At 37.3% G+C, this 144,179-nt stretch overlaps 1 protein-coding gene across 1 annotated transcript; it reads left to right on the top strand.

The window, feature by feature from the left end:
- Window positions 1–72,311: 72,311 nt before the first annotated feature.
- Window positions 72,312–131,432, top strand: LOC125178539. The gene is made up of 5 exons (XM_047882527.1): window positions 72,312–73,412; window positions 80,110–80,190; window positions 92,833–92,910; window positions 95,380–95,526; window positions 131,301–131,432. Exons 1-5 carry the CDS (start codon window positions 72,537–72,539, stop codon window positions 131,430–131,432), a joined length of 1,314 nt encoding a protein of 437 aa, XP_047738483.1. The 5' UTR covers window positions 72,312–72,536.
- The last annotated feature ends 12,747 nt before the right edge of the window (window positions 131,433–144,179 follow it).

The following is a 144,179-nucleotide window of genomic DNA, read 5'->3' as shown; positions in this document are numbered from 1 at the left end:
GCCCTAGCATGTTGCACACATCACTCCTAATTTGATAGATGATATCTATTTATACGCTGCCAAAACAAAACATGCGATGCAAATTGGCAAGCCAGAACATTTTTAAAGCTACAACGAATTAAATTTTTCATCATTGAACATGAGATTGACTTTTTAACGCTTTGTTGGCCGTATCCTCTTTGGCCATGACTCGACACCGACCAGGAGCTATGATAAAAAACTCATTGCATGTTACGTACGCGATTGGAAGAAGTATAGGTTGACTCGGAGAATTTGTAAACAGAGATGCTTATTATAACTTATACATGTCTCTATAGTCATGTCCTTTACTGATACTTACATTATGTAATGATTTGTAACGACACGCGCATCTGCATAATTAGGGTTGCTTTGTGTGTAACAAAACATGAACGAACTGTGACACAGTTCGTGTCATGAACGAACTGTGTCATAAAATTTTTGTTAAAGTTTTTGTACCATAATGTTTTATTTCAAATTCTCTCCAAAATCTTGGAATTCTTTCTCTGATGTAAATATATAAATATAATGACGTCAATTACATTCTGGCAGGGTCGATAATTGTACTCGTATTAGCTGCTGACTTGACCGTTCTCGGGGCACTCCGATCAGCTTCCTCGGAGTAGTTTGCACTAAACTGCCTCTGAGTACCCTGATCGAGTTATCAGGGAATCATTCACAGTAAAAATTTACAGACGCGGCAGCTTCTGATTTTGATTACCATAAGCTGGGGCGACTCTAAATTTTGTTAGGGTTGCGTATCTGCCACTGAGGCGATCAAAAAGCATTGCTCCAGCCGAGTGCTAATATAACTCTCCTCGGGTTGCTTTGACTACCTTATTCTGAGACCAGAGCTCATTAAATTTTTATTTTAGAATTTTCAATTTTATAGTCGCAAGATATAATCTATTCTTGTTTCAATGTGACTTGTAATAACTGGTTATTATTGATTTATAATTGCCAAGGGTCGTTATTTATTCGATTTTTATTTCCAACGAGTAACTTTTCGGATGAATATAGAAACAACATGCCGAATAGGTGAAATTTAATACTCTTGCTTATTATTCTCGCTGTATGTATTTATTATTACTGATACTTTGTGCAACCGAACTCAGCTGTAAACTTCTAAACAGACTTTTACTATGAATTTGAGCGTTACTAGAATTATCACCGCAACGTAACATTTTGTATACAATTTTATTTTAAAACTCAATTGAATTAATCGTTACCTGGATCTTCCATTGCGAATAAAACGCCAACTTTGCAAGCGAATTCTATTACAGTAAACGTTTTTGCATGAACAGTTCGAGGTGTTCCAAAATCTTCTCAGGTAATTTAATTTCTTTGATGGTCATTCGCATCGAAAAAAGATTGCTTTCAAGTTCAATGTATCGTAATCACTTTTTGCAATTGATTTCATTATGAGATGGCATATGAATGTATTCACTGGAGTCCTTTGAGTACACTGTACGTGCTGATTAGAAAGTCTCTCTCAGAAAAACTGGCAGTGTCTTTCATTTATAATTTTATCAAAATACAGAAGTTACTTCTACTTCAGTGATCAATCATTCTAATTTTTTTTAAATTTAGTGTACGCTGCATTTAACATTTTAGGCCAATGATTTTAAACATGAAAAATATTAGGGTCATTTCGCGTGATCATCATTCGCTTAAAAAATAGAATGTCATTAAATAATAACTATTCGGAATGCACGTTTGCAAGGGTCATGGTGTTCAAGTGGCTCTTCTTAATAACTTAAAAAAGTTTTATTAATTTAAACAATTCGATCTCATCACAAGTCGTGAAGTAATTCAATTATTTGTCGCTTAGAGGGTATTAATTTTGCCAACTGTCTGAATAAATTCTTTTCATATTTGTTTGACTCTTTTATTCCTTTCAAAATTGCCAATATTTTGGTCTCAACCGCTTATTTCCCAGACTTTATTACGAGCCCGCTCTTCCATATGTTCTTACCGTCTTAAAAAATGTCATAAAAGCCTCCATATGTCCGTCTAATTTTTATTTTGACTGATTTATTCTATTTTTTATTTCGAGTTAAGATTACCTAGATATTGTATTCCTACAACTTCCTGTTTTTGTGAAAACTCAAAACAATTTTTCATACGAATACTAATAGGAATCAATGTTAAACTCCTGAACAGAAAGGATCATCAATGTTAAAGTTGATATTAGGATCATCAATGCTTAATTCCTGAAAAGAAAATTATATTTTTTTAATTGTATATTTAGTATGAGTTCATGAATCGGTAATTTGGAGACGAGTGACGAGTTTGGTGTTTTAAGTAATCCGTGAACTATGGCTTAATTATTGTCACTCTAAATAGTCAACAAAAGGTCAACATTATTGCTGTGGATTTTAACTTGTTTGTGATTACATGAGGGTCAGAGAGATATTTATGCGTGGAACTGTAGCTCATTCTAACTCCTGCAGTCTTGCAGCTAATTTAATCGGATTGTATGATGTTTGCAGCTAATTTGATCTAATAATTTATTATGATAATTTAATCTGATTGTTGGCAATGCCCTAGTGGATTCTTGGTACACGCGGTGATGCTCCATTTACTTCTCAGCTTATAATATTAACGGACTTATGAAGGTTTCATCGGCGTTTTGTTGAGGGCAACATGATACGCTAGCGAATAAAATTTCAAGTCACTCGGTTCGTTATAATTTTTCGTACAATCATTTCCGGAGATGTATCTGCGTAAAACAGTTTATCGTAATACTTTTTTAATACGGCTGATTTCTCCGCCTTTAATTGTGCAACCCTGCTCTCTGAGTTGTGGGGTGTTTCAAGCAAAAGATGAATTCTATCATCGCAAACGCCGATACTCACTTTTTCGAGTATCTTGTGAGTAGTCAAGTTTATGCTTGCCTCTCTGTCGTCAAGTGTACTTCCAGTTCTGTAAACTTCTCTGCGAGGCCATTGTGTTGAGATAATTTCAAGATTTATTTGCTGTTAATCAAACTACAAGTAAGCGACCTTCGGCCTAAAGTTTTTGCACGTTCTTCCTTAGTCAAAGATCGTTAGCCATTCGTCGCGGCACTCTGAGTTAAATCAAGTACAGACGCATTGCCCGTGTGTTATGCAAGTATTTTTTGTCTTTTTCAGCACCTTCTTGCCCTTGAACAACCCATGGCCTCAGTAGGGACCTTAGTTAGACTCGTACGCGCGGTAACTTCTATTTCATGATGGCTGTGGACATAAAACTCCTGCTCAATATCTACGGCCGGATCTCGACCAAAATTTATGAAAAGTCTTGAACTTATATTATTGAATTCACCGCATTAATTGTTCTTCCCCATTGATCTCTGAAAATGTATATCATTTTATCCAAGTAGATATAGGGTAACATGGGGCAGCGAGCCCACTGCGGGTCACGGGCCCATAGCGGGTTTCTCGCTAAGTATGGCAGATATTGGTCCGTGTTCTCTACCGCCGGTCGACAGTTTCACTGTAAAAATTGAATAACTCTATAGGCGTCTAATTCACATCATACATTCCTCATTAGTTGCACCTTTAAACAAAACAAAGAACCACCTCGTATCAATTAAAACTTCATCAAAAATTTAGTTTAAAAAAAGTGGGGGGCGCGCTGCCCCACGTTACCCTAATTGTAGACAAAAAATATTGACAGGATATCGAAATATAGAAAAATATTTTGCCTACTATTTGATAGTAGGCAAATAGTAGACAAATATTGATAGTAGACAAAAATATCAATGTCAAGAAGAGATCATGAAGAAAACTCTTGCTCTTGCCTCTAGTGCTCCTGGCAGAAGAATCCAGGAAGTCAGCGAGCCTCGCACACGCCAAGTCTGCATCCAAATGTGGAAGGGAGACTGCATTTGTGGACCACTCCATGCAGACACTAACAGCGCTCACTCGTATTTTATGAAATTTTTAATGTTGCAATACCTGCGCTAATTTTTTTATTTGTTTTAAGATGTACCAATTTTGTGCTTCAATGGTGTAGTATCGCTGGTATACATTACTTTCTAAAAAAAATACAACGATGCATTGTAACATAAAATTACTGGTGTTCGGACACTATATAGTGATTGTGCATGCAATTTTTCTGTCAAATTTTTATCACGCCACATATTATAGTTAGAATGACACTGTGACAACGTTGATCGAGCGGTGGAATGTGTTGTACAAACGCCGATGCAAAATGGAGAGACGTTTTTGTCGAATTATTAGTGAATGATCGAATGAAATTAGCAAATTCAGTGCTATTTTCATTAGGCTTCTGACTTGAAATATCTATGTGGTTGTATGTACACATCCGTCTTTAAAAATATTTTAAGCGGTGACCGGATATAAGTTGTAGGGAATATCTCCCTATGCAGAGAGGTATTCTCGTCTATAAATTATTGCGGCAATGATTTAACAAGTATTGCAGCAAGTGGCGACAATGAAAGTAAGTTTAACAGATTTAATCTGATATCTTCAGCTGTTCAGGTAGCGGTTCTCTCCATCGAGATAATTCAAAAATTGGAAAAAAATATAACGCAGTACTCACTGCAGTGAGTGACAGGTGAGAGCGCATTTTCTCGTCGACGAAAACGTGAAGTCACGGACGGACAGACAGACGGACGGACAGACGGACATGGCGAGCACAATAGTGCATTTTTTCCATAAATGAGAAAATGCGCTAAAATCGCGTCCAGGTCAGCTTAATGGGGGCCGAGACTTGAAGTTTTGAGGAAGACATACTGAGTAAAGAAATGCGTTGAGTTAAAATCACGGCGACAATAGATCACTAATCAAGGGAAACAGAAGCAGTATCTGCTACAGGTCGTTGAACGCCGTAACAAGCAGTTTCCTCTGTCTAAAAATCTGTTATTGTTTAGAATCTTTCAAGGGAATACAATAACAGTGCTCTATGTCGTTGGCCAGTGACAGAAGTGCACTAAAGCATTTCAGTGGAGTATTTCCTTGACTAATGTTTAGGTAACTGCAGAAACTGTTAACGTAATCGGTGTTAGCCTGACTTGTTAGAACTCAACCTCTGTTGTGCAACAAATAAAAACGGTGTTCGATTGTAAAAAAAAATTTGGTATAAGCACCCAGCCAATGTAGTGGAACAATTCTGGACCATGAGACTAAATGAAATATATATATTTTTTGTTGGCACCCATATATATACATATTTATCTGTTGAAAAACGTATGATTTTATATTTATTTATGGCAGAATTTTATGATTTCTGCGCATGAGAGACAATGGTCACCATTGCTTCAATTCTGGGTTTCTATATGTCACACTGAAAAACAAAATTGCTGCATTAAATGGAAAATATTAGATACTTCAAAACTTAATTATGTCGCTCAACAATGGATTTAACAGGAATGACATTCGTTCATTCTGATTTCCATGTAAATCTTAATATTAAGAACAACCTACTGCGTGGCAGTTATGGAGGATCGTTAATTTTATCTTTTTTGTCTTGCAAGCAAAGACAAATGAGGAACAGGACTTTTTCCGAGGGCTTCGTTGGACGCGCGATGGATTTGATGAGACGAGCTTGATTGCTTCTGCTCAGTCGAGCTGCAACGATCGTCGTCCTCTGCGTTTTCTGCTCGCTTGTGTCGATGTCCAGCGTCTACTGGACTCTGGTCAGCGTCTGCTGGACTCTGGTCAGCGTCTGCTGGTCTGTGATCAGCGTCTGCTGGACTCTGGTCAGCGTTCTCTGCCGCATTAGCCATCCTTGAGAACCACTGAGCCGCGCCAAATCTCACCCGTGCCCGGTGATGTGCAACGGCGTTCGCATCGGCTCATCCAAGTGCTCGAGAGAATACATCGTTTATTGCTGGTCGAAAATCGCCATGGTTTTTGAAATAGGTTTCGGACGTCTCGAGAATCTGTTATAAAAAGATTGAGCTGCTCGACAGTCCATAAAGTTATCGACTTGTGAGTTTCTTGTCGAAAAAATTGTGCCTTAAACCTTCCAGTTCTCCCGATGATCTATTAGAATTGTTGTCCTATTTTTAATCGTACAGGAAATGTCTTTCCATTTTTGAAATGAGCTGCAAGCGTTTAAGAAACCTGATTTCACGATAGATTGTCGCACAGAAGTCAAAGTTTACTTGTCAAACGTAGTTTTCTACTTGGAAAATAAGCTAGTTTGTATGACTATATTCTATTGAATAAGTTATTAAAAATCTTTTCCCTAGATTGTTGCTATCGGTAAGATCAAAAGTGAGGAAAAGATGTGTGTATCCTGAATCTAAAAATTCCATGATATCAATAATTAAGCTTATTACCGCACACACTAATTTCATCAGAGTTTCATTGTTTTCGTTCTCGCATTCCTTTTTCTCCTCATGCCATCTAAATTCAGCCCCGTATAAGGCTGCTGCCCAGGTACGGACTATTTTGAGTGCCATTCGACTTTGCAGCCGTTCTCTTTGTTGGAAAATTCTTGACTTCCTTGCCGCCCAATCGCGCAGAATCTGCGGTGGCGGCCAACAGAATGCAATTAAGTGTCGCGGCTGCTGCATTATTCATCCGCTAAAAAATTGCCTTGCCCTAAATCTCGGGCCAATAGTCTCTTCTCTTTCCCTCTTTCTTTCCCTCACATTCTCTTTTTTTGACCCTGAGTTTGCTGCTGGACATGGAAAACTGTCCAAATAACACCAAAACTTCAGCTCAATTAACATTAGCGTGTCCTCGTTTGTTCAAGATAATATCAGTGGTTGGGAACTTGGCGCCGAGTCGTTATTTGTATTCTTTTAACAAATCCATGCAGCAATATGAAACACATCAGTTTAATGCTTCCTGATCTCGAGCACTAATATTGAACGACAGTCTGGACACTGAAAGCTAGGCCAGGAAGAACTATTCTAGGTCTTCGTGGCTAGAACTAATATCAACACAAACAGGAGTGTAAAATTGTTAGAAGCATTGCAATTGTCTGGTGGGATTTTATTTGAGCCCACTAATGATGAAAAATGCTAGTCTTTAATTGATAATTTCGATACAGTGGTTATAATTATAATTCATTGAACGGCTCGTAATCTCCTTGCTGTCGATCAGAGTATTCGACGGTGGATCAGAGCCTAAATAACTTTAAATATTTATTATAAAATATGCAATGTATGTTTTATATTATAAATATATTTGTAATATCAAATTTTATTTATATTTAATATATGTGAAAGAAGGACTTTGAATTATTATTATTATTTTTTTATGTCATTTGGGCATTACGTGGCTTTGGAAATTTGGTTCTTCTGTTTTTATTTTTCAGGTTAAATTTATTTACCCGGACAATGGGAAAATTTTTATAAATATTGTGCGAGCTTGCACAGTGACTGTTGTTTCCTGATTTTACCTAGATAAAACGGATATAAATATAATCAAGAAATCAAAGTGTAAATCAAGAGGCATTACAAAACACGGGTTGGATTGAACATTGAGTTTAATTTTTATTTTGTGTTTTATGTTTAGTTGAATTTTTTTCCATTTTATGAAAATGGAAAATTTTGATTGCCAGAAAAAAAAGTCCAAAAAAGTCATTTTGATTGCCGGAAATTCTATTGTCTGAGCCTGGATCGAATTGACATGATATAATGAAAATAAAATCAGGTGGTTCCAATGATTTTTCATATAATACACGCAATAATTATATGAAATGTAATGCCTAATGACATGCGCTCACTGCGTTGACGTAGACTGGCGACCGGAGCGCTATGTTCGCTGAGCCTTGCACATGTTAGGCTGCCAAGTAAAGTGTATATTGTAGGGTCTAGCCTTACATGTGAGGGCTCTAACTGAAGGCGAATAGTAGAGCAATGGAGACCTGTTAGCATTTAAATAATTTCGACATTATTTTTATAGTCGTAGGTTGGTCGTTAAAATAGTTAAGGTCCAAAGGATATTTAAGTCCCGCGCTTCTCCAAGATCCCTTTCTTGCTATTGCTCATAGTACATAATTCCTTATATATATAGTACATAATTCCTGCTATTTCTCATAGTCATAGTAGTGGATATATAATTGAATAAAAATTTTACTATTGACAATGACAGAAGAATCGATAAAGACAGAATTTGACAGAAGAATTTGACAGAATTTGACAGAGGAATCGATGAATAATCAGGCTGAAAGATTACAATTACTATCAATATCTGGTGTAGCAGCTATTCATTGTAAATGTAATTCGCTTGAAGCCGTCACTGCCCGGTCAAATTCAACAAAAACCGACGGTGTTCTTGTTCTTCTATGTAACTTTTTAATGCCTGCTGTTTCAATGGAATGCTTCCAATGACGTTTGTGCCTTAACTTTTCATTTATTCGAAGTAAAACTATCTGTTCTAATCAGTAGAATGTAGTTTCATGCTCGTAAAAAAATTTTCTACAAAATGATATTTTCGTTCGCAACGGAAAACGGTAAGGAAAACATTTGATGAGGTATATCATTTGTCCTAGGCGTTGGATTAACTTCATAACACAATTCAAACCTAACAAATAGGACAAACATATTAAAATCCACGAACAAATGTATAGATCTTTATTGAAGTCAGAAGCCAAATTTTTGTCATTGTTATTCATCTTTTACGGAATAACCTTCCAACAATTTAACCACTTGGAAAGATTACGGCAGCTGACACATTTAAGAAGCGAGGCTCTCCGCCGCGGCGCTCGACGCGCTGTCCGTCCAGACGGAAACTGAAGTAAATTTGTGTGCGGGCTCATGATCCTGTTTATCGCAGTCGTCCATCATCGTAACGATGCAACGTTCGTAAACTTACACTACTTTTTACCTCAAAGCTAAAGAAATGGCAATGATTCAGATGACATTTCTGTGGGTTCATACCAACATAGTTGAAAAAATTACGCTCTAGCTAGCGTAAGGGATTTGTGGTGACATTTTGGTGGCGGTTTTCATGACTCCGTCTATGATCATACTGTAATGCATTCATATGGTTTAGCGGTTGCATTTAGTCGTGTTCGTTTTAGATCGTGTGGAGCTTACGTGAATGACAGTTAAAGAGCGCCGGTGATATACTTAATTTAAAAAAATTCTACTGCCTCATATCAGCAAGTTTTACGAAATGTACTTTTTTGTTTTAATCGTCAGAAACCCAATCGAATCATGAATTTCTTATTGTTTCCGAATATTTTAGACAAATGCCTTGGGCATTTACCAATTCATTTAAACTCTTAATGTGACGCCGTAAGTAAACTTGATCCAGAATTGGCGTTTGCAATGAAGGAGTTCGTTTTTTATTTTCGCGGCTCTCGATTTTCCCGAAAAATATTTGGCAACATTATAATGTACTACTGTGCATCATGCGACTTTCATGCCTCTATTGACTCGAATTTCTTGAATGAAAATCACCCTACTCTAGGGCGATGATTCTCTAGTGAATTTTACTAGTCTGAATAATGCCAAATTATGATTATTCGTTTCCTATAAAATATTATTGGTAAATAGTTGTGCATCAACTCGATTGTAATCAATTGTCTACATAATACCTTGCATGATTGTTGTAATATAGCTGGTACTTGATAATAATAATAAAACATGTAATGTAACGTATCTAATTATCGTGCGTATAACTCTTATTTCGCGGCAATTTACTATTTTCCCCCATCGCATGATTTAAAAATTATTCAGTTTTTGAGACTTCGCAATGCTAGCAGCGCGGTACAAGTCCCTTAAGTTTTAACTTGTGCCAAACGTTTGACGGCAGCAAGATATAGATAGATAACTCGAATTTGTTAACTACTTACTTTTTTAAAAATAAAAAATGATTAAATGCTCATATGAGTCTCTAAATTTAACTTCGTGCAATCAGTTTACTATGGATCTTAGAAATTTCCTTATATAGTTAAAACATTTGTTAAGTCTTAACTTATATCTGCATTAAACATTTTCCACAAGTACTACGTTCAGTGCTTCACAATAAGCGTCCACTGGCCTCGGATTTGACCACATTCACAGTAGAGATCATCAGAAAAGTTTAGCGAATGTCGGTCATGGAGCCGCTGCCAACTCTTGCTTGTCTCCAAGACTGCTAATAAACGTCACTGCTGCATAGACTTCTTCTAATCTTATTGTTGCCGAGCTCTGATATTCCAGCGCCTGCCAAGTCAACGAACACAAGCTCGAAAAACTCCCGCGCTGGCGTCACTCTTGAGGCTCGTGACGCTCGAGTTCATTGCTGGCACGACGAAGACTTTTAGAGGATATAATTATTTTTTAACTTTTTCAGAGATTAATTTCATTAAAGTCGGTCTATTTTCATAGGTAGAACGATCTATTTTTGAATTTTGTTGAACATCAAATTGAAATTGACGTTAAATTGAATTTAACGCGTCTGTAATTACGTCTCCATTTTTACTCTTTGTGGGAATTCGCATCGGGATGGTGAAAAAGTCAGGAGACCATCTTTGTAATTAAATTTTTTGTACAATTTTTCATTCGTGCCAAATTCAATAATTCCTCTGAGGACTCGGCGTTCCTCAGTTTTCGAAAAACTTCTGATAACATTGATTTCTTACGGGAATGTCAAATTCGTGGTCAGTGTACAATAAAAATTTGCATAGCTCCGAAGAATCTAAAAATCGTCGCATTCGATGCGGTGGAATAAATTCAGTAAATTTTTATGGGAAGGCCCCTGGAAACTGATCAAAGAATTTATCGATCTGAATGAAACATTTCCATAAATTTGTGTGTTTTTATATGCTAGCAACGGGTATGTGGGTTCCTTCTATAGTTACATTGGCGTGCATATATGCATAGCATCGAAAACACGTTATATATTTTATTTGTTTTGCAAATAACATCACGAAATGATGACTTATGTCATAAAAAGCCAATTTTTTTATTTTTTACAATTCATGAAAAAAGTTTTAACCTTTTTTTATGTCATGCTTTTGAATTTCATCAGAGGTAAACACTGCGCCTAGTATTTAGTTTTCCTGCCAGTTGAATTATTTTCAAAATTAGCAAAAATTTTCGAGTTTTACTCCCTTTTCAAGTTGGAGAGCGTTATTTCTCCGTCAACTTGTCTCGTGATAGCTTAGTGCTTCATTATTGTTTTTTTCACTGGTCGAATCCGATAAACTTTTTATCTTCCTGACAAATTTCAAGGTCAAAATAGGAATCTCTAGCACATTAATTTGTTGTAAAGAATGTATTTTTGCCTTTAATTACTTATGCTGCAATTTTCTTTTTTTTAATGTATTTTATTATGAGTTGAAATCGCAATCGCCGTTCGAACTGAAAGTAGTTAACGCATTTTTACTTTAATGACTTATGAACCTTGTAATATGAGGGAGCTTCCTTCAAAATTTTTAGGCCCATAGATTGATTTTTTGTTCTTTTTGTTGGTTTCAAACTACAATAATATTATTTCATCAGTCTTGTGCCGAAATTTTCCTGTTTTAAAAGATTGGGGTAACTGACATAACTTCACCGCATTTCGAAAGACTGTTGGTCCACTCAGTTGTTCTGCTGACTGTTGGGTGTTAGATTTTTGAAGTCGTAATGCTCTAATGCATTCATCAATCATGCTACAGTGCTTTTAAGCGCAGGGTTTGAGAGAGATATAATTTTGATTAAATTTGGATTATGAGATTGCGTAATTGGTGATCTATATGACTTATGTTAGAATTTTTGCACACGATACACAAACGAATAGGGTCAGACAGAGTGACCAAGAATTTAGTTGCACATTCCCCAAAGTCGTTCATAAAAATGTCAGTGAATATTGTATGAAAATTATGTTTTCATTTATGTCAATGACCTTTAATTTGGTGAATAACAAAAAATGATTGGTCTCTTGATGATTGTAGCTATTCTCATCTGAACTTATTTGCCGCCTGTGTCGCAAAAATGCATCAAAGACTAAGGCGTGATTTTTTGTCTTGGCGATTATGAGCGCAAACAACGTACTGAACTCGAAGCAACTCAATTATTGGAATTCACTCCTACCGTTTCTCCGCTGTCTTTATATTTATATCGTAATTTATATACTTGTCGTCCTATCAACCTATCATCAGCCCTTCAGAAGCTGCTTCAAGCAGGCAATGTATAACACAAATTCATGTTAAATTACATTGCAATTACCGGGGCAATCTTGTCTTGTAGAACTTCAATTATCTTTGACAAGTTACGAGCGGCGCAATCCGAGAGGCTTAATTGTTTACCTCATGGAGGAACTTGTCTCACATTTTCTAAACTTGTTCAAAACTTTGACGGGTATTGCGAAACAACTGCCTTGTCTTGAGGAGAAAATTGATTTTGAATTACGGGGCGCCCGCCCCCATTTTGATCATAGTGGAACCGGTTGAAAAAAATTCTCAGTAAATTTTTATTAAAAAAATAATTATATATCGAGTTACTGCAAAATAAATATGTTTAAACATTATCTCTTTACGTTACAATCTTATTGGGCCTTTAAATCATTGGTGGCTTTTGTGATCGCCTCCTTTAATTTTTCGTGACAAATATTATCCAACGATCCTCAACTCTTGGTTTTTAGTTAAAAGTTTGTATATATTTAATAAAGTTAGTAATTTTTTTGTTAGGCATAAGGATTAAGGTTTCACTCTTTATGTTTCATCTCCAGAATTCGTTTGCTCGGAGAACACGTACGTTTCTTTGCAAGAAGAAAATAAGATATTGATTTTTTACTTTCTTCTTAAAATTTGGCTGAAGTATTCATTTAAATTGTCTAATTACAACTAATTCTATCAAAGTTCAATAATCCTAATGTTCGTTATTTTTTGCCAAGTTGCTCTTCAGAACAATGTAAATCATTCAATATGTAATTTAATTTATTTTGGATTTCGAGCTCCATTCAGAAATTATTGAAAAGTATTAATAAAAATGGTTAATTCAATTATTTCTCTTTTGATAGGATTAACAGCAATCATTATTTGCATAATAAATTCTAATTTTATTGCAGGATAGAATCATGATACGATTTTTCCTTTCTTTTCAGGTACGATGCACTACAGTTTGTTATCCTTTCCGTGAGTATGAATCATATTTATTCCACTTTGCGTAGGTGTAAGATACCCACATATCATACAGAAGCATTCAAGTTTGTCTTTGCAGCTGCGGAATAAATCTTGCCTTCATTTTCATCAAGGCCCTCAAAGTTCGAGGATAAATTTTCGCAATTTCATTGCTTGAACGTGAGAGGGCGGCAGTGAGATTGTTCACTGACTGTGATGTTCTGAAACAAGTGGGATGGAGTTAACTCGTTCAAAAGATTCATGAATTCATCCCAGTTGTGACGCTGGTCCCTGCACACCACTCAATTTCTATTAATGCTTTGCAAGAACTCACAATTTTTTCTAGCATATTAATAATGCCATTCAAGAAATTAATAATGCCATTCAAGAATGGAATTAATGTCATTCAAGAATGGCATTATTAATGCCATTCAAGAAAGCTGCTTATCTCTTTAGACTAAAAAAATTGTCAAAATAATGTGATCTTCCATGATGAACGATATACATATGTAAATGTAGTACTCCATACGGTTTTTTATTTTAAATTCTGTAAGTTTGAAGCATTTTTATTTTTAGTTTACCTGGGCATTCAACATGATCATGCATTGCTAACTGTTGTATGTTTTTATTGCTGTGGCCTCACTCCAAAAGCCAGCTAGACCCAAGTATCAACGTGAACATAATTAAGGCTCGTAATCGCCCTTCAAGCAATTATTAGAGATGTTTCGAGAGGAAGTCAAAGTCTAATTTATTCAGGATTTAATGTTCCAAGATCAAGCATTAAACTTTCACTGAGATTAAAACAAAAAACTAATCAATATAAAGCGAAAGCCGATCACCGGGTTCCTAACAATGATGAATTATTTACAGCTATATAATATTAAAACAGTATTATCATTTATATATTCTCAGTAATATTTATACATGATAGTCACACTTAAAATCTTAACCTTCGTCACTATTACTCCGCACCGGACAATAACTAACATAGCGTTCCAATCGTGCGGGGAACGATCAAACGGTTCTATCTAAACTTGAAATACCAGATTTATACGAATCTTGTTCAAAACCCTAACATTATTTTACTTTAAATGCGTGCATTTGATATATGATCAACTAGAAAATATTCTTAACTGGTGTCATAGAACAATAAATATTGTCATCTTTATGTTACTATGAATATTTAAACTTGCGCTATACACGTGCACGTTGAGGCAGAGTGCAGGGCAGCAGCCTGAGCAGTGGCCATAAATATCAAGTCTATCAGAGAATGACAGCTCAAATATTACGCGAACCTCGGGACAGCGTGGCGTCGTCTTACCCCAAGCCTTCCGGTTACATCCTGGCTAAAATGCGAGCAGAAATTCATAGCTCGATGCATCCCAATGTAGTCGAAGCAATCTTCAAGCGCCAAAAATAGTGAATGCCCTAGCGCACAGTCGTGATGGAAAGCTCGCTAAAGTGTTGCACTACCCTGGATTCGTGAATTGGAGTTTCCACTGATATTCCTCAATTTTTGTTATTTTTATTAACAGATCGTATTCACGTGGAAGACATTTAAGTTCGTAAAATTTACTTTTTATTCTATTTGTTACTAGTTTACATTTATTCCTCTGCTCTATACACTGCGCTGTGTTGCTCGTCCTTGGTCGGAACGAGCAATACGAACTGGTTGTAAGCTCCATTGTGAAATATCCAGCAAAAACATTACTATATCAGTATGTTGTGACCCGTATTTTAAGCAGTGTCACTACAGAATTTAAAAATACTAAGCTGTCATACATTGACCAGGCACCATCTGAAGTCACCAACACTAAACCTACGTTTGTAAAATCATCAAAAGACAGCATTATTGTCGTGACATTGCGTTGCAAAGACCGGGTAATTATTTTTTTTCCATTATGCGCTGAAACTGCTTCTTGGACAGCAAAATAAATTTCCCTTTTTCTTGAATTGACTTCTAATACATTAGTTCATGTAATGCTGAAAAATTTGTTGTTGAAATATGGATTCGTATATAAATTCTAAGTCACTCAAAAGTGACTAAAGCAGCATTTAATTCCAGACGACTCTAAAGTGATGATTACGAGATTATGCAGCAGATAAAATTACAGAAGGGATGGGCTACAAAGGTTACAGGAACAGTCTCTCGCAAGGTACTATATAGAACCTCTGTAAATAACATGCAATTAAATGCCACCTATTTTGTAGTATTGAGTTAAATAGTCGATGTAAATGTTGCGATGAAGCACCGCTGCCTGGCAACGGCTTGCAAATAAGTACAGGAAAAACAACTCATACGCGGTCTCATAGCGAGACAGTACAGAAGTCACCTCCTGAGACCACATATAGTGGTAGCGTGTGGCAGACAACATATCTGCTGGATCTAATGGATGTTTCAAACATGAGTACCAAAGCCATCCCGATGTTCTCTCATCAGATATGGCCTCCGTTCACGGTGGGTGCAGAATGGCCGTATGAGGATCACTTGAGAACTTTCATGTAAAGGATCAGCTAGATGAAGAGACCCGCGAAAACTCACATCGGGTCTACTGATGGAGGTTGAGACACCTGAGAGGAGAGAAGAACTTCTCATTGAAGATGAGGCGGTAGAGAAGAAAAGCGAGGCATCTCATGCTATATTTGTGCAATATAACAACCGTACTGATTTTAAATTTGGTATCGATGCCTTTATCAGTTAGTCCTATCAGAATGAAAAACATGAAGGACTGTTTAAAGTTTGTTCACACACACCGCTCTTTTCAGTCCAATCACGACAATGTTAGCGGTAAAAAACGTATAAGAAAAAACACGAAGTTTGTAAATGTAGCTTAAATTAAAAATTCATCTCTTATGAAAAAATTTTTATGATTCTTATTTTTAACAGAAATTGAATGATTGCTGAATACGGCAACAAATGTCATTGCAATTAGTAAATAACTTGGTGTTCGTTTATTAACAATTGGTCATGACAATGCATGGGCTGACGCTTACCATAGGATGCGTTAGCTCTTTTACCTTCATTTCGTCGCGTCAAACTCCGAGAAAAACTAGGCAGATATTGGGATTTTTAGTGAGCTAAGCCAAATGGTAAATAATTTTCCCTGAAATCTTGTTAATTCAGCGGCTAGTCATACAGATTTGTTTATCATTTCTCGTTGACGGTAGTCGGTGCTTGTGAGCCAACAAGACAGTGAATTCTCGTACATGAATGAAAATGAGTAAATATATATATATATATATGTATAAATATTATTTAAAATGTAGAAGATGTGTTACCAAATTTTAATTCAGGTTCATATGATTTTTTTTAATTTTATCGCCGAAATAATAATCGCAAATTTGTTTGTTTGCGATTTTATGTAATAATTAATGTCCCCAAACTTTCCGATTGTTGATATTTAGCGTGCGTACAATGGGTAAAAATTTCCCGATACAAAAATAAAAAGCAAAAACTATATAAGCAAAACATAAAAGTTAAACATACCACTGCAGAAAGAACAAATATGTTCTAATGCGAAGCGTCTATCGTGGGCAACAATCTATGTGAAAAGCGCCGAGGTTGTTTTACATTATGGAGGAATCAATGTGCAGAAAAACTCTCTTGGGGAAAAATCGTTCAGTCTCCGTACGAATATCCTCTCCATAAAACTGCAGGAAATTGCGCCAAGATTGCCTAGATAGCCTCGTGTAGTGACACTTCGACATCGTCATTCGCTATAATAATGGAGAAGCGCGCAAAAAACGGAAAAAACGTTAAAAAATGCAATGTCATCGAGCTAATGCCCGCAATAAAGTATGTAGTTGAGTTTCAAAATAGGAAGTTTCGAAGCGTTAGAATTTCACTATCTATGCTAATTAAGCTGATCTAACCAAAACAAATTCGCTTCATAAGCAAAATGAACCGCTGGAATTATTGTGTCATTTCGTCTAATTCATTATGTTTCAATCTTTTCACTTTCACGATTTTATTAAAAATTTTGCATGCAAACTGAATTAATCTGATAGTCCAGTTCTCATTTCCTAGCAATAATTAGTTTGGTCTAAATCCATTCGCTCCATAATGCAAGTTCATTTTTGTTATCTGTACAGTATTATAGTCGGCATTGTTTAACTTCCGTCTTCTCCTTGTCTAAACAATCGCTCTGAATCAAAGTCACCGCGCAATTTCCTTCTACATGTCGGCATTTATTTAAATAATTTCTGAGCCTCTCTTGGATCTTTTTTTTTAGTTTCATAAAACAGGACAGTGTTCAGTTAATATTTATTTTCTTAGCGCATATATAAACAGAGTTCTATCTAGCAGGTAATTTTAGTTAGGTCTTTTCCTACTAAAGTAATTTGTTAGATTAATTACTAATTGTCCTGATAATCGTTTGAATGAATCCAGACTTATATTTATTCAGCTGAAATATACTGTACGTGCATGAAACAGCCATTTTATGAAATTTTTTTATCTTCAATATCAGAGTTCTCGATGCATGGTGAATATGATCGCACTAATGATCAATGTAACGAATAGTTCCTGCATGTATGTGTTACGGTGTTCTTTATTTGATAAATCTTTATTTACATTTTTAACATAAATGAACTGTCTTCAAAAATTGGAACATATGCAATAACCAGTACCATTCCTAACTGAAATTGACATTATGTTTCTTGCAGTTCTGAAAATTAAATCTGTGCTCTTATTTGGTTTAAAGAACAGTGTTTTCTGATTGATGTTGGTTAATATTTTGCCTACAGATGCATTAAACGTCGTCAGTGCTATTCTTATCTGAAGGCTTTGTACAACGAGAGTAAGCACAGTGTTAATGAAACCTCGCAGTATGGAAACTGACTGAAATGGCTTCATGGCATGCATGCACAGTGCATAATTTATCGTATCTCACATCCTACTCAGGAACACCGCGCACCAGATGTTATTTCCGTAGGTGAATACTATTAAAATTTAGTTTTGGATTGAAAGCATAAAATATTTAAAGCGAACCTAAAATCTTTCAGTCGATGTCGAACCATTAACGGGATTTTGATTCAGAATTTTTCATTTCTGTATTTTTTCTGTATTTGTTCATATGTTAAGTCGTTCTGGACTTTAAAGTACATCAGTGCAGTTTGCATAGTGTCATGCTTAATTAATTTACAACCCATTGTTTTAATTACTTTCCATTCAGTCATGTACCGTAAATTATACACGTAGTACGCATCGTGATGTATAATTTTAGAGGCTTGCTCAGGTCGCGTGTCAGCTAACCCTCATTATATATGGTATATGGGCGGGTGAAAATACACTTAGAGTTAATATCCAAATCCTCATTCAGGGTCAAGCGGTAAAAAATAATAATCGTTCTAACTAGGCATTGACAATTTAAGTATATTTTAAAGTTAGACATCTTAGTATTCCAAGACATTGTTTGTATACGATGAGTGTTCAACTTTCGTGTAAAATCTGTTCATTTTCAAACGGCAAAGGTTAAAATTTAAGTTGTAAAAAGCAAGAAAAGAGTCGGGAAAATAAGCACTTACCAAATAAATCCATTTCACTATAAAAAACGGGTAGTATCTCACAGATATTGCAAAAAAGTAAATCCATAATTCACATATACCGGTTGTTTCTAGCTCGTCTACATTAAAAACAAGTACGTAGGAATGTAGGGATGTTTAGTAGCTGATTGTACAAGTAGGGATGTTTAGAGCTGATTGTTTGCTTAATTTTGCAATGTTAGCAAGGCGATGTTGCCAAATTAAAGTTAAATCAAAAGTCAAGTTAAATTTTTTTATAAAATTCGTCCAATTGCGCCCTCGGAATTGACGTTTTTTATAAAATTCGTCAATTATACCTATTATGACTCTAGTTACTCAGAACTTGATAATGTGAATATCATCAATCCACTAAGTTAAATTGAATGCAGAGATTACATTTTTTCAAGTAAGTCAATATATTTTCGTGTGTGTATTAGTGAGACATGCTGCTCCAGTTGTATGTTTCAACTGGCACTTTCCGTACACTGAATTTTATTGTCTTACAAACAAGTCATTGCAACCGAAAAATTGCCTTCTTTCTATTATAGATTGAATAGATTACAAATTAATCATCTTGCTATTATTTTTCGTCAGCGTCGAAGGCTGATTGGAGAGACTTCGGTATAGTTTGGTTTTGCTTGGTCTTTATTTTCCACAACTGAATTCCAATGTTCTTCCCTGACTAAAATTATCATTCAATCATTGCTAGACACCATTGGTTGATTGATAACTTGATCGTTCGTTGGTTTTTTAATAAGGGCACTCTCCAATGGTGGCCCTTTAATTTCTTGTCTCTACTGTTGGGAACCTTACTCAAGTCGTTAAACAAAAGAAAAATAAAATATAAATCTTACATGTATTTCCTTTATTCTTGATATTTAAACATTTGTTATAATTTTTTTGATCGATGCTGTTATTGCGGTTGATATCAACTTCTGAGCCACTTAAATTGTGATACGTTTTCGCATGACTAATCTTGTCATCGCGGTCATCTCGTCATCCTACTCTCAAACATTGTATATTTCATAACATCTTCGAAAGTTGGCAATATATTCTCACAAATATCAGCAGATCCACAGCAGATATCAAGGTTGTCCAGAAATTTTTTAGTTCCACTTTATTAACTTCCATGTCGAATAGAAAAAATTTTACTTGCAAATCCATCAATCCAATGGACCCAATCCAATCTAATTGATCAATCCAATCGATCCAGTCCAATCCAATGGATTGATGGCAAACGCTTGTGGGAGCCGGAGGATAGACTGGCCGGCGTCTGCTGGTTTATAGGCTTGGAGAAGAAATTCAAGTCAACAGAAAATTTTGGATCAAGCTGTTGCCCCGAGCTTTAAATTTTTTTTTTCTTAAGGATTGCGGCGTCTCAGATAAACGTGTTTACTTTCCATTTAGATGCCTAAAATCTCCAGAGAGATTTTGCATTCGATTGACTTTCGACTAACGCCGATCTGGACCTGGTAACTGAGAATTCCGTATGATTGCACGCTGCACACTATTGCACAGTCGTCAAATTTAGTAACAGGGCGCAAAAGTCATAATTGAAACTCTCGCCAGGCTTAGAATTTATTTGTCAAATGACTAAATATGCATCGAACTGAATTTGAGTCATTTAACACGACCAAATAATTAAATTGTTATACTATTATCATTCAAGAAGTACATTGTTTTTTCCGAAAAATATTGTAACGACGAGAGCACACTAAAATTCTGACTTATCTAAATGATTGATACCAGTGATCTCTACTAAATTATGATAATTATCAAGCATTATGATAATTACGATGATAATTATCAAGCATTATTAGTTATGCAAAGGATGCCAAGACTTAACAGAAACCCAAGACCAAAGCAATGTAGTGCGTGAGAAGATTAGGTAGAGTAGCTTAGTGTGTCAATGAAAAAGTGCAGCGCAAAAAATCAGCAAAAATCGCAAAGTTCAGAGTTAACAGGAAATACACGAGCGATGTAACAAAGGAAGCGGCTCCTGGAAAAAACTTCACAATCTACGAAGTTTGAACGACTTCCTTCGTTGGGATCTTCAGCAGCAGCTCTCTGGGTGTGATTCGAGCTCTCCATTGATAGCATTGTAGAAAACTCACTTCTGTCTGTTCACTGAAAGACTTTGGAATTGCCCATGCCAAATTCAAGATTTTCTATAGTTCCTTTTCAAACAATTTTATTTGTGAACAAAAATTTTGTGTAAATTAATTTATTGCCTCTGCATTCATGGATTACCTAATGTGCATTATAAAACGCTGATCTAATTATATATATCGCCTAAAGAATGCAAAGCTGCAGACTATTGGCTGCTAAGCATCCATGAACCGTAAAGGCCTTAACCGGGCTAGCTATATATGTTCATGCACATGGAAAATAAATCCGGTCCGTCCTCAAATTTCACAGCTAACAGGCGATTGCTGGAAGTGTTGTGGCGTCAGCGTTTCTTTTTGCATCTGAAACTATGGCCCTCGCTCAGGGAAATTCAGTGTGGATTGTTTATTTTTTTTAACTTTTTAACCCTAAATTTTTGAATCGTTGCTTCATAAATATTCACTTATAATTTTGGTGAAGTAACTTAGGCTACATATGATTAACAGCGTCATATAAACCGTCGTTATCGAGAGGTTATTTCAACGTAAATATGTCCTTGTTATGTGTTGAACTGAGCTTCATGTTTCAAAACACACAGCACCAAAAGAAACTTGGAAAGTTACTTTGAAGAATGAAATAAAACTGGACTGAACTGTATTTATGCTAGAAACGCTCATCGGTTTTTTAATTAATATAAATCTCTGTAAATTATTCTTTTATTATTTCCTACAATTTACACAAAAAGCAGAATTTAAATTATGCTCTAATTTCAATGGAATGCTAATTTATTTAAAGTCAAAATGTGGCAGAATCTATTCTAGCATCAGCTTGCTTACGGGGCATTCGTCTTAATAAAACTATGACTCCCGCGAACTACGTTTTCGATGATCATTTTAGCGAAAAAAAAAATTCTCTTTTTTTTCACCCATCATCAATCTTCACTTCAGAAAAGTTTACAAGATAAAGTGTCGGCCATAGTTTCACATGATATTGCTAAGGAAAGTGTGGGTGAGCCTTCTTTTTCATGATGCTCGTATGACGAGGCGGAAATTTCTCTTCTTTGAGATTAGAGTGCAATGTCGCCCTGGCTCTTCCGTCTCGTCCGGCCTTCAAGCCATAAAATCATGCTAACAAAAGCCAGGTCTTTTATAAGAAAGAAGAGCACGGGAAATGCATTTGCCTCGCAGGAGCTCGTCAACTGTTCTGCGAGTGCCTGGATTACCGAGGAAATATAGAGCAGGCCGTGCCTGCGTATTCCCTAGGCAAATACGGCTGAGATCTAACCTGATACGCGCAACATGGAATGCCCTTCAATCCGAGCCTTGTTGGCACAACTACTTATTAAAAAAACTTTTTCTACTGATATTTTTTATTTTTGTTTTCATTTTCCATCTAGATCACTAGAGAATTTTACATGCTCACTGAAAATTAATTTGGTATTTTGATTCCCATGTTCGCATCGCAGATTTATTATTTTTGGGCTGACCAAGACGGAGTCGGCCTTGACCGGTTCCTATGAAAGGAAAGGTTTGAATTTTCGCAGAGTAACTCAGCTACTTATTTCGTTACAACAGCAATTTGTGATGTCCCAACTAATTTTAGATCAGAGGCATTATCAATAAGGATAGAAGAGCTAATCTATTATATGTTTAGAGCAATCAGCCTATTTGTCAGATGTACTGTCAACTCATGCAAAACAATCTAACGAGATATCTCATACATTTTCTAAGTTTTGATGTTTTCTTTGCATTTCAAGCCAACGCTTTTTTTACATGTAATTTTTTAAAATATATTCGTATCTTGTATAATTTTTTTTTCTTCCAAAAATTATCATGCAAGCGTTCGTAAAAGAATACAGGAATTGTTGTTTGATCGATCCATTCGCAGTTGTTTTTCATGTGTAAATGAGACAATCGCGATTAATGATATTCCATAGGTCTAAGTTGAATTTTTTAGATCATTCCTAAAGTTAATGTACGAGTAGAAACCCATTAAATATAAATCCTGCCTTAATGATTACGCATTTGCGTTTGCAATTCTTGGAATTTTATGATTTAAACTGATTTAAGTTTTTCATTATACAGGATAGCCTACGTTGCGGATTGGCTTCTCTTTAAAAATATATAATGATTACACAGTTCTTATCCATTACAGTTATAAGTTCTTATCCTACAGTTCTTATCTGCCTACAGTTCTTATCCATTAGAAATTGTGAATAGATAGGTATTTCTTTATTATTCTACCCTTTGCCTGAAAATTTAGGTTTCAACTTCTGTTGTTTTTTTTTCTTATGACTCCAAACTTTATAAATTTTCTGACTGTATTTGTGTTCTAGATTTATCGAACTGACGATGGAGCTGGTCTCCGAAACGTTTTCAATAGAGAAATGCTGAATTTCTGTGGAGTTTTCTTCGCTTTTAATTTTCTGGTGAATCTGCGATTCAAGCAATCTTGTGACATTAAACAATGGCTTTACGGTTCTTTTTCGCTTGCTCGGTTCACACTGCTCATTATGGCACAATTCGCTCTATCATTTCATAACTAAATCTTTTGTCTGATTATTATTATTTTACTAATATCTATGCAAAAAATTCAAAAGTTATCTACTAACAATTTAATCACAATCACATTTAAGCAATCTTACAATTTTGTTTGCACTAATAGATATGTCTTTGGATACATAATTAAGTTAGGCCAGCTATGTTATCCGATTGTGCACTATAGCGTTCTTGCGTTTTCGTTATGACGGCCCTTTTCATAAGCAAGTACTCTCTTCGCTTCTTTAAATTTTCCTTATACATGATTTTTCGTTTACCATTGATAAATTCAACGACGAAGTAAGCGTTTGATCTCAAGCCAAGCCTTATAACCGGTCATGAGAGATGCATTGCCATGAAGTCATAGCCCACATGCCACCCGCACCCTCGTCTCCTCGCCATCTCATGACCGCTCCCTGGACACGTTCTATTCAGGCGCAAAAATGTCACCACGACAGGGAAACGCTGCGCTCGTTCTGGAATCCGGACTCGGCCGTCTGGAAGGAGAGTGAGCAACCGCAGTCAGTTACCTCCAGGCGCTCGTGAAGTGATGTAGTGCTTCCGCGCGTCTAATTTTGTTTCCTCCAGTGAAGTGAACACACGATTTTCTGAGGAAATGGAAACAGCGATTGCCTTTTATTTAAGAAGTGTAAACGTGCTTGTTATGGAAAAGAGTACTTGTGTTTTCATTCGAGTGTCCCTAAAAAATTGTTTTAATAGGTTCATTTAAAGTTTTTTAACGTCTAAGCACGTGTTTGTTGAAGAATCGTGCGCGTACTGCGGAAAATGAATTATGGTTTGGAATAATACAAGTGGTTCTTATAACTAAATTTCGCTTATATAAAGAATTTGTGTATAGAAATTTTAACTATTGCACATCTTTTGGTTTATTTTGAGTTCATTTCCCTTACTCCTGGACTGCATTAGTCATCATTAGTTGTAAAATTCATGTTATTTTTCAATATTTGTGTTTATCGCTTTAAGGCAACAAACACCGTCGGCATTAAATCTGTAATCAAAGCTTGTCTACTTGGCCATAACAAAATTCGCTTCAGTATAACGCGTTATTAACTTGTAGCACAGCTGGACGATTGTCATATTAGGCCATCGTTTGCGTACGGTTTTAAAATATTCAGTCACATGCCATCCACTCACGTTTGAGTCACTCACGTTTGAGTCACTCACGTTTGAGTCACTCACGTTTGAGTCACTCACGTGCCAGTCATTGACCTGTATTCAAACGCGTCAGCGTGGCTCTCATTTATATTTGAAATACAAATTCTTGTTACATCTACATCCCAAAAAATATCCAGATCCAAGAAAAATCTGGCAATTTAAGTCCACGTCTTTATCTCAATTGCGAATATAACCGCACTAGTATTTATTATAAGATTTTTTTTTCATTGTGAGTTCACCTATACACTTTTCTAGTGCTGCGCCCGTGTCAGTAATCATTTCTAAGCGCTGATTCATGAACTTCATGATACGCTCAAAGGCCGCTTAAATCACGTCTAAAATTAAATGGGCGGCGAAGCATCCGTGGCCACCTGAGTCAATTCTTATGGATCCAAACTTACCGTCCAGTAAATAGGCTGCCTTCGTCTTATTGGAATGCGCTCAGACTCTACAATACTATTTAATCTTGTATATAACTTACAATTCTTAGAAATTTTTGAATTAAACGTTCCGGGTTGGGAGAATATGCCTACGCGAAAAAAATTATTGCTATAAATGCTCCTGGAAACTCATGATCCTCTACTTTATAACCTTATGGGCTGCACCCTGAAGGTAAAATGAATACACAAAAAATAATATATAGGAATCTTCGTTCCTATTAAAGAAATAAGTTTAGTTTTTTCTTTCGGAAAATACTACGCATGATCAAGTCAATTGGTCATTATCTTTAGTTTTTCTAATTTCACTGCATTAATTACAGCTGTTGAAGTGATATCAGTTACGTTTCCCTTTGAGTTTATTTACAAATTTTAAACTTTTGGTACAAAAATTTACTTGAAATTAAAGAAAGAGACACTTTCTGTGCATGTGATGGTAGCAAATTTTAATATTGAATTTTGGAGTGATTGTTAACTTGGTGAAGATACCACCGGTATCTTTACCGGTGGTATCTACCATTTGGATACCAATCACCATTTACCGGTACAGCAAACCAGCTCGCAGCGACTGTAAATAGAGCTAACAGGGTCATTGCGTGCCTGAAAATTCACATGCCTTAGCCCACATAATCTTCGTTAACTTACGAAGGTATATTTTTCAGTGTCTTTTCTAACCATTCAACGTGCTGTTGATATCGGCTAGAAGGTAAGCTTCACTGAATGAAAAGTTTAAATAGCAAAGTGTGCTCATTATGCGGTTACAATAGCGAGGAATACTATATATAGTTCACGGCATGGTCTGTCTATCAGAATCCTTTCCTGAATTTTACAAGCGTATTACATTCTGGTATTCCGTTTGTATTAGTTTTAGGACTTAGCAGGGCAGTCAATGCTTGGAATCTGCAGTAATTGACCTTGTCTTGAGGTGCTCCAATTTTATGGTTATTTTGCGCTAGGGGCTGCTTCGTTCGCCGCCGCTCCCAGCCCAGATTGTAATTTATCGCCTTTGAGTTTGCCACCACATTTTTCCCGGGGAAACAGAGAAGATGCTCTTCTTTCTGTTTTGGATTTAAATTGCAATGGATCGCCGTTGCCACACTCGCCAATCTTCTCAGAGCAAATAGAAAAAAAAACATATGCAGTGACGAGCGTGACGCAAGCGTAGTTTCTACTTTTGCTTTCTCTGAGTTTCACCAACGCATGGTTGTAAATATATCTTGAAAAAGAACAAATATTTAGTGATATTTTTTTAATTAAAATGTTTGTTATAAAGCGACAATAATGGCTCAAAATTATAAACTAATTAAAATAAGTAACCAACCACTCAGAAGTGTTCTTGCGACTTCACTTGAAACTTAATTCATTCGGCACTTATTATATATTATTCATTTATTTGCGTAAAGGCACTTCAAATTGGTGTTCTTAGTGATGAATAATTCTGAAATCTAAGTATTGCGTTTCCCTTCACAGTCCCTTTAGCCTATATCCTCTAATCATGTTTCCTTAATTTCGTTTTACTTGATCCCGTTTCCACATTCACATTTCCCAAACCCTTCTCTTAATCCTGTCTCCAATCATGCCGCTTCCCATAACCATATTCCAATAACCCGTTTATTAATTATATCATTAAACTAAATTACTGTCAGTATATGTACTCTCCTGCTTTACCACGATTAAACACAAAACTTACATTGAACTCCCATTTTGTAATTTAAAACCAAATTTATTTGTAATGGATGAATAAAATTTACGTAAAATTAAAAATATCATTTAAATTTTGACATGGTAATCTTTACCCTCATTCTACAATGTCTCGCGATATAACGCGCCGAAAATAGAATATCAGATGCCGGTGATGTGCCGACACGACGGGTATTGTGGATACACGCTAGAATAGCTTCATTCATATTTCTGCGAAAGGCTTTAAATAAAAAACTATAATCGAAAATATATCATGCACTTAAGAGTTGTAATATCAGATACAATTATTAAATAATATCTGAATCTAAGAGGATTAAAGTTTTTTACAGCGTCATTGTTTTGTTCAACCTAATCAGTTGTCTGGTACAAGTTTATTGGGTCTGCTTCGTAAAATCGATCAATTATTTCAAACTGTGACTGTCAACAAAGTCCTTAATTTAGTCGTTAGTTAGTTAATTTAGTTAATTAATAATCAAAAAACAAAGAAGAGTCAAAGAATTCTATGTTGTTCTTAAACATCACAGATCAATAATATTCATGCTGAGGTGAGGCTCGTAATTGAGCTTGTGACCCTCATTGTCTCGGCTGCAACATTAAAGTCTGGGAATATAGTGACGTCGCGGCAACTTCGCGTGTCATTTGGCGCGAACTAAAACAGTGATAGCGAGCGACTCTCGGTGGCACTTCTTGCGCCGCCATCGGAGAAATCGGCGCCGGAACGTCACCGACCCTTCGGTGGCCGACGATGACTTGCCCATGATTATTCATTGTGGTTGTATGTTTGCCGGGTTAATGCTTGCCTGAGTACATGATAACTTGCCCAAACACTGTCTCTACAAACCTGCTACTGATTCCTCCGTTAAGAAGAACCAGCGTGGGACGGTTTATTGAGGCATCTGATCTTTCCAGTTATACTACAGAATAAAAAAAACTTTGGAAGGCTATGATAATGTTTTATAAATCTTTAGTTATAAAATAAAGTGAATTAGATTTTGTTTAGTTTAGTTCTGGATTCTGCCCCAAACTTGCTTGTTCTATTAGAATAATAACTATTGCATGTCCTAAATCCGAGTCGCTTATTTTCTTTTTATAATGAAATAGCTTGAGGAAAATGCCTAGTGCCCGTTTCCACGTTTTTCCGCGTTGCCAAGCATCCAGACGTGCTGTGTGCGAATAAGAATTATTGAAGAATTTAGTTTCTGTATGTTTTTTTAAGCTGATCGTCAGGTATAAATACTGAAGCATTGTTCAAGTTATCGGGTAGGTGGAATTTTAATAGTAAATTTTACAAAATCCTTTTGTTGAAGGGGTGTCCGAGAGTTCTGTCTTCTTATAACTGTCTGCAGGCCATTTTTTTCGAGCCAATGCATGATTTGAAGAGTACACATTATCCCATCTCCTTTCAGACCAGTTCAAAACTGGGCTAAATGTCTGCAAAAAGAAACTTCCAAGTCAATGATGCTGGGCCAATAATCTGATTTAATACGTGAGCGAGTTTATTTCAGTCCTTATTGACGAGATTAAACCCTGTTCATCTGACTTTCCTAGTTACACAAACGCTTACCTCGAACCCTGTTTTGAATGGAGTTGTTTCCCATTGTTCTCACTCTTTATGAAATGCTTACACTTTTTTTCCCGTGTTTACACGGTATCGTGTTCTATGTTTACAATTTTTGTACCGTGTGTAGATGTAGCTTACTTACATTTATACAACTGAAACTTTGAGCTCAGAAAAAAAAAACAATTTTTAATGGAACCCTTCATGAAATTTCACTTACTTATTGTTATATGCGCAAGAAAAATACCATGTAAAAATAAGCGCGCAGAGTCAACAGCTCTTTACGATGTCTTTTTTTTTATTTGTTGGCTCACCCCTCCCCCCCTCCCGGGATGCTCAGCAATAATCGTAAGTCTCGTCAAGTTATTGTAACTTTAAAATGAATTTCTCCAATGATAACCTCTGAGTAATTATTTCATTAAAAATACCATGAAAAAATGTGAAAAGTTTATACGTGAAGTAATTATTTCAATAGCATGAATTTTTTCCATGAAAGTAAAAGACCAAGAAATGTAGATATTATTCCTGCCTATTTCTACCACATGCAGGTCGAAATTCTGAACGTGTTCCCCCCTACTGACCTCGTAGTGAGCTCGAGTCACCTGTGGACTCTTCTCCATGCAAACAACGTTCTGTATTTACACCGAAATTTGGGCCGCGCAGGACTAATGATTGGCCCGCAAGTCGAATGCTCCTGTCTTTGGGAGTCACGGCTTTAGTTCACAGGATGAGGAACATTTTTTGCGGTTGTCTGTCCTTGTGAATGCCTCATTTTTCTTGTTAGTCTTGGATGAACGTGACGGGAAGTCATTGCGTATTAGTTCTATATTTTTTAGGTTGGCTCCCTTGGTCAGTAAGTACTGTAGCCAAGTGAATAACGTATTTTATTCGTATATATGTGTTACAGAAGTCGCTGTTTTGCATGCTATATATACTGCGCAACAATAGCCTGCTTTTCAAGAGTCATGAAAAGTCTTAGCTGGAGAATAACAATGGTGACCAATTAAGTTCAACACTTCCATACGTCGCAACCAACCAAAATCGTCACTGCTATACGTGGTAATTAATGCGCTCACAGAAAACGATAATGTTGCTCTCTCAATTTAATTTAGCAAATGGCTTATGATATTTTGTTTCTAATTCCTCGCCCGGAAAATTTTTTGAAGTCTTCTCATGTGCTTAGTTTGTCGTTTTTGTTTTATTTTGTTAAATGTATTATTATTTGGGTAAGCTCATTTTACACAATATATTTGACACTTCAATTTTTTTTTCTTTCACTCATGTATGCTAAAATTAAAGTTGTTTGCCTTAGTCAGATTATGCTTGAATTAGTTTGCTACCTGGCATATATTTGCTTCTGATGTTCTAATTATGTAGGGATCGCTAGACAAAAATTATTTATAAAAATAAAATAGAATTTGCACATGATGTATCAAAAAACATTCGTTTCTCAACTCCTGGATAATTCTCTTACATTTCAAAAGCCTTGGCCTAAATAGATATGTCCATAGGTTCCATAAGGTTTCACTGGAATTTATTCTACCAAACTCAAGTGCAAACGCCTCAATTTTTTTAGTTAGAGAACGTTTCCATTTGCCACGCATTACTATGCTGTCACCGCCAAGAACCTAAGTTTGTGCATCAAAGTTGCCGGACCCATTTTGAGCTAATGCATGTCCTTGAGAATTCTCTGAACTCGGCAAGTTCGCGTATGCATTCGATCACAAGTGGCTTCTTTGTTGATGAATTTCGCCTTTACTTTGAGAGAGCCAAGCAGAGGCGGCAATGATTTTTCCGGCGCGTCGGCACTTCCGGCGCTTTTCCCTCAATTTGGCCTGACGTTGTTTGAAGCAAATGCTTCCTTACAGCATCTGTGCCTCTGGGCGCTGACCAAAGCTGCGTGAGATGAGCAGAATGTGTATTATAACTGCATTATCAAAGTCACGCATTAGATCTGGTTACAGAAATATTATTATTCCAGTAATAATTTCATTTCATCAAAAATTAACAAGTATGTTATATGCCACGGTCTTATTCCTGCATTTGTAGCGCATTTCTCATCTATGGAAAAAAAGCGCTATTGTGCTCGCCATGTCCGTCCGTCCATCTGTCTGTCCGTCCGTCTGTCTGTCCGTCCATAACTCTACGTTTTCGTCGACGAGAAAATGCGTTCTCTGTCACTCACTCACTCAGTGAGTACTGAGTTATATTTTTTAACATGAGGTTCCTCAAGTTCAATTGATTTATGACGCATTGACGCATGAGAAAAAAACACGCGCCAACCTAGACATGCCTATAAATCGTTTGTTACTGAAATTAATCAAATGACAGAATTAACTTCTATAGCTTCAACATCCACGATTGTTATTGTTGCATTTCTGCCGTACTATTTTTTTTGCCGTACTATTTTTGGCCTGTGTTTGTTTTTCTATTATTATCATGCAGCGCGATTTTCTTCTCAAAATGTTATCAATATGAAAGGTTCTGTTGATAGCGTTAAACTATTCACGTTTGAGTTAAAGCTGTAAATGGTTGTAGGCAGGTTGTCAAAGTTTACCCCATTATCATTACTTGAAATATATGAGCAAACATCGATCTATTTGATCGAAATCAGTGTCAATATTTGTCTTCACCTCGTATCCTTAGAATTTTCGATCAATATGCGTGCATTGACTATTATCCATCAAAGGCCTGTTGGAATAGCGTTTTTTTCATATTTATTTATTAAATTACCTCATAATATATGTGAAGCGGGAGAAAAGTAGAAAAGTATACCATTCCGGTCGTAACTTCCAAGCTGTAAAAATTACTAAATACATTTCTCGATCCAGACATTCAGCATTAGATATTCATTATGTTTAATATACTGTTATTACCGTATGTTTCTTACCGTTTCTACTGAATGTTTAATAAACCGTTTTTACCTTAATACCGTTTTTACCTTATGATTACCGTATATTTTTTATCGTTTCTACCAAATGTTTGATAAACCGTTTTTACCTTATTATATAGCCTCACATCACGCTTTAATGTTTCGTGTCATAGCTGCATTTTTTTTTTTGTCGTTCAGAAAGTCGTCCAGACGCTTCTGCCGCATAGCCATCACTATTTCGCTGCTGGCAGTGTTTGGCTCGCAGATTTTATGTGCCGGGCCCTCATGCCAACATTTCAGCCCTCATGTCGCCCCCGCCTAACGCCTGCCATTGTGCACGCCCGGCTCTGCAATGGCCGCCATTTGGTTTGGCCCCAAGCCGTTCATCAGCGAGAGGGGGCGCTATTAATTGCCGTGTGTCTTTGCTGTTTGGGGCAGTTTTGTCCTTAGTAGCTGCGTTAATTTATGTTGGATGTTCAGATCGTTGGTTCTTATCCTAGGCCATTTTTTATGCAGTAAGCCTTTCTGATCTAAAAACCGGGCCAGTTTTTATTTAAAATCTGATCTACTTTACAAACCGTTATGCAATATTTTATTGTTTGTAGATAAACCTTCTTACTAAATCCAATTATTATTACGCATTCACGAACAATTCGTTAATCAGTCATATTAGAATTTTACAATGATATCCGACTCCGGTTTAAATGGACAAAGTTTTTTATTGTGAATTTTTGTTGTGATGAGCGCGCTGCCAGTTTGTCTTCAATATTTATGCGGTTTGTTACCCTAGGTGGCGCATGGCGCTGCGGCGTGCATGCTATCCATCACTGGGTGGCCTGTGCTCGTAATTACTCTCATGCTTCTGATATGCGCCGCGCTTGACATATTTACGAGGTTTGCGTATTATCGCCAGAATTCAGCCGAGCTCAGCCAGCTTTGGCTCAGCTCTTCAGCGGCTCTCCAGACATGCATGAACATGACTTCAGACTTGCATGAACATGACTGGCGCATGCATGAACATGACTTCAGACTTGCTTGAACATGACTGGCGCATGCATGAACATGACTGGCGCATGCATGAACATGACTTCAGACTTGCATGAACATGACTGGCGCATGCATGAACATGACTTCAGACATGCATGAACATGACTGGCGCACAACGTATATATGGAGGCACGGATGACGCATGTCAGCGAATTAGAGAATAATTATGTTAAACATAAAATTTGTACCTTTTAGTGCCACGTTCTCGATTAGTTTCGAGCTTATGGCTCTTCAATGATTTCATTGATTACAACGGCTTTTGTTGCAATATTTTTGGTGAGATTAAATGGAATGTATTTTTCCTGGGGCTCACGTGTTCAGAAAATTTTTATTCATTGCATCTTAGCAGCCCAAACCGATGTTATGTTTAACTTTTTTCCCTGAAAATTACTCAAGCTTATACATAACAGCTCGCGGTAACCTTAGAGGTGAGTGATGGGAGGTTGACGATCCATTCGCACGGATTCAGTCGTACGGGTTCAGTTAATAAGCTTCGATTCATTTATTCATGTTTCTTTAGGATCTTGTTGCCATGGCGATGTAAATAGGGCAGCATATGCACGGATTTCATTTTTTGCAATTCAATTATTCGTTTTCTCAGAGAAGCCTGAAGAGGGAGATGAGGAATAAGAATTTCGCGAGATTTTTTTTCGGTCTGGTACGATTACCTTCTTCATATTTTTATATACTTGGAAAAACTTTTTAGCTTGTTCTTTCTATTTGCCGGTTCGATAGATGATTTCTCATTGCTGCTGAAATCAAATCAAATTTAAAAAATTTGAATACAATTCTAACTGTGCATGGCACTTTCGTCGTTGAGTTTTTTCAGGTGTGCTCAATTTTCAGCCGCTCCTCTATTTAACTATTTGCATATGATTCTCCAATCTGAATTTGGCATTCACATTGCTTGACCATCAATTAACAAAATTTGCTCGATATTTTCTAACGCTTATTGAGGTTTACTCAGATAAATTTTGCTTCATTTTTCAGGGACTCGCTGTTTCGTCATATTTTCCAAGAATATTTCGGTTAAAGCAAAAACGACTAATTTAAGTGCGATTGTGAATTAAAAATATCAGATGTAGTAAATTCCTCATCCGCGTATTGAATATCTACTTTAATTAGCCTCGTATTTCATCATCTAAACCCAGTGAGAATTCGAGCAGCAATTATTCTCGGCAGTGAGCGGGAGCGATGCATCCATTGTTCAATTAAATCCTCCCCTTCATTTATTGAATGGGGCTACTATAGTTACATATTTAAAATAATGCTGTTAATTGAGAAGTCTCATCAATGGTTAACTATAAAATTGTTGTTGACCTTTGTTACTTTTGATTCTATAAGTAACAAAGCATGAATTCTATTGCTGCTCTTCATTCGTTAGCTGAGAACCTCAAGTGAAATAATAACCAAAAATTAGATGCGCTAGCAATCCAGGCGTGAACAGGTGATAGAGTCCTAATTAAGTGAAGTATATTGTATAGCTGTTTTTCTAATATAGTTTTCTAGCAGCACTTGGTTGATATTCAAGGCCACTCGCAAATTATGATTATGTAAAAGTTGTTAGAAGAGCCAGCACAAGCTTCATGAGAAGGAGAACTGTCAGATCACAGCCAGTGCTTGTGAAGCCGCTTATATCGTAGCCTGTTTACTACGAGAAATGAACCTGAACGACCAAAATATTATCCTCGAACTCACGTTCGAGTATTCCGTAGGTTAAAAAATCTCATGCTGAAGATTTTACCGACTTCAACGTGCGCTCATAGTTCTTAGTAAAAATTAGTCGTAATCGCATTACACAATTCGTTTATTTCATTATAATTTTCCACTTACTAATATATCTCCTTAAATATATCACCTTATATATCACCTTATCGTGCGGTAAACAGCCTAGTTTGTTGAGCAAAAACTGAATGATTGCATACGATAATTACAAGCGGGTCCCGAGCACGAGTAGGTCACTACCTGCTCAGGGGCCATGCTCTCAAAAAAAGTTAAGAGATCATAAGTTCATTAGCCAATCATTGACGGCCTTTCAAGCAAAATCCACCAATCATAGACAAGAAAATAGAGCGTAAGTACTTACGTTAACTTAGTGAGTTTTGAAAGTATGGCCCCAGTAGTACATGTCGGCGCTCGCGGCCCGTACTTCGGAGCCTTGGCCAGACTTTTGCTCACTGAAGTGCAGCAGAACTTTCGGCTGCGATGGTCGTGATAGCCGCGTGTGTTACGTGCTGGACTGTACAACCTCGCTGCTTGTCCTTGGAAATTGTTACGATTTCCTTTCCGGGTGAATGCACTCAGTTTGTTCTCCGATTTAGAACAATATATTCTCTTCCTGTCATGTGTTTAAAGTGAAGTACAACTTCAAGGATAATTTAGTACAAAAAGTTTTTTGCAGAAGAAGCGTACGAGAAAATATTCGGAGCGGCTGCTATAATTAATTTGCATTAAAATAGTTTCCTTGCTATCAATGGGTCGAAAGCTCCTTAGATCTCAGTATTATTTATATTTCAATTTCTATGCCAAAAAAAATTGGAAGACATAAAAAATAGAGGTATCCAAAAACACCATGATTCATTAGTTGGCAATTTAGTGTCGAAATTTCATTATATTTTAATGTAAAAGAGATGTTTGAAAGGGCCAATTTGGAGGTCGTTTTCAAACTGTCTGCAGGGCACATACAATACATAATATGCCATTATATGTGACAATATATAGCCATTATAATAATGACCATTAAAATTTCTTTGTGCCATTGTATGTGAAAAATAATATAATTATAATATAATAATATAAAATACTATAATAACAATATATAGCCATTATAATAATGGTAATTAAAATTTATTTGTCCATCCAGTAACAGTATTTTCTTAAAAAATAAGTGACTTTGCCACTATTATATGTGCTTATGTGTCAAGAAATGATATGCATACAACCATTTTCTTCATTAGACTATTGTTGTTATGTTGCTGCTCCTGCAACTCGGATGGCTTAAATTGAATAACAATTTCTTGTGTCGGTGGCTAAGAGTTCTCTTTACTCTTTAGCATCGAGTTTTATTGAATACTTAAATTCAATAAAACAACCTTAGCGTCGTGCTACCTTAGCGTCGTGCTACCTTAGCGTCGTGCTTGCAACCTTAGCGTCGTGCAACCTTAGCGTCGTGCAACCTTAGCTCTGTACTCTGTAGCCCGTAGGTGAGGCGCCCGTTGCACCGCATTCCGTTACGCCTTTGTTCTGATACCGTGACGGCCGCTAGCGCTCATATTGGTACGCTACCGCAAGCTTTGCAACAGGCCGCAGTCGCTTAATTGTGCTCGCAGCGGCCCGAAATGCGAACAATATGCATTTTTATAGCCCGCATAGTTCTAAAATAAAATCTCTATTTTTTCTCTAGTGCCGAAAAATTTTCGGAAATTTTAACACGCTATGACTTACTGATCATAGTTATCAGGCTCCAGCTATACGGACTACAATTTTTGTTTACTTTTCACCGCAGTAGCAGGCCACGATGTAACTAGCGCATGCATCGTACATCAGCGCGCTACAAAGTGATATAAATTATGGCGCTTCATCCCTCGTCGGCTCAACGTAAATTTTGTAAATTGCCTTCTAAATTTTAATTTCATAGGAATTTTCTTGCTACTACGGTCTTAGCTTGAGACTCACTGACTCCTGGTCTAGTGGCGGTTGTTCAACGTTTCGGTATTTTGTGTATATTCGCACGGGCCGTGTCATTCTCCACGAGTTATAAACTTTCATTAAACTCAATAATTTATGTGCGAGTTTCTTTAATTAGCAGTTATGTAGCCATAATTAAAATGTGAATAAAAATAAAATAAATATATTAAAACATGAACTTTTGCAACTTATCACGTTGACTACGATTGCTTCATCTTGTACTTTTCTTTCATTTTTCTAGTACTATTATGGAACAGGATTGCCAGACTTTCATTTTTTACCGGAGAAATTCCGCCATTTAGTTTTTTTCAATTTCGTTGGTTGGCTAAAATTTATGATAGTGGTTTTAAGGGGCACTTCCTAATTAAATAAAAAAATTGAATTTTTACACCGGAACCTACAAATATACTAGTACATATTGAGTTATAGGCCTTTTTGGCCTTTTTGTTCACGGACTTAATTGGCCGTTTTTTAGGCCATCTGGCAACCCTGAATTATGTACAAGGAGAAATACATTTCGTGGTACGCATATGTACCACTTCGTAGTCAACGTGTTAAGAATCTTAACCTGGCATCACAGATCACGATGGTATCCAAGGACCATGTTCTTTGCGGTGTTCGCACATGAGTACGTTCACTTGATAAACAGTGCTTGAATTAATTTTTTCCTAATTTTTTTCTACTCCTGCCAATGTGAGCTCACATCAATAATATTAATATAGAACTTATATCAATATTATTATAACTATTAAGATTTTATAATATATTTTTAACTTAAATTCTATTCTAAATATATTTTTAACTACAAAATTAGGAAGCTATTACGGTTGGATGCTTCTCATTTTTTATGATCGTACTTCTAATATGTTTCTATGTACTCACTCTAGGTTTTTTCCTTAATTCTGGCTTTTGGTGCGCGGTTTGGGTGGCTGCTGACCGAGCTCAGCTCGCTGTGCTTTTTTGTGCTGCGTCGGGAGCTTCAGTCTGCGCTTAGCTCCACACCGCTGTTGGCATGACGTGTGTTTTATAGTAACGTGTATAAGCTAGCGTATAAGTTTGTGTTGGAGCTTTTATGAATGAGCACATTCTTTATTGTGTGCACTGCTATATTGGAAGTTAGTGCTTATTATGTAGTGGCCTTGTTCATAATTAAGTGGAGTGCGTATAAATGTCTTTTTTTTATTTTTTTTTTCGTTTATGACATTCTCAATTTGTTTGTTTGGATTATAATTGAAATTGAATATATATAAAATTTACGATTTATGTATTGATGGTTAGATACTTCTTGCAGATATTCTTAAAAGAGTATAGAATCATTGCGATTACATGTCGTACTTGGTGCACGTTTTTAGCGCATTTTCTCATTTATGAAAAAAATGCACTATTGTGCTCGCCATGTCCGTCTGTCCGTCCGTCTGTCTGTCAATCTGTCCGTCTGTCAGTCCGTCCGAGACTTCACTTTTTAGTCGACGAGAAAATGCGCTCTCTGGCACTCACTGCAGTGAGTACCGAGTTATATTTTTTTGAATAATTGGGTAAAATTTCATTGACATTCACCTGTCAATTGTCTAGAAAGATGGCATCAAATCTTACAGGCATATTATCACATTGTCTTCTTATAGTCATGTATTGTAACTTAAATAGCGTCACGATGCTCTGTGCCAAGGTTTCATACCTTTTCCCTAGCATTAAAGGTTATTTATATTCTCTTTGAATATCTGTTTTAAAGGAGTCATTTCCAAGCTACGACTTCCTTGAGTGAAACAATATGGCGGCTTATCTCCTTCACTTAGCGAGGCTCTTACTTGTACGAGGATCACATGAACATGCGAGGTAATTTTTACACTGGAAAGCAGCACTTAAGCTTCACTGATCGTATCGCGTCCAGGGGACCACAAGGCAACGACTGCTTGGTACGTTCACAAGGATATTCGAAATTATGTTACGTTATTGTACGTTGTATCCTACAATGATCGTCAATACATGTTCAGTCCTTGAAATTAACACTTTTAGAAGCTGCAGCAGTTGTAAAGTCGGATGCGAAACCTCAATACTAAACGGGCGATTTGTCAATGTTTTTAATTTAATTTTATTTCAGTTATTCTCGAATGTTTTTAATAAGTTTTCCTCCCACATCCCTGAACAAAAACAATTTAGGTTATATTAAGGCTGGAGAATGATGCTTTAACTTCCTATTTAATGGTAAATTCCTTCGCGGCCTATAAACATGTCTCTGCTAAACATCATATCAAATTTTCTAAGTTCTGTCTCTTGCTTGTAATTTCAGTTATTGGCTTAATTGCTCAATAAATTATGCTAGCACTAAGTTTCTTTGATCACTTCGTGACTCCTGAATTGCAAAGATAATCTGAATTTTCGTTTTTGTCTGTTTTTGTGCTTGATTCCGTTATTTTGGCTTGAAAATGAGTTTCCACTTTATAACAATCTCTTTAATCCATTTTGTTAAGTTTTCATTTTTTATTCATACAAATTTCCGTGAAAATTGTCTTAAAAAAATTCAGACTCAATTCAAAAGCTTATTTGAGTTTTAAACAAAGAGAATATGTGTATGATTCTATTGCGAATATGTTAGCTCCTCTTATTGCTGCTTAAAATATTAATATGAACAACAATTAATGCTTCGTTGGGCATTCTTGTAATTTTTGCATGTTGTGTTTCCCTCTAGATCGACTGACGGAATAAATAAGTAAATTATTATTGAGCTAAGATTATTTTCGTCTCATTAAGAGCCTCTATTATGTCAACTTCAGTGAATCCAAAGTTGTGCCTATCTTTGCACCATTAATACTTATTTGACATTGATTTTTTCGAGTGTTTTTGCTGTATTTTAATATTTTCGATCAGAATTTCGAACCTATTAGTTTTTAAAGCAAATATTGGCCGTTCTCGACTCGGGGGCAATGACTTTGTTTGTCTGCTGAGTTTGGATTGCTGACTGAGAATTTTTCGAGGTTTGTTAAGATAATAAAACCCGTCAACTGTACTTTAAGTTACTAATAATTATGACTAGAACATAGTTTCCTGCGTGTTAATTACTGAATTGAATGAATGTATATAACTTACTCTCTTGCATTTGTAAAGAAAGTACGTTAAGATTAATTAGTTCAATGCGGTATAACAATCCAATGAATTTGGATTATTTATGAATTGATTCGAATTTTGCCTCCAACAAGATAAAGTTTGTAAACCGCCCGATAACCGCGGCAATACTGATTTTAGTCAGCTTCTTTTAACTGAATTATCGTTAAACGAGAAATTTTTCCCCTGTCATTCAATGTTTGCGAATTTCATTCCCGCGTGCAATTTGCTCCCCTATGGTCGCAACAAATCAATAACCATAATACGTGTAATTTTCGATCGTTACACAGTAGCACATCTTTGATGTCATAGCAATAACCAGTCTTAATTTTTTGTTTATTTTTTATATCACTCTTTTTCGAACTGTATCTTTTAGTCCTAAGGTGCCTATTCTGATAAAAACAAATGTGTATTTTGTATGTTAATGATTGAATATCTTGGAGGTGCGTGCTTACAGAAAAAATAAGGTTACCAATTAGCAATAAAGCACTTTATGACTAGAATCGTGAACATGTTGAATAGTTTACTATATAAACATATTTTCATATGCGCTACATAGAATAGATCGTAATCTTGAGCTTTTGAAATTTAGTCCAAAAATTGTTGTGAACTATGTTTTAGCTCTGCCCCTGATCAACTGATCACAATAAAAATATCGAATTTGTGATGTTAATGTTTGCTTCTGTACAGCAATTGACGCTCTCAGCTGTTAGTTGGAATGATAGCTGTCGTTGAAAGAATTTCATCCTCTTGTAAAGCCTAATCTTTATCGTCGAATATTTCAATTTTTCGTGCATTTCCATGATAATTCGTTACCTTTCCTTCGAGCACATGAAAACCTTGTCCATTCAATCAAGATACTTTTCTGTTTGTACACAATAATTCAGTTGGAAATAAGGGATACATTGCTCAAAAAATATTGATTCGTTCTCGTAAACAAAAACATACACCTTTGCATAGCCAAAAGTTTGCTACTTTCCTGTTTTTTCCCCGAGGTAAATGAATTAACCTAGAATTAATATTTTCTACGACATTTATAGTAGTGTCGTTTGTTTTGAACGGGCCTGTATTTGACGATGTTAATTAAAATACATTGTGCTCTGCGGTTGGTATTTGGGCTTCAGTAATTATTTTATAGCTTTATTTTGCATTAAGGATACTCATCGACTCGTGTCTCGGCATCGCAGCGTAGAGAGTCGCCGAAATAAGACTTGTTCTCGTCCTCGTTGGCTCCAGCATTTCCTTGTATAACTGCTAGCAGCTCAGTGTATACGCGGCCGCAGCCAGTCTAGTACGTGCATTTGTTGGACTAATTTCCATGGCTAATTATTTGGCCGTTGCATGCACTCCTGTGGTCAATAAATTCGAGGATACAAGCCTAATCTTTCTCGAACTTGGGTCGTGAAAAGACTTGAAAAACGCGATGGCAAACTGCTAGCCGTGCGTCTGAGATTCCCTACCGCATTCCGCGCTATGATCTTCTCATTTGTGGAGCTTAAAGGAACGCTTTAGATCCTGATTGAATCTGCATGTTTGGCGAGACTTTTGTGGGCCAACTTCTGGTTTAAGTTGAACTCTTGCGTTTATTCTGTACTAGCTCGCATAATGCTTGTTTTGGCTGCGCAGTAATCTATGTGATATGTTTTATTCATTAACAATGAATCAAAATATTTATTACTACGTTTAAAAATTTGTTGTTTAGATGCTATGTAGATTTTTAGAGATGTAAAAAGCAGGTCGTATACCGGGATGCAGGATATGTTTAGTTTTCTGGCGTTTTTAGCAGTAGAGATCTTCTTCGCCTATATAGGACAGCCATAAACAGTTATTCATAATCTAAAATAACTCTCACTTCCGAAAAATGCGATTTTTAAACCTAACAAAATTATTGCAAATAATGAGCATCAAATTTATAAGAATTTATTCTGAATATAAGAGGTTTATTACGTGTCTGTCAGATTTAATATCAATATCTCATATGTCGTTATGATGACACGGCGAGAGCGTGCAGACGGGAGTTTCAGTATATTATTGACGAATGCTTGAAATAAATCAGCTTTGTCAAGATGACAAAAAGATTATACTTTTCGAAATTGTAAGAAATTTTCAGATTTTAAGTTTTGGTAAGTAATTAAAGTAAACATTTTATTCCAGTATCCAGTTTATTAGGTGAATCAATTAAATTGTAATAGAATTACGTTAAAGTTTATTATCCTGTTTTTATTGTGTATTTTCGACCTGGCGGTGTACTCCCTTCAGAAGCTATAAAGTTTGGCTTCTCATGGCCGGGTCAGACGAGGATCGGCTAAGGGGTAAAACAATTATATTAAAGTGTTCCAACCAACGTTTATCAATCAAAATTGAACAGTATTTTTTTATTGTCATTGACTCTCAATAAGAGGAAAGTTCAACAAAAAGACGTACAGGGAATCTGTAATTTGAATTTTTGAGAAAAATGTAGAGATGAAATGAATCCCTAAATTACCTTTCATCTAATTTTGACCATATTAAAATGGCAATTAAAACCGAACCTGCCAACGCACATCGTCCGTTATGAATGTTGACTCTATGTCTATAGTCTACGGCTCCATCAACCGTTGTCAATGCTGTTCGTAAATAAAGGTCGGGGACAGAGAGGTCCCGTCAGTACACAAAGCTCATGATTCACTAAGTAACAGGTGCACAAAGTTCGTTTAGGGACACCAAGCTAAGCTATGCTGGGAGCATCGCTATCGACGGCGGCCTAGCGCGCCGCCCGCCAGCGACGCCTAGAAATGAACAGAGCTTTCCGAGACTCTGAAGTCTATAGCACCACCTCTCATCTCGGTGCCCCACCACTGCACTACTGTGCAGTGGTGGGGCACCGAATATATCTAATTTGACTACAGAAATAAAGAATAAATTATAATTCCAGAAGCAAAGAGCATATAGACTGGAAGATTGGACTTAATTTGATAATATAATACAATAATATAGCTGCTTCAGCGTTTTTAGGCCGTTGGCCTGTCGCCGATTCTTAACGTTGCAGAACATCCGTTGCAGTTGCGGGCTCGAACTCGCCTCTCACTGCTTCAAATTTTCTTTGCTTAACTGCCCGGCCTCCTTGCCGATCTGACCAGAAACTGGCGCACAGAGCTGGGATCGAACCCGCGCCTCTCTGCTCCAATACTGGTACTCTGAACTGTAACCACTCAGCCACCCTGACATCAAACGCATAGCACCTACTCAATAATCATAGAACTGAAAGAATTGATCGCTCAAAGTTAATTTAGCTCAATTCTGTTTGTAATAAGTTAAATTTGTTTACTTTTGAGCTCCAACGAGCAACTATTCAGGTTAATTCAGCTTATATCTAGCTTTTATTGTACAGACCACAACTATCAGCGGACAGAAAAAATTTGTTTGAGTTTTACCATGCTCTGAACTATCAATGATGATTTCCATGATGGAGATGATGATGGATGATTTCCATGATTAGGGGAACAATCTTGATTATTTCACCCTACGTGCTTTTCCGTTATCATATCAATATTCGCCATCTGATTAGTGAAAATGAAGCCGCAGCAAATTAAAAGAAGCAGCATGCGAATTGGATGGGTTTCAACGTGTGTAGAATATAGTTTCTGACACGAATGGAACAGGTTTGGCAGTTCATATTCAAACTCTTGCAGTTCCACCGTTCAGACTCATGTAGCTCCATCGTTCAGACTCGTGCAGTTCCATCTTTCAGACTCATGCGGTTCCATCGTTCAGACTCCTGCAGTTCCATCGTTCAGACTCATGCAGTTCCATCGTTCAGACTCCTGCAGTTCCATCGTTCAGACTGATGCAGTTCCATCGTTCAGACTCATGCAGTTCCATCGTTCAGACTCATGCAGTTCTATCGTTCAGACTCATGCAGTTCCATCGTTCAGACTCATGCAGTTCCATCGTTCAGACTCATGCAGTTCCATCGTTCAGACTCATGCAGTTCCATCGTTCAGACTCGTGCAGTTCCATCGTTCAGACTCATGCAGCACCATCGTTCAGACTCATGCAGCTCCATCGTTCAGACTCGTGCACTACTGTCATGCAGAGACACAAATTATCACTATTCGTGTTGCTGATGGATCACCGCCATCGGCAGGCCCGCTGGTCGCCGTGGTTCTCGTTGTTTCCACCCTGGAGGAGGCCGCGACATGGCTGGTGGTGTCAGCCAGAAAGCCTTCACTTTTATTAAGAGCGCGGATATTTTCAACGGCCTCATTTGCATTAAGGCTGTCACCCTGCCAAACTAGCGTCGAGTCTTCTCCTTAAGTGCCTATTTTTTCACGGAGAATATTACTCAATTCTTGCGTCAGCCTACCGTCTAACTTATCCTTTAAGGGACGCAACGTAATTGACTCCGTGCAAGTGCATGCTTCATCACTGAGGATATGAGAAATGCTTATTTGATATTCATGGTAATTCTGATATGAACTTCCGTCGAAGGTGACTTTGAATTCTAAGAAATTATCTTCGCATAATATGCTCGAACTTAAAGAGCTTCTTATAAGTGGTTTTAACTGTGGATAGAATCATTTTTAGTTGATGCAATAGAGTAAATGCTCTGCTCCAGTAATGATCTTCATTTATTATACATCTGGAAATTGTTGTTACCCGTTTTGTCTCAACTCGTTAATGAATCTTATGTCAATCGTCGGAAGTTTACTGAGAATTCTATGGCAAAAGTAAATGTTTAACTGAAAAGTAACATGATCAAATTCTCTCATAAGACTCGGGCTTTGACATTACATTTGAATCTTGTAAAGAAATATTTTTCGTGCAGTTGATGCAAAAGCAAAAAGATTATTGTGATGCAATGCAAAAAAAGATTTTTCAGATACAGGAACGACTCAGTATATGAAAACGTGTATATTTTCATTTTAAACTTGATAAAAAAAATTAATTTGATAATTGAAAATTTTTAATTGGTGGCATTAAGGCTCTAATACTCTAATACAACACTCCACCCAAATCTCTCGCGATTCCCATTCAGATTTACTCCTTTGATTTTCTTATTTGCTTACTTGCCGAACAGGTTTACTTTCCCGAGATCAGCAAACTACGCCTTAAACTAGGAACTGTCGCTGACATTTAAACTGATAAGGACTTTTACTTGCCTGGTGCCTGAAAATTAGGTCTGATATAAAACGGGTCATTTTGCCGCACGCGATTCCTGAGCTAGATAACCATTCTTGTAATTACTTCCAAAACTCTTCTGCTGCAATTAAAAACTTACTTGTTTGGATGCGATTGCGATATTAATCACGATTATCTGAGCGCAAAGTTAGTGTGACTAGATTTCTTTCTTTAATTAATTTACTTCAAGACTTTCTTAATTGGGCTCAGCCTTAACAACGATCGTCTCTTAGATGATTTCGAGTGCGAGCAAATGAGGCAAAGGAAATTTTGCTGCAAACTTACTCTGAAGCGCAAAATGCGTGGGACGAATTATTGTCTGTTTGTCAACATTTACTTTCATTTCATTCATTCTGATGTTTTATGCTGATGATTCATGAAAGCTTCTCGATCATATGAGAAGAAATGGAAATGAGAGGTAGATGAATCACATTTTCAACTATTCAAAAATGTTATTCGACTGCATGCACATATAGTTGGTTTTCAAATAGCCGTTTCCTAAATATTAATTAAATCGTTATTTTGGATTCTGAATTTTGCGTTACGATTATAATTAGCATATAATTACTGACATTAACTAATTTGGGGTAATAGTTACCAGCATTTAGGATTTCCTGGCAACAACGAGCTTACTTAAGCTCCGTCAAGCATTCTCTTCCTAACATTTATTTTAATCCAATTAATTTTCTTCAAAAGCTTGTTAATAGGCATGTCATCGCAGAACATCAGGAGACAAAATATAAACTAAAACTTAGAGGCATGATATAACAGAAAACTATGAGACAAGTTATAACATAACATTGAGAGGCATGATGGAGCAGAGCATCAAGAGACAAAATATAAAATAAAACTTAGAGGCATGATATAACAGAACATAAGGAATCAAAATATAACATACAACTTAAAGGCAGATATGACAGAACATCAGGAGATAACAAAATAGAACCCTCGGAGGCATGATGAAACAGAACGCACGAAAGTAATAAAATAAATAATAATAACTATGGTATAACAGAAAATTTTCGAGGTAAGATATGACGGAACATTATGAGATGTAACAGAACAGAACCTCCAAAGAGCTTTCCTATATTGGTCTTCGCAAATTGTTCATGGCTGACAATTAAACAGTCAAATGCTAACTTCAATTATATTTATATATAATTGCATGAGGCCCAAAGAGTTGGACCAATTACAAATTGATTGTTTTTTTCGATTTGATCAAAATTTGTTCTATGAAAATATACGAACTTTGTTTATCTCCTAACAGATAAAAAATTTTCAATTTTTATTCGAATAGGATGAAACTGAGTCGATAAAAATTATTTCTTGTGTTTACGCAGATTTATCATGGCACAATAATTCACTAAGATGCCTATTACAGCTTCTTGACAACCTTACTAATTCTACTATCATAATCCTAACGTCTTTTGTAAGAATGACACAGATCGATCAAAAAAAAATTTTCTATTATATCAGAATAATTATGAAATAAGATGTTATCCCATTTTAAAAACGAAAGATAAATGAGGATATTAATGGATCTTTTATTTAAGTCACGTTGCTGCAGTCTGGAAAATTGGGATAAGATTTGAAAACGCAACGGGACTCTCAAATCTCCTGGATTTTCTACCCCGCGTAAAGCCGGGTTAAGCTGCTATTTTATAAAGTGTATGGCTGTGAGTATGTGTTTAGGTATTTAGATACTGTATTGAAAATAGAAAATAGGTTGAAGATATATAGATAAATATCTGACACGTGTCTGCAATTACTTTTTCTTCTCGGTAAAAATTCCTATATGAAATGAGAACTTTCGATGTGCATACTAAAGGATAAAAAGCATAATGCCGCGGCATAAAAAACATAATTCACCATTAATCACAAGATAGGTTAACAAGCAACTTATCGAACACCAGATCACGAGCAACGTTGAGTTTGCCTCATAAGATAATTATCATAACAATAAACTAAATTTTGAATCCTGGATGCAACATTGCATGCAATCATTTGAGAGCTTAGGGCATGTCTAATCAAGAAACGTCAGGCAAATGAATGTTGAATGACTATAAATTAAATGATCCACGACGCTTAATCACATTTTTAAGGAAAAAATTCTCAGAGAGACCAAACTCGCTTGCAGCTCGACGAGGTTTTGCAGCCTCTACTTTCCTTGCTTCCTAATTTTTTACTCGCATTTTCCCCAATTTTGTCACTCGATCAAAGAGATGGCAATTCATTCCAGCGATCGGAATGCGACTTCCTGCCTCTGTTCTCTTCAATTATTGCCAGAGTCGCTGCGTTAATTCCCTTAATCCGAGGCAACGATCTAATTACGCAGCCTTCTTGTTACTCTTGTTGGCAGCGAGTATTGTACTAAGGCTTCGCTGCAGCGTGCTGAAGCCGTGCACTGCAGCGTGCTGAAGCTGTGCACTGCAGAGTGCTGAAGCTGTGCACTGCAGCGTGCTGAAGCCATGCACTGCAGAGTGCTGAAGCTGTGCACTGCAGCGTGCTGAAGCTGTGCACTGCAGCGTGCTGAAGCTGTGCACTGCAGCGTGCTGAAGCTGTGCACTGCAGCGTGCTGAAGCCATGCACTGCAGCGTGCTAAAGCTGTGCACTGCAGCGTGCTGAAGCCATGCACTGCAGCGTGCTGAAGCCATGCACTGCAGCGTGCTGAAGCCATGCACTGCAGAATGCTGAAGCCATGCACTGCAGCGTGTTGAAGCTGTGCACTGCAGCGTGCTAAAGCCCTGCACCGCATCGTGCTGAAGCTGTGCAATGCAGCGTGCTGAAGCCGTAAACTGCACCGTGCTGTGTTCACTGCTTCGTACTGCTTCGGTGCTGTCTCACACTGAAGCAGTGCACTGCCTCGCACCTAAGCAGTGCACTCCCTAACTATACACTTATGATAGTGCATACAATATCAGGAAACAGAAGAAGCTGTGATCCATTTCTCATTTCAGACATACTCCCTACAAAGACACGTAAACCTCTTAAAAGTTCATTTTCTCACGTTTAGGTCGGCCCATAGACACTAAATGTTGTTGTACAGTATGATTTACACAACAATATTGAGCGTCTACTAGCCATATTGAGTGATTGCGCAATATATTGCACAATCACGCCCACAGACCATATTGCGTAAATGGCGTTTGCCAGGATTCCTAAATGTCAACAGATTGAGCGAGGCTGCTTCGTGTTGTCATAATTATGTGACCGAAAGTCGTAGAATATAAAGGAAAAAGGTTTGGCAAAAAGGGAAAAATAGTCTAAACGTTGTCTCATTGACAGGGACACGTGCATACAGAAAAAAATACTATATATGAACTGAGCGTACTTCTCAATCAGTATCTCTTACTGCTCCCCTCTTTCAATAGATTAGTATAATCTCTGCATTTAACCTACCATTTAGTTTGGAGACCACTTCCTACGCCCGCTTGATAAGGACACGCAATTGACACATGGAACTTTACACTTGGAACGACCGCTAAGGATGCATTGAGCAAACACAATATCTTCCCGCTTGCGCAATATACTTCACGCAATGAAAATCAAACTGCAAATATTCCGAAATCCTTCAATGAATAACTTATCTCCCATGGAACGTTTACGTTAGCTTCACTGCAAATGCTCGTAAACCCTTTTAGAAGTCACCTTTCTCATGTCTAAAGTTTACAACAGCCCCACTGCGAATATCTAGCATTTGGTAGTTCGAAAAGTTAGTTTTACTATTTTTCCTCATGCTACATGACATGAATCTGTTCTACAAAGAGAAGGAGCTATTCATTCTTTTCCTCCATGCTCGGCAATTAAAGAGAACATCTGTCATGTTTCTAAGTTGTTCCAAATGCATGCATAGCTTTCAACGAGAGTTGGTGCAGGGAAGGCGAAGTGAGTGGAGCCACGAGGTTGGCATTAAGTCGCTTCAGAACTTGGAACGGTCGAAGTTAGCGACTTGATTGTGATCTGCGGCACGCTCTGCTCGAATGAACAAATGAGATATGTTTGTTGGCAGGTTCTTCTTATGCCGTGATCACTTTATAACTGAGGATGTGTGTGACACCAGAGACGTCTGTGCCAACATTTCATGGTTAGTTACTTTTTACAACTATAATGCATTAAACGCTATTCCAAACTTTGAATGTCCTTCTTTTTACTTACTGTTGCATATAAGAACGAAATTTTAGATGCCTGACAAGCTGAAGCTGCATTTTTCCGATGCAATATTGGTGTCATTTTTTTTGCTTTCGTTCAGGAAAATATGTTTATAGATGTGAGAAACAAATAATTTTCATAGTCATTTTACTCAAAAAATTTCTATATCAGAAAAAATCTAATTATGAATTCATTTGCGTTTAATGAATAATGGTCGGTCGTTATCTCTTTTTTTAATTTTCAATAAAAATTGGAGTAAATATATGTTTAACATGAACTTATAAACAACGTCAAGGCCAATCAATCAATGAACCACCAATCATGAAGCACCAGTTCTTCAAAGAAAATTACGAATGGATCGTTGCTGCAGTACGCATCTGGTACTGAAGTTGATGGATTTCCCACTGAAGCCACATCAGTCCATGAATCGGCTATGTGGCTATCATTGGCTTACCGTTGATCTTTACTGATGACTATATAGAAATCCTGGGAGACTTGTGTCATGGTGGAGATGTTCTGTGGGGACTATAGCTGCTTAGTGCGTAAGTTATACGGCTGGAGGAGGTGGAATAATTTTGAATGCGAGATGGCCTTCATCTTATTTTTATAGAGTTTTTCTCGAATAAATTAACCGAAATTATTTCTGGGCGATTTAAAATTTATTCTAATCTATTCTAATTGTAGCTTATGGTAGAAAATTAGTTCAACGATGATCTAATATATGTGATCCTACATGACCACTGTGTTGAAATTATCGTCCGCTAATCTTGTATAATAGAAGTGCACTGTTGAAGCGACACTGGCCTAATATGTACAAGCAATCTTATTTCAATTCAGTGAATTTAAATCTAAAATTATGAAGCCAATTTGTATATTTCTCTGATATTTTTGGATCTGTGCTATAGAACGAGTGCAGGGCATTACGCTGCTGCATAGCGATTACTGTCAATTGCCTCTATAATCATTCGTAATTAACGTGTCTACTAGCGAAAAAATTAAATTTTATTTAGACAATATTCGTGTTTTTTCTCGCGTTTCTCGTCAACAACTTCTCTACTCTTATCAATTATTTTGCTGGGTTTCAAGTAATATTTGAAATTTAAGTTCAACATAATCAAATATTTAGTTTCCTGTAATATGAATTCTACCTTTCAATTGATTTATAAAGGAATGCTTCACACGAAAGATAGCTCAAAGTGGAATTAAGATTTTATAGAGAGGAGCAAATTATTTATTATTTGATTTTATTATTTCCCTTTATCAATGCCGAGAATCCAGTCTAAAGACTGGATCAGTAGGCTCTATATTAACTCTAGCATGACATGAACATCTCTTAACTCTTTTTCCTGCGCACTAGATGTGTATGGTCGAGGAGGATTGAAGTCCAATAAATATTTTTACGACCGCAATAAGGAAAGTATAAAAGAGGCTCAGCATTTCGTTTATGACGTGGAGATGCGCGCTGTGTTTTGGCATCACAGCAATGGACCGGCGGAGCTTCATTTGCTCCAAACCCAGGATTTCAGGACACTGCGAGTTGCTTTCTTCATATATGAATACGTAGACACTGTTTGCTTCATTTGCTTTACGCTTAAACTGTGAACATTCTTACTCATAATGACTTGGAATGTGGTTACTAATCAATTAATAGAACTTTGAATATTCAGAAATGATATACGATGAGAACTATTTTTATTTGCCATTTTTCTGAGCTGTAGCCCCCCCCCCATTAACACAAAAAAAACAGGTATTTTTGAACTCTTATCTCCCCTAGAGAGTTCTTTGCACCCTCACTTGAGAATATTCAGACAAAAATCTTCTAAGAGAATGCAATATAATAATAATTCTCTGAAATTCCTAAACTTGCGTTTCTCTTGTCGCTTCGATGAATTTTTGTCGACAATTAATTGTATTGCACAATGCGAATTTTATAGAGCATTTTTCGTAATATAGCATTTTGTTCTTGTCAAATCTTTACTATCTGGCGACTCGCGTCCTCAGCTCCTCGTTTACGAGCGCCAACGAGATCGTCTGAGCGCCTAAACTTCTTGACTAAAAGCGCGTCGTGTCGCAGACGACGGCTGCGTTGCCGCCGTTTGCTGCTCGTCATTATATAGGCATGCGCTTCCGCCTGTTGTAAGCGTTCTTTTTAGCGCATTTTCTCATTTATGGAAAAAATGCACTATTGTGCTCGCCATGTCCGTCTGTCTGTCTGTCTGTCTGTTTGTCTGACCGTCCGTCTGTCCGTCCGTGACCTCAAATTTTCGTCGACGAGAAAATGCGCTCTGTCACTGACTGCAGTGAGTACTGAGTTATATTTTTTGATACTTTTCTTTGAGTATACGTTATGGCTTTTATCGGTCAGTGATTGATACCGTGTTACCAAACCAAAATATTTTTAGTTGGTAAACATTTTATGTAATTATCAGTTGCATCCAACATTGGAATCTTCGAAAGATCACAAGAGTTTCGTAGCTTATTTCACTTTAGGATAAATTTTTAGCAGTATGTGACCAAATTTGCCCGTTTATTTCCTTTTTTTACATAATTTTAGTCCGGAAAATTAAGAGGGAATCAAGTATGTAATTCTCTTTGCTCATGCCCACAAATTATTCTTCCATTTAACAATTGAGTAACGTAAGGGCAATTGTTTAGCTGCACAGCTAATTTTTGTTAAACTCTCCGTGAGTCTTCTGTAGAGAATGAATTAAAAAATTGATATTGTACTCTCTGAGATGTTTCGTCATTTTCTAAAAAGTGTCAAACCTAAAATAAAGCGCACGTTTACGATTGAACAATCGTATTAAATTCAGCAATGCTTGGGTCAATGATATCACAACTCGTTTCATTAACATGAACCAAGATTTTAGAACAATTAAGTTTTTTCTGATTGTTTCAGTCTATTCATCTTGCATTAATTTTTAGCGCATTTTCTCATTTATGGAAAAAATGCACTATTGTGCTCGCCATGTCCGTCTGTCTGTCCGTCCGCCTGTCCGTGACCTCAAGTTTTCGTCGACGAGAAAATGCGCTCTCTGTCACTCACTGCAGTGAGTACTGAGTTATATTTTTTTCTTATGCCTTCGCTACCAATAATGATCAGCGTTGTGCATATGTACAGTGGTTCAAGATTCCCATTTGACCGAAAGTTCTTTATTCCGTGAGATGTTATCCACTTCTTTGTACTCTGCTATTTTGGTAATCGCTTCAAATGAATTATTGTTTACCCTGTTTTAGCTTTGATATTAATTTATCAAGTGGATTATCTCTTAGTGAAATTATTGCGGATCTTCTATTTCTGTGTGAGCATTAACGCTAACCAGATATTAGATCAAATCGTTAGCATCAATTAAATAAGAGTAATCTTGTATTACCTCTAATTCCAGCAATTCTATTTCAATTTAACATTCCTGCCACCTCGGGCCTAGCAATTTATCCTCTACCGTTAGGTATCGATCGCTCATTTTTGGAGTCTTAGAACTCCCCGAAATCTTGAAACTTCTACAAAGTGAGAAGTTCTGCGAGAAGAGGTGTGGGCATGGCACACAAATCAACTCCCGAGTTACCTAGATGCAATTTGTGATACTCTCGACTTTCTCTTTGGTTACTACACTGCTGACTGCCACAAATTTGCCCCCAACACCTTATTTTGTCCAGTTGAAGCCCCCCATAAACGCTGTGAACTATCGGCTGACCCTGAATGTAAAGTTCGGGAAGCTAAGATGCCGCGAGCCCTGCTATTTTATGAGATGGAAGGCAGAGCTGTTCACTGTTCAGCCTCACGGCGGCCGGGGGAACGATAAATTCCTATTCAAGATGAACGTATGGCTGCTGCATCGCCCGTATCATGCCTCGTACGTACCACCTTCTGATGCTGAATGAGACAAGTTGTAGCGCCCCCGTGTATACTCACTGTTTGAATGTTGGCCAATAATTTCTGCGCCAGATTATTATAGCATTAGAGTGAAAGGTAACCTGCGAAACGCTTCAAGTGCAATTTTAAACATGCGTTACAAGTCTCATGATCTCTCAATTGTTACGTTTGTTCCATATTGAAAGAATATATCGTAATTTATTGGAGCTTACTTTGTTATGTAGCTGTTTAACAAATAATAATATAATAATAATAGTGGTGTCAGCGATCATTAGGCTGGCAGACTCGTCGCCTCATCGAAGAACATTCACAGCTTGTTGCTGTCTCGAACACACACCTCGCTGCTCCAATACTGCTGTGCATAACAGCCTGACCTCCTCACCGGTTTGACCAGCCCTGTCACAGGAAGCTGGAACCGAATCCTCACCTCTCTGTACCAATCTTGTTAACCAGGGGCCATACTTTCAAAACTCTCTAAGTTAACGTAAGTACTTACGTTAGTTACGTTAGTTAACATAACTTCCTTTTCTCTATTTTCTCGTCTATCATTGCTGGATTTTGCTTGAAAAGCCGTCAATGATTGGCTGATGATTGATGAACTTACGATCTCTTAACTTTTTTTGAAAGTATAGGCCCTGGACTGTAAGACTGTTTTTATATAAGTATAGGCCCTGGACTGTAAACACTGAGCCACCTTGCCGTGAACAGAACTGGTGTTGAATGAAACATTTGTATGCGGTATTGAAATATTTATTTCACAAATTTTTCCTCCAATGTGACTTCAAGTGTTTGATCTCATTCGATACAATTACTTTTTCACGCAGCAAATTGTACAAAGACTTCGAATATTTTAGCTCTCAGAATGAATGTGTTCACATTAGCAAGGATTTCTGATTCACATTAGCAAAGATTTCATTCTTGATCAATTAAAATGCCGAATTTTGCTACAGACATATGCCCGTTCACGAAGTAGGTGGACTCGTGGCATAAGCGAATTAAATAATCATATTAATACTTTGAACCTAAATTAATCTATTATATATTTGGTGAAATTAGCACCGTTACTTCTTTTAACCCAATTACTTAAAGAAAGTTTGTTCAGAGTTGAAAAATGCTTATTTATTAATAGGCAAAAATTGTGTCTGCATAATACCGTAGTTATTAAGATGCTCAGTCCCAGTTCAAAATCTATAGGCTAGCCCAGGCAATTTAGAGTGCCTTCAGCACTATATTAACGCCATGCAAATACCATTATTCTCGTGCGAGATGCCTACTTTATGGGCGCCAACACACATCTTGCTGGCAATGCTACTAAAATACATACTTAACTCGCGCATTAAACCAAATAATGTTATTTATGAGCCGAAGTGAATTGTGAGATACGAAAGGAAATTACTAGTGGTTTTGGACGCGGGAGAGACGTGAACTCTCATTGAAATCCTTAGTACTTTTGTACTTCTCCAGAAATGCCAATATTCCAGACCAGCACGGGGCCGATGAATTATCTGAAATGCCGCTCTCGGTTTTTTACTTTTTATAGTAACTGTTATGACATTTTATGTTAAGTGGATTTTTGTCGCAACGACTCAAATTTACAGTGCCAGAACGCTCAAAACAGTTAAGGTGTTTTAAATTGTGCCTGTATCAACTGGTACCATGATAGCTATAAGCATTGAAACTGTTAGTAGTTTGTTAACAGATAAAATTCTATTCCGAATTACTTGTTTTTAACTTCATATTTTTAAAGTTTTGTTTACTATTGATTAGTTCAATTGACGTTTTTAGTGCTGATGGGCGTGTTTCAAGCTCGCATTTGCATTATTTATGGTACGGTGATGTTAAGACCATTGCTTTACTATAAGAGGTGAATTGTTTAAAAATTTTCTAGCCGGTCCATGATGGTTAAAGCCATCCAACTAATATTGTATGCTGGTATTTTTTTTTATTCGTATCGCCTTCAAAGCCTTAATTTTTAGCTTCAAATTAGTATTGTAACTAATCAACTCCTACTTCGTGTGTCATTGACATTATCGGTAAATATTAACATGCGTGCACTTAAAACTACTGAGCAATATGAAAATCTCCTGTAATATTTTCTCCTCCGTTGTAAAAAAACGCTACTCTCTCGATTTTTAATCTTTCAAATGAAAAATTATTCCGTAAATCCCAAATTTCAATAACTATTTGGCATTACAAAGTTATTTGGTCTTAGAACTCGGCTAATGCATCGCTATGTGACTCCGAGGAAAAGATTTTCAATATCGGGCAAAAATATCCAAAAGTTTCGCCTGTCCACATTCCTTGTCAGTTATTGCACCGAGGGAAGAGACTTCTATTTGTCTGCGAGCTTTTGTGAGCGGTCGCCTGTGCTTCTCATGTGCAGCAGCTGTGCAATAATGGGTCATGTGCAGCACCTGTGCAATAATGGGTCATGTGCAGCAGCTGTGCAATAATGGGTCATGTGTAGCAGCTGTGCAATAATGGGTCATGTGCAGCAGCTGTGCAATAAAGGGTCATGTGTAGCAGCTGTGCAATAATGGGTCATGTGCAGCAGCTGTGCAATAATGGGTCATGTGCAGCAGCTGTGCAATAAAGGGTCATGTGCAGCAGCTGTGCAATAATGGTTCATACGCTGTAGCTGCTTGAGGGCTTTGCAACAATGGACATATCGCACTGCTAAGAATTTTCTGTGTAGTAATTGGTCAGACAATGTATATGTCGAGTTTTTTTTGCAGTCACTTGTTATACGCCACAGCTATAAAGCGAGTATTCCATCATTTTCAATACGATATGATTCAGTCGCGTCTGTTCATGACTGGGCAATCCTTTGCTCCCTTCCCTCTACCTGACTACGTTTCGCTCTAAACAGACCGCTTTCACAAATCGCGATTAACAGCACAGAAAATTATTCGACGCTTCTGAGTTACAATAACTTAATACATTTCTATCCTCAGCAATAAATCGCAGTTAGCCCTGTGCTGAATATAATAATTTCATCGCCTCTTCATTCGGGTCGCCGACCGGATGCTTCTTGTCGACTTTCGTCCTAACGACACCACGTCTTCCGTCTCCGGCACACATTTTGCTGCGTCAGTTCGATAACTCGGCGCCAAATCAGATCACTCGTGACAACTCGATCGTTGTAACGAAGGACCGAGTCTCCATTCTTAATTCTAGGTTTTCTGTTGAGGTATGATTGTGGATATCTAGACCAGATTTACCTAATTCTTTAATCAGTGATTGTTAGTTTTTTTTACTTTGAACAACAATTATTGTGCTATCATCTCTTATCCGAAGAGATTGAGTCGGCAGTTATTCAGTCGGTGGAAACAATTGTTAATCTGCAATGATAAACCGAGTTGCTATTATCATAATAATGTCCAAAGATTATAGGCGTTATATTAAGGAATAAAACGTCATATTATAATGGATTATTAATGACCTGCATAGGATTTTTATACAGAATACAGAATTTTTCGTGCAGTGTCATTAGAATATTTTATTATTGATTATTACTCGTTACGATTCATTCATTTATCCTGCTGCTATAATTCATGCAAACGCACTTCTGCTCACAGCAGTGACTCACTTCTGCTCTCAGCTGTGACTCACTTCTGCCCTCAGCAGTGACTCACTTCTGCTCTCAGCTGTGACTCACTTCTGCCCTCAGCAGTGACTCACTTCTGCTCTCAGCTGTGACTCACTTCTGCTCTCAGCAGTGACTCACTTCTGCTCTCAGCAGTGACTCACTTCTGATCTCAGCAGTGACTCACTTCTGCTCTCAGCAGTGACTCACTGCCGCCCTGAGATTTTCCATTCATTTCTTCCGTGTCGGTCATCAGTGACTTGTATGTGTGAAGGTAGGTAGTTCTGCGTAGGCCTACGCAGAATAATTATGTTTCCAGAGGTTAATCCTGTCGAGAAGAAAAGTGTTATAGTCTTCTAATATATAATATGCGAATAATCTTTATCTACATTTATCTTAACGATGATTCAATTCTAAATAATTTATCTATTGAATCTAAACGTGGTATTGAACATTTTATTCACATTTATTGAATGTGATTAACGTTTCTCTCAACGAGAATAATAGAGTGTGTCTCCATTTCTTAATTTTTATGGCAATTTATGTATGAATAACAGCTGAATGTAAATGAAAAACATATCATTTACAGTTTGATTAGCTTTTTATAGCCGTTTCTGCACAAAAAAAACTTACTTTTTAACGTGATCCAAATTTTTACGAGTTCATACTAATTTTCTTTTCTTTCACTTCGTTAATTTTGATTTCACTTTCTAATTTTTTTGCATATAAGGCAAAAATTTCACCGCTGGCTTAATTAAGACTTCATCATCACGATAACAATAATAGTCGTGCAGCCCTGAGTGTCAAAGATTTTTGTATTACATTTATGAATATTTTTAATTATATGTGCAATTTACGTTTCGAATCCATCGCGACTTGCCATGCCGCGGGCTGCTTATCACCGGAAGACGAGCTCTGTTTGTGCCGCTCACGCTGGTTACGCCCTTAACGCTACACAACAACTGGCACGAGCGTATTCTCTACGTCTGCAGTGACGCTGAAATATGGCTATTATACAATTACTAGTTAGCGCATTTTCTCATTTATGAAAAAAAATGCACTATTGTGCTCGCAATGTCAGTCTGTCTGTCCGTCCGTCTGTCCGTCCGTCTGTCTGTCCGTCCGTCCGTGACCTCAAGTTTTCGTCGACGAGAAATGCGCTCTCTGTCACTCACTGCAGTGAGTACCGAGTTATATTTTTTTAATTTTTGCTTACTCTTTCATTCCCTGGAGCTTGCATTCCCTGAAAAAATAATCTCTCGCATCCCCTCATCTTCCTCTTAAGTCCTCTACATCTTCCCTCATATCCTCCTCATCTCCCCTTAATTTTGACCTCTTAAAGTGAAAACGATTGCCGTGAAATTTGATGTAATCCTGCAGAGATACTACGAGTACAATAAGTGGATATAAAATATTATATATGCATTTGTATACATGCCTTTCATTCTATTGGATGCGTATATTTCGAACGTGTCATGTTATTAGTGACATCCACATAAAAAGTTTATTAATAAAATTACGGAAGTTACAATGTTATCATGTACGGGCCTCAATTAGCATATTGCAGGGAGACGTTATTGATATTATGTTAATATAGTGATGTTAATATAGTGATGTTAATATAGTGATGTTAATATAGTGATATAGAACTTTGCAGTCAATGTGTGCACCTTATTTCCTAAGGTGAATCGAATTTGTCGCTTAAATACTTTTCGTGAATTTAGTGACAAAAAAATAGGTCAGATCAACTAGATCATTTGAGACAATTTTCAATAGTAAATATTATGTTGTTCCACGTTGCTGTTGTTCTGAAAAAGTAATTGAGAATTGAAGATTGACTCACAGCATGCGTTATTAGTAATTTGTTTGTCTTTCCTGAAATTTGTTTCAATCGAAAATTTTTCAAGTTTATAATAGGACATATTTTCCGTTTGTTTTATCTTGGAAAAGCCTGGCGATAAGTAAAGTGTAAAGAATTATAATACCAGCTTGAATTTTTCCTCTAAACAATGATAATAATTCTTAATGTAAACTATTATAAATAAAGAAAAGTGGTTCTGTAGTATCCCAATACATTTTTTTTCAGTAAAACGGGAATTTTAAAAACGCAATGTGAAATTCAAATTAAAAACCGCCAATTTCAACGGTTGAGTTCTAGACTATTACTTCAGATATTTCAGATCTATAAGAAGTATTTTTCAACCTTTAGCGATCACCAATTCCCGTGCATTCTGTACAACACTTTTTGAGTTAAAGTCAATCTAATTCTCAACAAACGAGCATGTTACTTCAACTTGTATATTTTTCCCCCACATAAATTGCTTATTCGTATATCTTTATTGATATATAATCATCATATTCATGTGCTTGTGAAGTAAACATGTGTTGAATACTCAAAATGGCAGTGAGTATAATACAAAACCGCAGGCCATCGTATTCTATAAAGCGATCGTTCGGTTTACAAATTTATTGATATCGCCAATGCCATGACATCAAACATCGTTGTGTTTGTTTAATTTATGTTCGTGAATAATTCCGTTTGCTTGTGCCTCGTACTATCTGACTGTTCGCTTCGCCGGTTCGCTGTAGGTTGCAGCGTGGATGACGGTAAAGCGCAACGAACAGATGGCAAAGAGGCTGTAAAGAGTTCATACTCTAGCGCTGTTGCGAGTTTCGGACGCCATTAAATGGCTTTAGGCGTCGATTGAATGATTTTAGCTTCCTGCTACGCGGCCATACATGCGAACAGCATACCGGTCTTCCATGAGAATATCTGCCGGTGCTACGGCTCTATGACCAAATTCTTGCGCAATGACTTTCGGGCCGTGGAGTCGGGGCGAAAATTTAATTTGCCTTTATCGGTTCATTTCGGATCAGCATGGGCCGTTCTCTTCCTTTATCAATTTCAATACAACATTTATTCAGTCCAGTAACACTTGTTTATGCAAATAACTTTATTTGATTCAATTCTTGCTTGCATGAATAATAATTTTAGTTCTTTATGGTTTTATTAGTTATTTTATCGTTCTATCAGGATATTAGTTTTCCTACTGATTAGAATAATTATTAAACACTTAATAATTTATTCCCTAATACTTGATATTATTATTGCCTACTTCTTTTCCTATTCTTTCAATGTAACGATTCCTTTTGTGCCCTTATGTTCTGTTTTCTGGTGTTACACTCCAAGACGGAAAGGTTGGGAACGTTGTCGCGACTAACGGGTTTCATCGGGCGCGGTAACAAGGATTTTCAAACCGAGTTGGAAGTTGAACTTGACTCGAGTGGTTTTTCGAGGAGAAGATATCGGATCTCGCTCAGCGTCGCCGACTTCTAGCTGTGCATAAATTGTTTCTTCATTGAAGGTTTTTGGTCATTATTATACCAAACAATTATAATGTTCATGGAAAATATCGATATTAAATTAATTTATCCAGTGCAGCTTTGTATTTTCTTGATATCTATAAACTTTCACTCTTAAGTCTCGAGATCATGGCTTTAGGTCGAGACCTGTTATTTAGATTAGCCTCACCCGGACCCGAAGCTAAGTCACAGGAAGTCCCGTTAGCACTGCGAGGTCAAATTGAAGAAAAAGATAATCATGATTCAAATTAAAAATAACGGGAAACTAAAATACATCATGGAAATTAAGAAGTGTCCTCTGTCAAATCCTTTTTGAGATGGCTTGTTGTTAAGTTATTTTTGTAATCCACCACAGTGTATGTGTCATGAATAAAACTTAAATTTCACAATCTCCTGGTATAGTGCAAGTGCTTGTGATATGCCCTTGTATGGATGGTGAGAGGTTTGAAAAACATTCCTAGCCATTGAAATTTTGTGTAGTTGAAATGGTGGCTTTTTTTGAAAAAATCCTTGCATATTTTTCTGCTGACTAGATTTATTTTCAAAATTGTGGTTTTGTAGATGTTTATTGAGAATTTTTTTCTTTTTTTTATTGAGAATTTAATTGAGAAGGTTAGTTTTCATCGATGGGAAGATAAATATTCTGATATGTTTGATCCGAATAATAATCATTCTTGAATCGTATTCATTGATGTTTCGATAAACTTTGCTGAAACCCTGCAACGAATGATGTTTTTCTTGATAGATTTTTTTATTAATTTCTTTTGTTTGGATTGGCATAGCATGGCATTTTCATTACCTGTATTTTTCTTTCGAAAAGCTGAGAGGTTATGTTGCTCCGAATTTTGTAGATAACAGTAAATATCTACTTATGATTTCAATTTAACAATTTAAATATATGCAAATACCGAAGTTCCGTTTTCTTCAAATTGTTTTTCCAAAATAACGCTGTTTTTATTCAAAAATCTCATAAATAAACCAAGCCAGAATTCAAATTTTGTTGAATTCGATTAATCACTCGTTGGCGTCCAATAAATGAGTCCTAAAATAGTCTTCCGGATTTTTTAACAGACTTATTTTCTATAATGCAACTATCAGAAAATCGAGAATTTTTCAGCTCTTCTTGAACACTGAATATTTCTGGCCTTGCTGAATGATATATAAGAGATTCTTCCCTTTTATTGTTGCTTAAAAGCTTGGAACTGGGAGCTTGGAACTGAGACCTGGTAACTAGGAGCTTGAAACTGAGAATGGAAGCTTGGAAATAAGAGCTGGGAGCTTGGAACTGGGAGCTTGGCACTGGGAACTTGGAGCTTGGAACTGGGAACTGGGAGCTTGGAACTGAGGCCTGGTAGCAGGTGATTGCGTCTGCCTTGTGTTTGCTGAAGCTCCTAACAGCGCCGTGAGTGTTTACGCGTCCGCCGCGAGTGTGTCTTATAAACATCAAGACGTCCTCCTGCTGCTCAGGCCGCCCTGGCTCAAAATAATGACGTCTTGCACGCTTGCTGCCTCTCGCCACTCAGTTCCTGGAGACATTCTTCTTATCTACAAAATTGTGTAATGATTTTATTTGGATTTTGATTGTAGGTTCAAGTGTATTTATTATTTGTTGGCTGAGTTTTTGCATTAAATTTGTCCCACATCCATGCGCTAATTTGTGACCAAATTTAAATTTCATTTGCCGTGCTTTTAATTCGGTTTATTAATTCGACATCGATCGCTTACAGAGACAAAGGTGGGAAGTCTCAAATCAAATTCTATTCTCCCAAGTGTTAGTGTTTCAAGTGATTGTAGTCCGGTGATTGTATAAGCAAACACGAATTATGACTATTTGATATTAAAATACACGATGCTAACATAGATGAATGCCATCTAATAAGATGTGCTTAATAATTTCTGTTAAACACATCATTCAAACACGACATTTTTTCCGTTTCAATGAAAGTTTTTTCTGTCAAAACGTCGCCATATTTCGAGTATTTGTGACAAATTTTGACTTAACTTAACAAATTTTAACTTAACTTATAGTAGGAAAATGAAACAAATGTAATAATGTCTGTTTCGTGGGATTGAGCCTGAATATAAATAGAAAACTGCTATAATCTAAGCGATTATCTTTAACCGAACACAAAAATCGTTTATTACTACGTTAATTGTCAATCATGCAGAGAACTGAGGAGTGAACAGACATGCGGCAATATCAAGACGTCAAGCATTGAGCGATCACTTGATTAGATTGGAAATGAATCAACATGATATACCCTCTCTCGCATGACTATTCTACAGCAGTTTCTTCCTTCCTTAATTGCAGTGTTCTGATCCATTAATTGGAGCTTGTATATAATAGTTATTTAGACATATAACGTTAAAATGACTTGTATTAAACGTTGTTTCAGCAAAATTATTTCGCGTTGTATTTAAATAAATATATGATAAATAAATAATAAAAATAATTAATGAAAATTACCCCTTATCCTCGTGAATGTGCTTTAGCCGTTTTATGCTTTATTGGCATAATTGAACAAGAATATTATCTCTATCTGAAACGAAGTATTTATTGATACACTGTGAATGAATTATTAATTAAATGTGACTAAATACTCTAAATAATATTTCACGACGATAATAAAGTATCCAATAGTAGTAATAAAGATAGTAATATAAGTTTATTACGATAGTAATAAAGTCCCCAAAATAACCTACAGACCCAAAGAGACACGACACGGTAAAATGCTCTTATCAACCTGGGGGGGGGGAGGGTTAGGGTAGAGAATCGTGCATCGGTGAACTTGCTAATGAGGCTAAAAGAACCTCTTTGCATCAGTCGATTTGTGCCATATTTCAGGTACCGCTACATCATTGATTAATAAATAATTCTTACAGATTTTTAAATCAATAAACCAAGTCGCATTTCGAAAATTTTACATTTTAGTTAAAGACACGCTCAAATTCACGTTTTTGAGGCAACTGAAGAAATTGTTTGTTTGGAAAATATCATGAATGGGATTTATTTGGCAGGTGTCCTAGAAAAAAATTATAGTCGAATATCGAATTTTCAAAAAAGTTGTTTTTCGATCCACCCAAATACGCAATCAACGTTATTTCAAAGTCATTCGTCTGGCAGGAGCCTAGGTCGTATACTCCCTGTACTCGTATATTATATTGTATATTTTTATTTCATTCTTTAAAATTAATTTGATCTTGTGGTCGCCAAAAAAATCTAAAAATAAAGAGCAGTAAAATTGGTAATAGGTATTCAGAAGTTCCAAAAACCATATTTTAGCAGTTGCTTATTTTTGTTACACAAAACAACTTTTCTTGACAACTTTTATGTGTAAACGAATATGAGGTGGAGTTATGTGAATTTTTTTGCAAGACCCATCTTCTGTATTTCTAGACCTGGCCAAATGCGACTTACCTCTGCTCCAAGAGCAATTATAACACCAAAATTTAGTTGCATGCAGCAATGCTCTCTGCTCGGTCTGCTGAAGAATTGTTACATTTCACCTTGCAAGCAAGCATGTATTTTCCTCAGTGAGATGTACTAATACGTAATTTCCTGTCACCTCGACATTACTTTTCCCAAGACTCTTCGACTAATTGCTTAACATAAGAGTTATGACATATATAATATGTATGGGTGATTACGTTATTATGAATTTGTTTTGCACGACAGTAAGCTCACATTAATTTAGATCCATCTGATACGTATGAAAATAAATGAGTAGCAAACAATGAGTAATACTGTATCATTTACAGTATCACTCATTATCATCATCCCTCATATATCATCGTCCCAGATAATCTTGCTTGATTGAACCATATTTGTGGTACTTGAAGATTATAAAATATCATTCCGCCTTCCATCCTTTGCGTAATTCTTTCGTGTAGACTTGATGGCACGCAAGTCTGGCCGGCGCCGCTGCCAGCAGTGAAGTCTCAAGTCTCCTCATCTCATGTAGACTTGATGGCACGCCAGTCTGGCTACGCAAGTCTGGCCGGCGCCGCTGCCAGCAGTCAAGTCTCAAGTCTCCTCATCTCCTCTGAGCTCTCGTAGACCAAGAGAGCCTGGCGCTGCCCCTGCATACAAAGCGTCTTGCCCAGCATTTTATTTGAACGTCCAGCGCTGCTCACGGGGTGGCTTTTGCTCCACTTCTCCAGAAATTGCTCCATTGCAGACCAGAGACGAGATTGGCTCCAATCTCGGGCATAGATTCAATACAGGGCAACTAGGATGCTCCTCCTTATGTATTCTTTACATCTTTAGCAGCTGGCGTATGTCGAAAAAAAGACAAGAGATTTGCATTTTCCCTTAATTAAATTTTGTATAGCATTTTTTGCGTACCAGTTTGTGCACATCTTTCTATAAAACATCGATAGCATTCATATGAGAAGAGATTATGATGAGTATTGTGAATGAACTATAATGATTCAGTGGGAAGACGATAGGATGAGTAGGATGATGAGTGGAGTTGCTGTTTATTCCTCGTATAACTTGCAATAAACGTACAGTTATACAAGTCTCAAATCGAGCGTTAATGTCTAATTTCAATGTCTGAACAATATGAAAAAATACTGTAAGTGCACAGGTTCCTCCATCGACCATCAACACAACGTTCGAGCTCCTTCGATTGTGTGTACGAGATGAATTTTATCGCGCCATGCATCTGTCTACTTTTAGAGCGCTTCGTTCTTTTATTGACATGAAGCTTCTGCTCCAGGAAAAGAAATCGTTCTATCGACACGCAAACTGTCAACTCAGCGTATTCCTCTCAATGCACTTAAAGCGATAATAATGTCGACTCACAATCCCTTCCTTGGCACCAAATGCCATCAACTATCACACTCCGTCAACGACTGACAATATAGCGCATTGTGTGCATCATGCAAGAATGTAAGTCATCCTGGTGGCATGATATGCACTGATGTCATGGACAAAGAACCAGCTTACCAGCAGTGTTTCCTCTAAAGATTCAAGACTCTTTTTGTTGTTGGCCACCCTCGGCCAAGAATGATTGTATCACAAAAATGCTACATCTTTCAAAACAATTTTTTTTCATTTTTTGTATACTTGACCTTATTTTAGTTGTCTTTGTTTATTTCTGAGACGAGCTTAATACTTTGGAATCATTTTCGGTGAAGGTTGATACCGAAATTGGTGTCGTTATATCACGGCATCTTTGCTCTATGTATTTGTTGTCATACCTTGATTATATCAAGTACTTCTCATGGCCAACCGTGTCTATATAGTTTGAATTTTTAAAGTGATATTTTAGCAGTAAATTTGGCAATTAATGCTGACGGAAATGCACAAGGTGACTGAATAATTTTTTTCTGCATTTTCTGTTTGGAATGAGAAAGTTTCGCCTGTTGGTGACAGTGCCACCTCCTCTTGAGCCGCTAATTGAGTTACCCTTTTTTTCGACTTGCCAAAAACACCGGTTGCTCACGTATTCCTAGACTGAAAGGACTTGTTTAAAATGATACTCTCCTGTTCTCTCCCGACGGAAATCGTTCAGGGAGATATATGCTTTGGCCTCTAATATCGATGCAGTGCAATCTGGGAGTAAGTAATAGTCATCCTTTGCCTTAAAAATGCTTTTAGTCACTAACTTTCCTCCAACTTATAATTTTCGTGAGCCAAATTTCAGAAAATTGGCCTTATTACAAATTCAATCTGGATATTTTTCAATACTTAGAATGCATATATTTTTGAATGAAAATATTTTTCACTGAAAATACTCTTCATCTTCAACTCCCGTAAATATTAGCCTAGTGGACGCGCCGAAATTTCTGTTCTGTGTTTGGAAAGTACATTCAGTGCTATTAAAAGAGTCGCTGTTCAGAAACCTTATGCCAAAACGTTCATACATTTCTGGTTATTAGCTTCAGAATGCATGGTGGCTAAATATGAAAAAAATTAACGTATTTTATTAAGCAACATTTGGTTCTTCAAGGATTAAAAACATGATAAAATAAACATTAGTCTGTGATAAAATACTTGGCACTTGACAAACATGATAATTCATATAAACGAAATCATCAATAATGACACGAAATTTCTTAAATCTTCTCATTTTCTGCATTCGTTGAGAGGATATTGACGTACCAAATCTTTTTACTAGTTGCTTAATCTATTATTATCAATCTTAATCTATTATCAATCATCACTGTTGAACAAGAATGGAAATCTACATTATGGGTTTTGAATTTTTAAAATATTTATGTCTCTTAAAAAATTGATTGCATCAAAGCAAATGTTTGAGTCGTCTTTCTTTGATATTAAGTTGCATAAAATAAACAAAACAATTCTACTGCACAAATTTCCTTGTGTTTTGAATTCTATTCGTTCTTTTATATAAAGTATGAATTCACTCAACTGTAGTTTTACATTTAGCGACATCCGAGCATGCACGATAGCTCAGCAGTTTTTTCGTGCCGAGTGCGCGCAAGCAGCGAGTGCAATCCCGTCCAATATTAAAAATGGATATTATGAATATTCAGCTAGTCCTATTGATCAAACACTGGTATTTAGTTTCATTTTACAGTCGCTTTGTGCTGTCTGCGCGGTATAATGGGGAAAAACGAATGAGGAAGATAGAAAGGAAATTTCACTTACAGCTAAAAACAATGCTTTTGGATCAAAACTTGTGAATCCCAAGATAATTGAGTAATTTCTGATTAATAGACAGTTATATTTCTTTTTAAATTGCCAAGAATTTTTTCAGTGGAGAATCGTCCTCAACGGTTACTGATTTACTGAATTTCGAAATTTTCCCAAAATATTTTGAGCCTGTCAGCGCCTAAACATACTTTATCTAAACACTTGCATTAATTATTGTATCCAGCTTCCACGTTACTTCGCTATATTCAACTCATTCCAGTCGCAATATCTGCGGGGTCTCCTCGTACCTTTAAATATTGTAAGCAGTGCATTAATTACAATCGAAGCAGTAGCTTTGCTGAGCATTTATTTAGGGCAGCCTTGTTGAAAATCAATAAAAATTAGACCGTGATATAGTTAGAAATATATTTTGATAATTTAAATGTATTGGGATATTTGTTATGCATTGTAATGGTATGTTTGGAGCAGCCTTGTTGAAAATCAATAAAAATTCTACCGTGATATAGTTAGAAATATATCTTGATAATTTATATGCATGGGGACATTTGATATGCATTGCAATGGTGTTTCGGGAGACGATAGTGTAACTTTTTGTAATCCAGCTATACAAACCTCTACCTCTCCAGCAGACACAGGAGACAATAGTTATGCAGCTCGACTCTGAATGGTGATGTCGGCTATACTCAGCGCTGGTGAAGGAGGATGTTTGGCGGTTTCTGCTGTTGCTGCTGTTTCCTAAAGAAATATTGTGGGCGGCAATCTTGCTAGGCTTGGATCCAACTCTTCCTCTATTTTTTCATAGCACAAAATGCAATTGAACAGCGAGAATATATGTGTCATTTCACCTTAATTGATGTTTCAATGATAACATTGCAGTTAAATTACAAGAAACTTGTGAATGTTGCAAGAACTTCTGATGGGAATAGCTTGAATGTAATTATGAGGAATAACCTTCAAACTATTTCAACTGACGCAACAATTTAGTGTTTCTAATCGGAAGACGCTATGAAACTGACCTCACAAGGCAAGCAAAATGGCGCACATCTATATATCTCGCAGAACGAAGAGCATGTGGACCTTAAATTTGACATTATTACGAAAATCATGTCAATATTTTTCTTTCTATATAAAGGCTCGCTCGCTCGCCTGGGTCTTTCTAGGCGTCTGAGAAGACAGAGAAATAAATGCGCATTAAAGTTGAAGGATGTTTGGCCATCATGTCATCCGAATAAATAACGCAAATTTTAAATTTATTTTTTCCAACCCTTAAATTTCACTGTGCAGTAACGTGCCGTGGTCGTCTCGGCTACTCCAGGTTTCTTATTCTGTTTGAAGAGAAAAGTTCACCTTTTAAGTACTCAAAAAATAAATTCTGAAGATACGTACACCTTCGTTTCAAATGTACATTTTGGTTTTAATTTCAGCATTGTCAATCCACAAGATATTGTACTCGATACCTCGCATGAAATTCGCACTTCATGATCTCATACATTATTTTATTCTAACCTGACGTCCGATCTGATGATCAGCAGGCATCTGATGATCAGATCTCAGATCTACTCTAGCCTGATGTATTTTATCATGCAATTCCGATCATTTTTTGAGTGCGCGATTCAATTACGCCGCCTGGTATACTATTGGGACTACAGATATTCAATTCGAAATTTATATATCTCCTTTCTTTGTCCATTCCCGGAGCTCGAAGTTACATACTTCACGGAACTTGGTTCTTTGAAAATCCTTATGAACTTAACTTAATGTGACGGGAGGCTTTCTTCTTTAATTATAAATACTATTTTATTTCTCTTTGAGGGCTGTTTCATTTATTCTCCCGCTTGTCAATATAGCAAGGCTATGGTAATTGTTCACAATGTAGCGAAGTTCATTGGGGAAGGGGAGGCAGTAAAGGGAGTACCAAGTGCTTCATTGCACCTCACGCTTAGTTGAGCTGCCAAGCCTGGGTGTGTGAAGAACAGCTAACAGTTCAACATTAGGTTACTTCGCAGCATATGAGCTAACTTTGGCCCCGTGCTCTAACTTGTGCGTGTTGAGGAGAAGCAAGTTCAACGCCCCCTAACTTTGCTCTGGGCTAAACTTTGAACGTTGCTCGGCTATCACTGAGAGTGTTTGTCTTTATGCTGATCTCTGCGCCTGGGTCTTGGGGCTTTATTTCTTGCCTTCTTTGCTCAGTTCTGAAAAATTTGGAGAATTTCGTGGTTGCTTTGATACACTCACTACTATTGGCGAGGGAAAATAAGATCATATGGAAGAAGTAATCCTAGGCGTCGTTCATACAGATTTGAAGAAACAGCCTGTATTTTCAAGTTCCATTAATATTAAGCGTTATTATATATACCATTCTAAATTTTGGTAGGAATTAAATGTCAATTTATTTCGGCAGGTATCCTGTAAAAATTAGGACTACCTTGAATGTATAAAGCGGTATTACGCATCTCTATAACTAAATCAATTAACATTTACTCCAGCAGTCAACTACAAACATCGAACAAATAAAATTTAAAAAATGCATGCAAGGGCAATATGAATGATTTTTCTTAGGCAACACACCACGGCTGAAAACAAATTTTTTTTTCTTGTATAATTCCCGCGCCTAAAACCCTGATTCTCCCTTTCATGCAAACCTGTTACTGTTTCTTCGTTTTTGAGGCGGTCAAACTCGACGTTTCCCCTTAAAATTGTACGCATAAAACGGAAGCTGCGTTTCCAATTTGAGCTCATTTTTTAGTCGACGTTGCGGATGCCGCTGAAAATTAATCTGACTGTCCTAATTACTTGTCTGGTGTAATTACAAAACGTTGGCCCATGTCTTCTTTCTACCATCTAATTGCATCGCGGGTGAGAGGGGCGCCCGCCATGAGACTGATGGTGACAGCATATCCTCCTTGCTGCATGATGGATGAGTAGCCGCGCTGTCTCTTTATAAGTCCACCTCTTTTTCATTGCGGAAACTCCATTTAATGTAATCTCTTTTAGTTAGAGTGAGTCACTTATCCGCATCCTTCGAATCAAAGCGTCATTTCATGTATGCACTATTTAATTTAATTTTGTTGGATAGATGAATTTCATTACGCGTGGAAATGTATTTACCTCATAATTTCAACAGATTGGTTTATAAAGTGCTTATACCAAAGTGTGTCTTCCAGCATGGCTGCGGCTACAAATCTCAGTGTCGTACGAACGTTATCAGTACAGGAGGAGCAGCTACCGTGGCACTCAATCTATTTCCCTCCTCTTGATGTTGTCTCTTTAACTCAGTTGGTTCAATGTAAGACTGTCAAGCCAATGCAATGCAAGATTTAATTCGAAACTGCAGTTCTGATGTATTGAAAATGTATTGTCATTGATTGGTGCTCATGCATCCATAGTAGTTAATGATGATGCATAGTACTATTATTCATTTCAAACATATGGCTTATGATTGAATTTGACTTTTGCATACATAAGAGCTATGAAACATAAATTATGTCAATGCTTGATATCCTATATATAAATAATTGACGACTTTATTATTCTAGAAGACAAATAAAGCAGCCCAATAAGGTCCATTTCCAAATAATGATACCAGATTGAATCCCAACAGAATACCCGAGTAATATATAAAAACTGCGTGAAGATGTAACAAATGGCCTGTGTGTGCCGAAAGAGACAGCACTCTAATTAGTAGCATATATTTCGATGTTATAACTCATGTTACTTGGCACGTAGTTGTGATGCAGGAGTGACTACGCCTGGTTGGTCCTCATGAAGGTCGCCTCAATTAAACTTGGGTCGCAGCTTTGGCCAATTCCGGATGGCGTTAATAACTCAGTCGTGATCCGGCCGAGCTTCAACTTTGCTCATTTCGGTGCGCGTTTCTGGTCAAAATAGATGAGGCATCTGAACAGACTTAACTTTGTTATCCGCAATGCCTGCTCGTTAGTCTGGTCATTGCTGGTCGTAAGCTTTGCTGCTCAGTGGTCCTGGGAATTGCTGGTTGTGTGCATTGCTGCTGAATTGGCATGGATATTGCTACTTACTGGTTGTGAGCGTTGGTGCTTAATGGTTATGGTAATTGCTGCTAGATGGTCGTGGCAATTGTTATTTACTATTTGTGAGCATTGCTGCTTAACGGTCGCGTTAACTGCTTGTTAATGGTCGTGAGTGATACTCTTGGCTGCTGGTGGATGCTGGTGGTGGTTGCGAGCATAACCTACTCTTGTTCATTAGCTTGGCGTCGTCCTGTCAGAGAAGTTCACTGTAATATGTCATCAAGTCAGATTTAATATGCCCCTTAGTTCATTTGGTTCAGGACTGGGCAGAACGTCACTGCTGATGCAATCAAGGTTCTACAGGTCATAACTACTAAGCCTGAGGGTGAACGCATTGTTTAAACTTATGGCTCAAAACTTGTACTAATAGCGAAATTGCTCGGTGGGCAATTATCGATGCAAAGTGGAGGTACCAATTTCATTGCCGCTCGTTTTTCTTCATCCTAAAACCGAGAATAAATATGAACACATTTAGAGACATCTGAAGTATGAAAAAATCGAAATCTATCAAACACAAAATTTATTTTACATCGCTTTTTAGCGCATTTATCATTTATGGAAAAAATGCACTATTGTGCTCGCCATGTCCGTCTGTCCGTCCGTCCGTGACCTCAAGTTTTCGTCGACGAGAAAATGCGTTCTCTGTCACACACTGCAGTGAGTACTGAGTTATATTTTTTTATTAATTCCCTCGACTGGAAGTATTGATGGCCAGTTCCAGTGTCATTCATAAGCAAGACGTCGTAGATTACTGATTTTACTAACGGAATAATGTTATCATTTTGTTTAACGTTTGCCGACTGATTTTAATTGATCTTGGAACCTATCAATGTTGGAGTCAATTTTGAATTTAATTTTTGGATCCATTTTGAAATATAAATTTCGAATTTCTAGCTTGCGAGCATATTTCAGGCACTTTTTACAAACCTTTGAGCTTTATATTGAGCCCGTGGAGTAGCATCATAAATTTTTGGAGTAGCTTTATATGAATTTTCGTGGAGTAGCTTCATATGAATTTGACGCCTTTATGCGTTTTTATGACTAAAACTTCCATACCACGTGGTACTGTGCTCTAGATATGTTTGTTCTTATGAACTGCCCTTGCTCATGAACGAAGTTCTGTTGGGCGATGGCGACTGTAGTAGCTGTGAAAGCTGTAAATGCTTGGTCGCACTTAGAGGAATTTTGGTCCATCCATTATTCTGAATTTCACCTATTTGAATTTTGGTTGATTTAAATCACTATAAAAATTAGATAACGATTGAAAATACCACATCAACTGTAACTACGTCAGATGCCAGTTATCATATGCCAGTTAGAATTATCGTCAGATGCCAGTTAGAATAATCGTTAGACTTAATTTACGAAGGAAATAAGGCATAATCGATTATTCATGTGTTAAGCCCTTTTTATACTGAAATAGTTTTGTTTTTTGTTATTCAGACTAGTCGTCTTACTGTACTGTAGTACCGTAAAGAATTCTCAATTGATATATAACACTATAATCTCTTATTGACAAATAAATTATTTATATATTTTCTTTCTGAGAACAATTTTCTTCGATACCGTTCGCAAAATAAGCATTATACCTGCTGAAAACCTATTTAGTTCTTTTTCAACTTTTTCAGCAATATTGCATGTTTAATTTTCGATTTCGCATCCATCGGACGCCTTGCAAGGCATTTTGATAGAAGTTCAGCCTACCCTCAACGTGAGCGTGAGCTCGAAATTTTGCGTCATCTTTCGCGGCATTATCCTTGCAATATCCTTGTCCTGTGGTCTCATTAATTATTGTTCTCTTATGCTTCCTAATTACCAGGATTGGAATCTGGTTCGCGATTGTCATTGGACGGAATGGATTGCGAGTGATGTTGATTGCCGGTGCGGCGGACGCGAATTCGTCGTCGTCATTTTTCTCTCTATATGGCCATTCCATTTGGAGCTCGCGCTCTGATTGGATTATAACGGCTCAGCTTTGCCTTTTCTCAGAATTTTTTTATGCTTGGATGTTCATTCCTGCATCGCTATGGAAACCTTGCAATGCCTTGTAATCCCAGCGCTTAAATTTGTTCAATTTTTACCCAAAAGTAAGCCACCCTACAAGCCCCTCTGCAACACTGCTCGAAATTTTGTTTCATAGTTTTAAATTTTATTTTTTCGTACATTAGAGATTCAGAATTTTTCGTGAATGGAAGGACCCAAGGTTCACCTGCAGAATAATTCTTTAAAGTTTATTAATCACTTTGAATTTTAACTGATGCATGTGTATTATTTAAAGTGATCAAAAGATTTGTGGACGCATTCTCATCAGAAAAGAATAATAAGCGATTTTTGTTCGTACTGTCGGTCTTATCACTAAAATTTCTGTCGCATCAAAACAATTATTACCTATTAATTATTGCTCCCCATTAAGATTGAACTTTTACCTCCTTATTCGGTTAGGAAAAATTTTTATGCTTGCAATTTGGAAAAAACATTACAAAAACAAGCTAGGTCAAAACTGAGACACAAGCAACGTGGTGACCTATAAGTAGTGACACAACATAAATTGATGAGGTCATATGTATATACCGGTTTGTTGCCTATCTAATTGCTTCGTGCATTGTTTTAATTGTGTCAGATACGTTAATATTCGTGATGAAAACTATTGCGTTGTTGTTAATTTAAAATTTTTTATTGTACCTCAATTAAAATTGATTTTATTGTTTTTTCTCAGGCTTCTGTATTTTTTTCTAGATTAGAACATAGCTTATCGCTAAAATGTCACATTTAAACACTTGTATTACTTCTGGTTTTTCGGAAAAAGAATAATTGCTGAAAAAATTACTAATGAAAAATTACAATTCGTGATGGATGATATAGCCACATGCTTTACAATTTATCTGTGATTGCCATTATCTCAAATAGTTAGCTTCTTGATGAATGTTATATTAATTATATCACTTCTGAAGTGGGTTGTATATAAGAAGGATGAAGTGGAAGGAGACGCTGCAGAGCGCTCGTCTGGTCGTGGAAAAGAAACTGAGTGGGGCGGAAAAGCGAGGCCAAGATGATACTTTTGTTCATGGTTTCCAACGCCCACTTCGCGATTCAAAGTGCGTCACTAAATCACTAGAAAGTCTTGACAATTATCGAACTGGCTCTTCAAAAATTACAAGTCACGATCAAATGTTCACTCGTTTTAGCCAAAGAAAAATCGTCGACGTGATCAGAATTCAAGCAGCGCTGAATCGTACAGGGTCGAACACAAAAAGAAGTTTTGCATTAGACGCTAGCGAAAAAAATGACCAAATCACGTCTGAAGACGATGATGGCGGCTTCGTTAACATCGCTTTCGTGTCTGACAGCGGCGAGAAAAGCCTGAGAAAGTTAACAGCTGCTGTTTCTGGCAGACATTCTGAAAACGGTGATTCTCGAAATCATGAAAATAATCGATTAAGAGAAAAAACTGAAGAAGAGTCTGTTGTTTGGAGCCGAAATATAATTAATTTCAGCTCTGGAGACGAAATTTGTTGCACTCTAAATAAAAGCGATTCTGAAATCAAATTAATAAGACATTTTCAGACTGAACATTTTGATGAGAATAGTTTGAACGAAATAAAATATCACCCGGACACCACTGCCTCGGAGAAAAATTCTTTTGTGAAAATGTGCAAGAGCATTGACAAAAAAATAGTAGTGAACGAAGTTAGCGAAGCATCAGCTTTGTCTTGTAGAGGCACTCGTAACCCTACACATGAAGTCCGTGGAGTTCAGGCGACCGCTGCCGCAGATTGCGGAGGAGGCTTCGTTGCGGACGACGGAGATGCACCGCCACGCAAGATGGTCATGGTCGAATTCTGCACGGTGAGTTTATAAGTGATCAAGAAAATCTCTTCATCAAATCATGTGTTCATTCAACTTTTCCTGTAAATTATAGCTGTTTCAAAATTTTTGAACGAAGCAGTTATAACTTTTACTAGTTCCAATTTAATTCGCTGTTGTATCACAGACCTTTGGAACATGGGTGATTGGTCGGACACTTGTTTTTAATGATGACTTTGAAAATTTTCCGGCTGCCTTGCATCTTTGTTGACTTCCTGCTATTTTCCGGGTCAAAAATGTATTTCAATCCATATCCTCTGACCCATTGCTGTGCACTATAATGGCTTTCATGTGAGGGACGGTTCTTGGTTTTTAGATCACAAACATAAAACTCGTGAAACGTAACTCAAGCTAGCTATTACAAGGGGTCTTGTGAGAGTAATTATAAGATTTCGCTATTAGCTATGTTATAATAATCAGTAAGAATCTCACATCTAACGTGTACTTATGATTAATGGGCTGCGTGAAGCACCTTGGTACTCCTAAATACGAACTTAATCTCTGTATAGCGGTGTCGATAAAATCAAATCTCAAGTTAATGAACGCTGCAACTCCTGCACACAACTCGTTACTTCACGATGAAAATAAAAAATCTTGGTCATAACTATGCTAAACGCCGCCGCGTTGCGTACTAATGTCATGGACGAAGTAGACACAGAGAGAACGGATTGCTGGCAAGTGTAAAAGAAACGGAACAGATCGCAATGACGTGACGAAATGGCTCCTATTCCGAGCGCAGCTTAAGGAACTAAGTTTACTTAGTTTTTAAATTCAATCTGTTGATGAGTAAAGTTCAGAAGTAGGGCTTCAATTGTACTAATATATTAAATATCACGTACGCTGATACTTATAATGCTGAAACCAAAGTATGGAAAATATCAAAATAAACAATTCCACTCGGTATCCTGTTGCTTTGATGTATCATTAGTGTGAAACTAGCAATATTTGGAAAGTTTGACCTCAATTATTGGCAATATCTTCGTGAGAGGTAGTGCCAGTTTTAACTATTCAATTTTTTTTCTCAACTAATTCTCAATCTCAATCTAATTTCAATCTCATCTAATTTCAATGTAAATTATCAAGATAGACGACATTTACTGTCGCAACGGCCATTTCCAACGGCCAACGACATTTACTGTCGCAATATGTGACCCAGGGTTAAAAGATTATTTTAATTTTGAACGCGCGAGATCACAAAGGGCAAAAAATAAAGACTTTTTAATTGAATGCTAATTTAAACGAGGCACCCAAAGTTCGTATTTTTGGAAGAAGCTCATAAATTTTTCTTTGAGTTCGCGAACTTTATTCCTTTTGATCTGCGCGTGTCAAGTTTCTGCGTAACTTTTGAGTGCTTTGTTTGGTTTCGGCAGCGCGTTTCATGGCCTTGCTTGTCTTTTATGGTCGCAACGTCTCAATTTGTTGAGCTCGAGTCCCTCGGATCAGCCGTGAGTGTCAACAAATATGGCAGCTCTACGCATACATTTTTTATGATCTCCGGTTTGATTTTAAGCAGAAAATAGTGTATTTTCCGTCACTATTCAAATTTTGTCGACTTGGTTCCATAACATGAATTTGGTCACTTAAACTATAAGACAGTTTATATTTCAAATTGAACCGTCGACAATATTTTCCATTTTTTATTGTTAAATCTTTACTGACAAACAGAGATAAAAGTAGTCACTTTAACCAGTTTGCTTATGCGCTCACGTAAATACCGGAGCACGATTAGGACTTGCAACGTCGAAACTAATCGTCGCAAAGATTGCATCGCCTGCACACGACTTCCAGTATTTTATAAGAGTGTTTTTCAGACTTCTCAATCAGCCTCTTTTAGTAATGTACGCCAAGCTTTCCCTTCCTATACTCTTTACAGTGCGTCGAGTGCCCTATAAACCGGCGTAGCATAAGTAAATACTAATACTTTCATTACGGTCACTCTCACTCAACATCGCCGCATTTGTAGGACATGCATAATCAAAATAATCATAATGCATAATCACTGCTATCCCGTGAATTACCTGCAGGCAACTCGGGTTGTACATCAGTTTCAATGCGCATGTAGTCCCGTAAATAGTCTGGTGGGTCGAACCATGGCTTTAATTGCTTGTCATGAGCTTTAAGGACTGTCTCTTGTCATTGGAAATTTCATAGCTCAGACCATTGCATTGATTTTTAGTTAGTTTATACGGGGCCTGTAAACTTCTTTCGTAATTTGTGATGTAATTGATTCCTGATTCCTGAAATTGCAAATTTTTCATTTATTTTGAACGATTTAAAATCAGCGTGAGCATCCATCCAAGTTTCCGTATAATTCGAGTCTTGAGGAATGTTAGCATCACATGAATGAGCTTTGCTCAGGATGAACTCAAAAGGAAAAAATTTAATGGATGCATGCCACGTGTTACTGTACACCATAAATGCCTTGTTAACATCGTATCCCATGATTTTGGATTCTCTTCAACTACGCCTTTGACAAATTCTATGATCGTTTTGTTTGATCATTCCACGGCCCATTTCCCTTGGGCTCTAAATCTAGTCGACAACACATGACTAATATTGTAGGCAGAAAAGCATAAGGTACTTTCAAATTAACTAGACCAAAATTCAGGACCATTATCGCTCAATATTTTTTGATAATGATGATTTTTTATCTCTATGTGGCACGGGATAGTATAAAATTATATACAAACGGTCAACGCACACTAATAATTGCCACAGTAAAACCTATGATGTGACGGGGCCAGTACCAACTGGGAAAACTTGAGACTTTATCCAATCCGCAATAACCCAACCACAGTTCATCACACTTCTTGCACATCAGCACACTAACCGACAGGAGAATAAGGACAATCAAATGCAAAACTTTCATTCAACAACGACGACAAGATAAACAGAGCGTTTGTGAGTTGAAGCGAAGTCAAGACTTCGGATCACGATTCGGAGGTCTCTCTGTATGAGATAAAACTATTACAGACACTACACGTACACAATGGGTCATGCCTTAAACTGAATCGCAAAACTAAGAAGAACTTTTCACACCTATAGCTATACGGATTGACATCACACTAATATATTACAGGTCACAATACAACACAATGATATTGATCCTATCTAAAAATATTAAGGGATTCCGTGCACAGTACGCACCTGTCCCGTATGGTGGCGCATATCGAGTGATCCTATAGAGCTTCCATTCCGCAATACAGAGTGGATCCGGCAACATCGCACGGAAGTCTAAAGCCATTTGATTAAAAAAGAATCAATATAAAAGACATCTATAAAAGTTGCATTTCTCCTCTACAATGATATATTAGCAAATCAATAGCAAGTAAGTCAAATGGATACCTAGTGTTAATTGTCACACGACCGGCACGACCCAAGAAATACGCCCTGAATAAGACATAGCCGCACTTAACGTGTTAAAGTAGGCCGGGTTACAAGCTGAGAGGAAACTTTATAAACTGACAATGTATGCAAGTGCGCGCTACATCTTATATTATATTTTTAATAAACGGGTGAAAAAAATTATTCATTGTCATTTTCCTTAACTTGTGCTTTCCATTATGCGCCATTTGTGTGTGTATCTTAAACATTATGTCAACAAGAAATTAAAAAATGGCAACACTACCACATGCTGTTCGTTCCTATCAAGCACTCACAAATCCGATACTATTTACTCTGCATTTATTCCAGTACCTCTTAATTGGCTGGGGGCTCCTCAGTGTCCTCACATGAAGTTACTCACAACCACACGTCCTATACGACCCACCGCTTAAGAGCTGCAATTAATGCATTAGTTGTTCTTCACACTGCCTGGCTCTCATGACCGTATCCTTAACATGACAAGGGCATCTTCTCCAACTCTTCAGACTCAGAGATCCGAGTCAGATCTACAGTTACGATCCCGGAGAATGAACATATTTGTCCTATGGCTTGCAATATATACACATACATTTACCGATTCTCTACAGGGACCAGACAGATTAATTCTTCCCGATTGCCCAGGTACGCCAAAATTCCCAAATTCAAAAGGAATCCTATTTGCAATTGAAAAATTAACTCCTCAAATGGCACAACATGGCACTTCATATGTTTTAACAATCACAAACAGCTCGGGAATACAAAAAAAAATTAAGACATTTCTAATCAATCTTCTACATAACCAAGAACCTCTGTCTTACCACCACTAATGCCCGATATCTAATAAGCATTGAAATTACGAATTTTCAAATATGATTGGTTCTGAATTAATAATTTTACGGTATCTTCATCTACCAGACCGACTTGTGCACCTGTTTCGATTAACGCGCAAAACTTCACTCCACTAGTCATTACAAAACATCTTGTTGGTACGTTGAACTCCCAGTTGGCCGCTTTTACACTTTGAACATTGAACAGTATGGTCCAGCGATTCTTTCTCATTGCTTCCATTCTCAACAACATTCTCATTTTCACAACAGTAATTCACACAATCTTCATTTCCTATTTCTCCAGAAAGTCTTTGTTTCTTATCAAATAACGGATTGAAATGAATTCCGGACTTATACTGTAGATTTAAAATTGCAAAGATGTTTTACCATGATCTGCTCTGTATTGGATCCATGCTGGGCCATTGGGATCCATGCTGCACATGAATTTTTATTTCAAATACGAAACTGGAATACGACCGACAATATATTACTGGAGTCCATTGGTCAGTGTCATATATAGAGCCACTAAACGCTTCCACCTCACGCGTGCAGCGTGTTCGTGTTCATTAAGAGCGATGTCACGGGCGTTTTTCATGGCTTGCTATTATCCAACGAAGGAATCTCATTTTTTATCACGCAGAGAAAATTGACTTCTCTACGAGGCGCTGGAATTGAAGTCAGACTCTTTTCGATAGATGGTAACTTACCTTAAGGCCGGAAGTCGCTGCCTTGCTATAAATTTGCATGCGTGGATCTATTACCTTAATATTTCCTCTTACATTATTGATTAGCTTTATCTATAATGACACAATCAACCTAATGTTACTCTAAACCTCTCCTGTTGAATGAAGAAGAAATATTTCAACTTAAGTTTTCCTTTTCTCTATTGTGCTTTGAAAATCAAGCCACACATTTCCAACCATTTATGCCATCGGGAACCATTCCTGCATAATATTTTTATCCAAATGTTTTCTACAGTAGAATTTCTTCAATGACTTGCAACAGAGAACAGTCTCTTTCACTGCATTAGCACGTCAACAAGACAGTTGTCTAAATTTCGTGGGATGCATAACCTATATTAAATCATTTTGAGAGTTTTCCTTCGTTTCTTGACTCCCAAATTAAGCAATGCCATGGGTGGGAGTCTCGGGAAGGCCACCTTCTTGCAATAAAGTTTCACAATCCGACGTGTGCTTTCCAATTACGCAAGGGTGATCAATATTTTTTTTAATATTCCTTGAACGTTTTCATGTATCTGAAAGTTTTTCCGCAAGTTTTAAAACCTTATTTTGATGACTATGGTTTTTATTTAGTGTTGTCTGCCACACATTTTCAGTTTTTACATATTGCTCAGTGGAAGTTTTCTAATTTCAATTTTGGCCGGTACTATTGTATTACTTTTCGTTCCAACAACATATTGGGTCATTTAAAAATAAATAAATGTTTCTTTACTGATGGCAGGATCGTCATTCATGTGATTCTCTTTCAATTATATATTATGAACTTTAATGATTTTCTGAAGGAAGTACATATGTCAGTAAGAGTCGCTGCAACATCACTCGTTTCAAATCCTGAACTTACTCACGTTTCTGGATTGTCGTTTACTAATGTTCGACTGATCAGTGTCATATTTTTACCTTACTCTTTAACACAACGCATGCAAAAACTTAATCCGTGTTTTAACTCCGAATACGCCTGTATGTCAGGGTAACCCTGTGTCATCTCGCTCTCTGCGTGCTGCGTAGCCGTGTGTGCTCAGTGCAGTCATTGCTCTAATTTATTGACCGTCTAAATTGCTTTCTGTAGGTTACGACAATATTTACGCTTACTTCTTTTGTTGGACTCTCAGCAATATTTTTTATGATACAAGTTTTCAAGTAATTTCACCATTATGCATCGATGTGATCTATGCTGAATATTAATTGTGAGTTCAACAGATAATAACAAAAGAAAATAATTGTACAAAATTGTACGTTTGCTCATCATTCTGTTTTATTGTTATTCATTTATGATGCGCATTCCAACATATCTGGACCATTCTAAAATTTTTAATGAAACAATAAAATATTTCCGTCGTATAATGGTTTGTATATTTTTAAAACTGAATCTTTCTTGCCCAAAATAACATTTCTGTTTGCCGCTGATCAGCTGGTAAACAAATTACGAATCATCTTTAATTATCTCATTCATTCAAAAATGGTTTCGTGTTGTGCTTTTTAATCTGTAACTATTGCTGAGGCTAAATTCAATATTTAAAAAAATCTATTTTAAATTTAAATTTTAAAAATTGATTTGGGTTTCCAATGTTTTAAAAAATCTCATTGAAGTTTTTTTGTAACAAGTGAAACGCTCGTATTGTTATAGTCCTTTGTAAGGATCACGTGACGCAAATACTTTAAACGCTTGCATTATTATTCTACAGTTATGGTGAATGTGCATGTAATCATGCCTATGGTTCCAAATATTAATGTATTTGAGGTTTGTTTCAGTACGGAGGATCGTTCCGAGTGGTGGGAGAAGATGGCGAAGCGCAGTCTCGGTATATCAACATGAAGCTGCACGAAATTGCTGTAAGTGATGATTGGTTAGTTTATATCTTATGTCTTCTTCCTACATTATTCTAAACTCAAATTTTATTGGCATCTGTGAAATACCACTTCAAAATTGTACATCAAAATATATAGATTAATGCGAAAATTACGCTTTCAGCATTGAAAAAATGAATAGTTGTCTCTTCAGCTTAAGCATTTTTCTAAAATTTCTATGCCCTTTGGCAAGTGGACACCGAAAAAGAAGAAATACTAATTTTTTATGCTAGAAGAAAATACCACTAATTTAAAAAATATTTATTCGTGTTTATTCTGAAAATTGAACGTCTAAATTACATTTAAAGTACGTTCACTAAAGCTCGAAATATTTGGTATTGCGTAAAATTCCATACCCAGTCAAAAGTTTCGTTCTCATCAGCTGCATGCACAGGTACGGCGTAGGCTCGCCCAGTGCGCAAGTTAGATGCTCTATGTCCGCTTTTCTTTACATTTTTAGGAGTTAGAATAAAGAGCTTCATGGATGTTCTACATATGAATGATAAAATGGGATATTTACTAAATGGCGTAGTAACATTTTCAGTTTCCATTAACTGGTAATAAAATACCACTTGACGGAATAATTTTGACCACAAAGTCGAAATTGTTTTTATATCTTCATATTGATACAGCGCTTGAAACAATAAGTCGCGAAAGTCATTATTCATTCATAACAATGCTGTGTTGAAGAGGCGGGAAAACTTTTAATACTAAATTTTAATACACTTAAAAGGCAAATATTTTCCGTTTTGAGTTTTTTCCATATCTGTCTGACTGAGACAAATGTTCATGTTGGATGAATTTTTTAAGTTAGTTGTGAAAATAATTCGTTTTCTCGATTGCTAAGGTCATGAACATTCTTTATGTCTGCCGGGAGCTCACGTGACTGCATTTTTTAGATGGCAACAACTCTTGGCAAGACCATGGAAACTATCTGTTTCGTGGCCGATTATCGAAGTGTTTGATTAAATTTTACGGACAGAGGTTGACGAAATTCAATTTTGTGCGAAGCAATCATTTGGCATATCCTTATTATCAATGCAAACAAATTTATTATGAATTTATATATGTTTGACTTATAGGGCTTGTGTCACAGTTTTCTTTCAGCTTTTGTTTCAACCCATTACATTTCTGATGCTTTTCTTTTCATGCGTATATAAAATTTTCAATGGTCACTATACCAACTATTCGATCGCTTGATCACCGAGGTATTTAAATGTTGGCATTATTGTCCGTAGATTTTATTGATATTAATGATGATCATTAATTTCACATTGCTCTCTTAATCGTTGAACTAGAATGCAAACACTCGTTATTTTCACACTCATACTCTCATTTGCTTACATTTGGAACTACATATATAACTGTTGTTATATATAAAACTAGACACTATGAGCCCATGGTTGGTGTAAATGGTTTAGTGACGCGGCTGCTCTGACGGAGAGAGGAGTGTGCAACTCAGCTGCGCTCGTTCTAACATAGTACGGACTTTTCTTATCGTCTCCATTCTGTAAGTGGTACGCAATGTAACTTGTCTCCTTTTATTATTATTTGCTGCTGCTGCGGATTAAACAATATCGTGTGTTAACTATAATTATTATTGCTTTGGGTTTTATTGAAGAAAATTCCTATTATTGTCCATTTATAATTTAGATAATGAATATTATTCCTATTATTTTTACCATTGTATAAAATATTATCATTGGAAGCTTAGATCGAGTCTGTTACATTTTCATTTCCATGCACAGTAAGAAACTGATCGTCATTACCAGTCATGCACAAACAGTCAATAAAATCTTATATTCATGCGTCTGACAACTGACGCTTGGAGAGAAATTGAATTTGGTTGCATGAACCAGACGCTGATTGAAATATGTATGAACCAAATTCGAAACTGCATTTTTTGCGAATGTTTTTTTTCATAGATTTTTGCAATGTCCCGTGTAATGTTTTATTGTATTCTATTTGAGTAAAAATAGTTAGTTGACTCTTAGAAAACTAAAAGAGTGTGGGTGGACAAATTACATATTTTGTTGATTTAGTTAATTCTATGAATAATTTATTGAGTATAACGGCCAATGAAACAGCGTCAAATATACCTCATATATACCTCGTAGCGTGCGTAAGTGTAGTTATTTTTTAGATGTTTTGTGTGTTCTATTCTGATTCACATGCAAGTTTCTGCTACTATTTTGTTGCATAGTGAGACCAAATAAATCATTTAACATATCTTAACGCAATAAATGAGCATCTAGTATCAATGTACGCTAACGTATTGAACAAATGATTGTTTATTTGCAATTTTTAATTTTAATAATTAATAATTTTTGATAAAAAATCAAAATTAAATTGTACATGTACATTGTACAACGTGCATTTCGTTCCTATTTAATTTATAGAAAAATTATAAAAAGTTCAGATTGTCAATTTTTTTAGTCATTGTTCACCGGTTTATGAAATACATTTTCAGTCTGGGATAGTTATTTGACCCAATCAAATTTCCACTCTATTTTCTTATTAATATTATTCCCGACCTAACATTTCCTTCTTTCCTGTTCATTAGTATTATTTCCTGTTATTATTACCGCGTATTAAAGATCCAGTAGTCCCATGACCGGCCACAAAAACTTGAGTGCATATTCTTGCTTGATGAAAATTACGATTAATGGCTCCACTGCAGGCTTTTATTCATCAAGTCGAGCTCTGAAGCCATCAACAAGACATTGACGGGCGAGCAAAATTGAAAATCGCTGTTGTTTTCGAGCGCCGTTATGCTATCGTCGGTGAAATTTTGCTCGATAATCTTCAATAAGCCGCGCATCGAGATGCGCAACGACGGCCTCCGGATATTGCGAGCTCGAAAAACGAGTATGGGGATTTGCTTGAGTGTACAGAAGGATTTAAGCACATGCTTTGTTGAACCCTTGTCCTGAAGGGCTCATTCGAAGACCAATAACGAAATATGAATTGAACTTTTCGTTCGGCCTAAATTTTTGCTTGTTCAAATTGAATAGATTTTAGATCATATGTGGTTACGAAAAACTAAAGCCAATAAGTTATTAATTAATTAGTTAATATTTTTAATTCGGCAATTTCAAACCTTGACTTCGTTTGATACAGTCTTACCACTTTACACCTGAATTAAAATGATACAAGTAATACTGAATTAAAATGATAATAACTATACTATAAATGAAACTCTCATTTTTAAAATACTGTACGGACTGAACTTCCTGATGATGTTTAGCACTTCTGAAAGGTAAATCAACAAATTAATCGTTCATGGCTGATTCTTCTAAGTTTCATTTTCGCATTCTACTTGCTTTCTACAAAATTTATATTGCTTGACTTACTGTATTTTCAAATAAAATGTCGCCCTTTTGTCAAAAGACAAATAATGACTTTGTCTTACCCTGTTCCAAAGCACAGACATTTAATTTTCGTGTTTAAATGTACTACTTCCCTGTTCGCCTCCAGTGCTCGTTTATCTTGTGTGAGATGCTGTTACTTTATTGCCGTCGCCGCTGACAAGCTCTGGAAAGGAGGCCTTTAAAGGAGCGTACGCCTCGTAATGCTCCTCAAAGTTGGGCTCTGGTGACCGTTTCTGTTTAGCTAGAGCCATCCAATTGCTGCCGCACTACTTCAATTTGCTTCCTAATTACATCTTCGGTCGTCCCGCGTGCTCGGGACTGCTTTCTGAGTTGTCTCAATGTTCCTGCACTATAAAGTTATGAACCAAATGTGCCTAGTTCAGAGCAAGATGTACTAATATTTCCATGCTATTTATTTTTCGTTCGTCGCAGGCAGCCTTAAAGCTCGTTCCCAACCTTTAGTGGGCGTACTACTAATGGTACGCGGAAATCATATCGGTGGTCCGAAAACATGCTGGGTTATGCAAAATTTTTAGTTATCTAATTTTTTCTCAACGAAAATATTTACTGCCTAATTAACACAAGATTTGCTGGCAACGATTTGAAACTATTGTAAGCATTCTTGGTTCCAGGGGATCATTGATATTTTCAAAAGGTACTCTTATTTAACGCTCTCATTATGGTCGCATTACGTGGAACTAAAGATAAATAATTTTGCAAAATATTGGCTTTAATGATTCATTTCAAGCATCGGGTAGCTGGTGCATTGATATTTTCATAAGGTACTCTTATTCAACGCTCTCATTATTGTCGCATTATGAGGAACTAAAGATAATTATTATTGCAAAATATTGGCTTTAATGATTCATTTCAAGCGGCGGGTAGCGGATGGCACGCTAGTTGTGCGCGGCACTGAACGGAACTTATCACTAAGAAGTTTAGAACCGCACGCGCCTGACGCCTGATGTAATTGAAAAAGAAACAAAACCTCATTTTAAAACCTATACTTCGGTGCCTCATTATGTGTGCAATGAAAACTAAGAAAATGTAATTTTACGATTAATCGGGACATGTGAAGAAATCTCAACATTCATGTCTCATGAAGATTTGATTTATCTGTTGTTCTGATTATTCTATTCAAAATCGATACAAATACATTTTGTTGATTTTTATACGAAATCTAGAATTTTAATTGCGATTAACATCCTAGTTTTTAGCGACATTTTCCTGCTGCGTTGCCTCTCATCTTCATTCAAGGAAACACTGTCGGAATAAATTTTTCATCTGTGACGAAGAAGAGAACATTTTTCAATCTCTCTTACAAAGCCTGTCTAATAACCACTCCGTACCTCTGCAAAACTCCCATTGTTTTGCAAGGCGTGAACTTTATCAAGCACAAAGCCGAGGAATCGAGCAGATACAAAACTATCGTTAACGAATGGCGCCATAATATTTGAATGCCCCTTCGAATATCTTGGCCGGACCTGATACACGATATTGCCCACGCAAAACTTTGACCGTGTCGCTTCCGTTGTTTTGCTGCCTGGGCGCGCTCGTAATCAACTCTTACTTTCTTTAAAAGTTTTTCCGTCAGACGCCTTGGAATCATACAGCGCAGAATCTTTTCGAATATTTCACGTTTGCTGCAGTGCTTGATTAATACATTAACGTAATATTTCCCATATTTAATTTCAAGCGACCGCGACCTGTTTTCAGTTTTAACATTCCGCTGAACTAACACAAGATTCCGTATTTTGACCCCCGAATTTTTTGTTTTGTCAGTGTAGAAGAATTCGGGGACTTCCCATTGCCGTGCAATAAGGCAGCTGGCCACGGACCAGCGTTTATTATTATCTGGCCACGCACAGATGCAGGCCTACTTCTTTTTCACGAAGATTCGTTGGAACCGAGGCGCCACAGCGATCAGACTGTCGCCAGCAGCTACGTCCTTAGCACAGCAAATCTGTCTTACTGGCGTTGTTTCAATTTAGCTCCTTATTTCCAGAACGTTCCGACTTAGAACATACACAAATTTGGCTCTCCAATATTATTTCGCTGAAAATTATAGTAGCATAAATTGGTGTAGATTTTTGCTAAAAATTCCTCAAATTATTCTCTTATAGAAAAACGACACTGTGATAACATTTTTTGTAAGTTCAAGCTTTTTAATCAAGCTAAATTACATTCTACTCATATCTCAATCAAAATTTGAGGACCGTCTAGGCTTCGGTCAAATAGTCTCTAAACTCGGCGCAAATTTATTCCTGGCCTGCTTGCCCCGTGTCATTCGATCGGGCCTGCTTGGCCCGATCGAAATCAGTTTCCGGTCAGAATCTCTTTTCCTACATAAAAGTCGCCCAAGAGTGTGACAAGGGTTGGCCGAGTTGAGTAAAACCGAGATAGCAAGCTGCCCAGAAGCTGCATTCAAACTCTGAGCTGAAGCGGGCATATATAGCGGCTGATTCACGTGCTCCACGAGTCCAGGGCTGCACCTAAATCAGGGTCGCCACCGTCTTAAAATTTTGTTAGGGATCCTAGTTGGTTATTTTTTTCTGGAATTTTATGTCAGATTCGATACCGAGAGGAACTGTTGTTATTTCAAGTGCCTGAGAATTTTAACACACTTTCTTGCTCTTTTTGATAAAAACGTTAAGATTATATAAAAATACAGTAGATGCTTGAAGAAGCTTCTATTGACATTAGTTTCTAACCGTCCCCTTTTCTTAATATATGGCTGATACGAGCGTATTTCGCGAAGGGGAGGAGATATCTTTTTATGCGCTTACCAGATCTGGCTAAATTTTGAAAGATACTGGACTCGAATAATTTTATTTAACTGAGATCCTTCAAACGACACCATGAAAAAGAAGACTATCGCATAATTCTTTTATTTGCCTTTCGCAATATAAACATTTCTTCATATTATTGGAGCACTTCTTCATATTATTGCAGCACTTCTTACTTGCATTTTACGTTTCATTAAAATTTGTCCTCTAAGTTTTGTGCAAATTTTGCTTTAAAATACTAAACAGTTTAGGCAACGAAACTGAGAAGCACTATAAAGTGGAAAAATTTACCTCAGGCAACTTCAGCCAATTCAATTTCTTCCGCGGAAAAAATAAAAGGCTACGAGAAGCGCTTCCCTTCCTGGAAGTCGTTTTAATTGATAGATGAGAATCACGTACGATGATGGATGCTCCCGTAATACCCTGCGTCTTCCTCTGACGCTTAGTGTGGCAGGCAATCGTAAACTGGAATACGTTTCCTTTTCAAACTTCATTTCGATTCCTAATAAAATATTCCAAATCATCACCATAAATCAAGGATACACTCGATGAATCTACGGTTCATTCAACCGAAAATCGGTGAAATCCGAAAATGTGTATTGTTCATATTGTATTTGGCTACACCTCATCTTACCAACTCGCGAAGAGAAGATATTAAGAAAAAATCGCTGTTACTTCATTGAATTAGGTAAATAGCCATGACTATTTGGACAAAATTTGTTGAAGATTAATTTTCTAAAAATTAATCGCTAAATATCAATAATGTGATTGAATTCTAATTTTGTATCGTTCACAAAGATAGTCTCAAATTTGAACTTTATGCATGATTTCCGTTTTTAAAAAATGTTATTTTTTTGCCCATTGAACTTTCTGACCCAGATGTGTGTGGCCTGGCTTGGGATAAACTGATAACAGATGAAGAAGAAGAAAAAGTATTCTTAACTTACCAGCAACTCAACCCTGCGCCCTTGGATCTTGAGAGCCTAGATAGTTTTTGATATTGGTAATAATATTCAAACCAAAGTAACAATCCAATCAGAAGTAAAATTCCAAGTAATCCGTTCAAACCCATGTACAGTTGACATAGAATTCAAGTCTCGTTAATTTGAGGGAATATAGTTGCATATTTTTTATTATAATGCAAATTAGATAACTTCAGATTTAGTGCCAATCTCTTCACGGTTTGCGAAACGCCGTGGCTGCTCCACTAAGAAAAATCTTTCGCGCCGATGCAAAATCCCGGGGCGGCATTGACGTCAAGTATAGTGGATAAGAATTAATTGCTCTGCTCCTTATATTTCCGGCTGCAATGACACAAATACCCGAACCTACAACTTGTTAATCGATGTATCCAAGGGTCCTCATTTGCAGTGTCATTATTATTGTATGCTCTCTCTCTTAAATTGAATCCATTATCTTAATTATATTTCCATCCGCTGATGAAGAAATTATCATAAAAATTAAAAACGAATCAGGTAGTTTAATTTACAGAAATCTTCTGTCCGAAACAAACGTTTTAGAAAGGCATGGATTTAAAAAGCTTGATTCATATTTTTACTTTGAGTTCCTCGAAAGTAAAGTTTAATTCACTCTTCAGCGTCCACGTGAGTTTCAATCTACGACTGCGACATCTAATTCACTTTTTTTGGTCACGTGACTTCTACAAAAACATTAAGATCAAAATCACAATCAATATACAACAAAGTATCAATATCAAAGTTTTTCATTATGCTTCAATTAAATATTTTTCTTGAAAGTTGTCATTGTTTGGTATATGATTGAATTAGCCCTCTCGCTCTTCCTCTCGAGTATGATCTTTAACACAAAATCGTATTCACACTCTAACCCCGTGCAGAGTTGGTGGCAAAAAGCACAGCCATTCTGACTAGCCGAGCGGCGTGTCTCTTAACGGCTTTAGGCACGCGTTGTGTTGCGCGTTTCCGAAAATGAAATTCCATGTCTACTTAGCCTGAGTGTGTCGCACGGCTACACCTCTAGTGCCTAAGTGAACCTTATGCCTGATATAGTTTCTGCCAGAGCGACATTAAAACTGCTCATATTTGCAGGGAGGCCTTGCCAAGCTTCATACCTGGAATGTAACTGTGGTACGAGTGAGCCGTCCCGCTTTTGACTGAAATGGACAAGTACCGGCACTGGCTATGAAAATAAAACTGCATGATAATGTATCACGGACATCTATGCAGAAATAATACAGTAAGCAGGCTCTATTTTCGGATAATTCTTTCATCACGAATAGATCAAATCAACTCATGATTTATTTAGGTTTCTAGCTGCGTCTTATTCGTAACCAAAATCCTATATGATACCGATGACAGTGAGAAAATAATCTGAAAAAGAGTATAATAACAGCAAGTTATGAGGAAAATAATAATAGGATAATAATAACAACTTAAGATATTTAATATATACCTGAGAGAATTATTGATGATCCGAGCTGACGCTTCCATGATGATAAGTCGACCGGCCTCCATATTTTAAACGAACACTTCCACAAATCAGGGACAGATCAGGTGCAGAGTGTGGTTGCATAGCCAGTTAATTCTGAAATTTTCAAAATATTTTGATATTCATTAATATAACTCAGCGCGCAAACTAGATGATTAAAAGTACGCGAATAGAACAAGTTACTGCTGAGATGCTGCCCGAGCCAAGATGTCCATGCCATGCAATTACAGTTGATGTGCTGTGTCGCCTCACGCCTCGACCAATAAAAGAGAGCCCTATGAGACCACGAGCCTTCTCAATGGTGCTCTACAGCTGCATCAATTACGGAAGATATTCTCTGCCAAATTTCTACGTTTATTTAATGTTAAAGGAATGAAACTATAAAATTTATTTGACGTATGCTTATCGTTCGCTTCTCTCAGCTTCACATTTCATCATTCCAAACCTCAGCTTTATTGATCTATAACAACAAGTTTTCTGTGCGCATGCAAATTTACTCTACGTCTGGAAGCTCGTGTGAACGCGCCTCGTTCTCAAGTAATGGAGGCCCAGAGCTGCGGGCTGCACCTGCTCTTGCTTTATTAGGCTTTTAACGCCCGGGTAAATTTGGCCAAATAGACGTCTATGTGTAATAGATAAGCCCAAGAGCCTGCGTAATCACGTGAGCAACGAATTTGACGTTCAGCCATAACGTCTGACTTTAAAGTACTTTTCCTCTGTAGCTGTCCTCTTCGTATGTATATTATTTGTTTAATATTATGATGCTATCTACATTAGTTTGAGAGACGGCTTCCATGCTTGACTACTTTAAAAACGCTGTTCTCATGCGATAATGTTTTAATGATAGTATTGATCCACTCACGCTCGTCATGAAGTAGGAGAGAATTAATTATAAAATAATTTATACGTTCGTATAAATTTCTGACCATTTTCGCTACATTGACGATTTATCACGGCATCAAATTTTCCCTTTTCAGTATGTTTAATCAGTATGTTTTCCTTCAAAATCGTTAATCGGCTCAAATACATGCGCTGTTCTTGCAAGGACCCGTCAAATATCATTCGCTACAAATATATTCTATTTTTAATGCATTTTCTCATTCATTGAAAAAATGCCCTATTGCGCTCGTCATGTCCGTCTGTCTGTCTGTCTGACCGTCCGTCTGTCCGCGACTTCACGTTTTCGTCGACGAGCAAATGCGCTCTGTCACTCACTGCAGTGAGTACTGAGTTATATTTTTTTGTTTATCTCAAGTCTGATGTACCGGAGATTACTCAACATCCGCAACTTTATCAATCACTCATAAGAGTTCATGACTCGTCCTGCTTACGTAGTTGATATAATTTACTACAGAGTGCAAGCTAAGTGTAAGCTTAGTGATCCACATGCTGATAAATTATTCTACCGCTACAACTTACATTATAATCTGAATTTAGGGTATGATCGGGCTCAATTAAGACGCTTCACTCCATAATTATGACTGTTGTTCACGAAGTGTGTGAAATGCAACTCTACTGTAACCTCGGCAGCGATGTTGATGTAACTATTGACCACTAAGCGGCATCATAAAGGATACATGAAGAGGCCTCGGAATATATAATGGATCAAATCCGTTAGCTGAAAAGCCTTTATCAGCGATAATTGGCGACCCTAATCCCCCAGAGGCCTCAGCGAAGACGATTGTACAAATCCGGTGCCTGATGAATTATTATCAACAATGAAAAGGTTGCTTGAATCATGATCATATATGATGAAAAATCCAGTATAGCTGAAGAGGCAGCTCGATGAAACGGCTTCACAAACGCCTCAAATGGCTTGGCAATAATGATGGGGAAGATTAGGCTCCTCGAGTATAGTACGTCTCGGCTACAATGATAGTGCTACCCAGGGGCCTAAAGTGGCACCAACAACGATGATAGAGAAACTCCAATGCCTGATGTGACCTCAGGAACGATACGCAACTAGAGTTGGAAGATGCATTCAATGCTATTGTCCATTATTCTGGCTGTGGCAGTGATTGTAATTCATGATTTAAATTACATGCTCAATAAAAACGTTCCAAATGCAGTTTGTGTATTGTGTCGAATTTTTTATATTTCATCTTTTTGAGTAAAATTTTGAATCCCCTTCTGTGTAAGATGTAGAGAAATAACTTGAACATGAAGAAACAGAAATATGTGCGAATGAACTTGGGAACTGTTAATTCGGTAACGATGAAAGTTGGTCGTCAAAAATCTCGGCCGTCATGATAAAAAAATATATTATGAGTGATGCAAGTTTCTTAGACATCGAGTAATAAATTGCATGAAGATTGTACCTGATTAAAAGAAAGTGTATTAAATAAATTACTTTCTGAAACCCTTCGGAGGGTTTCGGGGGTTTGGGAGAATTTCAAATATCAGGTGCAAAATGTTGGCTCCCAGAGCTGCTTCCGGTGAACTGGGGAAGCAGATCGATGGAGTTCGGTAGCCAAGGCAGTCAGGTTAAGTTAAGGGTTAAGGTTAAGAGCACAATAGTGCATTTTTTTCATAAATGAGAAAATGCGCTAAAAATCAAACAGCTAAATGAAAACGTGTCAAGACAACGTAATGAGTATGCAAAATGATCAAACTAAAACTTTGCGCAAGCACGATTTTAGCACATGTCACTGAAAGTTCTATCAAACGCATATGGCTACATCGATCTGTCTGATTTTTTGTGGAGAGATGCAGAAAAACATAGGAAACAAATCCTGACCTTCCAAAAATTTTTAACTCTATTACTTTTCGAGTTACAGCCATTCAAAGTTGAGTATCGTTTTTTTTGGGACACCCTGTATATCATTTGATAGTGATGTCGGCGCTGAAGAATTGACCTGGTGGCTTGTGGCCGATTCTTGTCATTTGTTTTGCCCCATTGTTAATTCTCTACGATACCCAGGTTAGATAATCCAAGCAATTTGAGAATAACGTTATTTCAAATCATGTTATCCATACTCCAGGTAATTATTTTGAAAATTTATTATTTATTTAAAGAAATATCCTATTTTATACATATATATATAGGTCAAATATTGCTGGGTTTCTAGGTTGGCTTCGCTCGTTTGTTTGTGTTCAAACTGGGAGCCATAGGGTACCATTCCATGCTTAATATTGATTGAAGGAATAATTCCTTAAATTACGTTCGTAAATTTCGTAATTCTTGATAAAATATGAAATTCATTTTGATGGCATTCTGTAGGACAGAATGTGGGATGACTGGATGCTGGATGGCGGTATTTTCAAATTGCAGAGTATACCTATCCATCCCGGGCAAAAAAGGAGTTAACATTTTAGTTTAATATCAAAGTTCCAATTGCCTATTTCTAATATTGATAGCTTTTTAATATTAATTTTTTCGATTATTTTTCAAGCAAACAAACATATGAATTCACAAACAAACTTTTACGAATTAAGTTAAGTTAACCCAGAGTTGCGCTGGGTTGATAATCACGATTCGAAAACCCGAATTCCGATGTTAATTAAAAAATGTAATGCTTAAATGAGGAGGGAATTGTTCGAAACCATGTTCAAAATAAAAAATAGATCTCAATCCGCTTCCAAAGTTTGAAAAAGTTTTATTTTCATATAAACAATTTTATGCTAAAATTACATCAGAAAATAAGTTTTCATTCAGCCCACAATTCCAACTGTTTATTTGTGTCTTAAGATTCTGCATCTAAAAATTAAAATTAAGATCTAAGTAATATATTAACACGATAAGTATTGTAGATCCTATAAAGAGCATCGAGCTTATAATAAACAGGCGATTCTCTCTACCAGACGAATGACGTTGGAAAACCGTTTATTCCTAGTTGATTTCTTATAAAAAATGTCTAACAGCGAAGAAGGTTATATATAAGGTTTTATAAGTATAAGGTTTTATTTTGACGTCCAATGCCTGGTGGGAAAGAAGCGCACAAAAAACTGTCACAAATATGTTCCATTGATATTTGAGATTGATGGTCCAGTGTGTCGCCCCACAGGCCAGCGGTGGTGCGGGCAGACGCGTGCTGGTCGTGGTGTCCCTGGCTGGTGTGAAGATCTGCGACGCGCACGGCAAGGTAAGCAGGCGGTCGTCACCAAGTCTAGATCCTGGTATTTCAGCATAATATTGTCTCTCTTGCTTAATTTAACTTATTTCTTTAGTTGTTGCAGAGTTATCAATTGTATAATGCTTATTATTATGCTTAGGTTTGATTCTGATTAGCCTTTATTATTTGATTAGTCTTTATTAAGGAGTACGATCATGTTCAATGGGCCCATTTTTTGTATATAATACTTGTCAACATATTACTTAATTGTTGAGACGAAGCCTTCGTCGTCTAAGGTTGGGAATCAAGTCGAAAATATTGACTTGACTTTAAATAAAGAATTGAACAAGTCGTCAAAAATGTACATTGCTCTATACTGCCTATAAATTTTTACTTTTAAAATGCTTGCATTGAGCTAAACAATCATGCCGCTTCAAATGCACGTCTGACAAATGCAGAGTTTTGTTATCGCGGTCAACTGCATTCAAATTCCGCCGATCATTCGATGCATACAACAGTTTTATTGAAAGTCTTGTATTCCTTGAATGTTAAAATTGGCTTCAAACTCAGGATGATAATGTTTTTTTTCTTAAACTGTATCACCTTTATTGCTCAATTACAATCTTTTTAATCTATCATCATTTTGCTTCAACCGCCTGCAAACTCAAGTGCCGATATATAAGCTGACTGATATGGATTTTCTGAAGTTATCGCTATGATCAAATTTTTCACTGTCAAAATATTGCCAAGATTCATAAGTAAATCATTTAACAATTAACTGTTACATTAACATCACTTGTAAGGAGTTACCCCGTTTATTGTGTAGGCAACACAGAAAACGTGTTTTGAGGGATTCTACGATATTTTATTCTCTCGCTCGACTTCAATCCACAGAATCGTAATTTGAAATTTTTTTCAACTACTGTCTGTACTCTGTATCATGATGAAAATTTCATGCAATTTGTTAATTAGACTGCTCAGAACATTTTTTAATGCACAAATTAATATGTCATTGCTTGTTCTGACCATCAATATGGCCAGACTGCTCTGACAGAAAGATTCATCATTCATGAAATAGCTTTTTGCACTATAATCAGCATTATGTTTGCAGCATTTTCTTATTGTGTCATTATAGAATCAAAATTTGCATCAGAGCAAAATGTCTACTCCGCACTTACTGTTTCAGCTACTACATGATTACTCCTGTAACGACGCATATATATATTGGAGTTTGAACCTAACATTTGCTTCTCGAACTTCCACGTTTAACAGTTTAAACTTCAGATTTTCTTTATCGCCAAATAAGCATAGATGGAGTGGTCTGTGCATTCCGAATATATCTAACACAATTACAAATTGACGGTTATAAATTCATATCGGATCTGCGTTTCTCGTTATGACGTATGCAATATTTTAAATGTCTCGGTCTCTATTAGTTGTGGATATAAGATAAATTTTTTCGCATTTTCATTCAATCTTTTTAAATTATTTGAAAACAATTTCAATTTAAATTTTCAATGGATTTTTCAATAGATAGATTTTTCTTTCCTTTAAACTATTCGTTAGAAATAATAAAACTATTTCTTAGATGAGTTTCAATCACTGTCAAATGTCTCGCTTAAAATATTTTGCTCATTCAATGGATCAACGATTCCAAAGCTTCAAAAGAAACTTTTGCATTATCTCAGTCAGAGGCCTGATATGATAACAATTGTTCTGATATTCTCTATAATTCTTTAGGAATGAAATATTTTTATGAGCATGTCGTTTAAGATTCTTTCATAACCAAGTGTTTGTTAAGTTAAACCATTTCATGCCTCACTCATCCTTGGAAAATAGAGTACCAATAATTCTGCAAGATAATTTCATTGCATACTAACAAATCCAGATAATTATTCGTTTTTTTGCTGGCAAAATTTATTCTTCTTTATTTTCTCATAAATGAAACTTTTCATACAATTATTACTAATTTTGCATTTTTACCTCTTCCTGGAATGAAGGTAATTTGGCTAGAATGTATAAATTAAAAAATTTTGGCAACCTATCGTGTTCAGCATGAAAATATTTGAAATGTTCGAAGTAATAAACCACATCTCACTATTAAGCTTTTGCTAGCTAATTAGTTTCAATTGGTAAAAACGAAGCATCATATGCACAAAAATTTGTAAAAAAAATTTCGTAGCTCGAAAGCTATGTGAACGGCAGGAGCTCTTCAAAATTATTAATAACTTTAAAAATGCAATCAGGGATTTCCCTATTTTGAAACAGAATAACCTCATCTCGAAAAGGCCTCCCTCAGGTCTCAGTGAGACCTTCTTGATCTTTAAATTAACCGTTTGGAAAATAAATGAAGATCATTCGAATTGCTAGGAATAAATAAAAATATCACTTTACACAACGATGCTTACTCGTGTCATCAAGGGCAAGGGCCTATAATTCCATGTATCTTTAATTAATAAGAAAACATCACTGCGATGCCTGACGCTGTGCGCTGTGCAGCGAGTGTTGATGGCTCACGCCCTCCGCCGCATCAGCTACGCCACGTGTGACCCTCAGCGGCAGTGCTTCTCCTTCCTGGCCCGCGCTCCTCGAGACGACCCCGCCACACAGTCCTGCCACTCATTCCTCACCGCCACGCCACAACAGGTCAGTCCTGCCACTCATTCCTCACCGCCAAGCCACAACAGGTCAGTCCTGCCACTCATTCCTCACCGCCACGCCACAACAGGTCAGTGACTCGCTCCTCACCAGCTCTTGTCAGAGGTAAATTATACCTTTCTCTTCATTCCCTCGAGAGATTTTTTTCTAGAGTGTCAGAAGGCTTCTAATTCGTGAGTTTATACCTCGTGATTCCTTACGAAAGAAGGAAGAATGTTAAAAATTTAAAAGTTCACTCTTATGTGAAATATTTAAAAATTTAAAGAATGAATAACCTTGTACGTCTTGCGATTGGACGATGCGGTGATTGCCACCGCTGCTTGACACTCAAGCGTACATTTCGACCTGAGATTTTTATCATCACGCGTGTATCTCGTGTTATCATCACGCGTGTATCTCGTGTTATCATCACGCACAAGCTGTCGCAATTGGAAATTCGAAACCGAGAGAAGCGAAGATGAAAAGCGAAGTGCCGCAATGCTCGGTGCTTGGACCGATCCTCTTCCTCATCCACATCGCCGATATCGACTCGGAACATACCAACGAATCTACATCGCAATTTTCGGACGATACAAGAGTGCTGATGAAGATCATAGAGGACCTAGACTACACGAGGTTACAGGACGACTTGTCTACAATCTATGATTGGGCCCTAGTGCATAATATGCAATTCAACGGCACCAAGTTCGAAGTAATGAGATACAGAGTTGGCACTAATACCGGGATGCCACATCGCTACTTGGCATCGGATGGCACAAAAATTGAAGAAAAGCAATTTGTTCGAGATCTCGGAGTGTTGATGTGTACTGAAGCCAGGTTCGATAACCACATCGAGGAAATAGTTGCGCGAGGGAGAGAAAGGATGGAGTGGGTCTGTCGGAAATTTCGAAAAAGAGAAGCAGCGCCAATGATTACACTCTTCAGAGCCCTCGTGTTCCCCAATCTTGAGTACTGCTGTCAGCTTTGGGCGCCGCTTAAGGCGGGTGCAGTGCGAATACTGGAGGTAGTGCAGCGGACCTTCACGTACAAGATCAGCGGCATGAAGAAGCTGGACCTGAACTACTGGGAAAGGCTGAAACACGTGGGACTGTACTCACTGGAGAGGAGAAGCGAGAGGTATATCATATTGTACACTTGGAAGATGATAACCGGACTAGCTCCCAACTTTGAAACTGGAATTGAGACCTCCAAAATTGTGACGTATTACCACAAAAGGAGGGAGGGACGATGCAGGATTCCTCCATTCAATAACCATGCAACGGCCAGAGTACAGACTCTTCGTGAGGGAACACTGTTCGTGGCAGGACCAAGGCTGTTTAACGCCTTACCAAAGTTACTGAGAGGAGGAGAGTTTACAATTGCAGCTTGCAAGAGACGATTGGATAAGTTTCTGAAGAAGATCCCGGATTGTCCAGTTTTGGTAATCTACCCTCAGCAAGTGACAATCAAAAGCATTTGCATCAGCTGGCCAAAAGGAGGGCAAATAGACGGAACACGTCCAACGTTACATCTGGGACACAAGGGTGGAGTGACAACTTGGAGACGGAGGACGATGAAGGCGGAGCATCAGCGTGACCGGGCACTAGGAAGTCCCTAACTCATCATATGCTCACGAGATCATAAGGTGTAAGCTGTGATGTCTGATCTTAGATGTATAATTGTTAATGCCTGACGCTGTATAATTCTTGTTCACAAACGCTTGTACAGAACAGTTGCAGTAAAAAATCCACAATGCCATACAATAATATTATTCCAGCGAGGAATGACAATAAATAAATAATATTTTTATGCCACTTGTGTATGATTGTTATTAAGCAACATACACAATTTTTAACATGAAATATATCCTAGTTTACGCTACCTAGCAGCTAGAGATTATAAATTTCGTCAAAATATAGCTTCGCCCCCTTAGTAAAAATGCGACTTGCATTTGAATTTTTTCTGCATTACATCAACAATTCGAGTTTTCTGAAGCTTTTTATAAGCATAAGCTAAAGCTTTAACGCTCTGACAATTTTTTTGTTCTAACAAATGTTTGGAGCGAATTGATCTTCCCATGCTTGAAAGGAATATTTTAAGAGTGTTTAACGTTCAGTAATGGTTTTATTGAACGTTTTAATAAGTTCAAGTGGCCAAGACTAAAGTATGCATTCAAGTCTTTTATCTCTCCTCAGAATAACAATTCAAATTTTCGTTTAAATGATTTTGTCAACCAGCAAATTTAATTTCTACTGCCACGTTGCATACTAAGGATGGAGACGGGCACTTGCTGAAAAGGACTTGCTTTTTATATCTGATTTGTGCATCAAATCCTCTTAGCTTTTTGTAGGAGAAAGGAGTTTGTATGATATTTCCTCGTGGCAGTAAAAACTGATTAGCCACCACCAGAAGCCCTGCATAGAAATTAGACTGAGCAGACGTCGGCTTCTCATCTCGCAGACTTACCGGACACACTTTCTATGGCGCTGTTCATAGTCCACTGCCCCTGAGGTCTATGGATAGATGGTAATTTAACTAACAATATTGCGAGTCTCTTTCTTTTATGCCTGTGGATTAACGGCGAAATAAATAGCCTGCTAATCTGTAGTTGAGATGTAGGAGCGAGATAAATCAGGTAGCATCGCACTCAAAATTAAAGTGTGATTTCACGCCTCATCTTGGCTTGTGTCGGATAGTAACTCGGATTTATGGAGAGGCTACTTACTTCACTTCATAAAGCAGTTGTTGACGGACGATCCTTATGGAGATTCTCTCTTTTATCCTCGTATTTTAATTCATTCGCTGCGGCTCTTCAGCAAGCCTATCAATTCTGTAGGCAACTTATTATTCCAGGTACGTCTGCGAGCATGAAAGAGATGTGTCGCGTTACGGCCTGATACGCTCGTTCTTTATCTGGAATCTGTTTGGTTAGCAGCATAATGAATGTAAATGACAAAATAACATAAGTTAGTTATATGAAGCTATTTAGTTGGCAATTCAGTCACAGGTGTATTTGCGTCTTATGCGAGTGCCATGCATATTACAGTTTAATTTGTATTAGGATCGTGAGATTTTGACTTCATCCCGACCTGAGTGAATATTGGCCTCTGGCTCCTGAGTCTTCAACGTAAGATCCTTCCCTTCCTTAACTAGTGCGGCGTTCTGCTCCTCCCCGACTCACCCATAAGTAAATCCGTGTCGTGATTGTCGTAACTCATTACCATTTCTGTGGCGAATTGTTGCCCGACGCTCGGTCGTCTGGGCACGATTAACGAGGTGCAAATTTATTCGCGCCCTATGAAGCGCTCTAAGCCTGGGCGCAGGAAGGGACGGAGGGGGTGAGAGGCTAGTGAGCTTCAGTGCGATAGCGACGACAAATACCCACTTGCTAAGGTCTATTTATTACCAGGCCTTTTGACGCACGCAATTCTTCTCGTCTAACGAACCAGATTTACGACGAAATTAAGCTATGCTGCTGTTGCTGAGCCGCGGCTTAACAGTGCTACACTAGTGAACCTGCACAACCTCTGATGTGGCATATAAGTACGCACATAAATATAAGTGATGCTATATACGCTCCTGCTTCATCTGTGAGTCGTGTGATGCATTAAAAGGTCCTTCAAGAGTGTTTGCCTGCCGCGCAACCTTTTTTTGTATTTTTCCCTTAATTTTTTACGTACCCTTAGATTAGAATGATTCAATTTCAATTCAAGGTTCAATTTCAAGTTTCAAGTTGTACCAGTATAGTTTAGGCATTGAAATTCAAGGTTTCCGTCTATTCCTTTTAATTTTATATTAAAACTTGTAATATCATATCCTCTGCAACCTTTTACAGTCTAACCGAAAGATTTCATTCTCCTCAACTGAGTGCACAATAACAATCTAATTCTAAACACTCACACCGCTGTAAAAAAAAACACCTCCACACATAGAGTCTTAGGATTCAGTTTGTGGTAGTTTTTTCCCGATATTGATTATTTAGCAGTTGCATTGTATGACTGTGCTAAAACTTTACTAAACGGTTTGTGACACTAATGCTTTGGTGTTGTTTTTCGATCAGAGAATCTCCGAACATGAAATAATTTTCGATTAGCCCAGGCGAGCTCTTCATCTGCTTTGGCTAGCAATTCATTTTAATGGCAGGCGTCAGTCATTCAAGCAATCAATTAAAATAGTAAATGTTTCCTCAAAACTCTCAACTATCATCGCTAATTTTGCCATAACATTTTGGATTAGCCAGACTCTCGCTCACTGGATAAGGAAAGTATTTTGTTAAAATAATCATAAATATTAATTTCTGTCAGATAAAGATGTTTTCCATTCATTTTATCTCGGCAATTCGCTTGTATACCCGTTAAATCCTTGTTGCAAATGCATTCTAATAATTGCTGTGTGGCATATTGCTTTGCAATCCACTACAGTTAGCCGTTAAATTATTCGTACATCCCTTTCTTTTCAATGTTTTCTTCAACAACTCGCAAAATTAATGAGTGTATGTTCCTACGATTTAATTGAACTAAGCAGAATGTAATAGGGATAAAAGCACTACATTTTCAGAACAAAATGTAATTTCAAAACGTTTTGACATGCAGAAATTCCGTAACACCTTCAGACATAATTATTCGTACAGTCGAAAAAAAACTGACATAGTTGCAATAATAATAATCAATGACATGTTCTTCTATCTTGAGAAGCTCCAGCACTCTCTTTCTATAGTTTTTGATGATATTCGCAATGGCATCCGGTTGGATATTATCCCAGTGGACATTATTATCGGTGACGTCATTCAAGAGGTGTCGGTTCCTACCAGTTGACAGCAAACTTAATAATGGGCAAGACGAATCAATTCAGTGTTAGGGGTGCAGTGGTTACGGGTGCATCTCGAAACGTTGGAATACACCAAGATCACAGTACAGTCGGTGATAAAGAAGTTTGTAGAGTTTAGTATTGCACACACGCTGCCTGGATGAAGACGGAAGCTAAAACTATCGGAACAGTTATTTCTAAAACTGTGACGTGAGGTAAATATTAATCCCAGAGTGGTGTTGAAGGATATTCCCAATAGATTAGCCACTGAGGGAAGGAGCGTAAGTCAGACCCTATACAGCGTTGTCTGACTTGTCTCAAAAAGAATGGCCTGCTTAGACGAAGGCCTCGACCATCCCTCCCACTTCATCCACGACGTCATGTTACTGCTCGTTTGACATTCGCAAGATCTTACGTGGACAAAGAGGAAGGTTTTTGGAACAAAAAATTATCAATTATGGAGTGCTGAAACAAAAAATTGAGCGATTTGGACTTAATAATACGAAGAAGATTTGGCGCAAAAATGGGGAGGCGTTTCTTCCGAAGAACACAATCCCAACATTCGTACCTGAGGTGGATCAATGATGTCTTTGGTTTGTTCTCAAGTGGCTCCGGGAAGTTACCTCCAATTGATGGAATAATGAACTCAGATGTTTATATGTCGATTTTAAATGATAACCTGCTAACATCCGCTCTGACTTTGGTTCTTGGGCGACGTTGGATCTTTCAGAAAGTCAATGATTCGAAGCATACGTCGAAAGCTACGACCACTTTGCTTAATGAAAAGAAGGTCACTATTCTTCCATGGCTAGTAAATAGCCTCAACTTAAACCCGATTGAGAATTTATGGCAAGAGTTGAAAGTTAGAATCAATAATCGGGCTCCCAGGAATCGCCAGGTAATGAAACCAGTCGCAATTGAAGAATTGGATAATATCAAACCAGATACCACTGCCAATCTCATCAGAAAATATACAAAAAGATTGCTGAAGTTTATCAAGATGAAAGGACATGACATTGATTATTATTATTGAGACTGTGTTATTATTTTCCAACTGTACGAATAGTTGTGTCTGAAGGTGAAGTGGAATTTTGTATGTTGAAACGTATTAAAATTTCATTAATTTTGTTCTAAAAATTTAGTGTTCATTTCTTTATTACATACTCTCCATCAAATCTTAGGATCATACATTGATTAATTCTCGAGTTATTCATGAAAACATTGAAAATAATGGGTGTACGAATAATTTTGCAGCTAACTGTAAGCGCCTTCAGCATTCTCGATACATTTTTTTCAATTTGCACCTTGCAATTCCAGTAGACTGTTTGCCAATAAACGCCTTATGAGGAAAGTTTGAAATATAACAGCATTTCTGTAGGTTCACCGAATTTAATTTGACGGCGATTTACTCTGTAGAAACTATGGCTTGTGATGAAGTCCCGCTTGTTCATTTTAATGAGCTGAACTTGGTGGGCCGAGTTTTCGCTCGTTTGCATGAGCATATCTGAAGTTTTCGTGTTGCCTTCCGACGCGTTCTCTCGACGATAAGCCGTAAGTCATCGCTTAAACAAACAGACACCCGGTAATTTATTTTTTCTGTGGCATTTTAATATGATACCCAATTATAGGCGAGACCTTCTTCTGAACAGCGCCAAGCGGTGCGTTCGATGCTTCACTAAAATAAAACATTTTGTCTGCATTGCGAGTTCTTCTAAGCTCACCTCTAGGAATTTTTGCAGCGAAAATAAATTCCTCTAATACTTTTGTACAATTAATCCCCATCTTTAGTGGGGTTAGCGGGAACAAATCTCGTTTAGGAGTTTATTAAAGTATGCGTGGGTCCGGCAAGCCTAGTCTTCCAATAATGGTTGGCTCAGCTTAAACAAACACAAACTCTATAATTTAGTCGCCTCGGCTTTCGCATCTCCGGCCGCCATAGCTTTGTGTGGCTCGACTTTTTACCGTTGATGCTTAACATCTTGCCAGAGATTCTTTTATTTCCTTAGAGTTTATAGCGAAGCACCACACAACCTGTAATTTTCTAGTTTTAACGACTTAATGATGAATCTTATTTCAAGGAGCCTCCTGAGATATTTGAAAGGTATTTTGTACGTCAATAAGGTTCCACTGTTTAACTCGCCACATAACTGACTGTAAGCGTTGCTTCTCGACAGCTCATGGCAACCTGTTCTGCCTCTCGACGTGCATCTGCCAAGTCTCAAATTTATGCTGCATCGAAATCTTTTAAATTCTTCAATCGCTATTAAAGTTTATTAACTCACTCTCCTATTTATTTGTTTGTTACCTTGAAAAACTAGAGACGGGTGCAAGGAAAGTGTATCATAATATATGTTACAGGTCTCCTTATATTAAATATTCGTCCCTTTAGAAGTCAATTCTCTTAGAATTACTCGAAAGGGTTCCGCCAGCTAGCTGATAAATGCTCTAATTGCCAAACAGTTCGGGAAACTTGTCGAAATTAGTAACTTCAATGTTTTGTGAATAAAGGGGATTTTTATTCCAATTACTTTGTGTTGTTTTCATTTTTAGTTTTCGGTGTGATTTCTCTAGCAAATGTGAATTCCTGTATCAATACAGACAGCTCGATGCAGGAACAAAAAGTGTTCTAAATTCGCTATTTTGCTGTTGATTTACGATGTAAAAACCTATATTTTCTACTGTAATTTCTCGATTGATTCTCATTAATCAAATCCTAGTCGGGATCAATTGAACAGATTATCATCGGATATCATAACAGGCCTCCATCGTGAGCTCAACGGAACTTAGGTTCATACTGAACTAAATATTTATTCAGTTTTTTCAAAGTCATTTCACACATTTAACAGATTTGATATACTAAGAAATCATATAGTGGACACTAGCAAAGCCGAATACATCTCTCTGAAATTCTCCATCAAATCAATCGCAGGCTTCTAGAATTGGAGCACTCATAGCCCAAATTTAGACCTCCGCATCGAATTTTCCTTGTCAATCGCTTGAATTGAGTGCACCGCGGGGTGAAGGCATAACTGTTGCGAACTTGACACCTTGCTTATACTGAGCCGCTGCGTACAAGACGCGAAGGGATTCGACGCATCGTGTATCACAGACAGGCACACTCGCTGCTGTTATCTTGTTATCCCCTGCGAAACCTGTTGCACTATCGCCGATACCTCGTCTCTGTGATACTACCTTGCAACTACAACCATTCGTTCAAATAATATGAAAGTGTAACTCGATCATTGTCTCCCAGTTTTGGAAACTTGTTTGTTTTTCTGCGGTGGCTGATTTTGCAAGTCTCTAAATTATAATTGAAATTACTGAGGAGTGTTTGATTATATTATTTCTCTGATATTCATAACGGTAATATAATAATATAATATAATAATTTCAATGTAGAGGAATTTGAATCCTTTCTTTCCTCCTTCTCTCACTAAAACGTGTAGTTGTTCTTTCTTGTAAGCGTGATATTTTCGGTTTGATTAGTTTCGGTTGTATTGAATTATGTTTGATAGCTCGTGTCTCAATGAATGTGAAGTCAATATTGTTCTTGTCAGGCTTTGAGGAAAGCGAAGCGAAACTGTAGGACTCGAGTTCTTAACTATAATATGGATTTATCAGAATGGTGTTTCTAACGGTTAATAAGGTTTTAAATAATCGCGTTCCTTACTTTGTATTTCAATGTCAGTTTGGGTACAAAAATTTTTATGGTGCTAGAATGGATCTGTCGAATATAAAATGTACAGTAAAATTTACATTTTTACCCTAAACCACAGGGGTCACAGTTTCTCATGGCCTCTCAGTTATTTCTTCGTTATAAATAACCTGTAAACCAACCATCTCCTTTGGGTGTTTCAACGATACTCGACCATCTAAGTCAGTGAAAAATTTTATAGAGAAGGTCATATACTGGCTCATTTATAAATTTTGCTAAATTCTGAATTAGTTTCAGCGAGAAGAACCATGCGTTATATATTCATTCAAAATTTAGTTCAGCGATCGAAGTACAAAGATCGAAGAGCATCGATGATCAAGACGCTCTGGTTGAATAGATATCTGGGTCTGCGAGCCGATAGCGTGCCGATGGGCAAATTGCTCATTTTTAACTATGCCATCTCCGAAAATAATGATTCGCACATTCCAGATTAGTTGAAAATGTCTTCATTTGCTGCCTGAAATTCTTGCCGTCTTATACTAAACTTTATGAAATTATTCTCACATTGGAAATGTTATAAAAAATATATCCTAACGCGAGTATATCACATTTTCTGTTCCACCTATTCTTAATCCTTTTAAACTGATGCTTAGGACAAATGAAATCTGAACCCATCTCATGAATTCCAAGCTTACATTCTCTCTGTCGATGCAGCTTGAAGTTGCATGTTCTGCAGCATAGGGTGAGTGTCTCTAGAGACTCGTGTAGCATAGCGCTGTTGCAGCAGAGCTTGGAAGGCATTGAGTCAGCTAGCAGTGAGATGGTCCAGCGCTAATTCTATGCTCAGCGTCTGGCACTTGGGGCGAGTCTTAGTGATCGCCTCTCACACCTTACAGAGAGCGCTTGTTTGGATAGGCAGCGAGTTATGACCAAGCTTGCCTCCAGGCTATCCAAGTCAACTCTCCTCCTGGTCCTCTTCCACCACTCCCTGTTCCTCTCTTTCTCTCCCCCCCTTCACTTCCATCGCCTATGCCTCTGCGTCTCGCTTTTAGCTCTTGTTCCTTCTCGCTGCTCGGCCCACTTACACTTTTTCATACAATATTTCTTCTCATGGGCCGCAATGACACATTCTTTACTGTCTTTTTCGTCATGCTTGCTTTTCTTGAAAACTGACAATTTTTCTCTTCCTGTATTCACTTCTGGATGTCAAATCATGTGCATCTTCTTTATCTTTTGCTCTGAACGAAAAATATGGGACATTAAGTTGAATAACGCGAGAGCTTCATGAATCAGCTATTAATGAGTGGAGCTTATGGTCATTCAACACATACATAATAAAATCGCGGAAAGAATGGAAATGTGCGATAAATGAAGGAATAGCAACATATTTCCATTGTTCATGAGCTTTGAACGGTAATAATAACTGTTCTTACTTAAAAAAAACATTCAAATGAACGCTGAACACACTAGTATAGCCTACCAATGGCTAATGGTTTTGAACCAATCAGTCATAGTTTGATGGAACCGACTGTGAGTTAGTCAAAATTCACTTTAAAGTCATCTCTTCAAAGCGACTATTAAAGCTTTTAACCGGCCGTACGCCATTTAGATATGTTCGATAGAAAAATAATGACTGCCAATCATGACTTCCAATGTATATATAATATATTTGCATTTCATGTCTTGAAGGATTCAATTTTTCCCCTCTACTGTAGACTTTTAAAGTAATTTGTAGTTATAATTCGTCGATTGAATTTTATTAGAGCCGGATCAATTGACTTTTAGCTACGTGAGGCTCGCATCGCAGCTCTCGCCGCTCCGTCTAAGAGCATCGTCCAATTATGCGGACGACGGAGGTTGTTTGCAGTCGAGCCTTCAAATGTGTCCGGAGGAGCGGACGCTTCGAAGGCAATTTGACGGAAAGCAGATATGGACTGGACACCTTCGATCACCACATGCACGATGGATGAGTCTTTAATAATTCATGAGACACGACTGAGTGGCAGGAACAAATGTCCGATTAAATGAAATACAGAGAAAAACTTGAGGGCCACTTGACAAACATGCGTAATTACCTTAAGTTTTATTAGCACCTGGATGACACTAACTCCTAATGGTTTTTATTTTGATCTCAATTGAATCTTTTATTGTTCATCAAGTTTCTAAATGGTTCTCTGATTATCCACTTGTTTGCTTGCATCATAGTGCATATGTGCCATTTACACTCTTGCTGACATAGTGCTTCATTGTACTCAATGTTGCTATAATTGTGCTTATTTTTTGTGTTGCTGCGATAAATTCTATTTTCATCAATTATTTGCTCGTTTCATCCAGCTCTATGCTGGCCAATAATTACAAATTAAATTGAATTTTAATTTTCTCTTGCAGTCATTTAGTCATAATCTTTTAAAGCGATTAAGTTCTCCTTTTTTCTCGTGTTCAATTGAACTGAAACCTTGTACAGTTAATTTGAACTTAGATACAGGTTTTTAATTGCTTAGTTTTCTGTCGTGATCAATTGGGAAACGAAAATTCCTCAGTGGAGAACAATTGAAATCTGCCTACAGATCGACACGATCGACCCTCGGCATTTTTTCTGTAATGATAGAAGTCTTACTTTTTTGCTTGTCTTTTGTTGCGAAATAGGAAGTTTCATTTCAAAAATAATACCTATTCATTTAAATTCTCATCACACAAATTGTTTAAATCCGCAGATATAAACTAATTGGTAAGACCAATGAAATTCTTACGACATTCAAGTTGAAGCCCTAAAGATACTCGACCTAAAGTCTCTTGTTCGCTGAATATAGCTCACATTTTGATAAGAACCTATTTTATTGGCTGACGTTCCGCTTATCGAATGCTTTGCACTTAATAATTCGCCTGTCACACACGATATGTTTATGCGAGTCAGAGACTAACATTGTTTCGTACATTCTCTAGCAAGGCGACTTAACTACGTGCTTTTTAAAATGGTTCGAATTTTAGATCTGTCTTTGATTGACCAAAACATGTAATTTTTAACTTGCAACCCAGCTCTGACACCAGAATAAATGACATGAATTATTGGTTGCGAGGCCCAAAGAAATCCTGATTATTGCTTCGAGTTTTTCATGGCACCTCTGCGGTTTAGGCGGTGATCAGAATTATTTGTGAACTGCGAACTTTTTGCTGAGCTCTACCGATGTGTGCGACGCTCGAGTATGCATTTTAATGGAATAAACTTTCAAGATAGTTGAGAAAAAGTTGAATAATATTCACCTATATTTTTCCGCCGCCGATATGATTGAATATTATGTATCAAAAATGGAACAAAGAAAGTAGTAGATAGAAATATAATATTGAATAATTAAGAAATTACCTGGCTAATTTTAGAGCCCCTGATATTTTCAACGAACCACTTTCACCTGTCATTTGTCAACGTGTCAATTCAGAGGCTCAAATTTTGTTGTGCTAAGGTTTGTAGTTTTTTATTTTAAACCTGATTCAGAAAGAGAAACTAGAAGTATGGATTAAACATTTTGGCATTTGAATCAGACAACCTATAGCTGAATATTTCCGTAAAATGTTTGTTTAAACATGTTATTAAAACTTATCAAAATCAGAGCTATTCGCTAGAATATATTGTCAGTAATAGATGCGCTGCATTATGCAGTCGGAAAATTAGCACCTTATCAGCAGTCATTTATCTTCAATAGGCATGATACTTTTAATATTTGTGAAGGTTTTACTTAGTTTGGAAACATTTCATTCTCTTGAGCAAACTAATTTTAGCGTTTGTCACATGTTACACGATAGGTATTTTAGATGGACAATATTAACTACAATTCTATTTCGGTTTTGAGGTTCTTTCGGTTTTCTCCTCTAGGTTTTTTCTGTTTGTTTCTGAACTACTTTGCAATGGTAAACTAAGAAACATCATTGTAAGTAATTACGACAGCTAAATTGATCGATAAGGCAACTTCTCAATAGATGATTCTTGGAAAAATCAAGTTGGTTAAGGCGGTTGTGTGTTACTTCTTTTGCAATGCGAACTCCGGCGTTCATATGTATGATTCTGCCATCCGCGGCTATCGATGTGATCTATAAGTACGAGGTGTTGACTGCGCGTTCCTTCGTATTATTGGAACAATAAAGAAATGATAGGTCTAGTGTACCGAGACCATCGTGTCTCGCTTATCAGTCTTCGACAGAGCCACGAGGCTTGTACCATTACATCATCGCGCAACTAAAATTATGAATACTGAATCTCGTTCGATATCAGCCTGCAGGTTTCTTAGCACAGCAGGCCTGCCAATACTAGTTACGATTTGCAATGCTTCCACAATTATAGTTGCTCATGTTCTTGTAGCTAACATGTTCATCTATTCAATTTAGCAGCGCAGATTTTTATATGATGTCTGAAGCATAATCAATTATGCTGCTGCATTAATTATCGCGGCAAGCTGCTGCATGGTTTACTTAATTGGCATATTCTCCTCATTCGTTAATGGACGTATAATATATCTCATTCCTCGCTTTTCATTGCACAAAATATTGCTAGAATATGAAAATTATTGTGCATGAGTTTACTACTCAAATTTTCTTAGGGTTGAAAATAAGTCCGACGAAGTAAGTTCATTATCCTCAAGTTTATATTTCCCAATACTCAGAGACTTTTTAGAAAGTTCTGAAGCATCATATTGCTACGTTCGTTTAATTGCAATGTAATTTTACCCGGCAGATGTGCCAGCTTCAATGGAATTCGCCGAGGGAGAATTCAACGGTGCTCGCGTAGCGATCTTGCAATTTCAGAGATATTCTTGCGAGAAGTTTACATTTAATCCTGGTGCAAATCCAGATAAAGTTTATCATACCTTTGAATACAAAACTTTTGATCTGCATTCTGAAAAAAAAAATTTTATTCTGAGCAGCCCAGGGTTTTTTTTTTTTTGTCTTTTCTTTACGACTATGTTATGACAATATTTTACGATTAATGCTTCGGTAATGTGGCAATAACGTAGGAGGCTCAAAATTGTATCTAAACATTTATGAGATAATCGTACATTAATTCCAAATGAACACAACATCCCTCGACCAGGAGTAACACTTAAAAACACCATCCAAAATCCCATTCGTATCATACTAGTATGAAATTAATTTCCAACGCCAATAACACAAGTGTTGGAAGTTTAATTGGCTTGTTTATAATATTACCGATTAATTTAATTGGCTTGTTTATAATATTACCGATTAATTTAATTGGCTTGTTTATAATATTACCGATTAATCATCGTGATCTGTACAGTCACTCCAGAGAAATGCTGCTCTCGATCTTTGGTGTCACTTCATCCAGCTTCTCGATACGCATCTTCACCGTCAGCATGCAGAAATTTGGAAACAAATTTCTTCTCCTAAACCCTATACTTTCAAGACTAAACCATTTTTTAGCGCATTTTCTCATTTATGGAAAAAATGCACTATTGTGCTCACCATGTCCGTCTGTCTGTCCGTCTGTCCGTCCGTCCGTCCGTGGCCTCAAGTTTTCGTCGACGAGAAAATGCGCTCTCTGTCACTCACTGCTGTGTGTACTGAGTTATATTTTTTAGAAATTTGACTCTTCCTGCACTTTCACTTATTTTGAATTTTTGGCTTGTGATGTGACTTCATCGGTGCATTGATTTGGTTGGTTTCCTTGCTGACTGTGGTGTTCATATAACAATTTTCAAGTGTTGGATATTAATTTGAAGTTTGTTCATTATACTTGTTAGGCAATCACTTACGATGCACTCAAGTTACACTATCGATGTAAAGATCTCCCACGAATGTTACGCTTAATTGTGAGTCGATGTCTCACCGAACGTATTCTTTCTAAACTTTTATATTTTTATTTGGATCAATATCTGCTAGCGCTGCTGGCACAATGCTGACGTTCAGTATCATGCAATTATTTCAATTATTTAATATCGTTACTTCTCACTTCGATTAAATTAATTATTTGTGCAGCAACGACCTTGTTCTGAATGACGTGTTTTTTCGCATTACCTTTACGAAAAAACTTTCGCATTACCTTATAAACTTTTATAAATTTACTTTATTTATAAACTTTACTTTTTAAACTAATTAACTTTAAATGTTTATTATTGTAACATGTATTTTCTGCTCTTTGTTTTGTGATTGGGTTTATGTGTTAGGTTGTATGCATGTTACCGTGCACATGTCCATGCAAGAGAGTTACGGAAAGTTCTCTAAGCCTACGAACGCGCGGCTTCAGACGATAGCATCGCTCCCAATGCAACTACACCAAATTGTCGGCTATTAGGCAGCATAGATTCTGCTCTAAATCGCATTATAAAACCCTATGAGTTTTTCTAGGACTTTTGATTGCTAGTTGCATCACTTGCACCCACCGTTAACATACGAGGCGCCCAGCGAACCTTGTGCTCAATGCGCTTGTTGGTCTGAAGCATCTTCACTTCACCGGTCCAAAAAAATTTTCCGATAAGAAACCTTCAAGAAAAATAACCGTTTCGCGGCCTCCTAGCTACGCAACAGAAAAAAAACATAACCTCTGAAAATCAATTACGATATCGCTTGCTTTTCTTTCCGAGGATGTATTTTCGTTCAACCATAAGTTTTCGCTTAGAATTTTTTAATGAAATTCGCAATTTTCTCATTCGTTCTCCTATTCCTCTATTAGCTTTTTATGTCTGTAGGAATGTTTCACGACTTTTCTGGCAAGAAAAATAAAGCTCTGTCATACAGAACAGCATCTCGAATTCAAATAATTTAAATTATATATTTTACTCCTGTGAAGCTAAATAATCTATGAATTGATTTACTTCACAATAATTGTTTGGAATATTGATGCCGAATGATCTAATCTATGCACTTCAATTGCAATCGATCACACTAGTCCTATTATTTTCATTGAATCTGATTTATTCACTGAATTGAACAAATCCAGCTAGAACTCGAACTGAACGAAATTTACACCCACAGTTTCCCAGCAATAATTGATGAATTTCTGAGCTCTCACGCCTTTCAGATTTAAAGCGGGATTTCCACGAATTTTCATCTGTTTTAGCTAAATCATTCAATCAGATATACGTTAACGCCTGGGATGGAACGACCACTTCTATGTCGACGTTTGCCCTGGCCCGAAACTCGCATGTAAATGCTCGTTTCTGCCGATCTTATCTGGAGAATGTGTCTTGGAATATGCACCTCGTCGCTTCAAGGACTTCAATTTTTCATGTACAAATCATGTGAGCAGATGAGCAACCTTTCGTGTGCCGAGGTCATGATCTTTGAAGGGCCTTATTTGCAGGAACTGACATGCGTACATATTCTGCCTTCGTTTCAAGTCGTTAAAAGCATTCGCATTTGTTTTCAGCGCATTTTCTCATTTATGTAAAAAATGCACTATTGTGCTCGCCATGTCCGTCTGTCAGTCTGTCTGTCCGTCCGTCCGTCCGTGACCTCAAGTTTTCGTCGACGAGAAAATGCGCTCTCTGTCACTCACTGCAGTGAGTACTGAGTTATATATTTTATTTTATTTCTCCATAAATTATGAAACACGATTGTCTTTTACTCGTGCAATAGTAAGTGATGATTGTACAAGAAAGATAGCTAGTCAATTGTTCGTTATTCTATCAGTTTTTGCTTCGATGGTGTAATTCCAATCACACAAAACTTTTACACGTACACAATCATACCATCATTGAACTGTCACCACCAGATCACCCTGATCCACAATTGGTGCTTGATGTAATAAATATTTTTAATCTATGCCACCATTAATTATAAACATAGTTGTCTCTGTTCAAACTATTTGGCCATTACAAAGTCGTTGAAAATAATTACTTGTTGGCGGAAGCTTAGATATTATAAATCTTCTGCGTGGTTTTGAACCACTTAAAATGATGATATGGATAACCTTGAGTTGATATCAAAAGCTGAAACGAGTCAAAAGGTATGTTAAAAATTACATTTAAAAATAGTATGTGATGAATTTCTGTTATATTACCTACTTACTATTTAACTGGTATGTCGAACTTAATTAAGCATGTGCCTTATGGGCAGAATCCCAAGATTTATTCAAAACTACTAGTATATCATAGATGACCTGAATTGAATAAAAACATAATTGCAGTTGAATGTAATGCTATTTACTCTATTGCGATTACCTGAAAAGTCATTGCCGAAATTTCAGTTCTGGAATCTCCATAATCTGAATTGCAGTTACTTGAATTGTAACCAGTGTCGAAGTTTCCTAACCAGATTGTTTATTGCAATTACTGGAATAATCAGGTTTGAAGTAGCCTTAACAAAATCATTGTTACCAAAATTTTTCTTACGTAAATTATTCTAAGCTAAATTTCTCCTACCTGAATTCTTCTCATATAAATTGTTCCTTCCGGAATTATTTTCATATGAGTTCGCCTCACTTGAATTTCTATGCTTTATAATCGGAACTGAGCGCAATGGCCTTGCCTACCTCATTTTGACTGCATTCCCCCCAACAAACCCAATATTCTGACGCTGTGCTGCCGCCTCTGTTTTTAAAAGTGCAATTTGCGGAAGCTTTAAGCGCGCGCTGCCCAAGCATTATTTCCTCATCGTCCAACATTTTATATTAGTTTTCAACACATCTAACGGGATATATAAAATCTGAACAATTTTACGTTTATATTCCCCAGATGTTCATTAATTAGGAAGTTTAATTTTATTTGCTTGTGTGACCAAATAATTGTAAATTTTCTAATATAATCTAGGTTTTTCGGGTATTATATATTTTCTAGTGCATTTTCAAGCAAGAATTCTGGAATAGCTTGCTAAGTTTTTCGCCGTAGATATTCACTACATAGCTTATGGCACCGACTTCTCTGAATGTCCAGCGTGGTGGACAATTTGATGGTGAATTCAGCTTCATTAACGAAACTATATAATATAATATAATAAACTATGGTATATAATATAATAAACTATAATAAACTATGGTATATAATATAATAAACTATAATAAACTATGGTCTCGGATGATGTTTCTACTAACTGAGGTCTTCACAAATCATTGTCTATGAACTCCCCATCGTACAGCTGCATGAGTCTGTCAAGTGGCTGGAGTGCTAATGCTCTGCGGCAGTGGATGACGGAAGTCAGAAGATGAATGCATGATCACAGTGTCGCGACCAAGTCTTGCTAGTTCACGGAAATAGAGGATTTTTAACCCGTAAAATCAGTATCATAATAAATAAAAAATATAACTCAGTACTCACTGCAGTGAGTGACAGAGAGCGCATTTTCTCGTCGACGAAAACTTGAGGTCACGGACAGACGGACAGACGGACAGACAGACAGACAGACAGCCAGACGGACGGACGGACATGGCGAGCACAATAGTGCATTTTTCCATAAATGAGAAAATGCGCTAGAAAGATGTACTTATAAAATAATAATTATAAATAGAAGCTTCTTATTGAATTTATGCGTCAAATTCCAGTGTTTCGATGTTATTCACTTTTATTCAATGTACAATCAATATATGTATATTCTTTAAGTGAAGGCAAAAATTCCAATTTTTTATATAAAAGACCTATAGTCAATATAGTTTTTTGGGCCGTGACATACGCTTCTTCATCACTTTCTTCTCTTCAATTCCTTGTATAATTAATAGCTTCAGCATCAACACAGAATTTTCATAATAAGCATAATGACGTCGGTCGTAAGTTAAATATTTTACTTTTGTGAATTTTTCAGCCACGACTTTTGGAAATTTTTCGAAGTCATATCGAGTTGCTTTAATAATAAGCGGCTTGCATAAAAAAAGTAATACTGAATAAAAATTATAATCAATTTATTAGAGCACTTGGACCTTTTTGTGTGTAAGTTTTGGCCAATTCTTCATTGAATTGTAATAAAATATTTAGGCCATGCAATATTAAATCCAAATGATTGGCGAATATTCATTGACAAAAAAAACGAAGCTAGAAGATTGTCCTGGATATTGACTATTTATTTTGTAGTGTACAATTGTAGTGTACAATTGTAGTGTACAATTGTAGTGTACAATTGTAGTGCTTTATATGAACCTTAAAAACATCAAATCGCGAAGAGAGTAATTTAGTTATCGCGTCGTGACGAAGATAATAGTATGGCCTGAGTCGACCTTATAGTCTTGTGATCATATAGCAGACTATATAGCAGCAGACCAAGAGCAATTGCTGTGTAGGAACACAAAACTTCCATACTTTCTCTGTTAACCGGATAACAAATCCCAAATAAAAGCATTTGATTGAACACATCAGCCATAACAATCTCATCGAAAACCTTGATATCTCAACATTGGAAACGAGCCTCTGGACGAGTTAACGGAAATAGTTAATTGAACACCGTGTCAGCAGTGAAAGTTGCTTCTGATTGTAATTGTTTTAAGAAAACTATGCTGCAATGTTCAAATGGAATTCAAGTTGAAAGAATAGAATTTGTGAGGTTTACAGATTCGTCGGCACACGAGAAGGAAACAATTGGCCACGCATCTGTCTGACCTTCGAAAAAAAGTGCACCTGGTCATAGATTCAGAAACTTGTATTATATTCAACTTGATAATGAATATTTAGATCTTATCGTTCCGTTATTTGTTGACTCGGTGGTGAGGCGCAAGGGAAAGAAATTCCTCCAAAAAGACAGAATAACTTCAAATAATAAATAATAATATAAATAATAATAATAAATAATAAAATAAAGCAACAGAATAACTTCATCCTTACGATGCACAGGAAATTTGTAAATGTCTACTGAAACCTGCCGGAGCATCAAATCTGACATTCATCAGACGGAGGAGCTAAAAAACTTAAACTTTCATTTTTCAACAACCATTTTAATGAAATTATCTCTAATATGGACCCAGATTAAAACATAATATGCTTTGAATGCATTCAGGCAATTCTAATTCTTTCTTCTGTTATTATTTGTTAATTTGTACAACACTTCTAGCTTTCAGGTAAAAACGTGTTTCCAGGTTCAAATCAAAAAATAGTGTTCATACTGTAATTCCAAGAACAAAAGTGTAATTCAGAATTTCGGTGTCCAACAATTAATAAAAACATTTTCAAAACCGGAACAATTGGGTTCTCCTTTGAAATTCACGCAATGACAGCCTCATTCGTAATATGAGAAATAATTAGCGTAGCGAATTAGCGTAGCGTAAATAATTATTAATTTTTGAATAGTTAGCGTAGTCTAGAAAAACTGAAGGTTCCCATATTCTTTGCAATCCTTTAAATAATATTTAATATACTGCTGCCACAGTTTACACAACTTTCACAGTTCAAATTCATTGTCTATACTATTACACAATTATTATACGACATTATAATAAGAGAAAAATAGGTGAGTGTTTAAACAAACTTTTACAAACGCTGTTTTAAAAGATCAGTGCTGCAGCAATTTTATCAAGAGATTTATTGAGTCATATAAAGAATATCAGCATGCATGATAACATCAATCGGTTATACTGAAAAAAATATAACTCAGTAATCACTGCAGTGAGTGACAGAGAGCGCATTTTCTCGTCGACGAAAACTTGAGGTCACGGACAGACAGACAGACGGACGGACGGACATGGCGAGCACAATAGTGCATTTTTTCCATAAATGAGAAAATGCACCAAAAATTATGGATCATAATGTCCAAATAGTGATGCAATTGATGCGTGTAGCATTGATACATTCATTTTCCGGTCGAAACTGGCTCAGTATGACCCAAAATAAGGCTAGATGTGCACCGATATACAGACAAAGTCTCATGAACTTCTTTGAGTTATTGTATTGTATTGTATTGTAACTGCCTATTATTGCAGCAGTTTCCTCCGTATGCCTTTGCTAATGCTGAGCACATCAAACGACTGATATTGTGAGAGATAGAGAATATTATGTTTATGTTCGCATTGCTGTTGTTAAAAAAAGTACGAGTGAGATTATTTGTGAACTTTTATAATTGTAATGATTTGTTCAGTGTCGCTCCTGAGCAATTTTCCTATAGCTGCCTTTTCACATTTTAAATGAAAAGCTTTATTAAGGCTTCGTTATCATATTGCACGCTACACTGCCTCCTGGATGTAACGAATATGTTGTTATTTCAACCAATCTCGCATCCTACGCAAATAGTACCGTCCAATTTTTTAAACTGTTTCCGTAAGGAAAATTTATTCAGATCTTGTCATGATTTTATTATGGGCAATGCATTATCATTGCATGCGATTGATTGACTAAGCAATCATGCCGTACGAGGAAATAAGATGACGGTAAATTGTTGGATAACTTGCGAACGCGCGAGCTGAGCTCGCTGCAAGACAGGTGCAGCAAATTACAGCTTACTGCACTCTTCAGGAATTTGAGGTGTGAACGTAAGCGCCGCCGCTGTGCCTCCTGGCTCCATCGCTCTATTTTATCTGCAACATTTTTTTTTGGGTCGTATTTACTATTTACCAATGGAACGTCAAGCTTCTCATTCGTCGTGTTGGTCGTGGGCCGATGTAACCCGCCGCTGTTTGTTGGTGAGTGTCATTTACATTATGTTGTTTGATGTGGTCAGAAATCCACTTGACGCTGTCGGTTGACCTTCATTTCATGTTTGTTTTCTACATACATCCACTTGACGCTGCCGGTTGAGAACTGTCCTTCGCTTGATGTTTGTTTTGAACATACATCCACTTGACGCTGTCGGTTGAGAACTGTCCTTCACTTGATGTTTGTTTTGAACATACATCCACTTGACGCTGTCGGTTGAGAACTGTCCTTCGCTTGATGTTTGTTCTGAACATACATCCACTTGACGCTGTCAGTTGAGAACTGTCCTTCACTTGATGTTTGTTTTGAACATACATCCACTTGACACTGTCTGTTGATGAGTGATGACTATCCTTACCTTGGTCTTAATTAGTGGGAGCGACTCTGACTGAATAGCGCTCGTTTTGGACTGTTCTTTCTTGAAGGTGTTAGTCACAGTCCTTACTTCAACCTTTTTCGCAAATTTTCTCAACTTGAGCCGTAACCCTCAGGGTGCAGAGGTTGCATGCCATTTTTGTGTATTTTTTTAAGAAATTATCAAAATCGAACTTTGTTTATTGTTTAGTGGTTCATCTTCTGATTAATCCGAATATTCCATTTAACACTCAATGAGATGGTAGTGATACAGTGAGATTTCTGTTACAAAATATCGTTGAATCATTTAGGGTGAATTCTTTTATTAATTTACGGTTCGTTGAAAAGTATGGCATCTCAGATATTCATTCGCTAAAATATTACAGGTTGATGGGACCACATTCACAAAGCTGCTCATTAATTTTGAAAAATTATGTTCAGCGTTAAGTTTTCTTCTCATCACATTTAGTCTGACGCTGTACATTCTCTGGGTTTTTTTCTTACTTTTTAACCGATGATCGCCGTATGAAGCATAACTCTGCTGCCTAATTCCAATTGACCGCACACCAAAGTGCTCAGGAAATGCTATCTGGCAGACTGGAATGAAGAGGAGTCGGGACGATTCTAGTCCATCTTTGCTTGGAAAATCTATTTTTCTCTCAATGAAATTAACACATTTAGGCAAGAAGTTAATCTCGGCTAAATAATTTTTGCAATACAATTTTTGCCTCGATTATTTCATCAATATTGTATATTGAAGGCAACTTTGAACCCTTTATGATTTTTTTTGAGTGTGCATCCTCGCTTTCGAAACGAGTATTTTATTATTCTGCACAACGGAATAAGAGGGCCAAGGTTTGGAGTACATGCACTCTGACTTTATATATTTGTTTCTCTGTACCGATATTCGTTTCGAGCGCATATTTACAAAGGTGGACGAAATAGCAGAGCGGTTATAATCATATTGTAGTAAGTCTTCGTTTCACATATTTTTTTCAATTTTACGTTACAATATATATGATAATTCTCGCAACACGCAAGATTCTTCCACGAAGAAAAAACGAAAACCTGCGACTTCTTCTCAGTACTAAATCTTGGTTTGACCACCTCGACACCTCGCTGTTGCACGTCTAGATGTATGGCTGTTGGCGAAGGCGTCTCACCGATCTCGTGCTTATAGCTCACACCCCTAATCTCGCTAAGCCTCTCAGCGTTCACACCTCCGAACAAACAAGACTCTTCGCCCCCTGCTGCTTACCTCTTTCCTAGTCTCCCTCCAGCGCCCGCCCTATTGATAGGTAAGTGCCTGTCGCCTAGCGCCTGCCGAGTTCACCTCCGCTCATGCTATGCTTGGATGCCTCGATGTTGTGTTAGTCTTTAATAAGAAGTGAAGCATCCTGGCAGTATGTATAACAAGGAATTTGCTTGCATACAGTAAATTTGCTGCTCTAGTTTTTGGGCTCGTTGCGTTGTGAACGTTGGTATTCCAGCAATAAATTATTTTAGTTTGACTTCTCTTTGATTGATTTATTTGATTTCTATTTTGGACTTATAAATTAAAAGAGAGTGATGAGCTGTCAGAAAGAAATACTAATTACATAGTTTAGCATCATTATCGAGTATTAATAAGATGGCTTTTTAATGACGTATAACCTTCATAAAGACTGAAATAATTTTATGTTAACCTAATTACACAAATTTTTTTGCGCCTTAATTTTATCAGAAACCTGAATAATTTTATACAATCGTATCTTCGTTAAAGGTAGTGAAGCAATTTGAACGTTATACAAATTTATTGAAACGAGGAGTGGATTGAATTTGAACTTGCAACCTTGTATTCTTGAAGACGCGATGGATTCGTTTCACCAAAAGTAAAAGCCAAGGGAGAATAAATTGCTGTGAACGCGTCAAGGGAAGAACAGCGGCAACAGGTAAGTCGAAGCGCCTGAGTCTCCATCAGCTACACAGCAGGTTTGTGATTCATACTGTGAAAAATTGGTTAATTTGAATGAATGGATCATAGAAGACAAGATAATATTCATCAAATAGCAGCATTCATCAAATTCAAAGCAGTAAATTCAAATTAGGCTAATTAGATTAAACACCTGAGATTAAATTGCCTCTCAGTGTGCTAACGCACTTGTGGGAAGAAGTGAATTGTATGAAAAAAAAGAAATCGGTAGTAGGTGCATGTTTCAGACGGAAATACAGAAAGAAAAGTTGAAAATTGGTTTGTTCAAGTATGATTTGGGGTAAACTCTAAAATAGAGCATGAGTTGGAGCTGCATCCATTTAAAGTTAAATAATTAGAGTTGATTTTGAAAAAAATAGATAATTGAAGTCTGAAGCATTGCACGCGCTAATTTTAAGCATCGATTTGAGCTAACTTGACAAAACGAAAGAATATCGGGCACTCAAACCAAGGTTTAGGTAAATCACAGAACATGGAAGATAATTAGACGTAGGGTTAAATGCTGATGAAGTAGCGGTGGCAGACGACGAGCTGAATGGTGATCACAAAAATAAGTGTTGCTACGGCGGTGTATCAGTGCGAACTTTTTTAATTCAGGAAACCCGGCTCTGACCTAAACTACCCTAACATTAAACTTACCCTAGATTGAACTAAAACAATCTTATTCTAGCGAAACAATGTTTAAGTAAATGAAAAAATTAAGCAACGATGCGAGATTTCTTACAACATGTGTTAAATAAAGCTTATGCAATAAAAGGTTGGACTTGTTTGAAATCGTACTTGCTCTAAGTTACTCTAATGGAGATGATAACAATTCCAACTCGCTTCATAAAACGGATAAGTTAGGCTTCCTAAGTTTTACCGAACATTCTTGCGGAAGAATTTTTATTATTGCTTGATTCAGAAAATAATTCGTGCGATTTTGTGAAAGTTAAACGATAAGACATGTTTGAAAAAAAGGCACTCATCGCAACGATTTGTCTTTCACCTGAAGTTCAAATTGTTTTGTAATTAGATGATCAGTTAGCTTGTGCAAGCAAACTCCCTATATATGTCTGTTTTAGAAATCAATTGGTGGCTAAGAGACGTCATTCTTTACGATCCAACATTGCATTTCAATTCCTGATGAGACATAAGAGTTTTTAGCAGCGGGACACCATCATTGGCTGAATCTTAATACGTGGAGCTGTCCCTTATTACATTCAATCGTAACGCGGTCGTGGAGGATTATTTCCTTCAATGTTGTCTCTTTTGGACAAGTTAAATATGGTACCTATATGGTGATGCACTCGTTTCATACCTTATCACAGCAACATTCATTGGTGTAATAAGTCTTCCATACATCCATACGCTTCCATATCCATCCATAAACTTATATCTGAAATGTAGCAAACATCTATCAAATAGTTTCATCTAGCCAGCCTTGAGCGTCATAATAAATTATATTTTGTGTGTTCGTTTGCCCACTCAGTTAAGTTACATGATAATATTTCATTTTGTTTAATATGTGCCCATTTCGTGGACTGGGATTCACTCTGTTGCTTGTCGGTACAGGAGAGTTTCTGTAAAGCGCCCACCATGCCAGGAACATATTTGCTTGCCAGCTTTCGATCCACTCAAGCCTTTATGCCTGATATTAAATGCAAGAAAATGACAACGCTGCGTTTCATTCTTGCATGCTCTGACAAGTTTATCAAACTGTTGTCATTTTGTTAAATTCCAAGCATATGGGACATCATCAAGCCAGTATCCATGAACTAATTTGAATAGTTCAGAGTATATCGGTAATTTTTAAGTTCATCCGTGTGCCATAGATACATACATAGTCCGCTTTTTAAGCTAGGCGGATCCATTCACATGGCGCCCGAACGATTCTCTCCAATATTCGTCCATTCCCATTCTGCGGAGTACCTTCTCGTCTAAAATTTAACAAGGCAGCTGCGGTTTCCTGCGTGCCCATATCTTCAAAACTGTTTAAGTGTATGGGCATCGCACGTAGAGGCTTGCAAGCCATCTCAGCTCCGCTCCTCAGAGTGCGATAGAATAAGCTTCCATTTACATATAGACTGGCACTGAAAATAAAAAAACAGGCTTCGCCCGCTATGCCTCAGGACCAGAGAATGAACGAGCTGGTCGTTTTGATGGAAGGGACCGATATGACTGACCGTTTCATCTCCGTCTTATTGTTTAACTCAAACTCTAATTGTTTCTGATGATGCCTTTCTCGAGACTGAACCGTGCAGCTCTATATGGGGTTTTCCAATTAACTGACCACATCGTTCACTAGTTTCTGCAGCTTCCCAACTTTTTTTTGTATGTACAGATATCTCTTATTGTTTTTTAACACTCGAAGGTCATGGCAATTGAAGTCACATAGATTATTCTAGCTTTTATTGTTCCCGTATATTGTTTTTATTGCTTTTAGTGAAACATTCATTTCCTGTTGAACACTTATATGTGAACAACGTGCCGTTTTATGAAGTTTTGTTAAACATCGTTGTTGCTGACGACAATGCTTAATGCCTGTAAAGTTATGACAATGATCTAGTAACACTCTCTCATAATTAAAAAAGTTCCATCTCACAAAAATCGATTGACACTGTTTTAAATTGAAACTTTAGTGGCAATACCGTAATGTTGAGTAGTAAAAATATTTACTCGCCTCACCTTGAATAAACTTTTACAGCCTTGAAGATTCAAAAAGAGTTAATCATCGTTCAGTTGAAGGATGAGTGATCATGATCGCAAATTTTACTAAATATTCATTCAGTTATTGAAACGTTGCTGATGATGCGCCTTCTGCATGCACGGGCTCAGAGAAGGTTGCTCGTGCGCGCTCAGGGAATCTACGAACATTACGCCAGTTGTCGACAGATTTTACGAGGTGCTGAGAATGACTGACAAATTTGGCTTATGCAAACACAGCATCAGCGGTCAGCGCCAGCGATGGTTCATAAAGCGGATGCGTTAGAGCCACTACACCTCCATAACTTTAATGGAGACTGAAGACACGCTCAGCCTTGCAGAATACCAATAGGATGAACTATAGCCACGAGCGTTTGCATTCTTCTAACTCGTCTCTCGTCGGCCTAAACATGTGCTAACGAAGCGACCGGTACTTAGCCTAGGCGTCTGCGCTTCGAATTCTTCCTAGCTGCTAGCCTTTTTTAATTTTCTGTGAACTGGCTGGGAAAACTTATTTTCTTGTTAAATTATACATAATTTTAAGCCAAAATATTTCGGATGAATATATTTCTCCCACATAAGTCAAAGACTGGCTAAAGCCGGAAGAAAAGTAATGTGTGATTAATTAAGAAGTTCTGTTTGCTTCGTGCAGTTTTGGATTACACCTCTAATTGCGTTCGGTGCAGAATTGTGTTTATCTCTTCATTTACATGGAATGTATGTCAAGAATAAAACTATGTATTCAAACGTTCGATTGCCTGCTTTACAAACGCTACGAAAATGTGAGCAAAATTATACTATTTCGTCATCTAAACCAAAGTGAAGAGGATTTCAGTGACGCAAAGACGCTGTGCAGCTGAAGAGTCTTTCGTGCAGCAGATCGTCGCACGTATGTAACCACTCCCTGGAATTGGGTGTAACACTTGCTACATATGCCTCGTACACCCGAGAGCTTCCAATCCTTTCAGTGAGAAAATAATACTGCAAAAATGAACCTGTTAAGTTCAATCGGCAAAAACGAAGCAATATTAATCCGAAACAAACCGACAACCGATTAATCAGAAACAAATAGATCTCGACATTGACGAACCTTTTATACTACGCATAAAAATTGGCTGATTGATGGTTTATGCGTAGAAAAAGTAACTGTGGCTTCTGCAACTGTGGAAGTAACTGTGTTGGCAGTAACTGTTTGTGTAGCTGCCGGCTTAGCTCAGAAAAGCTTTAGTTTCATTGTAAATTTTGTAATCCACTTGATCTAAAGACGTGTTGCTGATTTAATGTTTCGATATATCACATTTAAATTTTAATTCAGGCAAGTCTATTTTGACTTTACTCTTTACTCGATGGAGGAATAATTTTGCTATCGTCTCAAGTTGATCTAGGAAGACAAATAAAAATGTTTTCTTCTCTTCTGAACACCGGTGACGAATCAATAATTTAGTGGTTTCAGTTGGTGTTCTTTAATGCCTTAATTCATGTACTTCATATATTTAGAAAAATCAATGCATAAATCCTTGATTATAATCTAAGTTATATGCACGCTTAGTTATCGTGCATATGCAATACGTCAATCCAAATCAATGACATTGTCATCTCGGTTTCTAATTTTTTACGAGTGACTTCAGTTCAGCGTGAAGAATAGATTTCGGGTTGGTAATGTTAATAAACCGTTGTACTATAATGAATGAAAAATTAAAAAATTAAGGGACTGAGTTGGCAATATCATGCAGATTTGGGTCTACTTTATGGCAAATACCTAAAACTAGCATCTATTTCCTAGTGGCTTAAAAGTTTGAACGTTATAGGGTATATTTTGAGCAAGCGCTTTGCTTAGAAAATGTTATTTAACAAGCAGTATTGTCTATCTTAATTCAAAATGATTATTTGAAAATTGAAGTAATTTATGTTCGTTAGCGACATATTAAATTTGTGACCCATCTCTATTCTTTATAAAGCCTTTTGTAACCCGTTGCAAAATTTACATTTGCCAAAGTTTCATTCCATTTGAAACAATTTCTGTGGCAAAAACAGCTTGCTATAATAATTCAGAAGACCTTGTGACCTACATACTTGTTCGTTACAATTGTATTTTTTTGGCTTTAAAATCATTTATTGAAAAATCAGTGATATTTTATCATTTTTGATGATTATCTCAGTTGAGTTTGTTTGGAATCTCGGCATGTTTCCTTTCAAGTTTTTTTGCACCAACGAACAGAACAATTTCTCGAATTAGCGTTGTAATCTGAAAACAAAAAATCTTCTGTTAAAACATCGATCTGATCAGCAAATCATCTTCAGTGCAAATTCATTTACTTGTCAACTTTCTGTAATCTGATTCCTCAAGTACATTGAAAAAGGAGTGCAATTGCAGGTTCTTCTCCGAAAGGTTTGACCTTCCAGAGACTAAAGTCAGATTTGAGAATGGAATATCATCATGAATTAAAATACTGACGGTTCTTAAAATGACAGTTCAGGTTCCAGGAAACGTATCATCAAATTTGGACCTTTGTTTTTGTGTGGTTCTTTCAATAATATTATGTGTTGTCTGTTGTACGGATTTGGGTGAAATAAATATTCTGACCTGCCTAGTCTATGAAGTGTGGGGAAGCTGGTGGGAGTTTTTGAAGCTGTAGCCGAGGTGTGTCGGCTAGGCCGTAAGCGGTGTTTAGAGCCTACCAAGAGCTTTTCAATGTGACGAAAAGAGAGCCCCAAGTGCAAAAAGTGACGCCAAATTACAGCTAAAGCATCTGAGAAGTGTTCGCTTTAAGGGAATGGACACCGACTATGAGAATAATTGAAGGTTTGTGGTCCTAAAAGCTCTACGGTCTTTTGTTGGACCAAACTTAACGCGTTAGGAGCCTTGCAACAGCCGCCACTATACCAGGGTGTGCTGGTGTGAATACTTCAACAACGCTGTCGAGCTTCGTTGAAATTGTCGACGGAAAACAGTAAAAACTTCGCGTACAGCGAATAAATTTGCTGAATACTCGAATTTCTTCCAAATAAAACGACTAAAAAAATTTCATAATTTATTTTCAATCACTATAGAAGAAAAATATGAATGGTGGTTTCAAACAAAAATTTCTCAAATATTTCATCTATTGATGAACTGTTTCTGAAACTCATATTAATTTACATAAAGGTTAAAAATAAAGTTGTGGACTTTTTCTATGAAGTTTAACTTCCACTTTCCCTTCATTGTTTGATTTTCAAGCTTCGTGAGAACCGAAAATTGCAATTTTGGATTGGAAAGTTGGAACTTAAAATCTCCCTAATGCATGGCAAGAGAGCGAGTACAGCGTACACAGCAGTAATTAAGCCAGTAATTAAGCACTAGCGACAGCGACTCACAGCTGCCACGTACATGGGCGAGTGCAATTCTAGCCACGAAATGCACGAAAAGCAATGTTACTGAATTTGCATCAGCAACAGTGGTGTGTTTTCGTAATTAATTTGGTAACAGATTGATAATATGCAGCAATCAGCTGAACTTATCTAATATAATAAAAGTCTCTCTAACTCTAATAAGAAATAATCGATTAACTAAAAAAATTTTTACGCTTGTTCGTTCGTTGTTTTAAAATCTTTTTAGAAGCTGCAGCTGTAAGCTTAGTTCTACAAATCGTGCTCAGAAAGTAACATAATTTTTCAATAGTAATAAACACTAGAAGCCATACGAGAATTTCTCGTATGGGTTCCCTCTCGTTAATTAACTCCGTCGCTTATATTTTTCGTCTTAATTTCGTCACTTGAATGAAGACATGGGTGATTATTTTCATCGCTTATTCCCATCGCATCATTTGTGGAACCTAAATTTATATAATTACAGTGAATAGTTCCTTAGATATTGCTCTTCATTTTTCTATAAAAATGTCTGCATCTCGATAAGCGGCAGTAGTCAAACATGCAACTGCCGTTGCTTTTCAGCTTTGATTATTAGTAAAAATTATACCAGGCGGCTCGAAGAAATCGGTGATTGCAAATGCGCTTTGGAAATGACGGTGCAGGAGCGTTTAGCACCTGTCTGGTCTCGAGACGTCCGCATTCTTCCTCGCCCCAGAACAGGAATCACGACTCGCAGTGACCAAACACGGCTAATTCTGGGGCCATACTTTCAAAACTCGCTAGTGAACGTAAGTACTTACGCTTTATTTTCTTGTCTATGATTGGCGGATTTTGCTTGAAAGGCCGTCAATGATTGGCTGATGAACTTAGGATCTCTTAACTTTTTTTGAAAGTATAGGCCCTGCTGGACTCTCGTTTCTTTGAACCAAGTTCCTTAAAGCGCGTCCGAAATGCGCACTGAGATATTTTTGCGCTGTTATTAATTATGACGTACAAATAAAACGGCATATGCGTATTTAAAATGCATGTTTTCAGAAACCAAAGTAACAGACGGAAAATTATCAACATTTGTGCTAAATTGGTAATTCATTCAGATTAAATTGAAGTTTATGACTTACGATCTCATCTGTATACTATTCTTTCCGAATAGGCAGCTGAATTTTTTGTTGTGGCCTTTTATTCCGTTCAAACTGATGCAAACGATTTTGCATTCGTTTTGTGCATATTTGCTTCTGCAGCGGAATTATTAATCTTTAGTAGTTTTGAAAGCTGCATGAAGTATGCAATGTTAAGACACTTCCAGTGCTTATCAAATGATTTGAAATTAAAACCAACAATTTGTTACTAGTTTCAACATAAGCAAGGTGTAATAATCTAAACGCGGTCAGTTCTTTAAATATATTTTCGCCCCGTCAGTCAGTGCCATCGTGAAATAATATATTCTCACACTTCAAATAATTTCAATCATACATTATTTCATATGGTAATTAAAGTCTTCATCCGTTATTTCACATGGTAAAATCTTTTGAAGCAATCAAATAATTGAGTGTCACTGGCAAAGATAGTAGCTTAGTAATTATTTATAACAAAAGTTCAATTTTTATGTCCTGCTAAGCAAATTTAGTCCTTTTGCAATTATTTTTGCTCGATTTTTAATCAAGTATCTAATGTTTTGCCCAATATTCATGTGATTATTCCTCTTTAGAAGATCATTTATTTGTGATTGTGAAGGAGTTTTGCAGTTCGGCAATTATTGTCTCAGAAGAATGTGCGCCGCGCCTGGCCGCCGTGCGTAACTGGTGACAAAAGTGACAGCGACAGAAGAAGAATGTTGGCTGTCCATCAGCAACATGTCCATGTCAACTGTGGCAATTACGAGCAATAACTCAGCAGCCGTCGGCATACCGAACACTGCGACAAACCAAAGAAATTTTCCCCTTCTTTCTCGACTCGAACTCACTCGTTGCTTCTGATCCATGTTGCAAGTTTGTAAAAAACGAAGAAGGTTCCGCCCGGTCTCTTTTTTTTTGTTACCGATCGACTATTAAATCAACTCCGCTGATTTTTTAATAACAATATTTTTATATACGTTTCATATAGAACTTTGAAAGAGCATTCAAAACTGCTTGTGTTTCGTTGTGCCAATTCATATTGTTGGTTGATTGACTTTTCTGTTTCTTTCATTTTGACTTTTCAAATATAAATTCGACTTTACAGCGTTGCATCTTTTTCTCTATCGAGAGATTCATGACCTAACTATAGGCCTAATGATATCACAAAAAAGTGATTGGCAACTTAAATTTAGTAACTGGAAATCAAATATTTGCGAAACGCGCATCGGTAACTATGTTTGATGCGGGTTATGATGTCTTAAGGTTGCTAAGGGAATTTACGGTTTTATGATGAAATTTAGGTATTGGTGCGCAGGACTGACACTGCGGCCTACCACCGCGATGTCATCATGTATCATTGTTACGCGTTCAATAAGCTATAGTCGAGGTAGGGAAAGACGAAATCAGGACTACACATATTACAATGCACTCATGAGTCATCCTCAGATAAGATAATGCAAAACATTGCACAACCCCACAAATCACGAATCAATCAAAAATTCAATAAACATTTAAACCGTTTGCTTCATTTCGTTTCTTTATTATATTTGTGCAAATGGAAATAATTACTTTGATGGTTGTTTTATTTTTCGCCGTTTCTTTATTTTTCAAATAATTTCGAACAATCTCTCTCAAATAAAATAAAAAATCACCGCTTAAGTTATACTTTTGGTAATATTTTAATAAATAACCTATAATATAATTCAATGCGAACCAACAATACCGATCACGGTGCTAGCCAATTTCTCAAAGTGTTCTGTATATGGGTCGTCACGGGTGATGTATCATAATTCCGAATATTTCATCTAATGACCTTATATACCAGTTTTTTTCAATCTGAAATATCTATTTTTCCCTTAGGTTCATATTTTGTCACCGGCTTTGGTTTGTTATTAGTTTAATGGTCACAAGATTATTTGCTACCACATGTTTAATGACGGGAGCGTAATTTTCCACGTCCCTCGGGGCACAGCTACTGTTCGCCGAGTCAGGATCCGGCAGCTACTTTCTTTTTATCTACTGAACGGCACCCGTTGATAGCAATTCCTACAGGAACATCGCAAGGGAATCATTCCGGCTACTGAGGTTTAGTGCATCAGTATTGAGTTAAATGTAAGCCTAAGTGCACTAAAATTGCGCAATTATTGTTCTTTTAAGAGTCATTAAAGTGATAGCTCGCCCCCTCTCGCTCCAGTTAGTTGTAGTCAAGAATGTCATGCAGTTCAGCACAAGAAGTCGACGCGCGCCTCCGACTCCCAGTTTTCTTTAAGGCCATATAACTTCGTTCGTTCTGCATGGACTCCTCTGGTATTTTTCGTGCCGCTCATACTCTTGACTTCTATGTTCAACTAATAAAATATGACAGACTCGTACCAAACCTCGCCTAGTCGTCCAATGAGTGGGTATAAAACCATTTTTAGTGCCGTTTTCTTGTTCTAGGATTTCAATTACAACCTTCTCGAGAATTTAACGAATTTAATGCTGTACATTTTGGAGATGTTTCATCAGGTTCAAATTGTACGAACGCTGTTTTTGTATACCTACTTCACTCAGATCGATTTCTCTCTGTATTCCAGCTGCTTGCACGTGTTGGTCAAAACAACTGCTCATTAGTAAATCGTTTTGTTGATGGAAGATTCTTACATACTACCTAAATTTTTGTTGCTTATCCTGTTAAAAAACTTGCGGTCACTGTTTTGAGTGATGTTTTCAAATAATTCTTAGGAGCTGAAATTATTAATCATGAGAAAGTGCCAGCCTCCATATCACGATTTGGCTGTAGGAAAATTCTTTGAGGATGTGCAAGACTTTATTGAAGGAAAACTGAAATGTTGTGAATAAATAAATCATCTCCTTTCATCATTCACGGAAATAATCCGTTCGCTAAATAGCAAGGTTGACGAGTTTCTTCACATCTGTCGCGCACGCTTATTAGCTGCCGTCTCGCTGACCGAGACCTGGCACGACGTGACTCGGTTTGCATCGCGCGGCTTCGCGTTGAAGGAATCCATGCAGGTAGTCGAACGCGCAAGGCCACGTGTTCGACCATACCATGGCGCTTCTGATCCCAAATCATATCAACCCATCTGCAACCTGTCGATTTTGTCGAAACTCCTGGAAAGCGTTGTGGCCCAACAGCCGAACAAGTATCTTCAGCAGTCCGGTCAATGCCTCGCCTCCAGTCTGCATGCGTCATCTCCACTCGACAGAAACCGCTGTGCTGAAGGTGCTTTCAGACATTCTGCGACAGTAGACCACGGCGACATTGCGGCACTGTCGTTACTCGACCTGTAGGCAGTGTTTGACACAGTCGATCACGCCACTACTGTATATTGCATCGACTTGATGTATAATACGGCCTGCGTGGCACATTGCTGCAGTGGGTCGTGTCCTATCTCAGCAATAGGTTACAATGCGTTGGACGCGAAAACTCTTTTCTACGCCACATTTCGAACAAGAGAAGCAGCGCCAATGATTATACTTTTCAGAGCCCTAGTGCTCTCAATCTTAAATACTGCTGTCAGCTTTGGACGCCGCTCAAGGCGGGTGCGGTGCGGAAACTGGAGGCAGTTATGAGGACCTTCACGTACATGATCAGCGGCATGAGGGAGCTGGACTTGAACTACTGGGATAGGCTGAAACATCTGGGACTGTACTCACTGGAGAGGAGAAGAGAGAGAGAGGTATATTATACTGTACATTTGGGAGATGATAATAATAGTGGTTCTAGCGTTTATTAGGCCGTAGGCCTGTCGCCGATTCTCAACATTGCAGAACTTACCGACTCTTAACATTGCAGCATATTGGGGGCTTGAACTCGCAACTAACTGCTTCAAATTTTTCTTTGCTTGATTAACAGCCCAGCCTTATTGCCAATTCTGACCAGAAACTAGCGCACAGAGCTGGGATCGAGCCCGCACCTCTCTGCTCCAAACTTGGTACTCTGAACTTTAACCACTGGGCCACTCTGCCCATAGCTAACCGGACTGGCTCCCAACTTTGAATGTGAGACCTCTAAAATTGTGACGTATTACAACGAAAGGAGGGGGGAGATTGTGCAGGATTCCCCCATTTAATAACCGTGCAGCAGCCAGAGTACAGACTCTTCGTGAGGGATCACTGTCCGTGGTATAGGACTAAGGCTGTTTAACGAGGGAGAGGAGGGAGTTTACCCATGCGACTATTTCAAGAGACAACTGGATAAGTTTCTGAAGAAGATCCCGGATTGTCCAGTTATGGGAAACTACCCTCAGTTAGTGACAAACAACAGCATCTTGCATCAGCTGGCCAAATGGAGGGCAAATAGACGGAACACGTCCAACGTTACATCTGGGACCCAGGGGTGGAGTGACCTGCCTATCGACAATTTGGAGACGAAAGACGATGAAGGCGGAGCATCAGCTTGACCATTTACTGAGAAGTACTAAACTCATCATAAGGTCAAGGCTGGTCACTTGTGGTGTACCACAGGAATCATTTCTAGACACGATCCTCCTGTTATATACTGTCGACGTATTGCACATAATTGATTCACATAGTTTGAATCCGCACATGTTTGCCGACGACGCCCAAATTTATGGCTACTGTTCATCGGCTAACGCTGCAGCGTTGCAGGACCGGAAGTCTGTCTGCATGGACTCCGTCTCAGACTGAATGCGCTCCAACCTGCTCCCGCTCAAAGTATCTAAAACCGAATTTATTTGGTTTGCGACTGCTCGGCGCCAGCATCAGCTCCCAGCCAACCCTGTTCGCGGGGGCAACGAGTTCGTCATACCAGAGTCTTTGGTTCGCAATCTCGGCATTCCGCTGGACTATGAACAATCACAACTTTCTATGAATAATCACATAACCAAAGTCACCACCGCTTATATTGGCGCTCTGCGGCGTAGCGTCAGCCGATGTCTCTCGAAAACCTCGTGCTGGCGCTCGTTCTGACCCGATTGGACTATGGTAAAGCCACACTCTATGAACTTCCGACCACGGCACCTAATAAGCTGCAATACGTAATGAACGCTGCTGCTGCTGCTGCTGCTGCTGCTGCTCGACTCGCGTGCAATAAACAAAAATTCGATCGTGACGCCGATATTGCGCGATCTTCACTGGTTGCGACTGCAGCAGCGCACGCAGTTAAGGTCGCTCTTCTAACTTTCCGATGCCTTCATGGTCTGGCGCCTCCTTATCTCACGGAATGTCTGCAGCGCGTGTCGGATCTGCCTTCTAGAAGACGACTTCGTTCGTCATCAATAGCAGAACTCGTCGTTCCATCTACACGTCTACATATACGTTACCGTCGGCGACAGAGCGTTCCTGTTCGCCGGCGCCAGAACCTGGAACAGTCTGCCGACCTCCGCAACATCGACTCCTTTGTTGCAGGTGTTCGGTCAACATCTAAAGGCGGAACTATTCGTAGAGCCTATGAATCAGGTGCTTAGTCATTTTTATCTGTCCTCATCTTTTCTCGTGTATATTTATTTTTCGCTTGCTATTAAACATATGTGTAACGTGCCATCGAAGTTCGTTTGAACCAGACTCCGCGATAACTGCTTCGTAGAATAATAATATTAATAATATCATTAATATATGTTATAATAATATTTCAGATTGTACCCGTTTTTTACTACCGTTTAAATCTGATTGCAGATGACATTGGTTTTAAATCAATTGTGAGAAATTCAGTCATTTTATATACTATGCATTTAATTCCGGTATTATGCCATTTAGTTAAAACTTGAGATTATTTATAAGTTATAACTCCTCAAGTCTCCAAAGCATCGCTCATGTGAGACTGTGCACAAACTGCCCGTCTTTATCATACAAGTTGCTGCAATAGCTGCTATCTGGTAATTCATTTAAAATCGAATTGGAATTGCTTCATTTGATTCATTAAAAAATATGTATTGGTCGAATTATTTCGTTCTAATATCAAATTTTGTAATATAGGGATATTTGAAAAACTTAGATATTCGAATAATTCAATAGAATCGCTAACGGGATGTGACAGCAGAGAAATCACAACATATGCTGCGACAATTGCTAGACGCTCTTTAAAAAACTTAATGATGTTCCCAACTTGGCTACCATTTTTCCTTCAAGACAACCGAAATTTCTTCAAATGTGTTTATCGGACCAACGCAATGGCTTATGAATTCAGACCATTATTGAACCTTGAAGGCCGCCATTTAAAAATACAAGGTAGTATAACTATACGTTCTTTGGACGGCTACAATAATTTCTGTCGCTGTCAATAAGCTACTGCATTTATTTTTTTCAGCCTTGAGACCTGTCGAGAATCAAGTTTCAGTCAGGTTATGAATAATTAACCGATTTCTTTGGTTGATTGCTCTCCGAGTCTCGGCAGTTTTCGACACCTCCGAGAGGATGTTATCGCTATAATCATTATTCGGAGCTCTGCCAGGCCAGGTGGCTTATGATTAATTGACGTGCACCTCGTCCAGGGCGATTACTCGTTGGCCAGCTCCCTGAACCAAATGATCTACGTTGATGTCCGACATTGAACTTTTTCTCTGCTATTTTTATCCCTTTTGGGCCCTTGGATTAATTATACATTGCGTTGCGTCTTCTGATTATGTGAATACGTTTGCTGAAAACTTGTTGTACATGCTTCAAACATTGTATTAATTACATGTGAATATAGCTATAACATATAACTATAACTATTAACCTATTAATAAATTATAATTACCATATAACTATTAATAAATTGAAAGCCCTGCCAAATTTCCAGGGAATTCTACTATCGACCGCGTGATATTTTACAGGCTGTGTTCTGAACTGAGTAGCGACACTGGCTGCTGCGGTCATCCGTTAACCTTTCTTATTCATCTAAGCTTCTTGCTTGAATTAAGGGGGAAATAGTTATATACCGACGACATTATGCCATTAGTAAACAAAAATGTCAAAAATTGTCTTTCTACTAAGTCAATGTGTGTCCTTGTGTTTCTCTTTTGAACATGAACCACGGATATTAATCGTTTCATGAACTAAGGGTATTCATGTTTTTTGCAATCCCACATGTCAGTGAAATCATATTAAAAACATTGAATATGTGCTCCATGTATGAACCAACGTGCATGAATTCATAGCGCGCAATTAATTTGGCACTATCCCTATTAACTTTCATCGTAGACCTCAATTACGCGAGTCTCGGTGGGTGAGTGTGCGCAGCTCGATGCGCTGCTAGGATTACTTTGAAGCAATAATTCTTCTGCTCCCACAACTGGCAAGCAAGTGCTAATTTTTTATCGAATGTTGGCTTCAAGTAGGCGGTTGCATGTCTTATAATACGTATTTCTTCCTGATATGTTGGTATGAAAGTACCACTTAAACGCTTCAATATCTCTGCTGTGCTTTGCTCATTATACTCACTGACGACCACATGGTTGTGAGCTTTATCATTCAATTGACAATAAATTCGTTAAAGCTGCATTATTGTTTGCTGCCTTGCAATCAGTGAAAGACTTCAGTGATCATAAATCTCATGTTTGCGATTAATTGCCGTCTTTTACGGTGCGAGTATGAACGCTACAGCGTACGTCGCCTTCATTCGTTTGCATTATTCATGCAGTTCTGACCCACGTACGTTGCATAGTAATGCACGCACTGTAGCACTTTCTCTAGCGCCGGTCGTTCACTCCAGTGCATTTTGCTCGGATATTTGTTCACTAATATTTAGGTATGTCAATGTCAAGTCAAGCTTGTTCAATTTCCATGTACTGATAAATTTTCGATGATCCTTTTAATCGTACCAGGTAATGATGAATGAGAATGCCAGTTGCTCAATAACTGAAGAATTTATTATTGTGTATCTTTGGTTTCGAGGAAATATAGATGATATTATCTGACATACTGCTATCTGCTTATATATATCTTGTTGGAAGGGTCGATGCTCATGTTTGGAGAAGAGTCCTACAATATCTACAACTCATCAGAACTAACGTTGGGGTTCGCATGTCGTAAGTTGAATTTTGAATAGTTCGCTAAGGAGTTCCTATATCGTTATTTGAATTTTGAAAGCACTGCACATTGGCTCTGAAATATAAGTTAGTTGTTTTATTCCAATATTGACTCTATAAATATTCACATCATAATCAAGAAGAATGCAAAAATAAGAAAATGTCCGTAAAATGGATCCAGAAATAAATTACTGCAAGTAAATTTAAACCCAGGTGTACTAATACGACGCAATTATTATTCATTGAAACGTCCCTAAAGTAATAGCTCGTCCCCTCTATCCAGTTTACTAATATAAGTAGACTATATATAAGAAGTAAACTAATAAGTATATAATTTTAATTTTAATAATATCGATATAATTAGTAAACTATTCGACACTCTTATAGTGAACTGCAGGATTTTCGTCATCGGCACCAACATCGAGTCCATAGGCAACTCGTTATCTAAAAAATATATACGTCAAATTTGATAGATCATTAGTGAGCTATAGCCAAACTTCGTAAGATACAATATTTAAAGACGCTTAACGATGTGTAAGGTCTTTCTTTCGTTAGTTGAATTATTTCATCTTGTAAGCTCGACTTATTTGCAGTATTTGAATGGTCTACGACTGAATGAATTACCGATCATATGCTCTATAGTTGCTGTTTTCTAATTTTTGTTACTTTTTATTATAGTTAATAATATAATTTTTTTTCTTTTGTATTGTATGTCCAGAGAAAGCTCAGGAGTTGGAATTAAAGGTTTAATTAATGAATTCTAATTTTAACCTTTACACAAGCGGCAATTTTCTTAGATCTTTTCTGAAACTTACTTAATTTACATTTCAGTGTCCTCTTGCATCATTTATTAACTTCTTGCGGTCTACCTACTCATTATTTCATGAGGAAAATGACCCAGGCCTCCTCAGGTAATTCATCAAAGTGCTGAACCATAATCACTTGTGTGCCTTTCACCGACGATGCTTATGATGCCTTCGTAATGTCTAGTGCTACTTGCACATTGTGTTCTGGAAGTTTGTCCGTGTAGTCCTATCATTTATGGAAGAGACCATCATTTGTGTAGCACTTGTTGAGAGTTTCGTGTGACAGACCCATCATTACGGCATGACACCTCACTGTTTCCAGCTCGTCTGAAGCTCGCTCCTCCACAATACTTTGGCCAGACTTACAAGTTTTCAAGATGCCCTCTTCATCCAAAAGCTCTTGTCGACCTCAGGCATCGCATTACTGTACGTACAACTCGGCTTGCTAAACACGCCAATTGCAATATGAGCAAGCGAACTGTAATCGTTTATAATCGGCTAGGTAGTTTCAGCGATGTAAAGAAGGTTTTACAATATCAAAAATTCATTGTTTTGTACAGTACACACTACCAAACATCAAATATAAACAACTGTAAGCTTGAAAGTAATTGCGGGTTCTATTTGATGATGTAAAGATCTTTCAAGAGATAAAAGAATCGTTGATTAATCCAACAACAGTTTTTTATAAGCTAATACTAACTATGGAAAAAATATCTAGCATTTCTTTCACGAACAATATTCAATATTGTATTTTATATACATTATACCGGTCAAAGATAACGGGCGAAAATTTTATCCCTGTTCGTCAGTACCTAAAGTACAAGTAAATTCTTCATAACCTCGCACTGAATTTACAATAATCTATCAAAATGAAAGACATCCTGCACCCATGAACAGGTGAATTTACACCTGATAAACCTTAGGTCGCTAGGAAGAAAAGCTTCCTACTAAATTTTAGCTCTCACAATTTGGGTACAAGAGGCCTCTTGGCAAGCTCTCCATCTGATAACGGCGCTAAATGCTACTCATAACTTAACCCGGACTTTCACTTCTTTTTGTCGTCGCTGCTAAAACTCCTACTATTATTTACGCCAAGTCATCAGACGCTAGTTTTATTGGAAAAATTTCTGTAAAGGTGTTTCTTTTAACCCGTGTTGCGTGAGATGGTCCTAGCCAATCGTGTTTCGCTTAAATGTTCATTGATGATAATCGAACTTAATGTTACTCTTGTACAATATATCGTTGTTACTCGTTACTCCTACACCGGAAAAGAAAGGCAGATCAGAATAAAAATTCTTTTTCAGTCAAAAAATTTTCTTCACGGTTACTTTGCGAAATTTCACTTCAAAATCTACACATGAACTCAATATGTTGAGCGTTAATATTTCATTTGTTCTTCTTTTGCATGGTATCTTTTTCATTTTGTAATCATGTTTACTGACAACGTCCATGTTCCTTACATATTATGGCTGCACACAATTTCTACATTCAATGTTGTTTCTTTTCAATTTTTAAATGAGTGTTATTAGAAAGAGAACAAAATATCCACATGAAAATGCTTGTATTCCTGCAAAAGTTTTTGTTTTAATTTGTTTTAAAAATCGTTTGAGACAAATGTGCTCATATCTAGGGAAAAAAATTGCTGACGTTTCCTGAATTTCTTTGTCAATTTTTAGATCGTTTAAGGCAGAATGACGATTGATTCTGTCTGATCGTTGCATCCATATACTCAAGCGATCGATGACGATGTTTGCCACCCTTGAACATAAGTAATTCCAACGTAAAATTAATGTGGAGTTTGATTTATAAACCAGACCTTCCCCCAGATCGAGTCTCCCTGTAAGACAGCAAACGTGATATCGTTGAATGGATTTTATACAACTGCCAATTGATCGGTTTTATAACGATTACCATTTCTATAAAATTTAATCATATGAAATTTAATTTAATTTAATCAATCTATATCTTTATCAAAATCGTTTTCCTATCGTATTCAGAATCATTTTGAACGAACGCGAACCGTGTAGGGAGCATTCTGTACGTCACTCCGGCAGTGCAATTGTTCTAATAATACGTTTGAACAACCAACTATAATATTTACGGGTTCTATTCATGATATCCTCTCATTTCTGTTCCCATTACAATTTCACATACTAGAATAACCCCGTCCGTCGCAGCCCTACGGCCGACTTTGGCGCGGACAAGAGACGCGGCCGAGCAAAAATGACCGATTTAGACTAGAAATTCCCAGCCCTGTTTCAGCACCGGTTCAACTACGTTTCTACTGTGACGGAGTCTACCCTGCAACTACGTAGCAATCGCCAAGCATCACAGGCTCAAACCTACTCATCATTTGCGCTGAGTTTGCTCAGGCTGACAGTGGAGTGTTAGAATTTGTCGACGCCGTTTAGAGGAATTTAAATCTCGCCGCGGTCGTCGATATTACTCTCGTATTGTGAATTTTTATTTGTTGACTGTAATTTCCAAGAATTCACAACAGACTAATCGACGCAACGTCACTGCGAAAGTCAGAAATTCATGGCCTCAGGAAACAGACGCCTCATTTCTTATATCTCCTAATGACAGGGGGAAGAAATGCCTGCAGCTACAATGAAAATAATTTTTGTGTTAATCTTTGTCATTGTCTGGCATTTTCATCAAAAATTCTTAATTTAAATCGGGCCAATTTTACATTTTATGCTATTAACATGACTGGCATGTCATTAACAGATCACATATGTTATCATGAGGTACCAAAAATGATCTGATCAACTCAATTTTCTATTGTGCATGAGGAATGGACGTCACGATGGACCTAATTCTTATTGTGGAATATTCCTACAGATAATACTCGTATAAAAATGATTGTTACATAAAATCTTATTTTTTAATCTTAATTAAATACCCTTCGTCCCTTTAACAGTTTAACTTATCATAGTTCAGGTATTGTCCCTTTTTCATTTATTGCTACTTTTTCATTCTGTTATGTGCACGGTTTCTGACTTAGAGAAATTTCACCCTGAATCTATGTGTCCAGTCATGATGTCATGATACGCTCGGCATGTCGGTGTCGTCATCCTGCAAGTGTTGGTGACCCACTTCATCACGACGATGACCCACTTCATCACGACGATGACCCACTTCATCACGACGATGACCCACTTCATCACGACGATGACCCACTTCACTACAGATTTCCAGCGAGGAAAAGGGTTCCTGCGGCTCGCTTCTGCTGCGCAATGAACTATTGCGTGTATTGTGGCACATTCCAAGCGTTTCGGTGAATTTGCCGGTATAAAAATGTGTCATCATTTTATGTTCTAAGTTCTGAGAATTCGACTGAGAGATGAAGTACGGGCAAAAGGAAGATAGGGCCTTCAAAAAGAGGAGAGTAGAGAATAGTGGTACAGAATTTAGGAAGGGGAAGAGGAGGAGAGGACGGGCATTAGGTGGAGAGGACGGGCACGAGGAGTAGAGGACGGGCATCAGATGGAGGGACGGGCACAAGGTGGAGGGACGGGCACGAGGAGAGAGGACGGGCACGAGGAGAGAGGACGGGCACGAGGAGGAGAGGACGGGCACGAGGAGGAGAGGGCGGGCACGAGGAGGAGAGGACGGGCACGAGGAGGAGAGGACGGGCACAAGGTTGAGGGACGGGCACGAGGAGGAGAGGACGGGCACGAGGAGGAGAGGACGGGCATTAGGTGGAGGGACGGGCAAAATGGGGATAAGGCGGCAAAAGAGGGTGAGAGTGCGAGGGGAAGGGAGGATGCGGGCAGCTTGGGTGCAGGGGAGTAGGTAGAGACCGGCCTGGTCAGGCCGCCAGGGGGGTTGGGGGTCCGGGGCTGCGGCCGTAATTGGTACTTGCGGGGTTTCGTTTCGCACCTCCAAATTGAGCGTGAAATTCTCGTCACTTCTTGAAACCAAAACCCGATCGCTTGTTCGCCACGCGCCGGCATACCGGACAGGCGGCTTCACATCAGCAGCGTGCGCTGCGTTGAGAGTGAGCATCTCATTGGCGTCATCGCAAGAGTGATCAAACTCAACGAGAATTATTTGGGAATCTTGAAGGAGGTGAAGATTTGAATTAATTTCTCGGATAACGGAAATAAATTCGAGCCATGCAACGATAACGTTTCGTTTCGAGTTAAGATGCGACTTCAAGCCTTCGGCTAGAAAAAGGATTTATTCTTTATAAGCATAGTCCATAGATATGAGTAAGACTCCTTCATTGTTGATTCTTCACAGGCAATGAGTACGGTTTTTACATTCCTTTCTAGCCTGCAGACCTAGCTGAGTTGTTAACATTGACCTCATATGTTGAAACATCGTAACTTGTCAGATGAAATGTACGAATGAATACATACACGTGCGATCGCTTATCGATATAAATTCATCGCCGAAGGTTTAACATAGGCTAGAATATTAGTGACAAAAGGAAGCTTTATTTATGATTCGTGAACAACATTTGCAATGGATTCGGAGCAGCCTTCTGCCCGACAAAGATAGATCGGATTTTGTGAGGAAATAACATTTTTGTGGCGTGTAAAGTGGGAAGGGACTATTGCGGTGCCATAGTGCACCATGGAGGCACCATCGAAATTTGGTACACTTGCATGTATTTGTATAAAAATATCGCTTCTAATAAAATTGCTACATCACTCCCGTAGGTCTGTGTTCTGACTTCTTAGTCGTACCTCACGGATACTTTGTTTTGTTCATTGTTATTTCTATTGTAGAGCATGGAGCGACCGCCTAAACGTTATTCTTCAGCACCGCCAGCCCGATATTCAAGGTTCAAGTTATTCATATTTTAAAACCTCAAGTATCGGTGAATTTAACCAGTTTAAGATTCGGCAGAAGATACTTTTTGTCTAAGAATTCGGTTCCTAATCTTGTACTTTTATATTGTTCATTTGGGAGCTTATAAGTTAGTAATCTAAAGCTTTCAAATTATATTTCGAAGACACAATTCCTCGTCTTTAAGTTCAAAATTGTTATAAAGTGTATAATATTACCAGAAAAAATCTCGATGCGCCTTAGAACTTTTCGAAATCCTTTTTCTCGGCAATGTTTCCGTTAATATAATCAAATCATATCGACGGAAAAGAGAAAACAAAATGAGACTTCATAAATAAAAATTAGCGACCAGGTGTTATATCATCTAAAATAGTTACTACTGCTGGTAACGTTAAAACTTGCAGTCTGGTCATAAAACGGTCTGGTCATGATAATTGACTCCATAGCTGTCAAGTTTTGTGGATCGGTAAAAGCTTCAAGATTTTCTCCGACGCACAAATGGTGAAAGCTCGTTTGTTATTGTTTCTTATTACTGGTCAGAATGTCTAATTTTCACAAAGCATAGGAATGCACGATGAGCCTCCAGTGAAATTGTGTAGTGCGTTGCAGGAAATGTACAAATTTCCGAGATGATTGCAGGCTGCGCCTAAAGAGACGAGCCTCCTCGTTCTCGCAGCAGTGCTCATGATGGCTGAGATTTACATTCTTGTAGTGCTAATCTAAAGCCTTCAAGGCTGCCATTGAGCCACATTTTATCTTTGATATTATTCTCATGAAAGTTTTTGGACTGTGTTGAAGACATGTCGGTTTTTTCCAACCGAGAAATTGAACGGACGTTATTGCAACGGCTAGCGGCCGCGTGTACCCGTTTTTTTGTATTGACTGTACATTGTCTCGACGGTGAACAGTCGCGTGTTGTCCTTGTTGTTATGACCGTACATTGTCTCGACGGTGAACAGTCGCGTGTTCTCCTTGTTGTTTTTACCGTGCATTGTCTCGATGGTGAACAGTCGCGTGTTCTCCTTGTTGTTTTTACCGTGCATTGTCTCGATGGTGAACAGTCGCGTGTTCTCCTTGTTGTTATGACCGTGCATTGTCTCGACGGTGAACAGTCGCGTGTTCTCCTTGTTGTTTTGACCGTGCATTGTCTCGACGGTGAACAGTCGCGTGTTCTCCTTGTTGTTTTTACCATACATTATCTAACCGGTGAACAGTCGCGTGTTCTCCCTGTTGTTTTGACTGCAAGTTATAACAATAGCACACAACAGTTTCTGTGTTTGACGTTTAATAATGTAACAATTGACTGTTGCGTTTTCCAGTGGTTCTAACCATTTGTTATTACGATGGCTGCTATCGCGTGTTCCAGTTATTTTTGCTGAACGTTGTTTTGTCGACTATCGCTTGCGTGTTGCCGTTGTTGTTTTTGTTGACATTTGTTGGACTGGCGCAAGATTCGCCTACTCGGTATTGTCTGCAGCGTTACTATTCACTTTTTTATACAGAACATAATGTGTATCATTTAAATTTCCTAAATTCACATGGGTAGTGGTTTGGAGTAGCTTTTCTTGGAAACAGTACAAGCCTTCTTCGATCTTCGGAATAATCGATACCTAATTTATTTATTCCAAGGCAATTTTTTCTTTCAGCTCTACGAAAATAATTAAGTAGAGTTAGGGTAGGTCAATGCTGCTGTGGCAACGTCACTTGTATGGCGTAGACGGCTAATTTATTCATGTTTTTGTTGTTGCATTTGTGTGCGATCCATGGTTCAATCGATTTAAAAAAATAAGTAGCTGATTTCGTTACTGCAAACATTTTTAATCCTTCTTATATTAATTTCATGCCATTATTTTAAATTTTGCACAAATAAAGACAGCACATACAATAATGCACTCTTTTTGAAACCACTTAAATCTTCTGCTTGAAAAATCACCGTATTCTATCTAGCACATTCAACAATTTATGTTGGACAACCGACGTCTGGTTGACCGATTTAATTAATAATTTTTTGTAGTAGAGCAGGTTGAAGTGTGGTTTCTTTTGAATTATAAAAAAAAACATTTCCTGCGTGTTCCATCATTTCTGCATCTAGTGGAAATTTGTTCGCAGAACTCGTCCATGTTGTGTGGCACAACATTTCTCCTCTCAAAACCTTCAGCATTCGCCACATCTTGTCAAAAATTAATTAAATCTCTGGGTCGTGGTCCTGGCATGAGGGCTTCATTGTGTATGGAGCTTGCTAAGCTTGAGTGCTCATCGGAAATGTGATCAGAATATCTAGCCTCGTATATAAAGCGCTCAGGCTAGAATTTAGCCTAAGCGCTCTATATACGAGGCTACATATACTGATCACATTTCCGATGATCGGAGCATCATCTAGCCGCTAGATGATGCCCCGATCATCGGAATTTTTAATATTTGAATTGTTCCCCAAATACACATCTTGAATTTCTGTGATACATAATTTTTATATGTTCAGCATGAAGGCCAAACGGGCTTCTGAAAATAATAATATGAATTATAATAGAAAAAATTCAAATAATTAGTGCATTTAAACAAGAATTTGCTCAAATGGCAAATTAATCATTCAACAACAATTGATGAATTGTTTTTTTTTCAAGCGCTCTTTAGTGACTGGATCAATCACATGCGCAAGCGTGGCATCATATTTTAACGGTCGCATACATGCATTACAATCTAAATTCTTTACTTCATTCATGTCCATTTTTAATTAATTTGTTCAAGAGACCTGAAGTAAAACTGCTGATTTTCATTATGCAAAGGTCGATTCTTATCTGGTAGCACTGAACAAATACGATACTGCTTCTGAAAAGTATAAAGCAATTATGTTAAATCACATGGTGATGAATGTGTTCTGGAATATTAAAATTGAATAATTAATTCAACGCGTTTTGGAAGGGAAGTTATTCAATTTTTTTTGTCAAAATTGTTGCAGAAGCATTAAATTTCGCAATACTTTCTATATTCTAGGTAAAACTATAATTGAAGGTAATTACTGGGTATTTCTCAGTTAGAAAAAGTCATGAAAAATAAAGTTTCCCTGAAATTTCTGCCTACAAACCGCCAATTTGATGCATGCCACTTTATTGCAATGTGTTAATAGTTTACCTACGATAAACAATCTTTCTGTTCCTAATGTTCGAGACGTGGTCTTTCATAAGATTATATCGTATTATAATATTTGTTAGGATGCTTCTTTCTGGGTTGACATTATTTCCATTTTGCGAAGGAGCAGAGTTGTTGGTATGTGCTCTTGCGTGTTCTCCGTAGATTTGCTGCAACAGATGTAGATTCTTCATCCAATAGCTCAGTTGCTAGAAAACGTTTCAGCGGGATAATTCTCATCAAATGTTCTTATTGATGTCGGAAGATTGGTGCCGTCTTTGTGGAATTAACATTCCAACTACTTTCTTCGTGCCTTGAGATCGATGCTTCAGCACATCAAGCCTACATCACTTATTTCGGCAGGGCTAAACTCTACAGTGGGACCATGAGGCGCAGCCAGTACCTCATGAGCAGGAAGACTCGTTTTATTCTGCTCGAAAATTTTTATTTGCCGGTCAGGTCTCTCTGTTGTGTGTCATGCTCCCCTAACTTATCAGCATACCAATTCAATTATTCTTTCTTCGTTGTTACAATAATTTTTGTTTTCTAATAAAGTTGTATATGTAATAATGTTGTAAGGACGCATTGTGGACGAGTTCTACAACGCCTCGTCAAAACTAACTTGCTCACAATTAACACGAATAATTAGCACAGTCACTTGATGGCTGACGGTGGTACTGATTCCTCGTTACAATCACGATTCCAAAATCTTATTTTTCATCATTATTTTTACTAGATAAACAACTATTCGTTAAATTCAAATCCTTCCATTTCCTTGGTCTATTAAACGATTTTTTTATTTTACAAATACTTTTATATTTTTTACATTTTTTATGTCCTAAATACTTCATATTTCTATTAGCCTCATATACATTGAGCCATTAAATGCGTCAATTTAGAATAACAATTATCGATTTAGAAAAACATGCACATCACATCACTTATCTTTCTCGTTCAGTAGTCTAATTAGAACTCTCTGCATAAGACCATTCATGTTTACGAAGAAGAGAAGGAGGGCCGTTTACTCGTGTAAACAGTTCATCGTTGTGTGTGCTGACCAGCATTTTTGCCCGCATTTATCTTGTGCAATGAATTAATGAGGTCAGTCATAGGCTCTCTGCCTCATGTTTTGACTATCGCCTTACTATCACAATATTAGAGTTATTTGATCAATATTTTCACATGAGTAGCAAGGCAGTCATCTGACAATGGTGGCTTTGATGTAGCTGCATGTCTTGACCGCTGTTAGTTCCGTCTGCAGCTCATGAATGAAACTGTCTGTGTACACACGAGCATAACTTGAATGGTCAGGATACATTCGCTGCTTTGAGTGTCGCGTACGAAAGTCACAGTCGGCATAGTGTAGACAACTACAATCCAGTCAGTGAATGACGTAACATTCTTTAAGTGTTTTTAAACTTTGAATTGAAAAAATAGTAAACCTAAGCTCTAACTAATCGAGACTGCAGTAGTC

Source organism: Hyalella azteca, unplaced genomic scaffold, assembly GCF_000764305.2.
Source record: "Hyalella azteca isolate HAZT.00-mixed unplaced genomic scaffold, Hazt_2.0.2 contig1382, whole genome shotgun sequence".
Classification (NCBI taxonomy): domain Eukaryota; kingdom Metazoa; phylum Arthropoda; class Malacostraca; order Amphipoda; family Hyalellidae; genus Hyalella; species Hyalella azteca.
This window is presented reverse-complemented; position numbering and strand designations above follow the sequence as displayed.

Coding starts and splice junctions, on each gene's coding strand:
- LOC125178539 (XM_047882527.1), top strand. CDS start 72,537: ATGAAGTGGAAGGAGACGCTGCAGAGCGCTCGTCTGGTCGTGGAAAAG. Junction 73,413..80,109: donor TCATGGTCGAATTCTGCACG/GTGAGTTTATAA, acceptor GGTTTGTTTCAG/TACGGAGGATCGTTCCGAGT. Junction 95,527..131,300: donor TCACCGCCACGCCACAACAG/GTCAGTCCTGCC, acceptor CGTCGGCGACAG/AGCGTTCCTGTTCGCCGGCG.